General features: G+C 41.3%; 5 protein-coding genes across 5 annotated transcripts in view; 3 read left to right on the forward strand and 2 right to left on the reverse strand.

Moving 5' to 3' along the window:
- Positions 1 to 7,908: 7,908 nt before the first annotated feature.
- Positions 7,909 to 42,625, forward strand: lgr4 (leucine-rich repeat containing G protein-coupled receptor 4). The gene is made up of 18 exons (XM_086106383.1): positions 7,909 to 8,658; positions 19,412 to 19,483; positions 24,851 to 24,922; positions 30,220 to 30,291; positions 31,900 to 32,115; positions 33,026 to 33,097; positions 33,894 to 33,962; positions 34,776 to 34,847; positions 34,956 to 35,027; positions 35,220 to 35,288; positions 35,371 to 35,442; positions 35,553 to 35,618; positions 35,738 to 35,809; positions 35,968 to 36,039; positions 38,302 to 38,427; positions 38,909 to 39,006; positions 39,162 to 39,215; positions 39,297 to 42,625. The coding sequence occupies exons 1-18, from the start codon at positions 8,474 to 8,476 to the stop codon at positions 40,706 to 40,708; spliced, it is 2,943 nt and encodes a 980-aa protein (XP_085962509.1). The 5' UTR covers positions 7,909 to 8,473; the 3' UTR covers positions 40,709 to 42,625.
- A 1,666-nt stretch (positions 42,626 to 44,291) lies between these two features.
- Positions 44,292 to 77,968, reverse strand: mybpc3 (myosin binding protein C3). The gene is made up of 30 exons (XM_086106384.1): positions 77,870 to 77,968; positions 75,714 to 75,983; positions 70,207 to 70,329; positions 68,760 to 68,837; positions 68,256 to 68,404; positions 67,895 to 68,012; positions 67,716 to 67,764; positions 64,016 to 64,075; positions 61,904 to 62,067; positions 61,697 to 61,829; positions 61,565 to 61,567; positions 61,356 to 61,480; positions 61,163 to 61,268; positions 59,816 to 59,982; positions 57,332 to 57,497; positions 57,152 to 57,258; positions 57,017 to 57,046; positions 56,393 to 56,532; positions 55,077 to 55,236; positions 54,830 to 54,934; positions 54,541 to 54,729; positions 52,719 to 52,853; positions 50,749 to 50,916; positions 50,549 to 50,637; positions 50,208 to 50,403; positions 48,776 to 48,915; positions 48,136 to 48,295; positions 47,915 to 48,051; positions 46,242 to 46,428; positions 44,292 to 44,501 (listed from the first exon to the last, which is right to left on the reverse strand). Exons 1-30 carry the CDS (start codon positions 77,892 to 77,894, stop codon positions 44,455 to 44,457), a joined length of 3,726 nt encoding a protein of 1,241 aa, XP_085962510.1. The 5' UTR covers positions 77,895 to 77,968; the 3' UTR covers positions 44,292 to 44,454.
- A 2,972-nt stretch (positions 77,969 to 80,940) lies between these two features.
- spi1b (Spi-1 proto-oncogene b) lies at positions 80,941 to 87,757 on the reverse strand. Its single transcript, XM_086106515.1, has 5 exons — positions 87,184 to 87,757; positions 86,562 to 86,652; positions 85,423 to 85,622; positions 83,635 to 83,785; positions 80,941 to 81,711 (listed from the first exon to the last, which is right to left on the reverse strand). The coding sequence occupies exons 1-5, from the start codon at positions 87,334 to 87,336 to the stop codon at positions 81,398 to 81,400; spliced, it is 909 nt and encodes a 302-aa protein (XP_085962641.1). The 5' UTR covers positions 87,337 to 87,757; the 3' UTR covers positions 80,941 to 81,397.
- A 22,614-nt stretch (positions 87,758 to 110,371) lies between these two features.
- slc39a13 (solute carrier family 39 member 13) lies at positions 110,372 to 125,954 on the forward strand. Its single transcript, XM_086106387.1, has 10 exons — positions 110,372 to 110,644; positions 112,954 to 113,316; positions 115,846 to 115,953; positions 116,897 to 117,039; positions 117,945 to 118,058; positions 122,450 to 122,539; positions 123,576 to 123,626; positions 123,779 to 123,911; positions 123,989 to 124,088; positions 124,173 to 125,954. The coding sequence occupies exons 2-10, from the start codon at positions 112,983 to 112,985 to the stop codon at positions 124,246 to 124,248; spliced, it is 1,149 nt and encodes a 382-aa protein (XP_085962513.1). The 5' UTR covers positions 110,372 to 110,644; positions 112,954 to 112,982; the 3' UTR covers positions 124,249 to 125,954.
- Positions 125,955 to 128,285: 2,331 nt separating this feature from the next.
- The window catches only part of tmem276b (transmembrane protein 276b), a 21,817-nt gene continuing 5,923 nt past the window's right edge, over positions 128,286 to 144,179 (forward strand). The window contains exons 1-3 of the mRNA XM_086106389.1: positions 128,286 to 128,926; positions 132,655 to 132,768; positions 136,990 to 137,127. Of these exons, the coding sequence (XP_085962515.1) occupies positions 128,539 to 128,926; positions 132,655 to 132,768; positions 136,990 to 137,127 (640 nt within the window). The 5' untranslated portion in view covers positions 128,286 to 128,538. The remainder of the gene's footprint in view (positions 128,927 to 132,654; positions 132,769 to 136,989; positions 137,128 to 144,179) is intronic.

Raw genomic sequence — 144,179 nt, forward strand, 5'->3', positions numbered from 1 at the left:
TGGCACATGTACTGTGTGGGTACAGACAGACATCCATCATATTGGTTCACAGATTTTTGTGGTCCTTTTGAGCATCACAACAAAAAGGTACTCAAAGAAAATATATTTTTTATTGTTAGGGTGTTTTCAGTCGAGATGCAGTCGCTTAAGAAAAATGTTTTGTTAGCCGATACTCAGTTCAAATGTCAGTGTCTTTCAAATCGGAATGGACCGCTATGAGGTTCCTTCGGTGAGAGAGCAGATAAAAACAAATCACTTTGTTATTGAGGTGTGATCTCAAAAGCATTGACACGTGATGCTGATCAGAGTGTGCAGCAAATTGTTTTGGTGTTTGACTGATCTTAAACTAAAAAAAAACAAACAAAACAAAACTATAATTTAATGTCTGTCCGTTAGAAATAATAGCCACCTTCAGCTAAAGAATAGTTAGTCTTATATAACTCACATTAAATTAGCAATACAGTGTTCCATTTGCACACAGTCTTCTCCGAGAGTGGGTCTAATCGTGGAACATTTCCCTTGAGGACTGTGAAATATTCGCCAACCCCTTGAGGGTTTGTCAACTGCTCATTTTGGATGCAACTGCTTGCGTCTGCCACTTGCTGATTTATGGAAAGCATGTCTTTCCATTTGAATCATAACAATCCACATTGACGACTTCATTTTCTCATTTATGAGCTCGTTTGTAGAGGTCTGCTCTAATATTAGCTATACAATGGAAGATTATTTCATCACAAGAATGTAATAATCATAAGCACGAACCCAACTTTACAATAACTACAGAAAAGAGCAAAAGGTGATGACAAAAACACAGTTACATAAACTTGAAGCAATACATGAAACTTTTTATTGCTTTACAAAAAGTGCAATCTTGTAGAATAAATGGATGTGTTGTACAAATCAACTAAAGATTTTGACTAAAACATGACAATGTCATTAAATTTTAGTTAAATGTGATGGATATTGCCTGGTGAGGACTACTCTCTAAATACAGTCGTGGTACCGGAGCTGGACAAGTAGAAGCTAATCAGAGAGTTTTTAAAATGTCATTTTAAATCAACCTTCACTTGGGAACAGGGTCAAAAAGCAAATAAAGCACTCCTTGTGGCCTGAAGTCAAATGAGCATGAGAGAGGAAAATCGTGTGAAGCACTGAGAAACTCTAACCACTGTGGGGTAGTGTTTCCCTTCATACAAATGCAGCTACACCTGCAACTGTGTCAAGAAATTGCAATCAACATTTTAAAAGGCCACTTTTAGAATATTACATTGTATCACATATAACATTGGAGTATACCTCCTTGAAAACTCACAGCGTACAGTCTTGATTACCACTTGTTAGGATTCCGCCTTTCAATACCGCCTTTGAGAAACTGAAGGTTTTTTTTTCTGTTCATACTAACAATGTACTAAATTACCTTTTATACATTTGAAGGTACAGGTCATACTAGGCTACTGTTATTGTTTGCATAATTTTTCTAATTTGAAATGCAGACAACAAAGGACATACCATAGTCATATACTATATCACTTTATAGCTGGTAATAAAAGACAGTCTTTGAAAATAATGATCCGTACTTTGTGTCGGTCCTCTATCGTAGAAATAGCAATAAAGCATTGTATACATTAAATGTAAATTGTACACTAAAAATAGGCTTCAACCAGTGGCAGGCGGTGAGTGTTGGTCATGGGCTTTCAGTAAGTATTTAGTGATGTTATCACTTCTTAATAATGTCACATCACAATATAGTATATACCAAAAAATACAACAACAACAAACCACTGTGACACTACACCACATGTTACTCAACTGTTCCCAAAAACACCATTGCAGATTCACAGCCAATTATCTGATAAGTCTCCCTTCCAAGCACTCTCATCGACACGTTTAGATACAAAAGAGGCCCATGTTTGGCATTGAGGAAGAGCATTTCACGTATTTCAGGATATTATCAAAACACTATCGTCCTTCACAATCAAGTTTTAGCGATATGAATTATTTAAATAAATAAATAACATCATACTCGCCAGTGATGCTAATGCAGAAGCTCGTACCTGTCTGTGTAGACTAAGTTGTTCAGACACTGATGGACTGATTGGATGAAACTATAGACAGCCATGTTTCGCTCTCTCTCGCTCTCATGTTGCTCTGTATTTCTCCTTTTCTTCTCTAACTCAACCGGCCGAGGCAGACAACTTCCCCACATTAAGTCTTGAGTCTGCTCGAGGTTTCTTCCCAAGAGGGATTTTTTTTCTTTGCCTCCGTCACCTCGTGCTTGCTCATGTGGTTTTCAATTGTGGCTTGAGGAGTGTGGTCTTTGCGGTCCTGAGACAACTTCCATTGGCATTTGGCGTGATATAGATACATTGAATTGCATTCTTGTGAGGATAGGTGGATCAGATGATGGATGGATGGATGGATGGATGGACGGAATGGAATTGTTAAGGTGGCCAACTGGAGCTGAGCTGTGTCCATAAAGTGGTCGGATCCTGTCATGGCAGCAATCCCCAAACCCGTTGGTCAGGGATGCCGCCAAGATGAAGAGGGAGTTCTATCAGGCCTTTTTGGCCAGTGGGACTCAGGAGGCTGCTGATGAGTACTGGCAAGCAAGGCAGAATGTGCGCCAACTATCGGGATTCTATTCAGGGGTTCTTGAGAAGAGGGCCAGTCGGGAACTCACATCTGAGGAGGATTAGTATGGTTTCTGTCCTAGCTATGGGACAGTGAACTATCTTCAACAAGGTCCTCGAAGGTGAATGGGAGTTCATCGAACCAATCTACATGTGCTTTGTGGACTTGTGGAATGTTCTTAACTGTGTCAAAGTGGCTCGGGAGAGGGAAGTCTGGGCTTCCCTGCTTAAGATGCTGCTCCTGCGATTCAACCTCAAGAAAAAGTAACAAAAAGATGGATGGATGGATGGACCAGCAACCAATTGATCAATCGCTTGGACCATCCATTGGCTCTGACTCTGTTCCTCCCACTCTTTCATTCCTTTTTTCACAATTTGAGGCAATGCTGGCGGCAACGGCACCGTAACCAACTCACACATTTGTCCTCTCAGTTCAAAGGCTGTGGATTAAATCGTGAGCTCCAGCCTTCCTATGGAGAGTTTGCATGTTTTCCTTTGTGTCGGATTGACTTTTCTTCAGGTATATCTCTTTCCTCCAGCATTCCAAAAACATGTTAGGTTAATTAAAGACATTATATCCCATGCATTTTATTGTGGATGTATTTGATGAAGATGAATCTGACAAACTCTACCCATCCATTATCTACCCCAAAATCTATTGGTGTTTTAAGAGATTTTTTTCCTGTGCTATTGGGAGTTTTTCTGTAAGGGGATTAAAGGGCCTGTGTGAGCAAGCCCGAGTCTGTGACCACTTCTCTCTCTCTCCACAAGATTTCCCTCAACAGCTAACCATATACCTGCTGCATATCTCAATTAGGCATGTATTTGATCCTCTCGGCTTCGTCCATGACCTGCAAGCGCAGCGCATACTGTCATGTTAAAGTGCAAGAATCCAGAAACCTATGTAGGAGCTAGGATAGTTGGAAGTTGGAACCACCAATGTATTTTTTTTGTTGCTCCTTTGCCACAGACATAAATTGTTGTTCAGCTGCATTCTCATTCTAAAAAGAAAGGGTTCTGGTGTATTTTAGTTGAGCGTTATAAAGAGCATTCAAGTCTCATGCCAGTTCCAGATATTTGAAAGTGGCCAAGGGGGTAAACAAAAGTGATGTTTTGATTTTAATAGGTTGCGATTTTCAGTTTTGTTCCATTGTTTTATTGGAGTGTAGAGGGCAGTGTCGTTACAAAAGGTTTGTGATGATGGCCGTTTCCATCAAATTCATCTTTGTGTTTTTCTGACTTTTTTCAGAAATCTGTATTTCATATTCTCAAAGTGTCCTTTCTTGTAGTTTCCGGTTGTGCTCCTTCCAACCAACTGAAGGCATCACGAAACCAGTCAGTGCTTCTTAGATTCCATTCTTGTAGTTGGAGGCGACCCGGTGCTGCCTCTGGTGTCACATGAGGAGCAGAATTACAATCTAGAAGCAGAAGTGACACAAGTTGTGAAATAAAAGTCTTTATCCACGAAAATACTCGAGAGAGCAGGGCCGGATGCAGAAGACATGGAAGAGAGCTGACACTCTGACTGGGAGAAAGCTCGAAATCCTGACATGTCACCAAGTAATCCAAGTTTATATACTGCGAGACATCAAACCTATATGACAGAATAAAGATATAAAGCATAAAAGAGCCACGGCAACTGCATAGTAACTGAAACATGAAGGAACTGAAACAGTCACAACATCCAGGCCCTTAAAATCTGATCACCTCTGCTCCCATGCTTGCTGTCACAGATTCTTCTTTCCGATTCATATGTGGAAAGAAATTATGATGTAAGCAGGCTTCAACTTTTGTTGGCAAACTCTGCCTAGTGCCATTGTCTCGGGAGTGGGGGAGGGGGATGGGGGTGTTGAAGCCATTGATTGTCTGGAAATATCACAATAGGAATATTGTACTGCAGACTTGCCAAGAAGCCTGTATGGTTATTGCCAACGTTGTTCTCTCATTTCAACCTTATACAGACCAAGTCATATAACACCTTCTCTCTACTTCTCAAAAGAAAATAAACATTGGACTGACCAATCCTGCATGCCTTGGTCTTGTTTTTAGGCAGTCTTTTGGTAAATCCAAAGGAATATAAATAAAGCTAGCTCTATTAGATCAATCAGTTGACTCCAAAGTGCAAAGCTTTAGGTCAAAATTATTAGGCCATGTGAATCTGTATGTTATCGTAATCCCTACAAACGGTTTCAGTCAAATTTGACCTGCATTGACATTTAACACCAATAAAAATACCCTAAATATGATTCTTTGCCTTTGAAAAGTCCGGTCTTAAAGTGACACAAACTACACGAAAATGTTTTTCATTCTTTTGTTCAGGTGCTACTAAGTTTGTATATATTGAAGCTGTTCCCCGTCAAACTTGGCTCATGTCAACTAAAATTGATTTTTGATTTACAATGCGAGTTAAATTCATGTAAATTGTGGTTATGGTGGGAATCTAGAAACGGTCATTTATTTATTTCCCATCAATGCTCAGACAAGCAATGCAATTTGTCGGATTTGGCTTGGAAGCAACTGTTTCACACACAACCTTCAGTAACTGCTTGTAAAAACCAAAAACATGAATGTGTTAAATATGACACACTCTACTACTGGTAACACAAACACATATGCGATAGATTAACGTCTTTATTACTTCATTTCTTCAATGCATTGTACAGAATGCATTCTGAGAACCATAGATATGGAAAACAGGGAGATACGACATGCCCGTGCCACTTGTGACATGACAACTCGTACAGCCCAAGTGTTGTCCCATTCCATGTCTGTGAATGTCACAAAAACAAACAAACAAAAAAATCCAGGATGCATTTTCTGTCTTGATAGCACACGTTTTGGCATTGACATAAAAGCGTCATGAAAATCTGTTGTGAAATGAGCCACTTATAGCCTCTTTTCAACACACGTGTTGCTTTTGATGGTTGGCACCGACTGTATGTCTGTGAGCTGGGCTGCTAGTTATGACAATTGAAGTGCTTGTGCATTTGTAATGACCCAATAGCTTGCTGATTGAAGTGGATCATGAGAATAGCGTTGACATTAGCATTGGCATCTAACTTCATCGCCGCTTAGTGCATGTAAAAGGCTTCGATCGCCACAGAGATTCACAATGAGCCAAGGTCACAATCTGGGCCTGTTCCGGACGTTCAGTGTTTAGCACACATCACGACGGTATTTGACATGAAATCATGATTTCTTCTTCTTGAGTTCCCTCATTCTGTCCAAGACAGTAATGAACGTCATTGTATGGGTGCCAACCAGTGTTCCGACTGTGTCACCGCAATTGAATGACATGGTAACAAAAGAACAAGACAAACTTGTGAAGCCAAAACTCTGGTGAAATGGTCGGTATTCCTAAATGTTACTCAAAGTCCTGCAGTCTTCAGTTTAATTCGTTGCACATAACTGTGTTTGTTCCTTCAGGGCGGTACAATGGTCGACTGGTTCGCACGTCCACCTGAGAGTGCAGAGAGTTTGGATATTCTTTCCTCCGTGGGGTTGATCTGGGGACAACAGTCTCCTCCCACATTCCAAAAACATGAACAACAAAAATAAAAGGGCACTGTCAATGATATTGATTCAATCGATCAATCACAAAAAATATGTGTCGATGTGTGGCTGGCATCGATGTGTGTTAGTCCTGCGCCTAGCGATGTAGCTAGATCCCAGGGCAGACATTTTCATTAAATAGATGTATCATTACAACCCTATTGAGCATACCATTTTATACCATGCAACCCAACTTATAATTATTGTAAAAATAGCATAACAACACTTAATGCCAGAGAACGGCAATCAACCGTGACCAAAATGTATGTTAAGATTCCCATTTATGCCCACTTCAGCGTCTGAAAATATCAGAACGATTGCCTTAAGGTTTTTGATTGAATGTACGCTGCTCTTCATATATGCTTCACTATAGACCCGTAGTCATCAAACATACGGCCCGCGGGCCGGAACCGGCCCGCAAGGAGGTTTGATAAGGCCTGCAGGATAATTTAAAAGTGAAAAAATTCATAAGACAGAATGAACTGCTTCAGAGAACAAAGTGTATGCAGAAAAGTGGTGAAGATTGCACGACTGTCTGTGTCCTATGTGTTGTGTTGTGTTGTGTTATTTTTGTTATTTTGACTTCAAAATGGTGCCGCGTGAGTGGCTGCCTTCCAGCAGCTCCTATATTTTGTTGTTCTACTTCTTCCTTTCATAACTTTGCTGCTGTGAATCTGGAATTTCTCTATTGCGAGACTAATAAAGGTTTTCTTATCTTAAAAAAATAATAATAATAAGGTGAAATTCATTGAATATCCGCTAGGGGGACACATTGTTTTGATCAGAGGAAAATGATACATTGTTTTGATCAGAGAAGAAGACAACAGCAGCCTCAGTCTGTCACTGAGACAGACCCAACACAGCAGACGCTATCAAGAACGTGAATACTTTATTCTTTACACATATAATAGTACTCTCCTTAGTTTGTAAGGTGTAGGCAGGGATTACATTTAGATTTTATATGCTTGTGTAAATGGTTTCAAAATTCCTTTCTTTATAAATCTTGTTTAATCTTAAAAGTGCATTACTATATTTTTCAATACCAATTACTTGTTAAGGTTTTGTGCCTTTGTACAGTCAGTGGGATCAGTTGCAATGCAATGCAATGTGAATGCTAAAAGTAAATTGCACAGTTGTCTAAGGAAATCTTAGGTGCTTCATAAAATGTTTTGTAAAAGATATGTTCATTAAATTTCAACATTTTCCTAGTGTTCTTGTGCTTCTTTAGACCAAAACAAAGGAAAGACATTATTTTGGTTATTTATAGCAGAGTATGGTATAATTTTTAATGGTCCGGCCCACTTGACATCTGCCGAGGTCGTATGTGGCCCACAATGTGAAATGAGTTTGACACCCCTGCTATAGACAAAATCTGAACTTGTCAACATCATAAAACGACGAGCAATGAATGCAACAAAACGTCAGAAGTTATTAGAACGATCTCCCCAATACTTTGGATTTCGTGGATGATGACCTTATGAGTGGCGATGGAGAGATTTTTTTTTTTACATGAATTGTACAGTATACCACCGTTTCAGTCAGCCTGATTCGTGTATAGTAGTTTAGTGGTTTCTAATCGTGAACTTGTGCCCGGTTGGGGTTGAAGCTGTCTGAAAGGAGTGTGCAAGGATATAGTGCAGGTTTAACTGTCACACAAGCAAAAAGTAAGCAAGCAAGAAAGCAGCCAGGCAGCCAAGCAGGCAGACAGACAGACAGACAGAGACAGACAGACAGGGCCCAGTCCTCCAGGTTGTCCGACAGGGTGCCTGCAGAGCTTCACGCATGCTGTTCATATCAGGATTCCGGAGCGTGAGGGAGGGAATCGGCGGTGAGCGGTGCAAAACAAAGCAGGGCGGCAAATGATTGTTTGCTTCGCTCAACTGAAGCTTCCAGAAACACTTGAAAGAGGCTTTTCGCTTTTGGCACGAGTAAGCGCCACTCGTTTTGTGGTTATTTAATGGGGCGACAAGGTAGGTTACCGCGGCTGTCGCCAGCACTACAACTTTATCTTCGTAGACGACTGCGACGCACAGTCAGTGTATGAATTGTCTCTCCGCAAGGAGTGTCGCACGTCTTCGGGGACCATGTTAGTTTTTTAACAGTATCTACACGTTTACCGTGCATTTTTGTTTTTGTACAAAGCGCGCGAACGCTAAACTTCGATCAGGCTTCCTCTCTTCATGCCGAACCACCACATGAGAGGTCGGCGTCGATAAGACTACAAACAAAGGCCCCCCTGTTGCCCCCCGTTTATTTATTTATTGGAGTCACCTGAATCTACACGGGGGGAAATGCCTTTGGGTCTGTTCTGGATGTGTTTATGGTGCTTCCTTCGTCCCGGAGCCACCGGCCAAGGACAGTCGACTCCGGCTGTTTGTTCCCTCTCATGCAGCTGCGATGAAGATGGAGGTGCCGACTGTTCTGGGAGAGGACTGACCACCGTCCCGTCTGACCTCAGCGCTTTCACCTACTACCTGTGAGTTTTCGCTCAAGTCAACACCGAAATTCAACACCCAAACATGTATGACAAGCGCGAGCACTGACTCGGCTTTAGGATACATTTGCCAGAAAACTCCATTGATGGTGTTTGCGGTTGTGTATCGACGATTTCATATCTTCGGGGTTCACTAAGGCAAGTTGGTGAACCGGCAACTTTCTATTGCAACAGCAACTCCGAAGACGTCGTTTTGCAGACTCGTTTTGCACTGATTGAGCTCAGGGATGGTTGTTGAGGAATATTTTTATGGGACGTGTGTGTGTGAAGTGTCACATAGTAGTAGAAAATGCTCCAGCAATATTGGGTACACTTGCATGTGCTAATTTAATTTGTTCACGCATATTTACTAATACATATTCAAATATAATCAATAGTGTGAATTATTCTACATGTATTAGTGTGGTATACACGTCGAACAGCACTACGACACACTGAGAGGTGCTGTTAATATTTTGGTGAACTTATTACCTGTCAAGATAGTTGAAATGGAAGAAACAGGTCTCTCAGATGCAGTGCAGTCGAACACAACCATACCGTGAGTGAAAATGTTTCAGATTGGGGTATTTTCAGGAAATAACGCGATCAATTCTTCAATTGACAATGGTATTTGTAGTCACAGCGTAAAGGTTTGGTTTAATTTCTGTGTTTGTTGATCTAATTCAGCAAGTGCAGTATTCAGCACTGCCTTGTTTCAATGTGCTACATGTGCAAAATAATCACGTTAAAATTAGTAATGGGATTTAATAACCATAATTGAAGTTTGTGTCCATTTTACACGCGCACCACCAGACATGTTCAAACTTAATCGCTTGTAACTTGATCGACATTAGGGGTGTCCCGATACCACTTTTTCACTTATATATATATATATATATATATATATATATATATATATATATATATATTGCAGCCTAGAGTACTGTCCGATACCAATATAAACCCGATTTATCAGCAGGAATGTGACCTGCTTTAATTTATGTTTTAGTATGAGAGTGCTAGAAAAGACTTGATCAAGTGATGCTATCCAAAGAACAATAGTCAGCAACAGCAGGTATGAGGAAAATATGGCCAATTTATTCCAAACATTTGGGTTGCATGAATTCAACCTCAAAGAATGTACTGCACTTGAATAAAATACATACAGATTACATTAAAATGCCCTGAGAAATAACCCTAATAAAATCAATGAAAACAAATTATACTCTTTGAAGTGCAAAATAGCAATTCAAGTTAACTTCAGTGCATTCGGAATCATTTTTATACATTCGGTATATGTGGGAACGTATTCTGTAACGGACTGCTTGTTTATGAGTGCAAACATCAAGGATTTGGGATGTAGACCCAATACTGATTTTTTGGGCTGATATTGTATCAATACCTGAAATCAATATCAGATCGGGACACTCCTATTCGACAACTTATGTTTGTAAGCAGCACAACTGGCAGGTCTGTTTTACACGACACTAAAGACACTATTAATGATTGCTCCGAGAAGGAAGCTTTCCAGTTTGTTTCACAATTTCTTGGTGTTATTCATTAACTTGTTTAACTACCTTGGGACATGCATTGAGAACACTTCATTTGTATTGCGGCATCAAGAATGGAACTAATAAACTAACCGGCCACAAATTCATCACCACTGATTCAAGGAGAAAAAAAAAATCCGATCATGCAGGGTCCATTATTTTGATGCAATCATTTCTATTTTTGTTCCCTTTAGAATCTGAAAAAGAAAGAAATGCAGCTTTTGTTCCTCGTCAGCAGAACCAACACTAGGCTAATTGAAGTCGCCATTGTTAGGAATGTTTTCAGGATCAGTAAACAGAGGAAGTGAAGTTATATACGAGTCCATCAAGACATGATGTTACACTAGGCGTACTCTTGAGAGACCAAGCTCTTTTCCATAGTTTTTGCTTTTTGAAAAGGCTCATGTGTATTACTGCTTTGCAATCTTACCACGAAGCACAGTTTTGACGTGGTATCACCGTGTTGGCGAGCACTCAGCTGTTTGTTTTGTCTTGCTGATGTTGTTTGCAGGCTGATGTGAACTTCTTATGTGCATACACATGGCTATTTCACCACACGTTGGTCGATGCGACAGCAAGCTACTTCAACGTGCAGTCGAAACTCTTTTTGCACCGTGAAAGGTTGTTTGTTCCCACTCGCTGTCTTTCCTCATTTGTTCTCCCAGTGTCTTGAACTTTGGTTGTCCTCTACCACTCCCTCTGCCTTTTGTATGTGGAGTGCTGGGGTTTGGGGATCGTGATGGATTAGTGAGACGTATTGCAGCTGCAAGAGCTCTTTGTCTCTGGGCTAATGCCTCCAACAATCATTTGCTCCATATGTGAAGGTTAAATTGCATGTTTTTTGTCATCTCTGATTGTGCTCATTGGTAGATGTATTTCCTCGTCTCGGGAGCGGTTCACACTTGCAGCTTTTTACCTTTGTGAAAGGTTTGGTTTTGCACACCAGCATTTAACGGATTCAAACAATTCACTTCAGGGAGACAGTCACAAAGTGTCAAATGATTTTCTCAGCCTTGTGCACGAATAGTGCATGCGCACAGATTGTATCTTATCCTGTGACTTCACCAATTTTGTGGCTGTGGTTATGCCATATTTCTGAATTATCCACTTGTCCACCGTGAGCCCACATAACACCAACTGGCAGTTTTTACGTCTTAGTGGTGTAAGTGGTCATGTATTGAAAAGGGGAGATGATGCGTTATGAAAATTGGCTGTTTTCAGCTCTCACGATGTGAATTGCCTCTCAGCCTGAGAGACTGACATTTTATTTAGCTGATTTCATGGTCTGCTGCCACTAGAATTCAACTCTGTAAATGATTAACTTGTAATGCAACTTGATGTGGGCATGAATAGTAACCGTCAGATGGAGTCGGATCATAATCGGCAGCATAGTGTCAACAATTTTCATTGGTCCTCAATAAAACACCACACCAGCACAGTGGCTCAGTAAACAAGAAAATTATTTTGGTTGCTGTCCAATGAGTAGCCTGGAAATGGTCTCAGAACAATTCTCAGCAGGAAGAGCAATTTGAAATGTGGTTTTCATTCCTCCTGTTTGCCAGATACGCTTCACCTAAATTTTAAATAATTCCAAGTATCGACATACGGCGCAGCTGTGTTTAGCGCTCTGACACAAAAAATGGAACGTGTGCACTCTGCGCAGGAACAGGTCATGTGTTTTTTTTTTTTTTTTTTAAAGCACAAGTGTGCTGAAATTATTGACAGTTGTTGCAGCAAATATGAACGGTATGTTGTGAACTTAACAAACTGTTTTACATTTTGACTGTGAGTGAATAGGTATTTAAATGATGTGTCACTCAGTGTCCTAGCTGTTGTACAAACCCCAAAGTCGTCACCTCTGAGGTCCGTTTCACAAAACAGGTTTTGTGATAACTCAGAATCTGTTCACCCTAAAATGAGGAAAACTGATTTTTCTGTTTCAATAAGGGAGGTAATTTTAAACCGGATAAAGAGGTGTGTACTCTAGCCTTTTTCAGCGAGAGAAGTAACTTAAGCTCTCGGACAGTTATCGCAGTAACAGAGTCTTTGAACCTAACCTGGTCTGGAACAAGGTTTTCTCAATGAACCTCGAGGTTCTCTCTGTCTCGACCCTCTTTCAGAACCACACGCTCTATTTCATTTCCTCATTCATTCAGTCACCAGACGAGTTTTGGCGTAGCCTAACACTGCCGTCTGTCATGAAAAAAAAAAAAATCACAGTCAGTATACAAGAGGTCTAATAGGCACATTAGGTGGAGACAAACATGGCATGTCCTTTTGAAAATTATTCCGTGGATGAAGGTGCAGCATTACTGTGCAGAGAATCGAATGTTCTTCGGGAAATGGTTATCAGATCATGCATGGATGTTTTACCACTGTAGCTACTGTTTTTTGGTTATGTACTGTTTTGTCAACTCCCGCTATTTGCTGGGAATGGGGCCAGTTTGGCCCACAAATAGACACAATTTCCGCATAATTGACGATCGTTGAAATGCAGTGGGGAAAAATAATAGCAATTAAAACCTAAAAATTCTCCCCAAAACACTGATGAACATTCTATACACTTAAATTGATGCGGTAGGGGTTGCGGGGGGATAGGCAAGCCGAAATGGTGAAAAGGCAAGTCAAGCTCCCCGCCCTGCCATGGCGTAGGCCAACTGAGCTTTTATTTTGAAATTGGCCTTTACTTTGGCGATGTGTTATCTATAAGTATTTTAGGAGCTTCATAGACACATCCAAATGACTCCACAAACCAAATGAACTGTTCCTCAAGGTAGGAAAAAAAAAGTGAATATAATATTTAATATTTATTAATTTGTTTTAATTTGATGTACCCAAATTACTGAGTCATAGTTTACTGCGTTTCTATCAACTCTTCTGCATTTTGAATTTTCAAAGGCAAGCGTAAATACTCCTACCTCAGTCTGTTTTGTCTTACCTTTGCCTAACCAAGGTGGAGCTTGTGGAACGGGTGGCGGCCGGGTATCAGTGGTCCTGTAGTGAAGCCCATGCAGCCTGCCTGCATTGCCGCTGTACGTTTTGAAATGAATGATCGCCTTGTTCTTGGTCAGCAGAGGTGGAAAAAAAAAAGTCAGTCAGTTAAAACAGCAGGACTTCTGAAAGGAAAATATTAGCGCTATTCACTCCCTCTGACTTCCGAACACTTTTCATGTATCATCTTTTACGACCGTCTTAGACAGTTTCTTCTTGTGCCGGGCTATTTCTGTTTTGTTTTGACTTTGACCACAAAATTGTAGGTTGACGTTTGCTTGTATCTGTTCAACAGTGGCTGATATTGAGAGGTTAGGGTTGAGGTTTTTGCCATATTTTAACAGCTGGTTACAGGTTGGTCATTGAAAAAGCAAGTGATTTATGACACTTCATTGTTGCAGCAGCACATTCATGGTGGCTGGAATGTTCACATGCATAATACAAATGTAGGCCGATTTGAATTTGCATGATGGATATGCGGTTTCTCTCAACTGCGACAATAATAATCGACGCGTGGAAACGTTTTTCGATTGAAAAAGTGACAGTGATGAGAAAATTAATTTCTGTTGGGCTGATTGCATGTCGTGTCTCATTAGTTTCGCTGTCCTTTAGCTTGCATACCCTACTTAGCCTTTGTGTGTTCACCCATCTGTGTCGAGATCTTGACAAAATGCATGTGAATAAATGTGTACAACAAATTTACAATTTTAGTCCATCTTTTTAGTCCGTCTGGCTCTTTTTCTGTCGGGGAATTGTGTTTTTTTTTTTTTTTTTTTTTTTTTACCATTGAACTTATACCGTAATTGAAGATTTTGCTTTTCTCCAAACAAGTCTGCTAATTGTTTCAGCTTTTCGGCTTTCTCTCTACTTGAATAAACAGCACATGGGATTGATATTTAGCAATACCAGGTTGTAAAACCATTTAAACAATTCATCATTTATCACAGCTGCATTTTGAGTGTCCTCTTCAATCTATCTTAGCAGGGACAGGACAGGACAGGCCAGGGACCTTGATGAGTAAAGCAGCCAGAAAGTGAGGAAGAGGGATCATCATGCATCATATGCTCCGTTTCTCTGTCTGATTACAAAAATCGGTAGATTAAATCGCGGCACATACTGCTTGCTTAGGAATGTGTTTGGACGATTCCAAGTGGTGGCAGATCCACACTAACGGTTGCATTACTTGTGTAGGGAAAAGCAATAACAATCAGGCTGTTGTCTATCCAGTAACTGGAAAACTGGGTAATTGTCGATGGGACATGGATTTGTAGGGACGTTGAGCGTTCTGGCATGGAGCCACCATGTAATGCTGCCGTGTGTGTGTGTGTGTGTCGGGGAGTGAAGTTGGAAATGCAGAGGAAGGGCAATATGATCCTTGTTGTATTTCAGAGGCCCACAGAGGTCCGAGAGAGATCTGGCAATGAAATTCAATATGACTAATTTGAGAGTGAAAATGAAGGAGGGGTGCAGGATGCCGCTTTACTTCAAAATTTGGGATGATCTTCAAAATTGATGCTTTGATTGATGACTTTTGTCTGGAAAGCATCTTTGTTTTGCCATCACAGTAGTCTCTATTTCTGGATGTGAAAATATGGCACTTTGTTGTGAGTTTTTTGTTTGTTTGATCTCTTGCATGCATCTGTGATCCTTTAACACATATCCTGATATTAGCTTTTGTGTGGAAGCAAATCAAGTCCTGAGTGCATATTTGTCATGCTGCTACATGTTTATCTTGAAGGTGGATTGAAAAATGAGCATCCCTGGGGCTGAAGTGAAGTCAAAAATTAAAAAAAACAACTTTTATTTCCCTCATTAAAAGCAAAAAAAAAAAGGCAGAGACTTTGAAAAGCACTTGACCATGTTTTTCGTATGGCAGAAATAATCATTTCTAAATAGTTCTAAATTATTGCTCAGGTGCTGTTTGTGTTCCTTTTCTTAAATGGTTAATGTGATTTACAGTGTGAAAAGAAAATCTATCTATCTATCTATCTATCTATCTATCTATCTATCTATCTATCTATCTATCTATCTATCTATCTATCTATCTATCTAATATTATTATTATATATCTATATTTTTTGCACTAAACTTACATGATATCAACAGTGGTTCTGTAAAATTCCGGAGAATCAAGTGTTCCAAATTATTCTGCACAATATAAAGAAATAAGTCGGATTTGTATCATTACATAACGAAAGAAATATTAAACAACATACACCAACATAAATAATTGACAATGTTCAGCCACTTCCGTGTTTACCACGCTGACATTTATTGCAGAATGACTTTGTTGGAAGAATACACAAAGATGGGCAACATTTAGGGTGGCTTTAGACTGAAAAAGTTTCAAGTTTAATATAATTACTGCAAAGCGGAACTCGGGGAAAATCAGCAGGGCAGCTGAACGATTAATTGCATTTGCAATTTAACCGAGGTATGATTAAAAAATGATTTGCTAATTGCAAAGGCTGCAATTTGACTGGTTACCGGGAGCGGAACGGACGTCAATGCCGTAATTAAACCCTGCTGTGCAAGGTGCGGGTGATTTTCGGTAGATTTCCATCTCATGAAACCTTGAGTCAAGTCCATGTTTGTGTGGTCCACGTGTTTTTATCTCGTATTGTGAAAATGAAAAGTTGGTATGTTGAACTGGTAAAGCCACAGATTTGTTGGCATTATTGTTGTAATTTTCACTTTGTGTGATTTCTTACTTATTTACAGTTCAGTATACTGTATACTTATGGGTGGCCCAGTGTTCCAGTGGTTAGCGCGTCGACCTCACGGTGCAGAGGTGCCGGGTTCAATTCCAGCACTGGCCTCCCTGTGTGAAGTTTGCATGTTTTCCCCGGGCCTGCATGGGTTTTCTCCGGGTACTCCGGTTTCCTCCCACATTCCAAAAACATGCATGGCAGGTTGATTGAACACTCCAAATTGTCCCTAGGTGTGAGTGTGAGCTTGGATGGTTGTTCATCTCTGTGTGCCCTGCGATTGGCCGGCAACCTGTTCAGGGTGTCCCCCGCCTACTGCCCGCAGAGAGCTGGGCTAGCCTCCAGCACCCCCCCCCCCCCCGCCCTCCCATGACCCTTGTGAGGATAAGCGGATCGGAAAATGAATGAATGAATGAATATATTCTGATGTTAACACAACACTTGTCATTGTATACACTTCCAAGACTGTTCGTCAAAGTATGTTGTCAATGAATTTATACCATTGTCCTTAAAAAAACCCCAAAGAAACTGAATTTCTTGGACAAGCCAATGTATAATATAGACCGAGTATCAGGGGGTGTTTGAGACCACTTTTGTCAGACCGATACCAGTACATGTCCTTTCGCTTGATTACTCACTGATACCGATGCCACGACACTGATACCGCTAATAGTTTTGACATGTGAAATGTCAGTTAAATCAATGACAAGTAATATAATTTAATTCTGACAAAAGCCACAACAGTCACTCTGCAATCGAGAGTTAAAGTCCAAGATAAAAGATAAATAACTCTCAATTCAGGATTTCTTTGTAATAAACAAAAGTCCAAAATAAAAGTATTAACTCCCTGAGTTTTATTATTTGTTCAAAATACTGTGAGTTCAAAAATGAAAAGATTTAATCGCAATGAAGTTGGAAAAGAAGGCTGCAAATTATGGCTGAAAAATAAGTGAAAATTATTTTTTCAGCCACTACTGATGATCATTTTTTTAACATATTCAAAATGACAAAAAATATCAAATAGATGAAAGTTAAAATACTACTATCCAGAGGACCATTCAAAATATCTGAAAGCAAAACTAGTTTTCAAGCAATACACACTGTAATTGTATAATGTCATGTTAATATGCAGTGTTGTTTACTGGTAATTAATCGAAATGTAATCATGATTTGGACTTCTCACGATCTTATTAAGGATATTATGGGAAGAATCACGGTGTGTTGCAAGTTCCTGACATTGCGCAAGTATCCTGAATGCACTGTGTTGCTTGTGCGGCAAATGTGTTCCATGCATGTGATTTTGCCCTCCCTGACTGTGTTTTAAGCTCTTTGACACCCCAGTTGGAGTTTACTGTCGAACTAAATGTCAAAAAGAAGTAATACACATTCAAGACATGCTTTGCTTTAAAAACATTGCCAGTTCCAATGCTGAAGTCAATGTAAAATCCCATTGACTGTAAATTAGCATCAACCTCCGGGAGTGATTGCAAAGATGCAATGCAGCAAAAGTGTGGATGGGGCAGAATGAAAATGCAAGAGGCTTGAATTTTACATTATTTGCTGGGTTATTTTGTATTTGTAGTCAACAGGCAGGGACGATTGGGCATGATGGTATGATTTAAGTATTAAGTTTTGAAACCAGTGAATAATTGTTTTAGGCCTGGGCTGATATAATAGTCATGAGAAAAAAGATCGCAGTATCATGGTATTTAAAATTTAGCTCTAAAATGACCGGTTTTGCGGGAAATACAAACAGCATTTCTTTCTCCCCATTGAACACCATCCATTTTAATTTTTAAACAAAACCGAATATTTGGTACAAAAGAAACATGTCCCATGCTAAGTTTAAATACATAAATACATTTTAACATTGTTCTTCTGTTTTGACTCTTTTTCGTAAGTTGCAATGTCCAATCACCGGTGAACTATTTTTAGAACATCCCCGTGGGCTACTCATGTTCTCCCCGCTGGCACTATTCCATTTTTATTTTGAAGGCCCAAGCCACAGACAAAAGTGGCATCCGTGTTGATCGTGACCCTTTCACCTCAGAAGCGGAACGTTCACTCAACTCTGCAATTAGCCAATGAAATTGTGCCCTGCTTGGACGTTTTCTCCAAAAAGAAAATAGCTCATTACCAGTGACAGCTAGTATCAGCACTTATTGAAACCTTGACTTATCATAACCACGGTGAGCTGTCAAACTGGAAATTGGCCAATGCCTAAATTGTTTTTATTTATTGTGATTTCAATATCAATCAATATAAATGTGAATTTTATCTTTACCATAATCGCCCAATCTTACTCTACATCCATGCTCACCTTTGGCATGGTATGGTACACTGCGAATTGGTTCCCAGCCAATCGCAGGGCGCACATAGACAAACAACCATTCACACTCACACACAGGGACAATTTAGAGTGTTCCATTAGCATACATGCATATTTTTGGGATGCGGGAGGAAACCAGAGTCCCCGGAGAAAACCCCCAAAGGCACAGGGATAACATGCAAATTCCACACAGGAAGACCAGAGCCTGGTTTTGAACCCCTAGCCTCTGTAGTGTGGCGGACGTGCTAACTCGTCGTCCACCGAGTTGACCCTCATGAAACCTCCTTTGCAAAATTTAATCTTCCATCAAATTTTGCACTGGGGCGGCTTGTACCGTTCATCAAAGTTAAGTCACACATTCTATCGACAACAGGCGTACATGTGCGCACATACTTGCAAAGATTAGCATTTTTATGTATGTACGTATTAATTAAGTTATTTAATTTCCTTCCTTCCTTCCTTCCTTTGAAGTAAAATGGCCTCCCTTGGCTCAATGCCAGTCATTTAAGGTTGTGATACACTCATCATCGTCATTTTGCATGTGGCCTGACCAAAGTAAATAAATAGACCTTTAACTCATTGGAAAAATTTGTTAGCAGCCCTTTAACATGTGTATTTAACTATGCCTGATTTGATTTGTGTTTAGTAATCTCTCTAGTCTACACCATTGCTGAAAATACTTTTGAGGGTCTCAACCCAGTGACAGTAGTTTCCTGACTGACACCATTCCAACCAAAGTCTGTGGCTCCTGTACCTGTTTTTTTTTAATACAGTACCTTCTTTTTCACACACACACACACACACACACACACACACACACACACACACACACACACACACACACACACCTTCCTTTATGGATGCCTCCTAAATATTTGTTGCCAATGTTGTTGCTTGTGCAGCATATGATCTAAACAAAAGTTCCTGACCCACTCGACTTTTCAGTCAGGAGCATCTGACTGAATAGGAAACGTTAGAGAGTCATTCAGATCTACAAATTGCCATGATGCAATGCATATCAAAATGTTTTCTTTATTAAGAATCATCCCTCTCTGATCTCTCGAGACCTTCAAACCGTAAAGTTGTTTTCCGTGTATTTTCAACACGGGTGAGCCATGTCAATGCATTTTGTGTCCACAAAATTGTAAACTAATCTTGTTTTTATTTCTTTTCCGCAGAGATCTGAGCATGAACAACATCACTGAGCTTCCAGCAAATGTTTTCAAGAACTTCCCTTACCTTGAAGAGCTGTGAGTGCATGCCGTCTTGTTTCATTGGTGGTTCTATTGACATAGTACAAATGCTGACATGAGGATTCGGCTTGATGGTATGGACCTGGTTATTTGAGGGAACACTACAAGGTAGTACAGCCGGCACACCGTGTTTTACTTGTCTGGTTAGGAAAGAAAAAAAACAAGTTCAAATTATACACTTCACTGAGCAAACATAAGCAGTTAAAACACAATTTAAAAAGATTAAGTGAGGTCTTAAATCCAGAATAAAGTCATTCTTGGGCATTTTTAAGTGGCAAACATGTAACCTCTGCGAGTGTTTGTCAAATGCTTCTCGTTCTGGCTCGGTGCTGAAGGGAGTTGGCAACGGTATCAGCCTACCTGATATCAAGTGTCATGCGCCCCAGAGAATGCGAAATGACGAGCACCTAAATGAACTCCTGTGATTCAAACTCTACTTGGCCTTTGCGGGTATGCTTTTTTAGCTCTCTTGGATCTTTCAGCAAACACCTCTTTTTCATCCACCTCAATCTGCTTAAAATAATAAATTGTCATTTATTGTCAGTAGTCATTTATTTACTTTTCATCATGCTGTCTAGAAGAATGCATGGGAGTAGGGGTGAAACAAGTCCTCAAGTAATTTTAGTACCTTGATTTAATAAATACATTTGAAAAAAAAGTAACTTTGTCCCTCAAAAAACAACCCCCCCAAAACATATGTGTGTGTCTATATATATATATATGTATGTATGTATGTATGTATGTATGTACAGTATGTATGTATACAGCGTGTGGCTGATTCGTCAACCCTACTGAACACTTGGAGCCCAGTCTATCTTGCCGTCACAATGTATGATATGGAGCGTGTTGCAAGTGTTAGCGACTAGCAACTTACACTCCGTGAGTGCCCTATATAGGCTGGCCGTTCATTATAAAGTGGAATGTGTTATTTTATCTTCCATGTTCATAGTTGTTCTTTAACCAATAAAAAAAACAACATTTTTTATTTTATCCCAATACGCGATTATTTGATAACGTTTCCAGAAGGATATCCAAATCCCCAAATCTTCGATAGCGGCAGCCCTTCATGGGAAAAATAAATTGAAAAAAAACAATTGTTTCCATAACCAAAGACCTACTCCATCGAGGCAGTGCTTGTTTCTTAAACTGATCAAAATATTTGTTGTGGTGTGCTCTTTTTGAGAAAACTATCTTGAATGACATGGTGTCAGTTTGTGTGCACGTTTGCTTAACGTTTTTCTTGGAATGTGTCTGAAGACTTGTTTCACTGAACAGTGGTGGAGGGCCTCTTTGCTTAAGGGCTGTTGCAGTGTCAGTGAACCAGAGCGGTAGCCCTGAGGGGTGAGAGAGTTGACAGAAAAGGAGATCAGGGAGGGAAAGGAGGGCAAGTCATACCTGTGCAAGACAAGAACTGACACCAAGAAGGAATATTCCCTTCTTCGTAGTCACGCAACGTTGCTCTGTTCTATTCTTTCTTGCCAAATGCACAAACAAAGCTAAAAATATGTGATGACAGATATGCCCTGCCTACTTAACAGTGTGATTTTATTTTTAAAAGTAACCAGGATTCTAATGGTACACAATAAAGCAGGATGTAGGTTTTCATTTTTGTCTGCCACCTGTACAAGTTGTACCTGTACATTTTATATCCACATCCCAACATAAGAAGTGGTTACATTTCTGCAGGTCAAATGAGAAGGACACCAACTACAGTATTCACTTCTGTTATTAGGGTTTGGGGATGTTTGGTCAAGTTCACCCAGACCCTATAATACCTGGTTTTGGCCCTACTTCTAGAATGAACACAGCAGAAAGATTGTTGGCCAGACAGCATAATTGTCAATGTGATTTTGAATGTTTTTGGAAAAACCAGAAAAGACACCATATTTAGAAAACACAATGACATTGTAGCAAAACACTCAACCAGATGTGTGAACAGGTGAGCAAAAGCAAAAATACTAAATAATAATAATAATAATAATAATGAATAAAACAATGAAATGATGTGACAAACATTGGTAAATAGCACAGCCACCTTAGCTTTATCTGTGAATGCAAAAAAACGTTTTTTCTTCTTTCTTCTTCTACCCACAATCTTGCTGCTGTAGACTGTACATTTCCCCATTGTGGGACAAATAAAGGATATCTTAATCTTAATCTTAAGAAGACCCTTCATCAAACATTAAAATAAAAGTGATTTAGGCAGAATGTACCATGATTTCGGCATTTTTTATTGTTTTTATTGTTTTAATTTTTTTTCATTTTTTTATAAATGCAAATATTGCCAAACCCAAGTTGTTTTACTCTCCTAAATGTCACCAAGATGTGTAACCTCAATATTAACCAAGTTGTTTCTTCATGTTTAACCTGAACCAGTTTTCCCTTTCCACCCTTAGAGGTACACTTGATTGGCTTGAACATAGCCACTTTGATGCCCCTTTTTTTTTTAATTATTAATTAATTAATTAATTTATTTATTTATTTTTGCATCTCAGCCTGTCAATTGAGGGAAGGAAGCAAAGCTTTGTAATATTCTTCCCTGCCTTGTTTTGTCAAGTTCACTTGTCACCTAGTGTCTGAAAACAGTGACCACTGGTCATCAAAATTCATATGCAGAGCTCTGATCCTGTCCACTTCAACCAGTAAAAAAATAAAAGCGATCTGCCCAATATTTTAGATTTTACTTAAATTAAATTATGAGGTCCTATGAGGAAACACTGTTATCTCACTACAAAATGATACAGCCACAGTTAGCGGTGTGAAATTATCTAAGGCCAGTCAGAGCTTAATTTCATACCGCTGCCCTTGGCTGTATCAGCAACCGAGCGCTAATTGAGCTCTAACAGCTGCAGAGCTGCAGTGGCGTTAGCCTATTAGTTGAGGTGGGCTTAATGGCTGCGTGCCTCTGGAGTCTAACAAAACTTTAATGTTGCTAATTGAAAACTCAACCAATAAAAGCTGCTATAACCTGATCCAGATGACCCTGTCTTTTCAAAATTTGATGATAGTCCCGTCTAAAAACATCCAAAAACTGGTAGCCCCACCGACAGACTAAAGGAAGTCCTGCACATGTTCTCATTCTATCATGTTTTTCTCCTCGCGGGGAAACCAGATCTAGCTCATATTTTATCAAAGGAGTGTTTAGGCCTTTGTGATTTTAAAACTATGTTGTCAACAAGAATGGAGCATTTTGAGAGTAGTTGGGTAGTAACTGACTTCTCCAAAACATCCATCCATTTCCTTGCCGCTTATCCGGGATCGTGTAGTGGGGGCAACAGTTTGAGCAGGGAAGCACAGACTTCCCACTTCCCAGCCACTTCTTTCCGATCTTCCCGAGGAATCCCAAAGCATTCCCAGGCCAAATGGGAGACATAATCTCTCCAACGTGTCCTGTGTTGCCCCGGCGGCCTCCTGTCGGTGGCACATGCCCGGAACACCTCATCAGGGAGGCATCCTGAACAGATGCCTGAGCCACTCTGAGCGCCTTCAGGATGACCGAATTTCTCACTTTGTCTTTAAGGGAGTGCCAGGACACCCATGCGGAGGAAACTTATTTCAGCCGCTTGAATCCGTTCTTTCGGTCACGACCCACAGTTCGTGACCATAGGTGAGGGCAGAAATGTACTGTAGATGGTGGACGATGAAGCGCACAAAAAAAAAAAAAAGTCCCCCAAATAATTTGATACAATTGGAAATGCAATTCAGGCGGCCCGGTAGTCCAGCACGTCGACTTCACAGTGCAGAGGTACCGGGTTCAATTCCAGCTCCGGCCTCCCTGTGTGGAGTTTGCATGTTCTCCCCGGGCCTGCGTGGGTTTTCTCCGGGTACTCCGGTTTCCTCCCACATTCCAAATACATGCATGGCAGGCTGATTGATCACTCTAAATTGTGAGTGTGATTTGATTTGAGGTGTGAGTGAGGGCGTGCATGGTTGTTCGTCTCTGTGTGCCCTGCGATTGGCTGGCAACCAATTCGGGGTGTCCCCCGCCTACTGCCCGAAGACAGCTGGGATAGGCTCCAGCAGCCCCGCGACAAAGATGAATGAATGAATGAATGGAAATGCAAATTCAAATATCATTGTCCTGATCAAAGAATACAAAAAGGGAGTTTTTTAAAAACGAAAAATGGGGCATTTGGGCCTGTTGATCCCTTTAAGAAACAGCAGCAGTGTTTGCTAGTTTTTGCTCGCAAAAAAATATTTAAAGTTTAGACGTCTTTCATAATAATTTATTTGACTGAAATATTTGATGTCTGAAAAAATGTAGGAAACCTAATCTCCTATCAGATGAAAACAAATCAAAGAGGAGCTAACACTTCACCTGTGGACAGTCATGCCCTCTTTTTCATGCTTTCTGCCATTTTGTTTGTAGACTCAAATCTACCAAAGTCAAAGTGAGGCCTTTGGCAGAAAGTGTTTTAGTGTATCCTTAATTACAATGAGTGTTATTTAGAGATAACTGAATTGCTAAGCTGTTTGCTCTACTGCATTTGTTATCTCACATGATGGTGTAGGTCAGAAAAGCAAAGATTGGGCCGCTGGAATGTATCTTTTTTTAAAAAATGTTTTAGGATTACATTGTGATAGCCCCAAAGATAAGTCATTTAGATGAATTGAATACACTGTTTGTATTTAGCTCTTGTTTTGACGGTTCCTCTCCTCTGGGTCATGAGAAGCATGTGGTCCTCTAACACAGTCGGCCTTGATTCTCGGACTCACACCCCACAGCTCTTGTTTCAGGAGTTTTAGTCTGGTCAGACTCATTTTGCAGGGTGATAAATCTGTTGCTAATCTCTCGGGCCTGATGGTATACTTGGACTGTGTGTCACAGTCAACCTTTTCTCTACACACACACACACACACACACACACACTTTCTGAACAACTTTTCTAAGCAACCTTTATGGGTGGCGTGAGGATAAGTTAAAACAAAACAAAACAACAACAACCTTGTTTATATACATACATTAAATAATCTATTACTCTTCAGAGAAATGAATGACTGTATTCACAAAGTGGCCCTCTATCATTTTGAGATAGACACGTGTTTCATTCTCTCAAACAAATAAAATACTCGGTAGGGGGACCAGAAAATAATTTGGGGAGGGGATATCTGGAAGTAGTTCTAATCCTGTTTGGGTGACAGACAAAGTGACAACAGGCCATGACAGACGTGTCTTTGACACCCTTGGCCCCCGTCCGTGTTCAGCCTGATAGCTTGAACCCCGTTCGAGGTGTCGACACAGAGACCTTTTCAGTTGAAGGCCTCACTTTGTTTTCCTCAGATATAAACTGCATATGTGTCTCCATTTATCATGAAAATGTTATTCCATATTATTGTAAAATTCTACTTATGTTGCCTTCCTAGGAGACTTGCCGGGAATGACTTATCCTTCATCCACCCTGAAGCCCTGTCTGGACTGCATCAGCTCAAAGTCCTGTAAGCACGCACCCACCTTGCCACCACCACTGTCAACACTCTCATGTAGATACAAACACACACTGTGACAGTGTGAAGTTTTCCACCCACGAGGTGGGGGAAAAGTAAATATTTCACGGTGGGGTGGTCCAACTTTGTGGCTCTGTTAGTTAGTGATATCCCAAAACATATAAATTCATTCTTACTTGCAATGGAAAAAAATGCTATTTCTGTCCCTGGCCCAACAACTGTTTTTGTTTACACATTTTGTGTCAAGATTAGTTCTGCACACTTCACATTTGTCTGCACAGTGTAGTCTACTTTCAAAAGCTCACACATTGAAAAGTACATAATATTACATACACGTGCATACAAAGTCCTGTTGATATACAAGTGAGCTCTTTCCTCAAGACCCTAAAAACCCTGTAGTGCTCGAAGTACGTTGCATCTTGTAAATACATAGATAAAAATAAATGATTACATGAACATTATCGTGCTTTGCGATATGGACAATATTATATATCCAATAGATGTAATTTTATATCCTGTGGATAACATACTGTATGTCCCAACATAGTATTTGTCTTTAAAACGACATGAAATGAACAACAATTTTCTCTATAGGACACATACTTTATATAGAAAATACATTAAGGTGAATAAAAGATGAATACAAATAAAGAACAAATATCCCATGGCCAAGTAAATAGAATTCCAAATATCTGGTAGTACAACCAGTTTTCCAGGAATCCAATTAAGTGCAAAGAATTGAAACGAAATTAAAAAATAACATGTTTCAAGTAACATGTAAGTATGCCTACCGTTTACCCAGTAAAATTGCTCATAAATGAACAGTTTCAGAGGTTGAATTTTAGGATTAGGTAGAACATTTGAACCAAGTGTGCACAAGTTTTTGGGATTTTGCATTGTGATAAGTATGGGCATAAGGTTTGCAAAAACCACCGCATGCAAGTTGCGGTCACTACCTGATGGCCGCAATGCAGACAATCAAATGTGGCCACGACAGAAGACTGTAATGCCGTAGCTCAGCCCTTTTTAGCACTAGACTCTTGTACAGCACCACTTTATCTATGTTTTTTGTGTTATGAATCAGTCATCTGTCTGTTTCAAGGTCAATTTAAGGTCAAATACTATTTTTAAGGTAATTCAGCCAAGAACACCCATAATAAAACTAAGACAACAAAGATGATGGTTAGCTCTATCCCATGTCTAATCACCTGTCAAACTTACAGTTTTCTTAGATGTCAACACATAATGAAAAACATCATTTAACTGCATTCTTTTTATGAAAGAAGAAATGTATTACGTTGTTGTTACCTACTGTAAGTCGTTGGTGTACTTTCATGCGTGATTAGTGCAGCCCCCTTCGCATCTGCACAATAAGCTACAGCAGAGTGCAGCTCAATGGCACCACTAGACACCACACAGCAACAGCGGAGGAGCAGCAAGCCTGGCTGGCGGATATCTACCAGATCTGTTCAATGTGGCACCCACTCTTGGATTCTGGCATTTCATTCCCCTCCCCATTCATTGGGGTCTGCAATCTTGCGGGACTTTGAGAGGGACTATGTCCAGACAATGGCTGCAGAGAACAGGGCATGCTTAGCTTCCTGTGTCTGGGAGGATTGAGTATGACTTCAGACCATGGGTCAACATGAGCTTTCTCACTTGATTCACTGGGGTCTGCACTGCAGTTCTTACTGTACATGAGTACAGTACAGTCCAATCCAGCACTCAAGGCGTCGCGCATGCACGGATTCCAGTGTGAGGATTCTCGGGTCTTGGGTAAGGGTGATGAAGGTGTTTGTGACCTCATGAAAGGCAGCTCACTCATTCCATGAAGCCTTTTTGCCAATGCCCAACATCGCCGATAGATCACTGCACTATGTGTATGCTTGGAAGGGGAGCGCAAGCCAATTTTGAGGTTGCATCATTTGCAAGATTTGATGGATTGGAAGATTTGTGCATGATTTTCCTGATTCAAATCCGATCCATAGCTCTTGACAGGCCAAGCTCATGGAAAAGGTTGACGGCCAGCAGCTCCACATCACTGTCCCCTGTCCTGAGGTAGGGCTTGGTGTGACCCTCCTTGGCAGCATGATGCAAGTGGAGCATCATCCGTGTTTCATCTTCTTCTTGCTTGCATGGGAACCAGGCTGTTACATTGGGTTGTTTGTTGCTGAGTACCAGGTCACCCTTTATTGAACCTCTGAAGTTCCAAACTGGCATGCCGTCTGTCGGCTGGCTCTGTGCTTCTAGCAGCACAACTGTGTGTGCGTCCCAAACACACTGGCACGCTGGGGTTTGCAGATGTGTATTATTGCCGGCTTATTAAAAACAACCACAAGCAGCCCCTTTGGTTCCTGGAGAATGCCGAGGATCAGGCATACCCGGAAAATAGCCAAAAATATGTGGCATGGTTTTTGAGTGCAGTTTGCCTCGATCTGAAATAGATGGAGGTTCAAGCTAATTTTCATGCTTGAAAAATTAATCCACATCAGGACCTGCTTGTAGGGAGATGTTGAAAGGCATCTGTTGCTGAAATTCCTCCCTACTTAGCATGAGGCCCACTTTAACAATTTTCTTGGCCTCCTCTTCAGCCGCTTGAAGGTGAGCAGTCTGTGCCAGAGCTGCCCCAACGCAACCGTCCGTGCCTGCATGCTGAATTCTCACCGTATTTGTGAGGTCACAATTCCCAGCAAACCCCTCTTGTCCCTAGCCCGCCGATTTGTTCTTATGCAGTGGTGGTGCGGACCAAACACAAAGCAACCATGTGTTTGGGGGAAGGATATGCGGCTGTGGCAAAAACTTTTCTCGGGTTGATTCGAAAAGCAAAGACATGTTGAGACGCCCTTTGTCCACATATTTACATTACTAAAACAACAACTATCACTCAACGCCATGATATCGTCTGTGCCAATCATCAACTTTACAGGATTCAGCTGGTCAAAACAAGGCGCAACTTTTTTTGCCGTGATTGGTCAAAACAAATGTTTGGTTGGCGTGCAAGATTCGCCGGGTCGCCCAATCAGCACAAACTACTGTACCGAATGTCCCGCCTTTCCCAAGCAGGTCAGATTGGAATAGTCCCAGATTGATACTGTGGAGAAGTCCTTTGAGTGATTCACGTGATCATTAGCCTTAACAGTCTTCTTGTGAGAGATGTAAACATCATGACCCTTGGAGTAATTCAGACCAGCCAGGTACTAGCTTTTCTAAAATTATTTATTTATTGATTGCTTTTTTAGGTCCACACACACATCAATCCAATCAGAGCCAAGTTGCTCCAGACGACAATCATAAAGCTTCCTCAAGTCACCAAGCTGACAGGTGGAATGATTGAACTGCGCACACATTACTAGCTGAGCAATTACGAAGGGATCGTATTGCTCGCTGGAAGAACTATTCTTTGCATCTGTCGACTTGGACTTGGGTGCACAGGAATCATTCTTAGACTTTGTATAACACGATGCTGATATAACATATCTCCTGCCTCAGCCTCAAATGCAGTGTTTAGCCATGCATGAATCACCCAGATCTTGGATAAAGACCTCTTTGTAAAGGTCATTGCCACCATTGTCACTCCTAACTCTGTAGGTTGACTCATCGTTATCATCTTGAAAGTTTGCAGGGTTTTTCAGTCGAGGCTTGCTTTTTTGGGGGCAACTAAAAGTTGCCTCTTCACTCTTGGACTCTTCCCTTGTTCTCTTGTCAAGTGCTTTCTGCACAATGTGTGAACGGAAATTGTTTTTCAGCAATGTGTTGGCAATCCCTGATCCATCATCCAAACATTCTAAGATCACTTCAAGAGCTAAAGGGACATCCTTTTCAACTATTTAAAAAAAAAAATTGGATCTGATAAACATTATAACACTCATTTTTATATGCACATAGCAAGTGAGTTCTTCACGCTTGGAATGTTGACACTCAGACGTGAAAGGACAAGAATAAAATTCACAATAATATTAAGATCATTCAAATTGTCTGATGATTTTGAACCACTATTTTCTTTTTAGATTACATCAGTAGTGTTATTAAAAATAACCTTTGTCCTTGAAAATTATCTTTAAATAGAAAAACGCGTTCGGAAATGGATTCTTCACACCAAAGACAATAGGAAAAGTGCTGTTGCAAAAGGATCCAGTGCCGACTTGTGCTCAGATCGGACATTCTAATCTTTCATTTTGAAATTGGTGCATATAAGCCACCAGGGTGCAACCCCAATTGTATGTGTTGTTTTTCTGAAAACGTTGTGCCCTGACCTAACACCACACCCAATCGCAAAAACCTGTCACAAAGTACAGTTTTTATTAATTCCCCCAGGTTGCAATCCCGATTGTGGGTGGTGTTTTCTTGAAAACCTTGTGCCGATACCAGCTCTACCAGCTCCATACCAAATCGCAAAACTTTTCACAGAGTACACCGTTTTGATGAATACCCTCTCTGCTGTAAAGCAAGTTTGTCAGTTTGTTTTGAAGGCCATGTGTCATTCAGAGATGGAGAAGAAAGTAGTGTTGTGTGGATAGACAAGTAGATAAGCACTGTATGTGGCTGCCATGTTAGTTTTGTGTGCCAAGCTCTAAATAGTGTTTTATTTTATTTTTTTAAAGGAAGAAGTAACATACTTCTTCCTAAGAATACAACATGAACCAAATCTGACCGTCCCAAGCAGGTGGCCTAGCAGGAAGGCCAGCTCAACCCACCCGAATTGTGACAGCTCTGAAGAGCAAGTGCTGAGAACTGATATCAATTAATTATTACAGTAGTACACACTGATCATCTACACATTGAACGCATGTTCACTTTCCCGCTGTGGGCTCAGCCAATGAGCAGTGCTGTCAGTGGACCAACGCATTTCTATGCAGTCTGTGGGGGGCCGAGTGGCGGTGGCCCCGCCCCATTCGACAAAAGCATATTACGAAGCAGAATAAAAGGAAGAGTAGCGGGAAAAAAACCTGCAGGATTTCCTCCGTAGGGGTGATGGTCTAACATCGAAAATGACAATATCAACGATAGAGGGTTGCAACATACGGTATATTTTTTTATATTGCAGTATATTGTTATGTTGCACTGCTCAAACCCTGAGTTTGAACCAAAACAGGTAGGCTATGCATTTATTTATGGGCACATGTTAATTTGTGACAACATTTTGTTGACAATCAGAATTTATTTTTCCAAATGTCAACAAATTGAAGACATCCGACAGAGCTAACCAATACAGTTGGTTTGTTTGTACTGTATCTGTTAAACCAATTGGTTTGATTGAAAACATGGATATGTTTTTTTTTAATCTTTAGAATGCTCCAGAATAATCAACTTAAGACAGTACCTAGCGCGGCCCTGAAGAATCTTCATTTTCTCCAGTCTCTGTGAGTTCCTAAAACCTCTTTACTTGCATGCACACACACTCACACACACAGACAGGAGAGATGGGCTTAATGTATCACTTTTTATTATTATTATTATTATTATAGATATATTATAAGGCACAAAGTCGCTTTAAAAGTTGGAAAGCGAAAACATCCTAGTTTTATTTAAGATATTAGAGTTGTGCTGCATCATGCATTGTACTTCCTGTACTTCAAAGTCTGCGTACTGTTATGCAGTACCTGTATTTGATTTGTGAGTTTTAACCACACAGTACTTAACCCTGGAGAACCCAAGAACCCTTTTCTTCTTTGGAAAATGATGAATTGTACATTAAATGACTGCTATATGTTCACTGAACACCAAAATATATGTTTTTTTTTAATATTTAATGCTTTAATCCTAATTTACGATTAGGGCCAAATTTGACCCTTTGGGATTTAAAGGTAGCATTTGAGTTGCAGAATTTATAGGGGGCAAATCTGACCCCGTAGGTTCTCCAGGGTTAATGGTGGTGGTTTTTGAAAAAATGTTTTTAATGTTGTACACAAAAAAATTCCACTGTATTTAAAAAAAAAAAACGAATAAAATAAAAGTCATAAGAACTAAACTAAAAGCAGACCATTAAAAAAAAACAACTAATAAACCCGCTCTTAAAAATAATTAGTTCGCTACATTTGAAAACCAATACTCAAACAGAAATCAAAACTAAATATTTTTTATAAAAATCCCAAAATAGTGTAACTCTACCATGGAAAAAAAGTTTTAGGGTTTTTGACAGGCTTATGAAATAACTGAAAATATTTACTTCTCAAATTGTGAAATGTCTCTGAATACCCCACAATTTACTGGCGGACCCTTGGTCGGGAAAAACTGCAATATAGGACAACAATGCATGTACATGTATAAATGTATTCCCCACAAGGGGAATTCAGGTTCTCTTGCTGTAGTAATATGTTCATGTGGAGCCAGCGCTCACTTTGTATGAAGCCCCATAGAGCTAAATGTCAATCAAGAGTGTTTTTCCTTCCAGCACAGACACTTGAGGAATTTTGAGGGAGGGCGAGACACAGTGAGAGGAAGGATAACGGCAGAAAACAGTTCGGTGACGGTGTTAAAACACTTACATGTCCAATCCAAAATAATTTATTTTGTCATTATCCTTTTCCAAATTTGAGCCTATTCACCCAAACCCGACTTCTCCGAGAAATCAGAAATGAAATAAGCACAATTCCACCACAAAAATCAATTTCAGGAATGCAAATAATATGTGTAATTTGACAACTTAATCAAGAAGTTTCGTTTTTTTTAAGGGCAAGTGTGGCATAATCCTTATATTGGATAGTCTAATAAACATGTTCAGCATCACCTATACCAATGCGACAAGGCATTGGTTTTGATGGGGTGGGGGGACTATTGCGGGAATATTAAAGATTTTGTCATTCTTGGTTAAAAACTGGATGTTTCATATGGTCAACAAGAGCTATATGATCACTTATACCATATATAAAACCTTGCTGGACAAAATAAGCACCCCAAATATATTATTTTGTCTAATTCCTGTCTTATCTCCCTCCCCCCCACCCCATCCTCACACCTGTCTCCTTTAGTCGACTCGATGCAAACCATATTAGCACAGTTCCAGACGACAGTTTTGAGGATCTCCAGCAACTTCGGCATCTATGGTTGGATGACAACAACCTTACAGAGGTCCCAGTCGGTTCTCTTCAGCACCAGACAAACCTACAAGCGCTGACTTTGGCACTGAACCGCATTGTGTACATACCAGACAACGCCTTTGCAAACCTCACCAGTCTAGTTGTGCTGTAAGTTTTATCGTGTTACTGTTGTAATTGTCATGTTCAATTGAGGCGCAAACCAAACAACCGTTGTGACATTTCACCTTTCCTGGGTTCATGTGTCTCCATATTTAATTCACTTTATCCCTTGCATTCCTTGAAGCTATAAAACCTTTCTGTTTGATAGCCAGCTATTTACTTCCAAGTTTTAAATCAAGAAAACTGACAGAAATAATCACTTCACAACAGTCAAATGTGTTCATAAATGCCAATGAAGGAATTTACTGTGAAATTAATTTAACCTTCTGTAAATAGCACATTCTATATTATAACAATGTAAGTGGTATACAACATTTGGGGACGAATCTTTTATTATAACGTTTGACACAGAACACTTGACACATCATTTAAATAATGATTTTATTTTTTCTTAATTGGCCCAAGCAGAGTCAGGGAACTTTCCAGTTCGTATATGATAACAGAGTTAAAACTGGATCGACCTGCCTACGCGCTTTGTTAAACATTAATTAAGTAGACCGACTGACAAAGAACATTCCATGCTTTACTAAAATAACCGGAGGCTGGTAAAGGATGCATGCCTGTGAGTTACGATCAACAACATTACGACAACAGAAAGTTTGTATCACAGTATTTTACTTTCTGAACTTTAAAGAATTCAAAAATGTAAAAATAAAAAAAAAACCAAAAACTATTCAAATGTGGTGATGCTTTTCGTATCCGAGTGGTTGATCACACTTAGACGGTTGATGTTAAAAATCTGTGCCTACTTAATACAAACTCCCAAAGTCACACTGGTGAACAGGCATTGGGCCAGATTATGTAAAACCACATTCATCAATCCAGTACACCTGGCTGGCAAAGCATATTTGTCATATGCACTGCAGGTGAAAGTGATTTTTTTGTTGTTGTTGTTCAGGCATCTTCACAACAACAGAATTACGGGGATTGCCAACAATTGCTTCACTGGTCTTGAGAACCTGGAAACACTGTAAGTCATGATTTCATGTGAGTTGGAGTGTATGTACGTGTGTGTGCATGTGTTAACAACTCCCCCGCATGTCCCCCACCCCCACCTTTGCTCTAGTCCTCCAGACATCATTGTCTCCACTTCCTCCCGTAATTGCTGAGGATAAATAGAGCAAAGTACATGATTCTTATCAAATCTGCCCTCCCACTGTTTGCTTCTTCCTGCCACACAGCCGTGAAAATCCTTTAATGACCGCCACAGCCATAGTGCATGGCAGACTTCTTTACTGGTTAACAGAGAAGTCAAAATGATCATCTATTGGTGCTAACTGCATTTACCGACAAGGCAATGCATCGTATAATTCTCTCTTCGCCTGAAATCAGCCTATATTGAATCAAATGAATTTGTAATTTGTATTTTAATCCGTTTTTTTTTTTTTAATGAAAGTGGTCAAGAATGTGGCGAGAATGTATATACTGTAGGTGTTAGATTTATCATCTCAAATCCATTCCCTGTCTTTTATTACTGTACTGTTAAACTGTGAGCTGCTCTGTATAATCATGACACGGTTGGGTGCTTTTACATGTGTTCGCAGTATTATAAACTGATTAAAACAGCCCCCCCCCCACACACACACACACCTACGCAGTCACATCTTTTTCACACTGTTAAATACATCTGCAGTTCAAGTGATGGTGGCTTGTCAACAAGTTGTGTTTGTAGATAATGTACAGTATTTGTGTTTAGAGGTAAAGATTCTGTCACTTCAAAATGCTGGGGAACTGTTTGCTTATCGGCATGTCTTTTCTCATTGAAGCGATCTTAACTTCAACAACCTGGCTGTTTTTCCCAAAGCGATAGAAGCCCTGCCCAAACTGAAAGAACTGTAAGTATATATGTATCCCTTTTTGTATTGTCGCTCAGATTTATTTTTTTTGTCATCTGATGACTGTACAGGTATTGTTGAATGTGCCTCCAAATCCTCCCAATTGTTGGTAATCAGAGCTAATTGCAAGTATATTGTATAATGCAAGTGATGCTGGTGGCAGTGCTACGAACCAGTGAGCGATCTCAATGGAAAACTAAGGTTTCCATAGTTGGGAAATTCGATTTTGGTGAAATGTGGCACCTTCACATAACTGTTTGGCCCAACAAAAGAGGGGGTCACTTTTTCTGGGGAGCAATTGTGCATGTTCTTGTTCAGAGATGGCAGCTGGGAATAATGACACCACTGTTCTCTCCCTCCTCCACACATTGTACATCATGAGTTGGTCAAAGACTGCGAAGTTTGAAAAAAAACAAAAGTTTCACCTGTCCAAGAAACGTGCCAATTTGGACCATGTGACAGTAAGTGACGAGGCAACGAGCGCAGAAAAAGGCAGCGGAAAAGTTCCCAGACACATGGAGGGCAATAATCTAGTGGCTACAAGAGGGAAAAAATGATAACTTTAAGTCCTAGTAGGGTAGCATTTGTGTATACACTGCACAATACAAAAAAAATGTCTATGGCACTCTCAGCTCAAGGTCCTTTCAGTCAGTAAAAAGCAGCCAGCATATAATTCTTTCATTTCCAGCATCTGTGAAACTAAGGCCTCCCCCCCCCCCCCCCCCCGTCATGTCCATTATTTCACCAGAAAATGCAAAATTCACCTGAATGTGGTTGACCTCCTGTCCATTGTATTTGGTATTTTTCTTGCAGGGGCTTCCATAGCAACGATATTGCTTCCATACCTGATGGGGCTTTTCATAACAACCCCCTGCTAAGAACCATGTAAGACAAACACCCATTAAAGGACAAATCCCACTTTTCAGTGTTTGCATACATTGTCCAAAAGATGGGCCCATTCCTGTTGAAAGAAATGTTTGTCCCACGTTGCAGACATTTCTATGACAACCCACTGTCCTTTGTGGGTGCCACGGCTTTCCAGAATTTGTCTGACCTCCACTCCCTGTAAGTCAAACATTTTCCTGACCAAAGCCCTGTCTAATCTAGCCAATGGCAATGTGCGTAAAGGTTTTGTATGTGTGTTAGGTTGTGTATGCTGTACATGCAATGGATTGCCTCAGTCATATTTCCATTGCTGTCTTCTGCTTTGTTCTAATTATTTCTACATTGTGTATTTTCTCATCATGTGTCTCCCAGGATGCTGCGTGGGGCCGGCATGATGCATGACTTCCCAATCCTCAAGTGGACAAACAACATTGAGAGCCTGTGAGGGAACCTGAATGAATCATCCCTGCTTATTCGATTGTGTGCGTCACAGTGGTGGCTGATGAGGTTTTTGCATTCCCAGGACACTTTCAGGGACCAAGATATCGTCTGTCCCCGCTGGTCTGTGTGACGATCTCAAGCTGCTGAGGACGCTGTAAGAAACGTTCCCTTTCCATTCCTTGTGTGTTGACTCTCCGTTGTTGTCACGCCTTCATTTCAGATGTTCCCAGTGAGCTAATTAGCCGTCTATGTTCCCCTCATTAGAGATTTGTCTTACAATGAGATCAAGGAGTTACCATCCCTTCAGGGCTGCATCCAACTGCAGGAGATGTGAGTCTCGATAGTTCATAAGAATGCCCGAGCTTGAAAATGTCCTTAAAAATGAAAAATTTGTTCATATCTTGTTCAAACAATGAAAGTCTGCATGGCCTCTTGTTTTCAATCAACAGAACATTTCAGCACAACCAAATTCAGCAAGTAGGAAGAGAACATTTTCAAGGTCTTACAGCTCTCCGTTTACTGTAAGTCAGTTCACTATTTCTCTCTCTTTCTCTCTCTCGCTCTCTCTCTCACACATACGCGCACACACACACACACACACACACACACACACACACACACACACGCGGATGCCCTGAAATCTTGCATAACTGAATTATTCTGATTTTTTTTCCCCCAGAGACCTGAGTAGAAATGAAATCCAATTCATCCACAATGATGCTTTTTTCACCCTTGCTGCTCTCACTAACCTGTAAGTATAAATGATTACCTTATAACCAGGGGTGCACATAGGACTGGAAATTGAATATTGCGCACCAGTTCAAGTCACAGCGGTTTTGCGCTCTAAGAATTAGGTTTGGGAGGTATTACGGTAGTACGGCATCTTGCGGTGTCTAAAAATAGCAGTGGTGTCACTTTCAACACCGTCATTTAAAAAAAAACTGTAACACTGTTTCGTGTACTGTCCCTTTAATGAGAACTTAATATGTATGACGTAGCTCGCTGGGGAGTGTGCCTGCTTCATGCAAGCATGGGAAAGACAAGGCCAGGCAGTTTTATTAATATAGCACATTTGATACACAATGCGCTTCACACAAGCAAAGGCACAACACTTGCAAGCATTTCCAAACATGACAGTTATCGACATTCAACAGCAAAGTGGAGAAAACAAAAGCAGCTTCCACAAATTACGTGAATGTACTTTGACAACATTTAAACACACTAACAGAAAACATTAAAAGTAAAGAAATAAAAGTGGGTTTCTAAAATAACTAAAAGCAAAAAAAAAATGTTTAGAGGACCTTTATTAAAGGTATGAGGGAGGGGGTGAGCAAAGTTTTTAGCCAAGATTTAAAAATATTTACACTCTGTGCTGACTTCAGTTATGTTGGCAGCTTATTCCATTTGTGTGCAGCATAATGGCTAAATACAGCTTCACCATGTTTAATTTGAACTCTCAGCTCCATTAATTGACCAAAGTCTGCAGATCTCAGAACCCTATAAAGTTTATATTCAACCAGGATTCAGGACCCAAACCATTCAGTGATTTACGTAGCAGAAATTTAACATCTATTCTACAGCTAATTGGGAGGCATTTATATGATCTGATTTCTTTGTTCTGGTCGGAACCCGAGCTGCAGTGTTCTGAATGAGCTGCAGCTGTTTGATATTCTTTTAAGGGAGTCCAGTAAAAAGGTTGTTACAATAATCATGTCTACTGGAAATAAAAGCATGGAGAAGTTTCTCTTGGTCTGCTTGGAGCATGTAGAACATTCAATCTGTTTTTGAGATGGTAAATGGCTGTTTTTGTGATTGATTTTATGACAGTCTAGGTCGATCAGCACCCCCCAAGATTTCAGACTTGGCCTTTGATTTCAAAAGGTGTTTTGTAACAGCAATCCTCTGTTCTCTATTGCTGAAAACAATTACCTCTGTTTGTTTTGGTTCATTCAGTTGCTAATTTGCTCTAAACCAGCCATGTCCAGTTGCGGTCCTGTGAGTGATGGAAAACAGGCAGGACAGTGGCGCTTGAGGACCAAATTTGACACAATACATTGACTGCACTGCTGTCATTTGGGGACATTGATAGATATAGCTGTGTGCCATCTGCATTATGATAGCCAACATTGGCATTCTGAAGCATTTGACCGATAGGTAACATAAACAGACTGAAAAGAAGGGGTCCAAGAACTGACCCTTGTGGGACGCCACAAATCACGGCCATTCAATCTGATTCAAAACTTCCAATGGTCACAAATTAACTCCTTTCCTCTAAGTGGGAAACCATTTTAGGACTAGTCCATTTAACCCTATCCAAGTTTCCAACCTATTCAACGTATGTTAGGATCAACCGTATCAAATGCTGCACGGACATCCAAGATTAGCACCGACACCTGCCCTGTGTCAGTGTTCTATCTCATATCATTTAGAGCTTTTTCTGTACGGTGATGGCAGATTGGAATTTATCAAAGTCCATTTAAGTTCAAGGATTTGCTGGGTTGATTCAAAAACATTTATTCGACAATCGACAAAAGTGCGTTTGTCAAACATTTCACTCGGAAGCGTATGCACGTGACGTGTATGAAAATAGGTGTGGTGAATTAGCTCGCTATAATAAGGTTTAAATGAATGGTTCATCATTGCGGTCACAATGAAGCCACACCTCAGCAGTGTATCAGATGTCCATCATTAGTTTCTCTGATGCCGTCATGCATGGCAAAAAAAAGAAAATCATTTGCCTCAGATAGAACTTTTCCTAAGCTTAGTTCCTTAGCTTTTTTAACTTTTTCACATTTTAGGAGTTAAAACAGCTATAGGGGCTTTCCAGCTGTAGTTTAGCAGGTGTTGCACCTAACTACGTAAAACACAAACAATGACTACCAAATGACAACTTCTGGTGCTCATTTGAGAACAACGGCAGCATTTTTCTGTGCACCCCTGCTTCTGAACACCCAGACTGCAACTCCGTTGAAGCTTGAATATTAGATTGCTTCGTTATAATCATTCCCTGCAGGGATCTGAGTATGAACTATCTGACTACGCTTCCGACGACTGGACTGCGTGCCCTCAGTCAGTTGAAACTCTCCGGTAACCCACAGATGAAAAATGTGCTGACTGTGAGCCAGTTACCCAAACTCAGGTGAGGAAACGCTGAAGAATTAATTCATGTCACTCAACTTGTATGCATTTTTTTTTTTTTGTATTTAGCACAGTGGCTTAAAACTAACGTACGACAATTTTACAAACACGATGGGCCTGCGTGGGTTTTCTCCGGGTACTCCGGTTTCCTCCCACGTTCCAAAAACATGCATGGCAGGCTGATTGAACACGCTAAATTGTCCCTAGGTGTGGGTGTGAGCGCAAATGGTTGTTCGTTTCTGTGTGCCCTGCAATTGGCTGGCAACTGGTTCAGGGTGTCCCCCGCCTACTGCCCGAAGACGTCTGGGATAGGCTCCAGCACCCCCCGTGACCCTAGTGAGGATTAAGCGGTTCGGAAAATGGATGGATGGATGTTTGTTCCTGAAAAATTGAATAAAAACAATTGTTCCACATGTTTTGAGACGAAAATAAGATTTGCAAGGGTGACTATATTTCGAACTAAATGCCGTGTCTGCTCGCAGGTCCATTTCCGTCCCTTATGCCTACCAATGTTGTGCATTTGTCGGATGTGACTCGGGGGCAAGTTCTTGTGGCGAAAGTGACATTAAGCGATCCGCAGGTGAGAATGCTGCAGTCACACCGTTTCCCCTTCAAAAAGTAGTGTGTAAAAAAAATAAAATATGGAAACAGCTCCGCTTTATTTCATGACACTGCTATGAAGTCTGAATATGTTACTCTAGTTGAGCCGGATGTCCCTTGTTACTTATCTTTCAGACTGGGTGGAGGAAGAACGAATATCAATGATTATGCATTGCTCACCCTCACCAGGCAAGCCCATTTACTGCCCCCCATTGTACCACAGCTTAACTTGCCGTTTTGATTCAAATGTTTTCCTCTTTCTTTCTGCAGGTGCCTTTAAGCCTTGTGAGCATCTTTTAGGGAACTGGATGATTCGCCTGACAGTCTGGTTCATCTGCCTGGTGGCGCTGGTTTTTAACAGTCTAGTGCTGGTTGCCACCTTCTCTCCTACACACTGCAACTTAGGCCACTCCCACTGGTGGTCTCCATCCCTCCCCCCAGCCAGGCTATTGATGGGGCTTCTTGCCTTGGCTAACCTGCTCACAGGCATTTATGTGGGCGTGTTGACCGTGCTGGACGCTGCTACTTGGGGATCCTTCGCCGAGTTTGGCGTGTGGTGGGAAATGGGACCTGGCTGCCAGTTTGCGGGCTCGCTTGCAGTCTTCTCGTCCGAGTGGGCCGTTTTGTTGCTCTTACTGGCAGCAGTGGAGCGCAGCGTGACTGTGCGGGATATCGTGGGCAAAGTGGTGATGTCACCCAGGAGGAGCAGCCTCGGCCGCAGAGGATGCTGGAAACGAGATCGACGCTTCGGCCAGGCAGCGGCTCTGTTGGGGCTGGTTGCCGCCGCTGCAGCCTGCCTGCCTCTACTGAAGTTCAGCGAAGAGTCTGCCTCGCCTCTCTGCCTGCCCTTTGCCGGGGCCGAGAGTCCGGCCCTGAGTGTCACGGTTATCCTGGTGCTGCTGAACGCGCTGGCTTACCTGTTCACGGCAGCCGTATACACTCAGCTGTACTGCCACCTCGGGAGGGTGGAGCTGGTTGACCCGGAGCAGACGGGCGCCCTGCGGCATGTAGCTTGGCTCATCTTCACCAACTGCATCTTCTTTTGCCCCGTGGCCGCCTTCTCCTTCGCCCCCCTCTTAACCGGGTCCAGCGCCGGAGGCCCCGAGATCGCCAAGTCCGTCACCCTCATTTTCTTCCCCCTACCCGCGTGCCTCAACCCGGTTCTCTATGTTTTCTTCAGCCCGGCCTTCAGGGAGGACTGGCTGAGGTTACGTAGCTGTGGACGATTGACCAGGGAGGCAAAACAAATGCGAGGTGAAAGTCATGGAGACGATGGCGGCGGAGACTCTGAACTCACGGTTGACAGCTCCTCCGATCAATTAAACTTTGACTGTGGAGTGTACTCTCACCTTTGTGGAGGGATGGTTATCTGCGAAGAGTGCGAGGCAACACTGCATGCCAAGACCTGCTCTTCCCGCTCGTCCTCCACAGTCTGCAGACACATGGTGAAGTCTCACAGCTGTCCCACTCTCTTGACAGGAGTGACTGCGTGCCAGCGCACTGAGGAATTTTGGCCGGAGAGCAGTACGCCGTCCGCTCAGTCCGAGTACGCCGACGAGGGGGACTCATTTGTATCTGACAGCTCAGACCAAGTTCAGGCGTGCAGCAGAGCCTGCTTCTGTCAGGGCAGAGGCCTCCCTCTCGTGCACTACTCGTACAGCATACCTCGCGTCAAAGATTAAGAGCGCCTCGGCACGCTGTTCTATCTGCGCAAAGATGTCCGGTACATTAGGGGGACAGAAACAATTCCCTCGGTGAAAGATTACAGCAAGCACTTAGGTTTGTTTTCAATGTGTAAACAGACGCAAGCAGTCATTTAAAGGGAACGTTGAAATTTGTGTCTGTGGAAGAGAAGGTTGTGTCAAAAGCTGGCCCATGAACAGACTTTGCGCAAGACATCTCGCCACCTGTGCCTGCTTCTCGCCTTGGAACGAGGTGACTTCATATGCGCTCATGAGCTTTTTCAAAGTCCTTTGATTTATTCGAAGGCCTGTCAAATGCAAACGCACCTCTGCAGCCAAAGCTCGTTTCAGACTATTTTATTTTTTTACATCAATGTAGACAGTCGTAGAGTTTCTGAATGTATAAGACCGGTCGTCTTCACCTTAAAGGTGAAAAACAATGAATGGTCCGTGCAAGCTGCCTGTGATTGTGATGGAACAGTGTGACGACGGTATGAGAGTTGTCAGTCAGACACTTGCTTGTATTAAGTCACCAAGACTAAGAATGTGATCAAGTAGCAGATATCACTGTTTTGAGCAACCGCTCCGCTTGCTTGTTTTGAGTGCTGGTCTTATTTATTGTTTGAGCGGCAGTAATGTTTGGATGGAAGTCAGTGTCATATGAACGGTAACCTTGTTCAGCAACCAATTACCAGCTTTTGTCAAGCTGTTGCAAATGGTGTATTTTTAAAATGCATGAACTGGTACATGTAAATAGGTTATGCTCAGCTCGTCTGATGGTTTCAAATGCAAACATGCCAACTCGAGACCCTTCGTCGTCACGCCGCAGATTATGATCAAACACCACTCGTGGTGCTTTTTTTTTTTTAAGACAAGATCAGGTTGCTTTAATGTTTCATTGCTTTGCTGACCACTGTGCACTTTTATTTTGAACGCAGTCGGCACTTCAAAGACCATTTTAATAAAGCTCAACGGAATTGCATCGAGCAAATTGCAGCCGATCCCTGTTTAGATGCTCCATCACTCTGATCTACAGATAATTAGTCAATTCCTTTATTGAACATTAATTGCGGTCCATACTTTGAACATATGAAATATATGTTTGCTGGGGATAATATCATGTCAAATAAGGCTCTTCAAATCGACTCCACTGTACCAGCATCATTAAAACTGTAGGATATTTCATTTTTTATTCCAGTCCGTCTCTTTCTGTGTAAACGGTCTGAAGAGCATTGCTCCTATGTTATGCGTATTATTCTCATTGCCAAGCATTTTCAAATGTGACTGTATGCGAGGACTTGGCTGGGAGTAATTTGACACATTAAGTGGATCCCACCCTCGGAGCATGTATCTACAAGTGCTCAGGAATGTAGCCAATGGAATGTTGTTTTTACCATCAAGACGATCTGGAATCCTGAAGTGATTTTTTTTCTTCTTCTTCTTCTATTGGGGCACACGTAAGCATTGTCTACACTGCCTTTGTTGTCTGTCGCACCTGCCAAAATCTCCTTTGATTTATTGACATATCTCCTGACTGGTGAAGAAATTGCAGGTCTTTTTGTCGTTAGGTTGATGTTCATTAAGAATTTAGGTGTTAATGACTATTTTTTTAATAGCTGTCTATAAATTATTTGAACAAAACTATCAAGACTGGGATGCCACTCTAGGAAGCTACCTCCGTGGGTGTAGTTGACAGCAGTACTTTACAAAAGAACCCCCCCCCCCACCCTGCCTCTCTATTTGTATTTAATTTCTGTTTGTTGGCATCCCTGGCTTTATGTTGACTCTTGTGTGTGTGAACATAATGTTAAGTGCTATTTGTGGGAGGAATCTATGCTGTATACTGTGATTTCATTTTTATTTTTTTGATACAAATTATACACTACAAATTTGTTATCTACATAAATGTGCTGATGACTTGGGGTCATTTCTTGCCCTTTTCATGAGATCTTCCCAGGCTGTATTGTTCATCTGCTCATGTAGAAAAAATAATGTGAATAAATCTGTGCAGACAAAACCGTTTCGCGATCGATTATAGTTCCACCTCAGACTAGGAGAAGGTACAAATGAGCCTTTCAAGCATTTTTATCGGACACCTTAAATAGGTGGAGATTACAAGTGCATTATACGGTGAGAAATGTTCACTACCTCGGACTTGCACCTCATGAATCCATCCATTCATCGCTAATCCCCACTGCACCGAACAGTGTATTGCTTTGGGAAATGTTTTGTTTATTTGACAGTTTTTTTTATCCCCAGGGAGTTGTTTATGTGGTGGGAGATTCGTCTGGGTCGGTTCCTCAACTCAATAGTAGTCTGGATTCAGACAAGCGTTTCTGTAACACCGACTGTTGGAGTTGTTTAAACTTGCAGTTTATTCTTCCGTGGGTGGATTGGAACCGTGACCCTGCGGTCCCAAAGTCAATTATTGACTGTTACGGCCTCCCAACTACAGTATGCAAGCGTCGCATTCGTCAGGCTACTTTGCAGCCATAAAGATTCCCGAGATAATGGAAATCTCAAGTATACAGTTTTGTCAAGCAGATGCATTTTTATGCTTATGGTGCTCAGTTATTAATGATATGGTCTGTCCAAAAGCACAAGCATCTTTTGGGCATTATTCGGTAAACAACTTGAGGAATTGGAAAACCAGCATGAAACTTTGCACACATGAAATAATAGCAACCATACAGATGACATTAGCAGGAGTAGGGCCAATACTTGCTCTGAAACACACTTGGTTGTGATGTTGGTTCCCATGTGATGATGTGTTCTTTTTTTAGAACACTAGGCTACTTTTTTTTTTTAACTGATGAGGGCGAACTGCTCCAAAGTGCTTGACCTAGTGGAATCCAATGGTCAAGTAATTTCAACTTTTAATTGTGTGTGTGTACGCACCTGTGTTTTTCTAATTGTATTTATTTAAGAAGTTAAGTGTAATGAAAAAAAATGCTCTCCATTTGACTCGTTTACAGCTTTCATTTGTGTCATATATCTTCAAAACCGTCCGTTCCATTGACTGCTATCAAAGTTAACAGCCGCTTGCAAAACTTCTCAAAATCACGTTGAACGTGCATTCAAGAGGCCAATAGCGCCATTCAGTTGTGAAGTTCTTTGCCAAGGCAATTCTATAAAGAGAAGCAGTGTTACCGTGAGTGATGTTTTGCAGCATAATGTTGAAAATGGAGGAAATAGTTCTTGAATAAACGTGTTGTAAGAATAATTAGGCGCACAAACCCTTCACTGTGAGAAACAAACCACCATGTGTTAACACTTCTCTCTCGCGCACGTGCTCTGTGGTTGAAAATACATGTCAGCTATTTGGGACACACACACGCACGCACGCATATGTCCCACTGGTGTACACACAAGACACATGCCTCACAACTTTTGGCTTTAGCGAGGCTCAGCGGCAATAAAAAACACAGTCAATAGCAACTCAAATATCCCCTCCTGTGCATGCTGGAAATTAGCAGCACACTTCTTGCATTTGCTACAAATCACAATAAATAGCAAAAAGATAACTCGGTAATGTGCGGGGAGGGGAGGGGGGGGGGGTGGATGTGTGACAGACAGACAAAAATCGGATTTATGTTTATTGTGATATAGTTTGACATGTACAATCCATCTTATGGAAACATGATCCGTGACCAGGTGTGGGATGGTTGCAGAGGTAACTGCAATGCAGGTGGAAAGCCTCTCATGACAAAAAAAAAAAGAAAAGGTGAACACTCAGTGAGAGAAGCTCAGCAAACGGACCCTCCCACCTTCTTTTCTTCTTTAGCAATTTGAGCTGCAAGGAAGACAAATTAAATACAAAGCTCTGAGCACTCCAAATCTCACATCGCTGAGGAGGTGATATGATATCAGTCGCAATTTGAGGATATTGACCTGAACACCTGAATTCCAGAAAAAAAAAGCCGATCCCTGTGGAGCGGCTGTTAAATAATCCATTCCAATTCGAGCAAAATGAAGGATAGGCTCCTCCCTCTTCATAAGTGATGGTGAGAGTATCGGCAACATTACGATTAAGCCTTTCATGCACCCTGTAACCTGATAACATGGTAAGCTGTTCACTGTAGTAATAGCTGTCCCGGAAAGGGTCAAATTGAATTGACAGCTATTATAGTCTTATTTACATTTATGTGTCTATGTATAAATGTGAATGGCAAACTAAGCATTAAGTCATGACACATGATATGCAAAGGTCCATGTGCAGTACTGGTACGCTCTTTGTTCACGAGTAAAAGTAAGTTATTCGTGAGGCAAAACTGAGCATGAGATGACAACTGTGACAAAATTCTACGACTTAACATGTGACGCCTCACTAGTAACATTTCTTGTAGTGAAAAGGTAAATGTTAACTCGTACAATTTTATAATGTCATTACAAGAATATGCACATACTGTACATGCCTAATTGGTTGAAGTTCACGTCTAATGTTCATCCAGAATGATTGCACGACCCAAATCAAATGAAGTCAAGATGGCGCCCGAGTAGGCAGCCGTCAGCAAGTGCTCTCATGAGCCTTGCTTTTTTTGTTGTTTTTGTGTTTGTTTTGTCACTTTGTGTTTTTGATGTTACGTCGTGTGGACCTGATGTGGACTTTTTTCAGCATTTTTTGGCCACGACATTCATCAAGGAGGAAACTCTGTGCTCGGTGGTTGCGCCTTCTCGGCAGCACGCCTGTACCATCACAGATTTTGATTGGGAGGAATGTCGGCGCCATTTGACTGTCGTCGCTGGACAGTCCGGGGCGCTTGTGTCTTGCGCCTGTAATGGGCAGCATTTTTCACAGCCCCACTTTGTTCAGCGGAGAGATCGGTGCTGTTGAACGGTCTGCGGCTGGATGGATGTAAGGCTTGAGGAGCCGACGATGAGAAGAAAGGAGCGTTAGCGCGGAGCGCCGATGCGGATGTGGAACTGGGAGTCGCGGCTTGGAATTGAAGTGGATTTGCATGGGACAGGAGATGTGAGCCAATCTCTTTTTCGTCAATGGACGCTACAGCTTCGTGTTTGCTTTCAAAACTTAGCTTGTAGCAGACGTGTGCACATTTTTAGCATGACGTCTCTGATCCACTGGTGAAAGGACACTTTGATCCTCTCCTCTTTCATCTAGAACTGCTTCAGACAACAAAGTGTATGCAGAAAAGTGGTGAAGATTGCACGACTGTCTGTGTTCTATGTGTTGTGTTGTATTATTTTTGTTATTTTGACTTCAAAATGGCGCCGCGAGAGTGGCTGCCTTTCCAGCAGCTCCTATATTTTGTTGTTCTACTTCTTCCTTTCATAACTTTGCTGCTGTGAATTGGGAATTTCTCCATTGCGAGACTAATAAAGGCTTCTTAATTCTTTTGATCTCTTCTTCTTCTTGGTTAATTCAAGATTTAATGGAGCCAAAATCTATCCCGCCAACATTCATACAAACCATCATCCATCCATTTTCTAATCTGCTTTAGCCTCTAAGAAAACAACAACAAAAAAAGCTGAGATAGTGTACAGTATGTCAAAGGTTTTTCATCTGTATACTTACGGCGAATCTCCAGCTTACACTCCACAACGTCTTCCCCGCTGTCGTTGACTGCTTTGCACATGTACACCCCTCCATCGAATGGGCAGGGCTTTCGGATCTCCAAGGTCAGAACCCCGTGCTTACTGAGCATCCTGTATTTGGCTTCATGGGTGATGTCCATCTTGTTTTTGTACCATGTCACTCTGGGCTAACAACAACAAAAGATGTCACAAATATTTATACACTGGTGGTTCTCGACCGTTTTACTTGGAGTGGCGAGGGGGCGGCAAGTTCAGTTGGGAGGGCGCACTCAAATGCACACGCATTTCTAATTCTGGTTTCATTTTCTGCATGCCCTGGCAAGTTTTATGCTTGTCACCCGAATAACATAGCTTAATTATGAGCACGAACCCAGTCTGTGTAGGCCAGGGGTGCCCATTACGTGAATCGCGATCGACCGGTAGATCGCAGACTGGTCCCAAGTCGATCGTGAGGGGTGTAGAGGAGAAAAAATCATTTGTGTGTCTTTGTGCATGTTAGCAATTATTTTTGTGTTAATGTACACTGCACCCTAATCATCCTATCAGTCACATTTTCACAAAAAGTATTAAAAAATAATAATAAAGCAGGTAAATATTTAACCTACGGTGACGTGTGACTGCGTCACCGGTGATCAGAGCTGTTGCGCTATATCTTTTATCGTTATTATTGTTCTCATTCAAAGTTTGTTTTGTGTACAATTCACCGAGGGCACGGGCAAAGAATAGGAATCTAGAGGGCCCAGGGAAGCACTTTAAAACGGTACGTGTGAGCTATGATAGTTAACAGGCTGCAAAAGTGCGTCGCATGCCTCCGTGTCAGGCTGTTGCTCATCACGGCGTGTGTATGTGCATTCGCGTGCGCGGTAACGGGTCTATCGCAGGAGGTTGCATGATCGAAAAGTCGATCTTCGGTCCAAAAGTTTGGGCACCCCTGGTGTAGGCTCTGCAACAACAATTCTCAACTGGGGCTGCCACAAACGATTATTTTGCCGGTCGACTAGTCGCCAATAGCAGTTGCAATTAGTAGACTAATCGGATCATGTATAAAACACACCAGCATGCAGATACTCTTACATAACTATCATTAGCTTGCAGCCTGAATTCATTTAGGTCTATACAAAGTAAAAATAAAGGCAATGTGTGTGTGTGTGTGTGTCTCTCTCTCTCTCTCTCTCTCTCTCTCTCTCTCTCACACACACACACACACACACACACACACGCGCGCACACACCCACACTGGTATACTGGGGTGGGTGGCCATATGGCCAATATGTTAATTTTCCCAAACAACCGGTGTATTTATGGACCGGACCTGGGCATCACTGCCACCCCGTAAACAGCTCTAATTGAAGTCGATAAATAAACATACATATGAATTCATGGTTTATTTGCCTTTAGTTTGTCGTAAGCATGTTTAAAAGTATGAATCACATTTTAAATAGGAATCAAAATTAGATTTTTCTTTCCTTTTGAATCGTTCAACCCTATTTTGGAGCCAATGAAATCACGTGCAAGTATCAAATATTTATTTAGCCTGCATTGCAAACAGCAATACAATAAAATCATTGCTGGAACTTTGACAGTATTAAAGAAATCAAATGTTCACAACCGAATACTTAAACCACCTTAAGTCCATGAAATGAACTCACTGACCTTGGGGACGCCGCTGACGGAGCAGCTGAGGGTGGCATTGTACCCCGCGATTACAGAACGGTTCACCAATGGATGCGTGAACTTGGGAGCCTGGGAGAAGTCAAGCTCCTTGTAGGTGGCAGGCTTCCAGTCCATCCCTGCGGATGCATCATGTTTACGTGTGCAGATGACATCAAGGCAATAGCTCAGTGTCCAAACTGCACCTTGAAAGTTCCACCTACCGGTTTTCTGGATGTAGATGCTGTCTTTTGTGTTGCAGGCTTCTGGGCTGTGACCCACCAGGTTGATGGCAAAGACTCGAAAGAGATACTCATTCCCCATGATGAGGTCGGACACAACGCAGTTGGTTCTGCGGTACTGATCGAAAACTGTGAACCATTCCTTCAAAGTAAAAATTATTTCATTCAGATTACTCTAACATTTTGTTTTTTAAAGTGTGTCTTGAGATGCCCACTGGCCAAATATAATGGTGTGCCATTGTTAATGCTGCTTTAATCGAGGTGTACTCTATGTAATTTAATCATGCCCTTAGACTCCAAATTAGATTTCAATTACAACCATTGGAGAAATTCTGTGTGAAATTTGGCATGAAGCAACAGCAACTGTGTAGCCAGACGTCCAGGGTAGATTGAGATTAAGCATTTGGGAGATTGAGGACATTCCTTCGATGTGGCAGAAAAGGGGCGTGTAAACTCTTGCAAGCAACTCCTTCTGTCAGCATTTGCTGATCAAAGTGTCATTAAGGAGGCAACCCTTCGTCAATGTCCAGCCAGATGACAAACTTCGTGTTGCAAGATCAAAGCTGTTGATTCAGCATCCTCACAACTGAATGCTCCCGGCTTGACCTCATGCGATACTAACCATGGTCTTTTTGTCGGCTTTCTGAATACGGTAACCAGCTATCTCACAGTTTCCGTCGTCTCTGGGGGGCTTCCAGTCAAGTGCGACATTGAAGCCCCAGACATCTAGAACCTTCAGGACCTCAGGAGCTCCTGGCACATCTACAATCAAGTGTCAAACATGTTAAAATTCACATTTATATTACAGTGTGGACAGTACAGGTGGACTGCTGCTAGATTGGTTGTTTTAAACCTTTCCTCAAATCATTTATGAGGGTCATTCAATAAATAAGGTGATTCATTTACGGTATCTAATACAGATAAAAGCTTAATTTAAAAAAAAATCATAATAATTCAACGTAGTCTCCCAGCACTGTCACATACTTTTCTCATCTGTGCACAAGCTGCCATATTCCCTCTGCGTAAAAATCTATGGACCGATGAACAATTTTGACTTCATCGTCACTTTCAAACTTGGTGCCAACAACTGTGAACTGCTGAGTCAGGTCAAGAAAGACAAAAAGGACAAACACAGGGGTCGTCAGACAGAAGGAGTCATCTCGTGTCATGACAACCCAAGGCCTCACACAGCAGCCCAAACAGTGCAGACCATCGACGAGCCGGGCTGGGAACTGCTCCCTCATCCCCTTTCCAGCTCCGACCTTGTCCCTTCAGACTTTCACCTGTTTGGTCCCTTCAAAGCATTCAATAGAAGCACCAAGTTTGTGTGTGATAGTGCTGAGAGACTACAGTGATCCCTCGCTACTTCGCGGTTCACTTTTCCCAGTTTCAGTGTATCACTCGATTTTTCAAAAGCATTCATCAAAAAAAGAAAGTAGCGAAAATGCCGCAAAAGGGCCGCGAGAGGCAGCGAAAGTCAGCTAAACAACAGCGAGTCACATAGAGCAACATATACAGTACTTCCGGTACATGTATATGTTTACTGTATTTTGTTATTTAAACACTAACCTAACCTAACTTAGTATATAGCCTTAGGTCATGTTAATTACTACAAACATTTACTTCTACATGCATGTATACCATTAAATTTGGCCTTATAAATATTATATATACACTCATACAGATGTACATATACCTGTACAGGTGGCGGGGGGGTGGGGGGGTGTTACCTACTTCGCAGATTTTCCTCTTTCGCAGGAGGTCTCGGTCCCCATTAACCACGATAAGTGAGGGATCACTGTACTTTGATTTTTTATTTTTTAAAGTAAGCCTCTATCTGTATTAGAAGTCCTTATACCGAAAAATTCTCCGTATTTATTGAATGACCCCCGTACTACCGGCACATACAAATCGGCCTGGGCCAATAATGAACCGAAAATATTTTAGTAAGAATTGAGACAAGCAACAACGCTAATAATGCATCATGACATCTGAACCGCGGTCTCATAAAGTGCATTATATCGGTTTGGCCTCCATCCGGTGGTACTGCTCACCCACAATCTGCAGCGTCACTTTGGCTTTGTCTTCCACATTCTCAATCTGCACGTGGAGATCATACTGCCCCGAGTGCTTCCTTTCTGACTTGCGGATGAATAGGATCGTGTCGGTGTCGCTATTTCTCACGCTGACGAGCGCAGAGTTCAGTGGCTGCCCATCTTTACTCCATGTAACCTTGGGCCTGGGTTTACCCTGCGTAATGACAAAACAAAAACAATCACAGAGAACTTGAACAACTCTCTCTCTTATAATTTTCTTTATGTAGTGGATCAGTGTCTCAGTCAATTAAACTTAGCAGAAAGTAAGGAGTTTGATGTTTGAATCAAGCTTACTGCACCTGGAATGGAATCACAAGGTTGACAGTGTCACCAACTTTCTTGATCAGAGTCTGACGAAGATTTCGGGGAAGACAGATTTTAGGCCGTTCTATGCAAAAAAACCAACACGAATCACAAATCGTGAATAAAACACGGCCATAATATTTTCCTTTTCCATGATTTCACTCCTGAGCGTTGATCCAAGGAAGTCTTCACTCACGCATGATCTCTCTGATAGTAACGGGCTGAGCCAGGCAGGCCGGGGCGCTTGGGCCAGCCATGTTGAACGCCCGCACACGAAACTGCAACTTTTCTCCCGTAGTGAGCTCTCTGATTGTCAGTGAGGTCCTCTCGGTCAGACCCTGAATGGCTGGTATCCACTCATCTGCTGTGCTCAAAAAACACACAAATGAAAATATGACACGACCCACCTAAAATAAAAATGAAAGCCAGAAGTTTTGGTTCACAAATCCCTCTTCGAGAAGAGCTGATTAGGTGTTTTAGCATCATACTTTTATTAACCCTTTCTTGCACCAATAATGATAACCGGTAACCTGATAACATGATAGGCTGTCCACTGTCGTAACCGCTGTCCCTGAAAGGGTTAACTTGTAACTCGTGCTCTCAAGAGATTAAAATTTTGTAACCAGTTCATCACACCGTTTTCCGTAATTAATCACATTTTTCTACTTCTATTTTTTTACAAAGTTTGTTACAGATATAAGGCGGCCCGGTGGTCCAGTGGTTCGCGCATTGACCTCACAGTGCAGAGGTACCAGGTTCAATTCCAGCTCCGGCCTCCCTGTGTGGAGTTTGCATGTTCTCCCCGGGCCTGCGTGGGTTTTCTCCGGGTGCTCCAGTTTCCTCCCACATTTAAAAAACATGTATGACAGGCTGATTGAACGCTTTAAATTGCTCCTCGGTGTGAGTGTGAGTGCGGATGGTTGTTCGGAATCGGAAAATGAATGAATGAATGTTACAGATATCTACTGGAGTAAAATCTTGGGATTAATGTTAAATCAGCAAACAGAAATTATTTTTCGGTTCAAAGACTGTCCTAAAAGTTTGAATATCCTTGAATACAATGATTCTCCTGTAAAATACAACTGTTGAGCAAAACAATCAAAAGTGACTCAGATTTACAGGTATTTTAAATCTTCTAATCTCAATGTAAATTCAATGTAGCAAGCATTAGAGACAAAAGAAAATAAAAATAACCGAACAGTGGGATGACTCTATCTAGCTCGATACCAATGTGCGACTCCAAAGATCTGAACTGGACGTGTGCGTGCCACAGGTGAGGAGCGCTAAGCAAGAAAGAGATCACAGTGAACGACCTCGCTCGAATCCACTGTCTAATTACATGTGCCCAAGAGCGTAATCTGACAAAACTAACATGCTATTTGAATTTGGTTTTGCAAAGTGTGCATATTACTTGAGATTTCTCTAACAAGCATCAAGCAAGTGAAACTGAAAAATAAAACAAACTCTAGTATGTGTTTGTCCATCTTCACGCCAGTGACTCCCCTAAATTGGTCTGCACAAGTGAACAGAGGTTAAAGGTCACCACGGGAAGGCAAATAAACGTAATTGAGTCAATAAAAAATATAATAAATAAACAAAATCTTGCATTCGACTTAATTTTTAAAGTTCACGCTTTAACTTTGACAGCCCTACTTTTAACTAGGAATGTAACGATAATGGTTATACTGTATCACAATATCACAATATTAAAATTCTCCTGATATTGTCATGTTACAATATTAAAAGCAGCTTCAGCTGAACACAGCAATGGAGACTTTATCGACCGTGATCGTGCGAAGCGAATAGGAACAGATGACAAAAAAAATAAAAAAGACTGTCCAAAGCTATCTCTTTGTCATTGCTGTTATTATGTACAAAAAAAAAAACACATTATGGGCGGGGGGGTTGTTTGTTTTTACAATATGTAATAAAAATCTCACAATATGTTGATATTGTGAGGTTTATATTCTGTTAATATCGGTGATGTCAGGAAATCATGACATCCCTACTTTTAAACACAACTGCGTTCTCTCTGTGGCTCAGACCTGGACTGCTTCGACCAGATTTTTGTATTGTATGTTTATTACTACTGTAGTGGATCAGAGTTCATATTTTGGTCCATTAAAAAAAAAAAAAAAAAGGTCCCAATTTGTCTCCAGCACTTACAGCCCTCCTTGCAGTACTCAACCCCATAGCCCTCCAGGTCAGCTGAGCCGATCCGTTCAGGTGCTTTCCACTTGAGTGTGATGGAAGTGTCACTGATGTCGTCCACGCACAGTCCGATGGGCTCACTTGTTGGCGCTGAAAGAGGCGCATAGGGCAACTTGAAGGGCTCGATTGCCAGTTAAAACATTACAGTGGTCATATTAGAGCAAATACATGAACGCAGGGCACAAGTAGTTGACTACCAGCAAGATGCATTTGCAAATAATCATCTCATCTTTCTCATTTGCTATCCTGTATACCATAGAAGCATAAAGAGGTCCAGTCAACAGTACCAATGTTAAAATCCAACAGGACATAATTGATGAATTAATGACGGGAAGAATCAAGAAAGGAAAGCACTGCCATCTTAACGCTTTTACATCATCGAGGAAGTTATGTCGCAGCTTTGTTCATCACAATAGGTGACACATCGAAAAACAAACAACCGTTGACACCTTCGAGTTCTTCACCAATCTGAGCACAGTGAGCAAGCGAAAGCATTCGATTCTTGGTCGCCTCTCTCATCGAGGCTCTTCTCACAAAATTGCTCATGTTTGCTCTTGGAAGAATTATGTGAAGCAGAAACAGTACATTTCTCTGAACTTGTTGGACAGTTTCTTGAACCACATCTTGCTTTTTTTGTTGTTGTTTGTTTGCTATGGTTGTCCAAGCATGCCGTCTTTGAATTATTTTATTAAGATTTACTGTCAAATGTGAATATTTAATTGGCCAGATACACTGTTGCTCATAAAATGTCTCATTGCAACATCATAACAATTATATAAATCACACACACTTAAATATACATACATATATATGTAGACGTACGGTCACACACTGTGGCTATATTATTTGGGGTTTTTTCAAAAGATACTCTCACTTAGTGACGACCTCCCGGATAAAACTACACACTTTGTTCCTGCTTGAATTAAAAAACAACAACATGAACTTGAAAAGAAAAGTCCATGGATGAACTTCTTTCTCTCCCATCAGCTTTTTTTGTTTGTTTTTGTCTTTTCTCCTTCACCTCGAGTGGACAGACAGTTCAGCGTGTACATTTTGTTTATCACATATTGACAGCATTTCTAACTGGAAGGTGTTAAATCACAGTCATAGTCTGGCCACCACAAAGGCCAAGACTTTCTGTGACAGTAACTGAGCGGCAAGCTGCGCCAGAAATGTCGGGAATTTCTTTCAGTCGTCAAAGGTTAGAAAGTCACAGAAACAGGAAATGTTCACAGTTTAATAAAGAGAGGGCAAACCATGCTCAGCACTCGGAAAATGTCTACCTCTGAGCAAAGGAATTCATGTTTGCTCCCTTGGTTACACCAGCAGGAGGCCAGAATGCGGAGAAGGAACCTTTATGGTCTCTCGCTGTGTGTCAGTACTCCTCCTGTCCGCCTTATTTAACCAAAGCATTCATCTTTTCTTCTTATCGTACTGTCTGCTCTGCGATCATTGCGCCACCACAAATACTGTATCAGCAATTTGGTAAAATCCTGACCTCAACAACTTTGGATGGGATTCCATGAAACTTCAAATGAAACTTAAGAGGATATCAATCGAAAAGAATAGTGTCACACTGCTGATCTGACAGTTCCACTACTCTTCATCACAAGTGAAATTAAGGACATGCATGTTTTGTATTCACAGCATTTGATGGTGAGGGGGGTTTTTTTCTCCTCACAGTCGATCGAATAATTTTGACACCATCAAATAGACTGTGGTATTAATTATTTACATCGACACACCCTGCAAAATAAAACTTGCATTTTTGACTCACCGACAGGCACAAAGGGTTGTGAGGCGGGACTGTGACGAGACATGCCAATGCCGTTGACTGCATAGACCCGCATTTCATATTCCACTCCTTCAATCATCCTCTTTGCCTCGTAGGTTGTTTCAGTATAAGGGTCAAAGTTCAATCTCATCCACCTATAACTCTTCTTTTTCTTTCGCTCCAACACATATCCTGAGTATTACCAAAAAAAAAAAAGCATTTGGTTTTAGTTAAACCAGGGCTTGTCATTTTTAGCAGATAAAACGAACACATCACATTCTGCTTTCTTTACCAGTAATTGGCTGTCCTCCATCAAAGAGAGGGGGATCCCACTGGACTACACAGGAGTCTTCTCCCACGCTGAGAATTCTGGGAGCTTGGGGAGGATCTGGAACATCTGATGGGGAAGAAAACCATTTGTTTGGTTTTTTAAATCTTTAATACAAATGTAATTGGCCAAAAGTCCAATCATCACTTGATTGTATAGTGTTTGTGTTTGCATAGTTGGGGTGATCTTACTCTTTAATGGTTGCTCTTACCAACAACTTTCACGTTGATGTCGGCAGTATCCTCCCCAGCAGGGTTACGAACCACAACTGAATAGATTCCTTCATCCTGCCTCTCGGCCCCTTCAAGAGTGAAAATACAATGGCCTTTGGTGGTTTCCACCTGGACTCTGCCTTCTCCCTCGGTGATGACCTGCATTATGAAAACAAGAGCTGTGTCTATTTTCAAGCTTACCAGCCGTCCGTTGGATCAAAAATGATACTGTTTGATTATGCTTTGTTTTGGTGTTGATGTGGTTTTGATCGGTTAGCTTTATCATTTTTTTTTCTTTATATGGGAGTTAGGGTTATCTCATTCATCCTGGATGAAGTACAAGTGCAGTATATACCGTATTTTCACATACAAACAAAAGTAAGCAATTTTCATAAAGTTCATAAAATTTCCTATACCGGTACGTACAATATGTTTCGATAATGTTCGCTCATCATTTTTATGGTTATTCCATAGCCCCTTTCAACCTGCCTTCCTGACAAACTGGCATGGAGCTAACTTTATCGTATATTTTGTGCGTATATACGGCCGTTGCGGCTCTGTGCAGTCAGATCATTACATGTGCAACAAATTCAACTTGATAGCACACAAAGGGGTGAGGGCGTTGACTCTGCGGTGCTAAACCTAACACCCTGGCCGTGTACCTTACACACAGGTGGCATCCAGCCGCTGACAATCGGGAGCGAATTCACGGGTCGACTTCTGTCCGCCATCCCGCATCCGTTATTAGAAACGGGGACAGCAAACCAGGAAAAAGCCATGAAGAACATGGCCATTGTCAAAAGGGGCTGATATCACAGACAGGCTTCCACCTTTGCATGCAGGTGTTGATTATTTATTCTGCGCTGCAGCACTGGCCTCGTCTAACACAGTATTAATTCTGGAAAATGGTGAGAATCATTCAGATTCAATAGAAACCGACCGAGAAAATGCTACATTGAATCGGTGGAGATGGCTTTCAAAGCCGCAAAGTCAAAGCTCAGCTCTTTGCATTCAAGTCTGGCTGTGTGCATTCGCTGCCACTCGACAAATAGGTTTTGCGAGCTATTATAAGCTCGCTTGAATACAACCTGTGTAAATGCATTTAGGTGCAGTTTTTCTTGACAAACCAGAGATATTTTTCCTTCTGACTACCCCAGGTACACCTTAACAACAAATCAATGTTGCATCTGAGGCTACAGAGGCTCTTATTATTGACCGACATTCTGTTTTTAACACTCTCCCCAAACTTTGAACAGTGGCCGACTCGCAGTGTGCCTTTATAGTGGAACAAATGATGATCAACACATGCATTTACCTTCCCTCCTTTGGTCCAAATAACAGTGGGAGCAGGGTCTCCAGTGATCGGGACATCCAGGCGTAGTTTATTGCCAGCAACCACCACGATGGTTGACTCAGCTGTGTGGCCCTTACAGTCCAGGTGGATCTTAGGAGGGTCTTATGAAGCAAAATTAATGAACACCCACACACACACACACAGAGGGGTTGGGAGAGGGGTGGAAGTCGATCCTCATTCAAAAGCTCCATTTATTAAGCACACTCGAAATGCAATTAAAAGAGTGTGAAAACAAATTGGTGAATGCCACACTTCCTGGGAAATGTGAAATATGTTTTCAGGAACAGTTTGTGTCCCCAGATGACATTGGTATAATCTCTAATGGGGCTACAAAACAAGACTATAATTTCACTTTTACAATGAAAATCAATTTCAAACTTGGGAACAAGTATTCATTCAATAATAAAGTTAATCAATGGTCTTTTCACTGATATGCACTTGATCCCACTGAGAAGTATTTCTTATCATTGTGTTCGATGACATATTCGATTAGGACATCCGTTCAAGAAAAAAAATATTTCTCATTAGCTTGTGAATGTATACGTAACTTTTGAGTGGTTGCTGTATATAGGCTAATAGAAATACCTTGACGTGGTACAAAGTCAATCTTCACCTCTGGAAAAAGGACAACGGACATTTTATGAATTAGCGAGAGACCCTGGACGATTTGGAGAGTTGATTGAGTAGAAGCTTTAAGTAAGTGGAAGGGCTCAGTCGTACCCATGAAATTGAGTTTTGCAGAGAGGTTGAAAGCATAGCCATCAGGTTCAAACGTGTAGTCTGCCTCGTCGTCAGGTTTCACATTGTCAATGGTCAGTTTGTGGATCCTGTCAAGAGTCCAAGTTTGAGCTTTCCTGGCAATACATTTGGCAAACGACACATGAACCTAAGTAACCTCACCTGCCAATATGTGTGATGTTTATTCTAGCGTCCGACTTGACTTCCACTCCATTCTTGTACCAAGTTCCCCTCACGTTCTCATCCGACACCTCACACTTGAACACGGCTTGATCTTTCGCCTTCACTGTGAGGTCAGCGATGCTCTGGTAGACCTCCAGCTCTTTCTCTGCACAATCAAAACAAACCACTCTGTTTACTTAATAGAGGGCCTGAGATGCTTCGGATAAGGTGGAACAGAGCGAAAGAACCACAGTAATAGGCGATACGATAAAATTCATCACTGAATTGACTTCACGCTTTCCATCAGACGTTTAGGAACAATGAAGACCAATGTTTGTTTCCTGGTAAGCTGCTGTATGAACATCTGTCTGGCCCTGAATCGGATGCACAACTTGCCAACTCATCTTGCCTGGTTTCTCCTGACCTAATATTACACATTATGGCAGCAGCAAAACAAAGTCGTCGTCGTCTGCCAATTTCAACCAACTATTCCCAATACTTTGGCTCACAGACAAATTTGGTGCTTTGTTCCAAACACTTCTAACCTTCTAAATGGTGTATTAGATGCAGATTCAAAGAATTAGAAAGACAAGCTGATATACTAAGCTCCTGTTTACAGTACAATTGGATTTATTGGAATTGATGAACCGTTCCAATACTTTAGAGGGGAGTCTACCTCAAATATATTCGTCAAGAACTACAGGTGTGCTATGGTACAATAATATCCTTGGGTGCAAATTGTCTTTGTGTTTTGTATCTTAGCAACAAAGGAATGATGCACTTCATGTCACAAGAAGCACGATGTAGGAGGGGTGAGTGAAGCTCCTCACTCCACATCATTTTTAAAGGTTTTAAGAATATGCTTTGTTGTAAGGATGAAGGAATGAGTTGGAATGACACTAAAAGATAAAATAGGGACTGTGGTTAGAAGCCGTTCCTTTTTAACGTGGACACACACACACACATATATATAAAATTTACATTTTTGTATTTTTTAACTCTCCATGTTTACGTCAGCTGAAACACTCTTTTCTTCTCTTCATCTAATAAAAAAAAACTCACTGCTAATGGTATTACAGCCAATGTTAATCATATTTTATTCCTGCTTAAATTTGACTCATTTTGTGGAGTTTCATCATGCGTCGAGCTAATGGAGCAAGGTTGTGAATGAAAACAAATGAAATCTCAAGAACAAAAAATGGAGAAAAATATGCAGTGGTCAACCTCACAGTGCAGAGGTACCGGATTCAATTCCAGCTCCGGCCTTCCTGTGTGGAGTTTGCATGTTCTCCCTGGGCCTGCGTGGGTTTTCTCCGGGTACTCCGGTTTCCTCCCACATCCCAAAAAACGTGCATGGCAGGCTGATTGAACACTCTAAATTGTCCCTAGACGTGAGTGTGAGCGCGAATGGTTGTTCATCTCTGTGTGCCCTGTGATTGGCTGGCAATCAGTTCAGGGTGTCCCCGGCCTACTGCCCGAAGACGGCTGGGATAGTCTCCAGCACCCCCCGCGACCCTTGAATGAAAATGAATGAATAATTCATAAATATCAACGTAAAAATGGGTGCTCGTAAAAAATTAATCAATAACATTTAGTGAAACTACACTTAACATTCATAAAACGAAATATGATCATTGTGGAAATAGCCTTCATTTTTGTCTTTGTCAATTAATGTCATCCATGAGATTTCAGTGTTCCAGTACAAAGGAAGGTTGAAAAGTTGTTGGACATTGACATTTACTTTACTCTGTTACACAATGCTTGATTATTTTTTCCATTGTGCTCATAACAAACCCATTTACTAAAATAAAATAAAATGAAATATTACGATGAAAAATAAAAATAATTAAAAGACCTGCTCTAAAATCCAATTAAAAAGAATTGAATTTGAACAACAAAAGTCAAAATGAATCAATAACTAACTGTAACAAAATATCCCAAACCATTATAATGCGGTATTTAATGAGCAAAGACTAAGAATTCAGATGAACTAAACGAACTAAATGTACACCAAAAAATAAAAACAAAAAAAATTAACCGGGTTGTACGGTTTCACCCTAAGGAGTGCATTGTCATTTGAACAGCTCTTTTCCAAAATGCCAACAATAAATTTCATCCAATCTGTTTATTTTTCCTGATCTCTAAATGTTAAAAAGCATATAATAATAGATATAATTGAAGCGTAATAACTTTTTTCTGTGTGAGTGTATGTGTGCATGTGATTTTTGTTTTTTAAAGGGTTTGCAGTGTTTAGGAAAGAGCTCACAAAGTAAAAGTTCATGCTGAGTTATTGGTTGAAAGAGCAACGTTTGAGAATAGCGTCAAGACGTTATTGTTTTGACAAGACTTCTTGATAAAGGTCATCCTTACTTCTGTGAACGGCATCCAAGGTGCCACCAAACAAAGCCACGGCTGTCCAACGGTTGTCACGTGGCACATTATTGTACAAAATAACCGAATACGCAACATGCGATTAAGACTCACCCTGCACCATGAGCTCAGCCACAGACTCGCCACCATTGGTTTTGACCTTATAATGGCCGCAATCTTCTTTTGCCGCCTCATTAATGATCAGAATATGCTTGCAGCCATCTTTCTTAAAGCGATACTTGAAGGATTCGTCTCTTGTGAGTTCCACGCCATCCTTCTCCCTGTTGGATAACACCTCCATCAGCATTAGAAGATTGGATTGAAGTGAATCAAGAAAATTGACATCATCTAGCTACAGGGGTAGCCCATTACGTTGATTGCGATCGACTAGATCGCGGACTGGTCTCAAGTCGATCGTGAGGGGTGTAGAGGAGAAAAAAAACAAACAACCATTTGTGTCTTTGTGCATGTTAGTAATATTTTTTGTGATTATGTACCCTGCGCCCTAATCATCCTATCAGTCTCATTTTCACAAAAAGTATTTAAAAAAATAAAAATAAAATAAAATATAACAGGTAAATCTTTAACCTACGGTGGCACGTGACCTGCGTCATGGGAGGTTGTTAGCGCTCAGCAGTCTGCAATTGTGATCAGAGCTGTTACGCTACATCTTTTATCGTTATCATTTTTCTCATTCAGTTTGTTTCGTGTACAATTCACCGAGGGCACGGGCAAAGAATAGGAATCTAGAGGGCCGAGGGGGAAGCACTTTAAACCGGTAGGTGTGAGCTATGATAGTTAACAGGCGGCAAAAGTGCGTCGCATGCCTCCGTGTTAGGCTGTTGTTCATCATAGCGTGCGTGTGTACGTGCGTGCGAGTGCGCGGTAACGGGTCGATCGCAGGAGGTTGGTTGATCGAAAAGTCAAATCTTCGGTCCAAAATGTTCTGTCACCGCTGATGTAGAATGTACCCGCTGCCCAAAATATTAGGTCCACGTGCACAAACTCATGAGGTGCCGTAAAAATAAATAAATGTGTTCGGTTTTGATTGACACTTATTTTATCACTGCCCGTTTGCTAGTTGACACGATGTCGTGTTTTCCCCCCTTTATCAGTGGATGTATTTGAAATACAATTAAGTCATATAAAGATGAATATGAATGGAAGCATGTGAAATTTGGTGTTGATCCAAAGTGGGATTATTTGGCCTCGGAGGTCCGCCCTCCAAGTAATGTGATTCTCATGTTAAAAATGGGTTACGTTATTCTTCAGTAGTTTGCTGCTGTTGAGAACTCCGACGACTCATACAGTGACCTGTTACAAATGTTTGGACCCCCCCCCCCCCCCCCCCCCCCCCATCTATTCAATTGTATTGAATGCATTAAACCCAAGAGGGAAAGCTGAATCATCACAAAAGGTAGAACCATTTTTTGGCTGAAAAGAAGAAGAAGAAGATCGCACCATTTCACATTTGCACCTTCCTCGGAGACCTCACACTGGAACTCCACACGTTCCCCCTTCATGACCATTTGATCATCCAGGTTCTTCACAATCACAACTGGAGGCTCTGGAGCAGACAGATTAGAATGAGCAGAACCCAAGTGAATCTTCCCAACATTTTAAACATGTTTGTGTGACCGTGATGCAAACAGACCTTTCACAAAAAGCTCCGTGGTGCATTTGTCCTCTCCCAATACGCAGCAGTAGGCTGCATCGTCGGCCAGTGAGCAGTGGTTGATGGTGAGGTAGCGCATGTTTCCCACACTCTCAAAAATGTACCTGAACAATTAGTAATGGATACAATGATTCCTTATCCAGTCATGTTCCCTACATTATACATAGACTGCACTCTGTGACACTTACTTGCTGGTGATGAAGAAGAATGACGGGCATGGAGGGAAATTCGCACGATAGAGTGAATCATTTGTCATGTTTCAAAACTCAAGGCAAAAAAAAAAAAGATACTGCATGGATTGAAAGATGATGAATTCACACCTTCCCGTTGGTTGTATTTCTTGCCCATTCTTCAGCCATTTGACATCAACATCTGGATTGGCGACCTCAACGGCAAACTTTATTTTATGTCCCTTTGTCACTTGGTAGGCGGGATCGAGCTTCTTGAGGAAGGCTGCATACAGATGTGTCGCGTTGCATGACGTTCGAATCAGTCGTCGGACAGTGAAATGTTGACTTTGCACCAACCTGCACTTTTCTTCTCCTCTTTCTTCATCTTCTTCAGTCTTTTGAGCATGCCCCTCAAATCGGTGATGCCATGCTGAAAAGCAATCTTCTCATATGCTGAGGCAGGAGCATGGCTGAGAATGTCCCAAACGTCCACATCAGGCTCTGCGCTCGTCTGCACGGCTCTGAAATATAGGAAGCAGATTTCAATACACGTTGGACACACACATAATTATTTATTTATTAACAGGATACACTTTTTGTTGAGAAAATGTTCAGGCCTGTGTAAATAAAGGGTATTTTTCGAAGACTAACACAGTTGTCAACAGCAAATCGATCCAAAACATTTTTGTAGCAGTTTTATTTCTTTCCGACCTTATCAGGGTTTGGAGGTAATTCATTTGGTTGAAAGCATTTTATCATAAGGGTAGCAGATAAACTGTGGTCTAATGCAACTGACTTACACTCTGGTCTGCCTGCAAGTTAAAACAACAGTTGACGCTCATTTTTTCACGCAAGGCGAATTTTGCGCCTTCCGTTAACTCACCATCCACGTTCCTGAAATGTGGGAGGAAGCTGGCATAGCCGGAGAACGATGTCCATGCAAGCAAGGGGAGAACATACAAATTCCACAAGAGCACGCATGAACCGAGGTTCGTAGTCAGAGCTTCCCGACTGATAGTCAGGCAGATGTGCGAACCGTTCCTCCAATGCGCTGCCCTACCACAAATATCTCCTCTATCTATTTTGCGCAATTATAAAAAGATTGTAGTGACTTTTAGCATCCTCTAAAAGGTAAAATTCTAATCGACTATATAAATGTAAACGCGTTGGATATGTCTGCTTAGAGCCCAATATCAAAGTCAAGGCCCGGGGGCCAGATCCGGCCCGCCACATCACTTTATGTGGCCCGCAAAAGCAAATCATGATCACTCCTAAAACCTGTACCAAAATGTTAAATTGTCACGTGGAATAAATAAAGCTGACATTTTGTTAGCCTCATTCCACATTTCTCAACAACATACAGTAATTGAGTACCAACAAACAAATGGTTGACTTGAGTGATTTCAAAACTAGTAATCTATCCATTTGTTGTGTGCACATAATACTGTACATTTATTCGGTTTCACTTTTGTAACGGCCCTCCGAGGGAAGACGTAACTCCAAAGTGGCCCGTGACAAAAAATGAGTTTGCCACCCCTGGTTTAGGGAAAGGGTGTGAATCATTGTGGCCATAGACATTTCTGTCAAATGTATGAAATGATAAAAAATAACCAATTTAAAAAAAGGCATTTTCAGATAAGATACATCCAGTCACTCAGTAATAATTCTCTGTCATTGACAATTTTTCCGGGGTAAAAATAATTTGGGAATTTGTTGTATGTCCTGCCTTAATGGACAAATAAAATGCATGCAAACACAAGCCTTTCACCAAGACACGAGACATTGTGCCAGCAATTCCTTACCGATTGGAGGATTTTAAGAAACTGCTGCTCATTCAGAGGTAGAACCCAAGCAGCAAAACAAACCAGACAGGTTAAAACACAGCATGTCAAAAGCAATTCCAAAAGCAATTCAAACAGCATTTTACAATGATGACCCAAAAATGCAGCAATCAAATGCAGTAAAAAAATCAATCAATCAATCAATCAATTGAGCATTTCATTTTGTTCAGATATTAAATGAAATCTTTCAGTAAAATCAATTGTGATGCTTAGTAGTTAGATTCAAATTGCAGATTGACTTGTTTTACATGCTTTGTTCTGGTTATTGAGAATCAGCCAAGGGGAAGAAACTCTTACAGTGAGAGGAAGTCTTGGGTCATTGAGAACATTTGCAATTGTACATGTGTTGTGTGTGTATTAATGCAACTTAGATGGCGTTAACAGTGAAGATGAAGAGGTGAGCAATGTCATCCAACTATTCACCCTTTGTTATTCAGTGAGCTCATGTATTGCATGTGTTGCGTAAGCAAATTATTTCAGGCGGCCAACGGTGTGATGTTACGGCGACGATGTTGCTTACTCTCTTTGGACATGAAATGATCCAGAATGAGAGAGAGAGAATATCGCATTGTTGAATGCAAGTAAATGTGATGGGATCATTGTCTTCATCAATCATTTCAATGCTGACCTCTTCTTCAACAATGTGCTGAAGTCCAGTTCTCCTGAGTCTTCTTTTCCTTCGGTGCTACTGCACAAATATCAGCCAGAGCAACACTTTTCATTCGCATTCATACTGTACATAGATACAGAAACTCCAGGATGCATCAGGTTGCACATATACAATCTTAGGCCCTTCTTGAAAACGCCTATTTAATTCTGAACTGGTCTTTTTCAATTTTCATTTCATTTCATTTTTGAAAATATTGAATCAACACATGAACAGTTTTTCACACTGTGGGCCCTATTTTCATAGACAGGCACCCGTGCGCTCAGCATAAAAAAAAGACGCATTTTTATTTTGGTGCTGGGGCAAGTCTAGTTTACTGTGTTTAGAACCGGGTTGCGCCTTTCTGGGCATTCTGGCAGATGCTGTTGCTGTGCCCCTGCCGCACCTGCCAATTTGGTGATAAAAAGTAGACTAGATTTTAAATTTGTTCAAAGCTAGTCGAAGTGGTGGCGTGAGTGGTGTAACACGATTTTGGTGGATTTGATCGAAGCACAGGTAACAGATTCTGCACTCCTCTGTGCGGTGAATGCCATCATATTTCATACGTAAATATGACAAAAGTGTGGGATAATCCCTGTGAATCATTGTATAAATCAATTCATTGAAGGAATTATTATCATTATCATCTTAAAAATATTGTCATTGTATGCTCCTGACCTCACTGCACAATTATGGGTGGTGGTGGAGAGAGGGAGTGCCCATCACACTGGGACACGCAATTGGGGGTGCAAGGCGGTCTCCAATTGTCTATGTCACATTCGTGGCCGACTCCATTCCCAGCAAGGGGAGATCTTGCAGTTTGTGAAATAACGACATGATCAAGTTTGGCACGATGTAAAAGTATTAGGCCACAATTAAATTTTCATTTTAATAACATTTTCTTCACAGCAGACCATTGAAAATATTCAAAACTAAAAGGAATGTGGCATGTAATTTTTCTCGAGGATTTGAGCAAAATGCAGATTCTGTTTGTGTCATATATTTACTCCATAAATTGAATTTAAGATTTATAAAAAAAACTCAAGTCCGTGTTATGAATGGCCTAAATCTGGCGCGGCAAGCAGATCAACAGTGCGCTCGAGGCGTATTAGACTGGTGTTGGTAATTCCGTGGACGAGCACTGCTCAGCGAATCTGTGGGTGGACGTGCTCCGCCACTGTGGGAGTGGTGACAGCTGCTGTAAGACACCGCCAATCAAAGCGGCTCCTTTCATCCCCTTTAAATGTAGCCCGTCTGATGGTCTTGACGAACTCCTATTTTTGTGAAAGGAGGACGTTGTGTAATCGCATCAACCTGCGTGTGAGTGGAACATTGTCACACAGTGTGGCAACAGACAACGTGGGCGCCGATAAAGAATAAGCTGGTGACTTAGATATGTCCACAGAGATGTCTTCATGTGCCCCAATCATATTCACCAAAATCATGTTGCCTTGCGCCAATTTTTAGACATGGTTTGAGCAGGCAGAAATTGAGATCAACTTTCTGTCTGCAAATTGTCACTTCGCCAGGCGCAGCTCCGGGGCCACACCTTCACTGGTACAGAATGTCCAGCTTGGCGCAGACATGTCTGCCAACCTGAGAAAGATGCACAGTGAGCCTCGTGCCTGCACAAAATCATGATCGGACGTCTTTCGCTCCCGCGTCTCAGATGTGCCGTTTACGAAAACCGAGCCCTCAGTTTTAAATTGAGAAAAAAATGTGGTCAATCCTTTTTTGAGTCAAAAGCTATCGGGTGCGTGGCATGTGTTGATCTTCTCATGTTGGACAGAAAGCAAACATTTCCCCATAATGTTTGTTTATGCCATGAGAAGCATTCAAATGCAAGTCTCAACAGAAGGCACCGCACTCAAATATGAAGCATGAAAGATAAAAGGAGCCGAACCAGCATTGCGCGTGCCTTTCCAGAAGGTGAGTGCCTAGTTTGTGCAGTGCGGTTGCAATACTTCTTGAGTGTGCTTCCTCTGCGGACTAAACCGGTGGAGGAACTTGGGTACTGAAAAGCCCATGTGTCTTAACACATCCAGCACTTTCAGTAGGGCCAAAGCTTCCGTCAAAGCTCACTCTGTCGGATCGCTGCTTGTGCAGCTGTCACTGCTGTTTTTGACCAAGACCCAGAAGCGGATCAGAGAGAGCTTGTCTCCTAATGTGTCATAATACAATGGTCAGTGCCAGCGAAACCCTCTCTGCTGGCCTCAGCACTATCTGCAGCAGTGACCTGTCAATCACATCCAATCCAAATCCTAATTATTATTCCTACTCGTCTGTTGTCTTCATTTCTGAGCATTTCTTTTGACTGAACTGCTCGATGTGTTTTCATGACTAAACATTATGTGACCACTGTGAGTTGGAGCGCAATGGTGGCTACAATGTTGTAGTCATTTTAGCCTTCTACCTTTTCGGCGAGCTCTAACATGGTTCCGCCTTCTGAGTTCCTTCAAAATTTAGCAGCTTTGACGTTGCACCATACTAACACACTGCTTCTGTTTCATTTGAAAGCAGAGAAGAAAGTGACCACATTGCTGAAGAAGTTCTTCAATCTCGGTCCTCCTTTCTTTCCTTGAGAACACTCCATAAAATTTGACTTTGTGCCTCAGTGGATCCAACCTCAAACCTTGACTACCTTGTTGATGCTCCACTTCTCTTCACATCAGCATCGCTCCTAATAGGTTAGCATTTCCACAGTTATTCCACACATGATTGTACAGTTTTGCCTTCTGTGTGTGCTGTTTTCTGGCATAGAGGTCTGATGCAAAGATGTCAGCCAGACTTAACATAGGGGTGTTCACACGGCACACATTTGCATCGGTGCTGCACCGATGTATTTTGTTGCGATATATCTTACACCGGTGTAAATTTCATGGAGCGTTCACACGTATAAAGCTGCTTACTAAAGAGAGGCGTGTTAACCCCGGTGCAGCCCCACTTGCGTTCACACGGCAGTTTCTGCGGCCGTGCAATAACGATAATACTAATAATACGGAAATAAAACGCGCATGCGTAAAGTGTACTTCCTTTTTCCCCGCCTTGTTTGTGACATATCGAAAAACCGTGGTTTATACTTCTCCAGACAAATCAATGCTGTGGTCCATCAGACACCGTAAAAGGATGAGAGAGAGAAAGAAAGGAAAGATGACGGAAGTCCAACAGAGCACGAAAGCAACGCATTCTACCCATATGTAATCAGCTCTTCTCACGCGTAGCGAGTCTACTCCCGTAGCGTTCACACGTCCTATTTTATATCGGTGCTGCCCCGCAAACTAGCATTTACTCCAGAGTAAATTTTTAAACCACCTCCTGAGCAGGGTTAAATTTGCTCCGATTTAAGCTGTTTTCAGGGGCTACACCAGTACAACTTTGTACATGTGAACGCTCTACGGTGGGCAGCCCCGATGCTACACTGGAGTAAAAGTTGCCGTGTGAACACCCCTCATGTTGTACATAATCAGGGGTCAAGGAGGAAACTCTCTCAATTTGGGGAAGATGAATGTAAAATATAAAATAGAGTCACATAAACATATCAACCAGTGCTCAATTAATCATCTTGAGAATGTAGAAGAATGTTGTGAGGACGTGAGAGGCAACAAACCGCACGGAAGAGCAGACAGGCATAGGAACACATTGTAACGGAAAGGCGTTAACTTAAAAAAATACGGTAACTTACGTGCGTCGAAAAGCTGCTCTTATGTCAAAACCTTCAGCAGTGAAAGCCTCTGGTGTGTAGATAAGGAAAGTACCAAAAAAAAAAAAAAGAAAAAACATTTGGAATGAAAATTGTGATTAATTCAAAGAAGTGATCAAAAGCACAAAATAATCGCATAAACACAATTTCCATACACTTACCATGTACAGTGAGTTGAAAATTACAGCTGTCAAACTTGTCTCTGGACAAAACTTCACACCTGTAAGCTCCTGCAAAGTTAGCCTTGGCTTCCATGATGTGCATCTCAAACGTGTAGACCTGTTTGAAGGTTGATTCACAAGTTTGATTCGCGGTACGCTTCTTTCCTGGTCCTTCATGGACAAAGCAGTGTCGGCATCAAAACATTCACGATTAGCAAATCATGCTGCTTTCTTTTCATGATTTTCTTGAATTCTGAAAATCTGAATTAAATGTGCCAAATATAGAATACAGACACAGTCAATGACTTGAACTTATTAAAAAGAAGAAGAAAAAAACAGGCAACAACATGAGTTAGTCTACTTTGGTGTTGCGGTCATAGAACTCCTTCAGCTGCAGGTGTTTTCCAGATTTGCTGGCGAGGTCCATCCACTTCCCTTTAAACCATTTGATGGTCGGTTTCTTCAGCAGTGATTCAGCATTGACTTTTGCCACAAATGTGATGTTTCCACCTAAACAGGAGAATGGAATAACGTATATGTCTTTATACACGTAAGCTTCCATTTTGTATTTTAAGTCACATTTCTAGGCGGATTGAGAATCCCCATTTTGGATCACACAAACAGGAACTCTATCCACCAAACCGTAATCCCACATATTGTGTTACTTCTTCCAAAGTGTTTTCAAGGGTCAATTCTCCATGTGCAGTATTCTCACAGTATTTTAGTTTGGAATTCGGATGAGATCTTTATCACAAACATTGTGTCTTTACAAACTCCCGCAGTTATGGGTTCTGCGGAGACCACACTAGTGCTCATTCTTCAACAGAAACGTGAGTGTTTCAACATTGACTTGCAATATGCTCACCTACAGTGACCTCTCCACTTTGGGGCTTCTCTGTGAAGAGGCCAATGAGGTCCTGTCTGGTGTCTGGAGGCTGTCCATCTACAGTACACAATCCAGTGTTACATAAAAGTAAGATCGACAGAATGTCATTCAACCTAATGCAAACGACATCTAATTAAAACCCATTCAGTACCAGCCAATTCTAGACCAAGTCTGAAAAGACGTTTAAAAACGTCTTTGGGAGTGAATGAGTTAAGATTAGCTGCACAAGAGAGACACAAGAGAAAAACATTGACTACAATATAAATATGATCAACCATGCTGCAACACCAAGCACGCATTTCCACAAAAATCTTGAGCAGGGATGGGCCCCTGTGGCCCACCAGCTTGACTAATAATAATAATAATAATAATAATAATAATAATAATAATGTTAATAATAACAATAAGGGGGAGAGGGGGAAAGAGGGGGGGAAAATAACAATGTGCATTTGTGTATATGTGTGTGTGTGTGTGTGTGTGTATATATTTATTTATTTATGTATATACAGTATATATTTATATATATACAGTATATGTTTGTATGTTGCTTGCCTTAGCAGAGACAGACAAGATTATTAAAAGCAGCAGGAAAGCCGGAAAAAGCAGGAATCACGGCGTGAGATGAAAGAGCAACAAGCAAAGCACGTACTCGAAGTGCGAGTCGAAAGGATTTCACAGAACCATATGTGATACAGAAAGTCGAGGCATCATATCGAACTCGATATGGATACGAAATTTGGTCACGGTGCATCGTGTAAAACTCATTTTACCGGTACATGACATTTATTCCGGAAAGTAATGATTAGAAAGTGGAGAGAGCCGCGAGGCAAACAGAAGCCGAATTAGCAACTTCAAAAGTACTTCGGCGCAAACAGCGTGTTGTGAGCCAAAGTCATGGCACGAGCCACTGAGCACTGAGCCACAACGTAATAGACCAATTTGCCGCCCTTCAAAACAAGCGGCATTGTTTGATGCATCCACCCATCAAGTGGCGTCTGCTGGCAATGGCAGCTGTTCATTCGATTTTGACGACCTTATTAACTCCTCAAAGGCAAGTTTTCTCTGGAACTTTTTTTTTTGTTAATTGTAAATGATGGGCTTGGCTCCGTTTGTCACAACACAATGACCTTTGTTTGCATACAGTTTTGCATGCACCGTAACTACTGTACAGATGCTTCCTGCGTTTGTGTAAAGTATTTTTTTTTTAAAACCTGACTGAAATAACTTTACAAATCCAATGTTAACTTTTTCACAGCACGATCAGTCTTCGTTAGCTGCTTACGAGACTCTGGGTTAGCGTGCTGCACTCGCTCACATACTGTGCAACCGCCCTGAAGCAAGGATGAAACATTGTGGCCCCCTCAAGCATTTAAGTTGCCCATCCTTGATCTCGAAGGAGTTTAACTAAATGCAGAAATGACCTCACCTTCTGATGGAGGGACATCATGTGTTGGGGCCGTGGCCTCATCTTTTCTTGGTGCAGCCGCAGGTGGAGCGTTCTGCTGCTCTTGTGTTACACTTGATTCTTCGGATGCGGTAGCAGAAGTTTCTGTGTTCGTGTTACCATAGAGAGACAATGCACATGTTAGGCTTACTGCAGACTTACTGGCCACGGTGCTCGTTTTAGTGTCCTTCTCGCAAAATTATAGGAGGAACATAACATCAACAACATCTGCAACTATTGTAAAACAATAAGCATTCATATACATATGTACATCTCTCCTTCTATCTATCTATCGATCGGTCGATCTGTCAAACCTGTCTGTCTATATTAACACAGTCGGGTCCATAAATATTTGGACATTGATGCCATTTTCAGCACCGCAGCTCTGTGCAATACGACAATGGATTGGATTTGAAATGAGACGGCCAAGATGTTCCTCCAAAGTGGAATTGGACAAACTAATTGAAATCATGAATCAGATGGTCACTTTTTAATACTTTGTTGCAAATGCTTTGAAATCAAGGACAGCCTGAAGTCTCGGACCCGATGGCCATCAACAGATGCTGACTTTCGTTTCTGGTGATACTCTGCCGGGTCTCTGCCGCAGCTGTCTTCAGTTCCTGCTTGTTTGTTTTTTTGGGCATTTTCCTCTCAGTTTTTCTTTCAGCAAGTGAAATGCAGCGGCCCGGTGGGTGATTGGTTAGTGCGTCGACCTCACAGTGTTCGATTCCGGCTGCGGCCTCCCTGTGTGGAGTTTGCACGTTCTCCCCGTGTCTGTGTCGGTTTTCCCCAGGCACTCAGGTTTCCTCCCACATTCCAAAAACATGCTTGGCAGGTCAATGCAACACTCTAAATTGTCCCTTTGTGTGAGTGTGAGCGTGGATGGTTGTTTGTCTATGAGTGCCCTGCAATTGGCTGACAAATAGTTCAGGGTGTCCCCCGCCTACTGCCCGAAGACAGCTAGGAGAGGCTCCAGTCCCCAACAACCCTTGTGAGGATAAAGCAGATCGGAAAATGGATGGATGGAAGTGAAATGCATCTTGAATCGGATTCAGGTCAGGTGATTGACTTTGCCATTGCAGAACCTTCCACTCTGTTGCCTTTAAAAACTCTTTGTGGTCATTGTTCGTCTGCGAGTTTTGAAGCATTTGGCTGAATATGACAGGTCATATTGCCCGAAACACTACAGAACTGATCCTGCTGCTTTTATCAGCAGTCGCATTCATCAATAAACAGAAAAAACAGAAAAGATCGAGTTCCACTGGCAGCCATAGATGCCTACGTCAAAACAGTACCGCCACCATGCTTCACTGATGAGGTGCGGTATGCTTTGCATTTTGAGGTGAAACCTCCGCATTTCCTCTCTTTGTCTGTTCATTTTTGATTTGGAAACAGATACGTTGTCCCCACCAACATAGTCGCCATGTCGTAAGCATGTCAAATAGCTGAGCTGCGAGAGCACTGGTGTATCTCGCCTTTTATTCAGATCTGTGACTGGTACGATCTAAATGCAAAGCATATGGAAGCAAACAGAAACCACCGGAGCTTATGGACTTCACAGCCCTAATATGAGTTTCATGTCAACCAAATTCAAACAAATGACTCGCTTCAGGACCAAAAATAGTTCGTCAACAGCGGACAAGCTTCACAAATTTAAAGTGCATTACTCTGTATTATAGAAAACGATTTGTGGGAGAAGATCAAGGGTTAGAAAATATGCTACAGTAAATAATGACATGATCCAAATTTTTTTGCCACACAGAAACAATTTAAAGGCAATACTGTTCTGGACACATAAAATCCTAAAATGGCTCTTTAACTTTTGGTCTGTTGAATTCTGGGCAGGGACTTTCTGTTTTTGGTTGAAATGCAATTAAATACATTTTTTCTCCAGAGTTAAAAAAAAAAAGTCTGTCTGTTGTTTGATTCAGTTGTCCACTCAAATCCGTTTGAATTAAAATTGGCGTTTTTAAAATTAAAAAATGTTAAATGGTGGTTAATCAAGTTTAATTAATCACAAAGCTTGTAATGAATTAGATTAATATACTAAGTCCCACCCTTAATTCATATAAAGTGTGCGTGTGTGCGCGTGTGTGTGTGTATATATATACATGTATAAAAATTCCTCGTCTCACCCCCCGTCGGGTGGTGTCCGTCCCTCATTCAGCTCGGGTCCTCTACCAGAGGTCAGGAAGCTTGAGGGTTCTGCGCAGTATCCTTGCTGTTCCCAGCAATGCACATTTCTGGACTGAGATGTCCGATGTTGTTCCCGGGATCTGTTGCAACCACTCATCTAGTTTGGGGGTCACTGCCCCGAGTGCTCCGACCACCACAGGCACACACTGTCACTTTTACCTTCCAGGCTCTCTCCAGCTCCTCTCTGAGCCCTTGGTATTTCTCGAGTTTCTCGTGTTCCTTCTTTCTGATGTTTCCATCACTTAGGACCGCTACATCCACTACAACGGCTTTCCTCTGCCCTTTATCTATGATCACGATATCTGGTTGGTTCGCCATTACCATCTTGTCAGTCTGGATCTGGAAGTCCCACAGGATCTTCGCTGTGTCATTCTCCACCACCTTCGGAGGTGTTTCCCATTTTGACCTTGGGGTTTCCAGTTCATACTCCGCACAGATGTTTCGGTAGACTATGCCAGCCACCTGGTTATGGTGTTCCATGTAGGCTTTCCCTGCCAGCATCTTACACCCTGCAGTTATGTGTTGGATCGTCTCAGGTGCCTCTTTGCACAACCTACACCTTGGGTCTTGTCTGGTGTGGTATATCTGGTGCTCAGGGCCTGCTCCTGAGCAGCCAGGATGAGTGTCTCTGTGCTGTCCTTCAGGCCAGCCCTCTCCAGCCACTGATAGGACTTCTTGAGATCGGCCACTTCAGTTATGGTCCGGTGGTACATCCCGTGTAGGGGCTTGTCCTCCCATGATGGTCCCTCTTCCATCGCCTCATCTTCTGTTCCCCATTGTCTGAGACATTCTCTGAGTACGTCATCCGTTGGAGCCTTCTCCTTGATGTATTCATGGAGCTTGGATGTTTCATCCTGGACAGTGGCTCTCACACTCACTAGTCCACGGCCTCCTTCCTTTCGGCTTGCGTACAGTCTCAGGGTGCTGGATTTGGGATGGAACCCTCCATGCATGGTTAGGAGCTTTCGGGTCTTAACGTCCGTGGTCTGAATCTCTTCCTTTGGCCACCTTATTATTCCTGCAGGGTATCTGATCACTGGCAGGGCATAGCTGTTTATTGCCCGGGTCTTATTCTTGCCATTGAGCTGGCTTCTTAGGACTTGCCTCACTCGCTGGAGGTATTTGGCCGTAGCCGCTTTCCTTGTTGCCAGTTCGAGGTTGCCATTGGCTTGTGGTATACCGAGGTACTTGTAGCTGTCCTCAATGTCTGCTATTGTTCCTTCAGGGAGTGAGACCCCTTCAGTGCGGACTACCTTTCCTCTCTTAGTCACCATCCGACTACATTTCTCAAGCCCGAATGACATCCCGATGTCGCTGCTGTAGATTCTGGTTGTGTGGATCAGGGAGTCTATGTCCCTTTCGCTCTTAGCATACAGCTTTATGTCATCCATGTAGAGGAGGTGACTGATCGTAGCTCCATTTCTGAGGCGGTATCCATAGCCTGTCTTGATGATTACTTGGCTTAGGGGGTTCAGTCCTATGCAGAACAGCAGTGGGGAGAGTGCATCACCTTGGTATATGCCACATTTGATGGACACTTGGGTAAGTGGCTTGCCATTGGCTTCAAGTGTGGTTTTCCACATCCTCATCGAGTTCGCAACGAAGGCTCTTAGGGTCCTGTTCACCTTATACAACTCCAAGCATTCAGTGATCCATGTATGTGGCATCGAGTCATCGGCTTTCTTGTAATCAATCCAGGCTGTGCACAGGTTGGTACGTCGGGACCTGCAGTCTTGTGCGACTGTTCTGTCAACCAGGAGCTGATGTTTGGCTCCTCTGGTATCTCTACCAATGCCCTTCTGTGCTTCGCTCATGTATTGATCCATGTGTCCAATTATCTTAGCCGCAATGATGCCTGACATGAGCTTCCATGTTGTGGAGAGACAGGTTATTGGCCGATAGTTGGATGGGCCATATATATATATATGGGCCATATATATATATGTGTGTGTGTGTGTGCGTGTGTGTGCGTGTGTGTGTGTGTGTGTGTGTGTACAATGAATCTTCTTCGATCGTATCACCAGAAAGTGTTCATATGGCAGTTGTACAAAAAGGCAGTTGTTTATAAGGACTTGGATGGCAGTGACATTTGATTCTCGAAAAAAGGAATTTCCTGACATCATTCTCATTTCGAGATTCCAACACGTCGTGGCAACATAAACAGTTGAAGTCAATACCCACTCCAACCCCGAAAATATTCTTCAGGAGGTATTTTTCACTTCAAGCCTCAAATGTTATCGTCCTTGGTTGACTGACTGTTTTTCCATGTGCTATCAGCCGCCTCTCAGGCCTATCCTGAGAGTCAGTGAAGTGCTGCTTACTCATGATGAAATCATGTGCCAGTGGAAGGTCAAGGTGACTAAACTGACACAGGCAGGAGGGTTGCAACATGTGCAACACACAACTGAATATCTTTGAGCGTCGTTTCCATCTTATCTGATGCAAGCAACAGACAAGCATTGCTCATGGATTTATTTCAAGGCGGGTATTATAATTCCTGTATTTTTCGTGTGCCAAAACACGACGCGTTCAAAACAAAATAATGCCATCCATCCATTTTCCGAACCGCTTGATCCTCACTAGGGTCGCGGACAAAATAATGTTTTAGATAATAAAAGTAGATATCGTTCCTGCCGACTGCTCTCAAGCTTTTGAATAGAACGGTCCTAAAAACCTGGACCCACCCCCACTCACCCAGTTTTAATATGCTTCTGTTTATATTTTATATTCTATATTTATATTTATTTATATACTTGTTGTCTTCGACTTTCTCCCTTTCATCATTTTGCTGCTGCAAATTGGGAATTTCTCCATAGTGAGACAAATAAAGGGTCTCTTATCTTATCTTAAAATAAATCCATGTTGGAATCAGTTAGCCAGAAGCTGCTAAAGCTCCTTTGCTGGCTTCTGGAAAATGACCAATTGCAAGAAAGACCTTCTTCGGGAGGTGCAGCTTCAAGACAAGAGACAATTTTTTTCAATTCAAAGGGGGGCAGTGGGACAACAGGGTTCAAGTTCAAATGAGTAAAATGTTATTCAAAACAGTAAATAATATCCTCTCTGGCGGGCAAATATCAGAGTAAGCTTTCATTTGACTTTCAGGGTGATTGTTACTGCTTCATATGACACAGAAATGAAGGCCGTAAATATCTTTTGTCGTGATCAGGGTTGATATTGATATGTCCAGACATAAATACTGTGCATGCAGTGTAAGGTCTGTACAGCCTGCTGAGTGCTCAGGCCGCGCAACCTGTCAGTCAACAGGTAGAGACACCACAGCCAAAGTTTCCCACCTTTCTTTGACAAGACTTTCAGCTCAAACTTGACCTTTGAACTCCCCGCAATCACAGCATAGGTATTGGCGTCTTCCGGGGTGAGCGCTTTGATGGTGAGGGAATGCTTGCTTCCGTTGGCTGCGATCTCGTATTTGGTGCTGCTGACAAGATCTTTTGTGTTGCATTGCCATTTAACTTTAGCATCAGACTTTTCGGTATTTGCTTCAAAGATCACCGAGGAGCCCTCCTCTGCTTCCTGTGTCTTTGGCTTTTTGGTAAAGGCTGAAACTGAAACGACAAACTGACATTAGGATCTTTTAATTGTAGTCTTCAAGACATCGACCTCTCTTGTTGTAAAAAAATAAAAATAAAAAAAGGCAAACGAGCACCTTATAATTGTTTGCCTGTATAAAACCCATTTGATAAAATAATTGTTCATGCTAGGGTGACGTAGTGGATCATTTGTGGGGGCGGGGGAGTTTGGCAGCACTGTTGTTGTTTTCATTGTTAGCCAACAACAACATTTTAATTTTGTGACGAAGGTGAATGGGTTCTGTTCTTTTCCACAGTCTGTGTTCGCACGTTCACTTGTGGCAGTTTAAATATAGGATGCATATGTTGTGGACTAATGAATGAGTGTGGCAGGTTGAAGTTGCACGACAGGCACAGGAATCACAGCAGTGGGATTATCATGAATCTATTTTTGCACCTTTAGACTCATTGAAATACTTGTGGACCCTTGTGTTTCTGAAGCCGGGGGAGGTTGTTTCAATCTGGGAGGACTCCTTAATAACCCCAACTATCTTATTTAAAATTCCAACTCATTAGCAGTGTAAACACATCTTTAACAGCATCACTTTTTGACAGCCATTGTGGAAATGCAATACTGTAAATACTGCATGAAAAGTTGATGATTAAAAATAATGAAAAAGAAATATAGTAGTGCACTGAGAAATGACTGGCTTGGTTTTTGATTGACTTCTTTGTTTGACTGATTTTCTTTTTTTTTTTTTTTTTTTTTGCTTTGACTTGTGATCGCAGACTTGAGATCCAAACATTGAATGGTGGCAGTGACTCAACTCATTTTACAACAGCAATTCTTTAAAAATGTGGCCCCATCCTGTTTATTGTCACTCCCAATTATAGTTTGCTGTCAAACTAAACACCAAACAAAGAGAATTACACTTTGTATAGTTGAAAGAACCTTCTTTCAGTCCACTTGTGTAATACTAAAGCTAAATAGCATTTATATTGCAGTGCTAAGCATCATAACACAAATGGTACAGCAACACACATAGACACAATCTAACAGAGCCAATTTTTCTTTATCTTCCGCAAAGAGCACTACTAGTAGTGCCGTGCTGATGAGCTAAGAGGAGTTGGGAAATTGCAATGAACAGTATCTCCACGTGTTTGTCTTTTACTGCCCCTGGAGTGAGAGATGGGCACATCAGAAATAGCAGCATAATGGCCATTCAATCGATGCTGTGCTAATAGAAGAAAAATGTTAAATATTTATTTATTCTTTTCAAGTATGTAATTACTGGATATTTTCATCAAATACAGCATTATCGGGTGCTCATTAAAGTACGCAAACATTTTTTTGTTCCATGATGGGGGGGTGGGGAGTCCTGTTACAGATGAAGGGCATTTCCATTCATTGCAATGAGAAAAGATGATTTGAGCCTGATCAAGTGAATTCAATTCATATTTCAAGGCACTACTGTATATTCAGCTTCTCCTTTTATTATAGTAAATTTAGTGGTAGCACATCTAAATTAGAGAAATGTTTAAAAAAAAAGAAATAAAAATGTGAAAAGCCTTGGAATGTAGGCCTACTCAGTTTCTCTGTTAAGGTAACATTTTTCACTTTTTTTCTGCCAGACAAGTAGAGAAAAAAAACCAATGCCTTTAAAGTATAAAATAAAATGCAAATGTTACAACATTTTGTGGTAAACGCTTATCTGTTATAGCAGTTTGACTGTGGTTGATATTGCTTAAGACAGCTGTGAGGCAGCACTCAGTCAGGCTATTTGTTCTTGTGTCTCAAATGGTTGCGTTTAGTCAGAGAGGAAATGTTCAAGTTCAGGAGTAACAGTTGTATGGTCTTAAGTGGGCTCCACCCTATTTAAAAAAAAAAAACATTATTAAGAGGATATAAGCCACACACTCACTTGTTTTTTTCACTGGCTCTGGCATCTTCCTAAAGGATGTCCTCTCCTCCACGAGGTGAATTACTCTGCTGTCTGTCTTGCTCTTTTGCCTTTAATAGAAGTGCCCCCACCATGCAGCACCACCCCTCTCTCCAGACACCTTAATATGATGGCCAAAGAACAACAGCTGCCCCCACACGTCCCATCAAAGCTCATCCTGTCCCAGGATCACTGCAGCACGTATGCAACACACATGCACACGCGCACGCACACAGAGGCTATATTTCAACCATCATTTCCTCCAACACCTCGCCTGAATGACAGGCCTTGGGGGGGGGGGGGGGGGTCATGGATGTTGGGCACCAGTTAAATTTAGAACTTAAATTAAAAAAAAAAAACAAGAAAGAAAAAAGGATGATGCTGTCTCTGTGCTGTAGCTACATAGAAATCTGAATACACAGAAAACTAATTAGCGCCGGTAGCACCCATTGTCCATTTATTTGGAGTTTGGCTCAGCACTGTTTAAATATTAACGGAAAGTGTGTTAAAATATAGAATTGACATTTCGTTTGGACAAGAAAGGACAACTGAATCTCTTCGACCTATTTTAAAAAAGTAGTTCATTTCTTTTTCCATTTAAAAATGCTGGGACATTGATCTGGCAGTTCTTCAGCTCTTTACCACTGTAGTGCAAATCTATCCGATTACAATAAATTTGACAAGAAAACTTTAGAGTGAGCCTCAGTGCTGAAAAGGGAAATAATTGTTCCTTTTTTATGTGGCAAATAAAACCCACGTTGTAAGCACTGATCAAACAATAGTTGACCCCACATGGAACACACTCTCTGATCACACCCGCATTCCCTGTTTTGCTCTAATTTTCACAACCCACTTAAACATTGTTGGCCCTTACACCAATAACTTGGCCAGTTGTTGATTTATTTATTCATATATATGACTGTCACGCAAAATTCATTTTTGTGATTGGTTCACTTCCATCTTGACCATAGAGGGGAGCTGTTTGCCCTTGGCAAGGGTGGTGCAGGATATTGGATATTTCTAGAAAGCCCTTTACATTGTTTTGCATGATTTGGTTCATCTTTTTTTCACAGGATTTGTTTGAGGAAGTCGGGTTACAGACGACCAATGCATCATCCAAGAAAACATGGTTACAGTCCCATTGACATGGATGACATTGTTCACCCACCTATAGTGTCATATGACATCACGGCTCCACTTGGTTGTGAAAAACTGTTGGTGGAGGATGCCAAACGGACATCGCGGATCGTGTTTCTTGTTCTTTTTGATTAAAATGAAGACAGCAAACATCGTGCAACACAACGAGCCATGTGGTGATCGCCTCTGCCTCGCAGTCCTTTTCTGCCTTTGAATCTTGCCTCAAGCCTGATCGTGTGGCATTAGCATATTTTTGCCACACCTGAGTATTCGGTCTCCCTTCCACATTCCAAAAACATGCATGTTAGGTTCATTAGGTTCATAAATTATAGGCGTGAATTCGAGTGGTTGGTTGTTTGTACGTGCAACCAGTTCAGGGTGTTCCCTGCTTGTCACCCAAGATCAGCTGGTTTCGGCTTCAGCTCATACGTGACCCTAACGAGGAGAAGTTGGAAATGAAATGGATGAATGGACAATTAACATAACAGAGTTTCAGCTATGTCTCATAGAATGGTGTCTGCAATTTTCAAACGTGTTTTGTTTTCGACATTGTGGGCTGGCAGCATGCGCCTAACTTCTGACGCCATGAGACAGCAAGCAGTTGACAGTTGTTTCATGGGGATATTTTTTTTATATGTCAAATTGGTATTATGTAATGAAACAATATGATACTGCTAGAACTTCCCACAAAATTTCTGTTTTCTGTGTCATCTTACTCAGACTAATTCAAGCCATGCTGCCCAACATGAAATGTGCGGGTCAAAGTTGTCCGAAACATGGCTCAGGGGCCCATTTGCATGTTGAGGACCCATTTTTAGCGGGTCCACGACATTCACTCACAACCACAACTGGCCTCTTTCATTTTCCTGCATTTTACTGCTTATTTTATACACACGGACTGCTGCCCCAAGCCAGCTGGGATAGGCTCGCGGCTTGCCAGAGGATAAGCAGTTTGGAGAATGGATAGATGGATAGTTGAATGGTAGACAAAGAAGAAAAATAAAACAAAGCTTTAGATTCCGCTAACAAATGAAGGTTAATACATTTGGCCTCTGTTTCTCCTTCATATTTTTTGTGTTTGATGCAGGTGGTAGAAGCTGCGACTGCATGTGTGGATGCCATTCTATTCAAATTCATGATGTCTTCCACTTGGTTGGTTGGTTATTAGCCAGATGCAAACACATAAAGAGGTCAAATATTTAGTTGCACCAAGACTACATTTCGGTGGCCTTCAAGCATAACTGTAAAAAAATATAATAATAAATAATAATAATAATAAAAAAATAAAAATATTTATTGGGCGACCCGGTAGTCCAGTGGTTAGCACGTCGACTTCACAGTGCAGAGGTACCGGGTTCAATTCCAGCTCCGGCCTCCCTGTGTGGAGTTTGCATGTTCTCCCCGGTGGGTTTTCTCCGGGTACTCCGGTTTCCTCCCACATTCCAAAAACATGCATGGCAGGCTGATTGATCGCTCTAGATTGTCCCTAGGTGTGAGTGTGGGCGGTGGGCGTGCATGGTTGTTCGTCTGTGTGTGCCCTGCGATTGGCTGGCAATCAATTCGGGGTGTCCCCCGCCTACTGCCCGAAGACAGCTGGGATAGGCTCCAGCGACCCTAGTGAGGATAAAGCGGTTCGGAAAATGTATGTATGTATGTATGTAAAAATATTTATTTATTGATTGATTTACCGGTGTTAATCTGTGCTCAGTTTTAATGTGAGGTGAACAAACGTCATTTTGAGCGATGGTCACCAGAGGCCAGAATTTACACACTGCGTATCGGACTTTAGGCGGCTTAAAAAGATCACATTCAAATGAAGAAAAGTAGGGCTTCATTCATGCACTGTTCTTCAGAACAATTATGTTCTCATGTCCCACGTGTGTACTTTGCAAAAAGCATGTGGCATTTACACAGCATTGTCTCATGATTGAAAAAAAATGTTTATTGCATTTTTGGTGATTCAACAGTTGTATTGTGTTATAAAAAATAAAAAAAAATAAAAATTAAATCCCACATTGAACAAATGTATCGGTGAATCAGGTCCGGAATTTCAAGTCTTTAAATAACAGGTTACATAGTTCATATTGAAGGCATGGCCTTGTTTCCACATGGATACTTTGCTGGACATCCACCTTTCCCACATCCCTGAATAGGCAAAGCAGTAGACATGGACGGCAGACACTGGCTAGACGTATCTTTATACTGTATTTCTATGATGTGGCAAATAAATGAGCTGTGTAATAACAGCGTAACCCAGTTTATGCTCCCTCCGGATAGCTGTCACGCTTCTATGCTATTTACAAGGAATGGTGACATTGAGTGTTACACCAGAAATCAAATGTACCACTTGCGTTGCATAATTCAGTCTTCTGTCTACATGTATGGCTTTCTCTCCAAATGCGTCTTCCCGAGGACCTCGTCACTGAACTGATAGGTCAGTTTTTTCTTGATCTTTTTGACCTCTCCAGTTTTACCATAGTTGCGCAAAGCCCGCGCCATCTTTTGATAGGTCATTTTTTTGCGGTTGCCCTTTTGGATTCCCCAGCGGTGTGCCAGGGCCTCCTTGTGTTTGGATGAAAACTGGAACATTCCTTTGTCTCTGTCCACCCACCAGATACTGTCCTTCATATCGCCGTTCCGTAAAAGGTCCAACAGGAACTGATACAAACGAATCTTCTTTTTGTTGCCTTTGGGAAACATCGACAAAAGTTGCACAATTACTACTTCTTCCATATGATGCAAGACTTGAGTTTGATCTCACTCGATCGATCCAAGACAGCGTTCACGACATTTATATGGAAGAACAACATAATAGCTGAAGAGAGTGTGTAGAGGCAAAGGAAATGCTTCGCATGTGCGATTGAGTAACGCAGTGTCAAGTTAAAAACATTTGGGAGTGGAGTGTAAAGTACCTACATCACAATTTCAAGGAGTATCGACGGTTTTGCTGACATTAGGTTGCAATGCATCCTGATTTATTGTGTGACATCTGAAATAGATAACGTACCACAGAAACTTGTCGGCATTGAATTGAAATTTAAGAAAATGTTCCTACATTTGTGTAGCTACAAAAATTCACGTATGGTGTAATGAAACGTTTCCAATAGCTTGACGTGCGTCGGCTCAATTAATGAGGTCTCAGTTGGTAGGCTTGTCACCCAACCAACAAGTCTTAAAACATGCCAAATTATTTTCAGTTATAAGAGCATCAAGTCAGTTAATTGCAGTGACCTTTTCTCCAAAATGTTTTTAATAGGCCTTGGGCGTTTTGACCTTTACTTTCAAGTGTTTGGGTTGAGACCGCAGTTTGTCTCGTGTTTGTCCAGAAGTTTGAGAACTTGTTTGGTTGTACTTGACTGAGTACATGTGAGCAGCATCTGGTGTATGAATTGCAACAAGTGATTACACCGTTTTATTGCACCTTCTGCCCTCTAATGGAAGAACATTTGATTGTTCTGCCTTTCATTTTACATCGCCGGCATAGAAATATGAATAATGGTGCATTTTGTAATTATTACCCCTTATACACAGAGAAATAGAGAGCATAAGAAGAAAACAAAATTTAGCATCGAATACCAACGCTAAAAAAAAGGACTTGGTTTTCTGTTGCACAAGATTAAAATGTGTTAAACAAACATATGATTTTTTTTTTAGGTAAGCATGGGAAAATGACATCGGTTTACCACATTTGAATCACGTGCAACTGATGTACAAGTAAATCCAAAGCACTATTTTTTTCTGTGTACAAGAGCACTATATAAATATGTTCTAATTTATTAAAGTCAAAGTAAAATGGGGAAAATTTTAAAGTGGTTAAAAGTTTACAGCTACAATAGTGAGTAGTTAACCCCCCCCCCCCCCCCCACACACACACACAACATAACTGCTCAGTCTCCTGATTAGTCATTAGAAAAAGAAAAAAAAGACATTGTCCTGACACTATTTTAGAAGTTTGGAAGCAAGCAAAGATTTTGAGCAATTGTGAAATGTCCAGTGAGGTCAGCTCCTGTCGCTTGACGAAACAAGAAGCACACATGCTGTAGTCTGCAAAACGCAGTTAGCCACAGAGAAGAGCAAAAACCCGATCCGGATACAATACGATTTCTCCAATTGGTTCTGTACTAGCAAACACATTTCAATTAGAAATCTAATGAGCTAATTGGGCCTTAGCTGCATTGCCTGACAATTAAAATGATGATTAATGGTGATGAATCAAATGAACTGAAAGACTAATCAGCTCCGTGACGTTTGCGTAATACGTGTAAAGAACATTCTCAGCTCTCATATAGTATCTCGACACATTATCCTGATGTACTTAAAGGGGAAGTCAACCGCCAAATTTTGTTTATGAGAACATGTTCTACAGGGCCATCCTAGTATTAACACATCGACCGGATTAATATCAGGTTTGTGGACTATGAATTAAGCAGCAAAATCCACCCATTTTTATCCATCTCAGGTGGCGGCCACAAATGCAATCAGAATCAAAATGCCGTGTATCGGCTGGTGGAGCTGTATGTAATGTTCTGGCCAAGAAAATTTGGGAATTGACTTCATGTGGTGTTCTCTTCATATCTTGTTTCCGTGCGCTTTTGAAGGGGCTTTCTCACCCATTTCTCCAGGTATGACGTACGGAACTTGATCTCGAAGACACTCCTCATCAGACACCTCCAGCGGGGGACTTTGACGTCCGTGCTCTTCATCATCAGTGCTGTGTTGGGACACGTGTGGAGGATACACCGTCCGGGGGAAGAATGTGACCTTCAAAATAGGAGAGTAAGTCCCATCAGTTCCCAGAAATACAAGGCGTAAACAATATGATGACATAAAGGGATCTGTTATAGATGTTTACCAGAGGAATTGCACAAAAAAGAAATCAATAAAAATACTTGCTACATGTATTCTATCCATGCACTTTCTAATTCTTTTATGTTTCAAGGTAACAGGCGAAGTGGACTTGGGATTGCATTACATCGAGTCCTTAACTAAGCTAAGACGAGTGTTTCTGGATTGTAGGAGGAAACCTGGAGAACTCAAATAGTGAACTCAACACAGAAAGGCCAGAGCCAAGTCAAATCTATTTACCGGTATATAGCCTTAATCACCAAAGAGTTTCAATGAGCTAGCTCACAGTTCACAAACATCTCCAACGGCCCTTGGTCTAATCTTCCGCATGGATCATTTTGCGGACACGTTGGCGCATTCTCCACGGTGCATCCTAACTCATTGCAAAGCTGTCTTGTCAGGATGATAAAAGAAAGCTTTAGTCTGTGTTCGATCTGTTGCTGAAGCGGCGGTGTGACAAGAACTGAATGAAGCCGCTCCTTATGTTTTCATATTTCATAGATTGAGTTAGTCGACATCTAACATTCCTAAGGGGCCACTTGGCCTGTTCGTGGTCAGCAATTGCCAAAAAATATTGGAGTTGAATTGTATTTGCCATCCTTTGTGTATTAAATCCGTACATTGGATTGATTTCTGAACAAAAACCGACTGGTTTTTAAAGTAGAAGTTGGTGTCTTGCTGTAAAGTTAAACACGACATCTCGCACGCCTTTTCTGCATTTCGCATTATTGAGCAACTTGAGAAGAGATGAACAAAAGTAATGCCATTCGAGAGAAACCCTTTACACGTGTTTTAGTTGATTTTTTGGGGGCGGGGGTTATTCTTGTAAGCACAATATTCTATTAAATAAAAATACTTCAGCATTCACAGAAACAATGAGTGTTGACTTTTCTTCTAATTTAAGACAATACTTGTGGAATCAAATTACAAAGAGATTGACAAGAAAATATGAATTCAAGCCTTTGTGGCGTGTTGCTATAATGTGACCGTAAATGTAACAGTCTTAACTGTCTGTGCTTTGCTATTTAGAAGAAATAATTGTTGTAAAATTAAAAATTTCAAGCTTTCATAAAACACAAAGGTGAAATTCCTGACTTTGTCAAAGGCGACTTAATTTTAAACAAATTCCTCCTCCAAAAAATTTTTTTTGTTTTTGAGATCAGCGGGGATGACAAAAACATTTTGTTTTAGGAAAGCTTACTCTTCTCGAAATTTCCCACTTGTTGTAATGCACTCAGAAACACTGAAACGTGTGTCAAATTGGGACTCCAGAGGCGTTTCATTGTGCGTTCTTACTCTTCTGAGCGTTTGTCTTGTAGCATTTGTCCACAATAGAGTTTCCCCAACAGCTCTGTGCAACCAATATGAACGAGTATGAATGCATGAAAATCAGCAATCTTCATGAACTGCTACAGAAATAAACAAACAGGAGATGAATTTCCAGCACATTGTTTGTTTGTTTTTTATAAGCTCTTTCACTTGAGTGTGTGAATGGGTTGCTTGTTTTTATGATGAGAATATGCTTTTACTGATTTGTGGACAGAAGGACTTACTGGTTGCTGTAACATATGAGAATGTGCCCCGAGGTTTGGATCCATTAGATTTTCTGGATCGTAGCGCATGACCTCGTGCCGGATGAGACCGGGCGGGTGCAGGGACTGCACACTTTGCAGCTCTGTGAAGTTTGTCTCTTGAAGGTTTTCAAATTCTGTCGGGTGTACATGACTGTGACCGCCGTGATAGTCCCAGTGATCTAATTAGAGAACACAATGAAACATGGGATTACTTCAGAATGAGTTATCACAAGACCGACCTTTATTCAAACCAACGGTGAGATTTTAGATGGAAAAAGGAAGGTGTTTGACAAGAATATTATACATCTCAATCTATTGAATGAATGCTGTCAGATTCAAGATTATGCCTCCTTTTAAAATATTGGATTCATGAAATGTAATATCCAATGTGCAAGCTATAAAAGAATAAAAATATATTGTCAGCATGTTCGTTGCATCAGTACTTCCTCGCGCTACATTGAGGGGAAATCTTTTTTTTTTTTTTCCGACACAATGACGAGAGGGATACTTATTTGCTGTTGACTTCATTAAGTCTGTTTTAGTGGAATATTCAAAATTATTGCTACCAAGAGAAAGTCAACAAAACCCCTTGGGGCGAATTTTTTTTTTCTGTGTCTGTAGGTGCAGCAGCCCAAAAAATAGCATCTGTTTCCTGTGCGCTTCAGCTGCACGCATCGTATTGCCCTCATGTACAACAGCAAAAAAAAAAAATCATCAAAAAATGTTCGTTTTTTTTACCGTGATAAATTTTCTAAAACTTTTAAAAACATATCCAATTGGAATTACTCATCAGGTTATAAGGGTTATTTTCCAAAAATATTCTTTTTTTTTTAACCATGATTAATTTTTTAAAAACATTTAAAAACATATCCAAATGGAATTAATTACTCATCACAGGTTATAAGATTTATTTCTAATTCATTAAAAATATTTTAGTTAATACGATATTGTGTGTTTGTGTGTGTGTGTGTGTGTATATATATATATATATATATATACATATATTTATTTATTTATTTTAATTTTTTTCGGTTAAAATTCAGCCTAACAAGACACATGTCATCATACTTTTAAAAAATATCTAAATAAAAGGCATAAAATCCAGGAGTAAAACTGACCTGCCTGCATCTCTGTATCCAGAACATATGGACTATAATAATCCGGAATTTGATGTCTGTAGATCTCGGGATCATACATTTCTTCTGAAGACTAGAAGAGCACATTCAAATAGAACACCGTCAGGTGTGAAAGCCATAGGTGAAACATACAGTACATCAGAAACAACAAAGTTTATTTGGAGTCAGTATATTTAAATCAACGTCTCTTGTATTGGTCGCACGTTCACAAAATCCATTTCATTTTGTATTTCATCAAGAAAATGCTAACTATGTACATATACCGGTACATATATTTAGTTTGATAAATACAAATCAGGGTTTCTTGATTTTTGAATTTTTTTTTTTTTTTTGCCACTGCTATTCTGAAACTCTCAAGAACTTTGGAGTTTCGTTTTCATGTCGCCTGTAGTATATAGGGCTGTTAGAGTTGACATCCTGTACACAAACAAAGTAGAACTCATGGTAATTCTTCAAATATGAGAGGACTACTCTTACATTTGTAGTTAAAAAAATAAAATCAATGTAAAAAAATCAAGAGCGGGTAGATATTTTCTATTAACATTGTGGACAGTCAGAGCCTTTGGAAGACAATTAAAAGAAAAAAAAAATATGTGATACTTACAGGTGTAATGAGGTAACTCTCCATTCTGTAGGGATGCAACATGGGGGCTTCCTCTCCAACAAGTGGGCTCAGACACCTTGCAGACCAAAAGCTCTCACAACCTTTCAAAACTTTTGCAGCACCATTGCACAATGTTTCAAAATTTCCTCTCATTTAACGATAACCAAAACATGTCCCTCTGTGTCTCCCTTATTGTATAGTTTACTCTCGTGAGCCCAACCACTTTAAGAGGCCTTCAATAGGATCGAATACAAATAGAAAATAAGCAAAGGCTCACTCTTGGCCAACCAAAGTGAAAAAGGAACTTTTAACTTCTGTAAATTGGTGTGGGTGGGAGCAACAGAGTGCGTCAACTGCTTTAGGGGAGCCTGCAAAACTTCACATTTATCACCGGCTCTATATTGCCACCTCCCTTGGTGGCCAATCATCAGTGACCGTGTCTCCCATTCAAGGGCCACTTAATACACGACAATGACTGAAGTCAGATGTAACGGTTCAGAAGATGATTTGGTTTCTTTGCGTATTAAAGCTCTTTTGAGGCATTGAATATATGATTGCCGTCAAAGTGCCCCCAGATGTCCTGTATAAATTCCTTATTTGTGTTGCTCAGTTATCAAATGACACCTGCTTTGAAAAACCAACTACATTTTGTGAGTGCATTTGATCACATCGCTTCTACAAAACTGTTTCGTAACGTCATCAAAAAAAAAGCAATCAAACAAGAAACCAGCAACTAAGATACACCTAATTATACACTAAAACCACATCCCATTCTTCAACCTTAATCCCCCCCCCCGCCACTTCAAACTACATTCACACCCATATAATCACACACATACCCGTACATGACTGGAAGATAAGATGAAGCGACAGTATCAGTTTTGGAGGTTCTGATTATCACAAAGGAGATACGGGAGTTTCAGAAAATGCCAAAGGGGGATATAACCCCTGCTCGCTACCTCCTTTTAACAAAGAAACATGCATACCTTGGCTTGTGAGGATGTCACCCCAAAGGACTGATAACCACTTTTTTTTACCCATGGGCAACTAATAAATGTCCAGTCGCAATTCTCCTGTTTTAATAAGTGCACTATTTGTTTTTTATTGTCTGTTTTATTCATAGTTATTGTCCAGTTTGCTCTTTGTAATCGTGGCTGTCTGTGGGCTTACTGCAACACATGTGCCTGTATTCCTGCTGGTTTTTCCCATCCCATTTCGTTTGAATTCCACAAGCATGGCGATATTCATTTGTGGCGGTTAAAAAAAAAAAAAGAAAGAAAAAAAACGCTTTGCGGTATTTGTGCAGTTTCGAAAAATGTCCTCAAGTTTGTGAAAATCAAAGTTATCGAAATAGGCTTTGTGTCACAGCAATATGTGGAAGGTATAATTTCACACTCTAGATATTATTTTACAATATTACTGAGTGTTTTGTCTCCAACTAAGGTAGTTCACAATTTAGAATTGACTAAACCAGAAACAATTGAGGCCAAAATTCTTCATTCACATTTTCAGTGGTGTTTAATTTGTTGAATGGGGATCATCTCATCTCGAAAGGCTGTAAAACATAATAGCAATACAAATTCGCAATGCTTGGCTTTCCATAGTTTGGTTGGAAAATGTTACTTTTCATTTACATCTATTCATAAAATTCTTCCGAAACGCAATATTTGGTAAAAGCTATAACTCTGAACTACAGCATTCAACCATCCATCCATCTTATCCTCATGAGGGTTGCGGGCATGCTGGAGCCCATCCCAGCTGTCTTTGGGCAGTGGGCGGGGGGACACCCTGTACTGGTTGCCAGCCAATGGCGGGATACTTCAGCATTCCAAAAAATTCAATTTAAACCAATGGATATGCATAAAAGGTCATATTCTCTCATTTATGTATGAGCATTTTTGTTTTTCGTTTCAGCGCCTGACCTTGCACACTTCTAGACATCCAGACTTTGGACACTCCCACACAAGTATCTTGCTAATGATTGCAACAGGGAGTGATTGACAGCGTAAGTTGCATGGAAATCCTGAAGTGTAGTGGAGCGCATGAGTTTTTATTTTATATATTTTATTTTATAGATCCAATATTTGTTTGCACATTACTGTGATTATGACTGACTGCATGTTTGGAGTTTCATAAAAAAATATATATTAAAAAAAACAAGAGGTGTGCCTCAAGTGCCTTCGATCAGTGGTGCCCAACCTTTTTTTTTTGTGCCATGGACCAACTGTTTTACCGTTGTTGTTTCACACCGACGCATTGTGATGGACCACCATTCAAACATAATAAAGACAAATAACTTAAAATTATGAAACACATTTTGTTTTGGAATTAGCGGGTGGCCTGTGCACATTTCTATTCAATGACTCCCATTTTAGAGTGATCTCGTTTTTCTTTAAGAAAAATCCAAAGGTTTGTCGACACCAACAGGGAACATGTTTGGAGCAGAAGCACTCAGTGCAGGTGTGGGTGAACGTTGTCTAACAAGCTATGAAAAAAAGGTCCGCTGGCACAGACATTCACCAGCGATACATACCACAGCTAAGGATCAACTCAATACATTTTTTTTAATCAATCTCCCTACACACATTTGATAGCTTTCTGCAAGTCTTATTTCTAATACTATTAATATGTGTAAGCATTAATGGTGCGCAAGTAACCAATGTCATGGGCACTAATACACCCGCTACCATCACAGGTGCTGGCTTTTAAATTTTGCGCTAATGACAAACTGGAAAGTCCACCGATCATGATTGTTATCTCGTATGTGCAGAGCTTGATAATTTGCTGATCATTTGCACTCGGTGTTAGGGAACCATTCTAAAACATGACAAATAGTGGCCCTTGTGGACCGGAATGGCCCCACGCCCAGGTTAGAGTTGTGAAACAATGTCCATGACTTCCAAAAACAATTTGAAATGTGGACTCATCAGACCACAGCCCACTTAGTCTATCTCAGATGAGATCGTCCCAGAGGTTGATGTATGACTTTTGCTTTTCATGGTTTGAATTTGCATTCGTAGCAACAAGTTGTGTTACCGAACAGCGGTTTTCTGGAGTGTTCCTGAGCCAATGTGGCAGTAGCATTTACACAATGATATTTCTAATGCAGTGCCGCCTGAGGGGTCGACGGTCACGGCCATACAATTATGCTTTTCGCCGTTTTTGTGCACAGATTTGTTCAGATTCTCTGAATCTTTGGATGATATTATGGACCAGAGATAATGAAATCTCAAAATTCCTGGCAATTGTAAATTGAGAAACGTCATTTAACCCTTTCTGGGACAGTGGTTACTACAGTGGACAGCTTGTCATGTTATCAGGTTACAGGGTGCATGAAAGGGTTAAACACTAGCTGTTCACAGATTGCTGAACCTCACCCCAGGCTTGCTTTTGAACAACTGAGTTTTTTGGTCATGTGTTGCAGGCATCAAGTTCGAAATGTGAGACTTTGGAAAAAAATAAAATTGGCATTCCACAGTTTGAACATTAAAAAATGGTTCGTAGTTCATTCAAATGAATATAGGTTGTAAAAGAATTTGAAAAAAAAGATTTGGTTTTTATTTACATTTTATTCGCACAACGCGCCATCTACATTGGAATTGGTTTGAATATGAATATGCTGGCTTCAAGGATTTTTTTTTCAGCTTCCAGGAATTGTGGATAGATCCTTGCCAACCTGATGCCATACCTGTTGTCGACCATCTGTCCAGCAGAGTGTAAACTGGCATTCATCTGTGAAGAGGGCGACAGGCAAGTGAGTGCGATGTCCACATGATTTAGCGACATTTAGTACTACAGTCAGGCTAAGACCCCGGTTAGCCAACAAACATTCATCCTGATGAAGCTTTCTGACTCTGTAGAAATAAAGTATGATATCAAATGTTCTCTGTGGCGGACCTGGCATGGTGTGGTGTCGTTACATGTGGTCTGTGTTTGTGAGGCCTCTCAGATGTACTGACAATTTCTCTGAAATGATGTCTGCACAATTTAGAGCTGGCTTTTCACGGGTCCATGGAACACCACCGCAATAATCACCCACTTATCAGCATCTTGACACGACTCACCTGTCAGGTGAGCGGATTATTTTGGGATGAGCTCACTTGTACAATTTTCAACAAATTTAGGAAGAAAATGAATATGTTAAATAGAATCCTTTTGGCTGCTGACACAACACTTTTAAAGGGAAATACTTTTGCAATCAATTTTTTACAGCAGAACTCTTGGTATGTGTTCGTGGTGATGATTATCTACAAATTGATTACTATAAATAAAACAATACTTTTTTCTTACCTGATCAAGGCGTTCTGCGATCTGATAGTGACAACATTATTGCTCATAGTTGTAACTCCGGCCTTTCCATGACTAACTAAAATTCATAACCAAAAAAACAAAAAGTTGAGTTTAACCCTTTCATTGCACCCTGTAACCTGGTTACATGATAAGCTGTCCATTGTAGTAACCGCTGTCCCTAAAAGGGTTAAAACACCAAGATGAGGATTGCTAGTGATTGTTAGTTCATTTAAATGTCTAAAACACTTGAATTTCTTTGGATATCAATTCAGTCGTGCGTAAAATGGAGTGCTTCTATTCGACCCTCTCCTTCAATTTTGTTTGTAAAGTGAGTAAATACTAAGTTTGCTGCAAAGATGAAAATATATGAATAAATAGCTTTAGTATATGCCACATAAGATGGCATCAAATGATGGGCTCGATATAACAGCAAGCACATGGAAGAATTCTGTCTAGATGTGACTCATCATGGCTTCGGACAAACTCTGCAACACTTTTGTGCAAAAGTGTTGGCAAATCTCTCTCAAGAAACAACTGAACGCTGTAAATTGAAGTGAGAACTTTTACAAGCCGTCTCTGATCTACTGGTGAAAGAAAACTTTGATCCTCTCCTCTTTCATCTAGAACTGCTTCAGACAACAAAGTGTATGCCGAAAAGTGGTGAAGATTTTCACGACTGTCTGTGTCCTATGTGTTGTGTTGTGTTATTTTTGTTATTTTGACTTCAAAATGGCGCCGCCAGAGTGGCTGCCTTTCCAGCAGCTCCTATATTTTGTTGTTCTACTTCTTCCTTTCATAACTTTGCTGCTGTGAATTGGGAATTTCTCCATTGCGAGACTAATAAAGGTTTTCTTATGTTTTCTTATAGAATTGGCAACATCATATGAAGCATACAGGTTGGATTTCGAGTGTGATATCAAGAGTACAAGATCATTTTGCACCATTGTTTTTTTAATTCATAGTTCTCTTACAAGGTCCATTTATATCAACATACTGTACATACTGGTTAAAATGATGTCACTGAAAGCAGAAAACATCAAATGCTTCAATATTGTAAAAGTGTACAATCATAGCATACACACAGAAACACACTAAATATAGATTAAGCTCGCTGTAAAATAGTACAATTCCATCCATAACAGCGTCTTAAACGAAACGTCTTTTATGTGAACTGTGCAGAACACAACGCACAACAACAGAGGCACAAAAGCAAAATGAGGAACTGGAAACTTTTCTTTCGGATTTGATTCTATGAATGTCTTACAACGAATCCATGAACATGTCACAGTGTTTGGATGATCCTGATTTTAATACTGTAAGAGTTGGATGTCTTCTTTGGCCTTTTTCTCTTTTGCAGAACGGAGGACGGAAAAAAGAAAAAAAGATTAAACACATAGATCAAAAGTTTGGCAGAGTTCCCTTTTTGGCAACAACAACACCCAACAGAGCTTCACTCCTTCTCAAAATACTATTTCCTGCCCCCCAGTCTAAAACAAATTTACATTAGGAAAACAAAATAACCAATGTGAAATACAAATGTACAAAAGTAAGATAAAATGTACAAAACTGTAAACAAAGTGTTACTTTTTGTTGTTCTTGCACTGGCAAACTATTGTCTTGAATGACTTCATTAGTCATTCAAGACAAAATAATACACCAGATGACCCTTTTCCAGTAAATGTATAGTGATGTTTTTGATCAGGCTCTAGAAGATGAATGTCCTTCCTTTGCGATTAAAAACTATACATGGGCAAAGACGATAATGTCAACAACATTGCCAAGCTACAGCGTAACCTTGCTGCAAAAAGTGTATTGAAGGTGCATAAATGATCAATAATAAATATGATTGGCAGAAATAGAGGGCCCTAAAATCCTAATTTTGCATCTGCCCCAAAATCCATTGCTACGGGCCCCATGTAGCTGTCCTATGTTATGTCTAAGTGGGAGTATAATCATGGCTTGTGACAATGGCTGCCTTTCCAGCAGCTCCTATATTTTGTTGTTCTACTTCTTCCTTTCATAACTTTGCTGCTGTGAATCGGGAATTTCTCCATTGCGAGACTAATAAAGGTTTTCTTAATACAGTAGATCTAAGATCATTGTTGCCTCAAAGCTCACATCAAAGCATTACATCACAGTACATTATAATCAGTGTGATTAATAGTTCAGTGTCTGATTTGTTGACATTTTGACAAAATGTTCACCACAGGGCAGTGATACGCTCAAAACATTGTGTTCATAATCCGCGGTTGTTAACTCCAACATGAAATGGGGCATTGAAATCATTGCGCTATGGATTCCATTTTTTTCCCCCAATATACTGTAAGTTACACGCTGACAGAATTGTAACTCGGCAGCAGTGGCTGTGACCAAGCATTATTTTCTGGTTTGTTCTCTAAAATATGTACTTCTCCGCTTTCTATCCACAGTGACAAGATTAAGCTCTCTGCAGATTGTTGCAACATTCAAACAGTTACGGTGCCTTGTGCTACCCTTGTGGGTTTGGGGGGGCCAGCTTGGGGGGGGGGTGTTAATTTTATCACTAGCTTCATATGTCCTTCATTAAGACGATAATATGCATTGAGAGACACAGTCAAGATATCACATTTGATCAGTCACAATGAATGACATTTATAGTAACAATATCCATCTATCCATCCGTGTACTGTACATAGTCTTGGTATGTTTTTTGGAGGGGGGCGGGGGGGCTCAGTCAACAAATGTGTGTTCAGAATGTGTTACTTTTATTGGTGGATTCTAAAAGTGTTGCCCTCTTGCCTGCAGCAATCTGTGGGATCATTTTCTGCATGAACGTGACACGGCATATTTATACTGTATAGATTGTGTTTGATTAGTTTCGATCAGGGTCCGTCAACCCAAGCCAGGCCCTACTGTTGCCATACAGTTGCCGTGATGTGAAGGCTAGAGTTAGTTTTGTACTTCAGACTACACTACATTTAACAAAGGCAGATAGACCAGGTCAAAAAGAAGTCAGTTATGCAACAGCAGGCAACATTGCATTGAGAAACAAGGACACCCTATTCACTGTTGGTCAATATATTAGGGCGGCTCAGCTTGTAGTTAAAAAGCAGTGCGCTTACAGTGTTAGATTGAATGCAAATAATCTGTTGTCAGCTTGGTAATACTTTTCACTATTTCAACTGAATGTGTGTATAAAAGTGACAGCATTCTTGCATAGAATTGTGTGTTCAGTACACTGAGTTGCTTCACCCATTTCTGCTCTCAAATGTCATATTATTTCACTGCAACAGTGACAAAAAGTGAAAAACCGGTTGAATGGCAGTGTGTTGAAATGTGAATAGTGCTTGCAAATTGTGAACATGGATTTGAAAAATGCAAACACAATGTTCACCTGCATTTGCACATTAAGTAGGTTGCTATTGCCAGTACTTTCCACTTTTGTATTGAAATGAAAATTCATAAGAAATGCATGACCCTTTAGTAGTCCATCCATCCATCCATTTTCCAATCCGCTTTATCCTCACAAGGGTCGCGGGGGGTGCTGGAGCCTATCCCGGCCTTCTTCGGGCAGTAGGGACACCCTGAACCGGTTGCCAGCCAATCGCAGGGCACACAGAGAAGAACAGCCATCTGTGCTCACACTCACACCTTGGGACAATGTTAGCACGCCGGCAGAGGTACAGGGATGGAATCCAATTCCGGCCATGCCTAGGTGGGATTTTCACGGGTACTCCGGTTTCCTCCCATTCCTCCCATTTCTGTCCATTTTCAACACTGCTTATCCTGAACAGGGTTGCAGGGAGTTGCTGGAGCCTATCCCAGCTGACTCCAGGCAAAAGGCAGACTACACCCTCAACTGGTCACCAGTCAGTTCCAGGGCACATATAGAGACAAACAACCATTCACATCCACAGCGTCACAGCATGGGAATCGATCCCACGCTGCCTGCACACAAGTCGGACAATTAAATATAGGTTGAACACAATTTCCAAATCATTGATATTAGCTCCTTCTGCACATTTTATTTTACGAACAGATCTACACCAAGCTGGTAAATATTCAGCAATGACAAGCTACACATTGGTCAGATCCACGTATCTAGCCAACTAATGGTCGATGCGTGACTCCGCTGACTTGAAACGGCTGTTCTCATCATATCGCATTGTTTCAGTTGGTATCCCACCTCATTCTGCCATCACATACTGTTGCCACCAACGTCAGCACAACGCCATCCTGAAATCACATTCGATCTGTAAATTACTATTCGGCCGGGAAGAGAGGCGAGTGCCCAGTTCGATCGATTACTTTCAATAGGTAGTTTAACACGCAAAAATGAATGTGATACTGACAGCCTGACACGGGTTAAGTTCCTATCGATCCATTTTCAACAAACCAGGATTTCGCTAATGTGCTGTGAACAAGGCAATCCATCCATCCATTTTCGGAACCGCTTTCTCTTCACAAGGGTCGCGGGGCGTGCTGGAGCCTATTCCAGCTGTCTTCGGGCAGGAGGGACACCCTGAGTGGGTTTCCCAGCCAATCGCAGGGCACACACAGACGAACAACCACCCACGCTCACAAATAGGGACCATTTTGAGTGATCAATCAGCCTGCCACGCATGTCTTTGGAATGTGGGAGGAAACCGGAGTACCCGGAGAAAACCCACGCAGTCACGAGGAGAACATGCAAACTCCACACAAGAAGGCCGGAGCTGGAATCGAACCCGGTACCTCTGAACTGTGAGATCGACGCGCTAACCACTCGCCCACTGGGGCACCCCAAACAAGGCAATGCGCTACCGTATTTGTTATGTCACCCCTGGTCCGTCGCTGATGATGAATGACCAACATTTTCTTAACGCTATACAAGAAGGAACAAATTTTCTCTCTAAGATGGCACCCACTGGACCCATTCGCGTAGCTTGTGTGGTTTGCCTCCAGATGCCCATTAGATACCTACAGGGAGTGTACCATGCTTATTGCCAATTGGTATAGGCTTCAGCCCACCCGAAACGCTGAACAGAAGAAGCTATACACAATTGGTTTGGAATGGATGGATGGAAGGATGGATGGATGGTTATGGCAATGGTTTGAGTGTTAAACTTTAACTTTGAATTGTTTGGGTTTTAGAAAGAAAACTAAACTGCCCAGTGTCAGAGAAGTCTACTTTTAAAGATTCCAGAATACTTCTATTTTTCATTTATTAAAGAGGCAGCATATACCATTCGAAGCTTGTTTTTTGCTAAAAACACAAGGGTGAATCAGAATAACCAATATGCCTACATTGGTATTATAGTGGGAGGGGGGACAACACATTTACTTTTTAAAGATTTCTTCCGCTCCTCACGTGACAATATACGTGCAAAGACTGGGAATAATGTAGTACTAAAAAGAGTTTCTGGCGAGTTTCTGAGTCGACCCTCCCCCACCATATACTGAATACTCTAAGTAATGAGCGTCAGTGGTTATCCGGTGTAATTGCGAGTTCCTTAAAAATGATAATGATGACATGGCCCATTCCAACCACTGCAATAGTTAGCAAGCAAGCTATGCTTACAACTCGAAAAACGTATGTTATGTGTTTTGTGTTATCCGGGCTACAGAGTTTCTAGTCATGTGTACCCAGGAGCTTACTCGCCTGCTAGATCACTAGATCATGTGGACTCACACATGACACCAAATCACGTGAGGCGGTGACTTATGGGATGACAAAGATGCCAGTCCATGACTGATGGGCTAGCCCAGTAGTTTGCTGACCCGCTTCCTCATTCACTCACTCGCTTGTGGACGGCGTCAACGTTGTTCAATAAGTCACTGCTTCACTCGGGTTTGTGTTTTGTATGCGCCCATACCTTTTTGGCCAAGGGGACAGGACCGGCCAAGATTTCCAAAAACAATGTGAAATATGGACTTGTCAGGCCACAGAACACTTTTCCACTTTGCATCAGTTCATTCTAGATGAGCTCGGGCCCGGAGAAGCCAGCAGCGTTTCTGGGTGTAGTTGATAGCTGGCCTTTGCTTTGCATAGTAGAGTGTTAAGTTGTAGCGCCATTACGGACATTGGGTTTCTGAAGTTGTCCTGAGTGAATGTGGTGATATCCTTCACACATTGATGTCGGTTTCTCATGCAGTGCCGCCTAAGGGATTCGGAGAGTCACGGGCATTCAATGCCGGTGTTCGGCGTTGGCACTTACATGCAGTGTGATCTCGCTGCATTCTCTGAACCTTTTGAATTATATTATGAACTGTTGACCATAAAATCCCTAAATTCCTTGCACTTGTATATTGAGGAACGCTGTCCTTAAACTCTTCAACTATTTTCTCATGCAGTTGTTCACAAAAGGTGAACCTCGCCCCATCTTTGATCTTGTGAATGAATGACTGAGTAATGGCCCCCACCTGTTCCCACTTAGGCTGTTCACCTGTGGGATGTTTTAAACAGGTGTTTGATGAGCATTCCTCAACTTACTCTGTCTTTTGTTGCCGCCTGTCCCAGCTTTTTTGGAACGTGTTGCAGCCATATTAGTTCATGTCTGTTTGCTAAAAACAACGTTTATCAGCTTGAACATGAAATATCTTGTCTTTGTTGTGTATTCGATTAAATATAGGTTGAACGTAATTTACAAATCATTGTATTCTGTTTTATGTATGATTAACGTCCAAACTATATTGGAATTGGGGTTTTATATTGGATTGTAGTCAAGCCGTCATATACAGCAAATCACAAATCTGTTGCAAGCTAGTGATGAGTAGTTGACACGGCATCTCAAATGACATTTGAGCGAGATTCATTGAAACTCCATGTCAATTTTTTTTTAAGAAGAGCTAACATTTGTCAGACAAACATTTCAATTGCATTTGTTTTCTTTACAGCCTGTTGGGCAGTAATGACTTTCATAAGTGTCACTTTGCAATCGTCAACCGATTGCAAAACCCATGCAGCTGACATTGACAGTTTTTATCACGGACATTTCGGAGTCTCCCCATGTTGAAGTTTCAGAAGCCTCACAGCACAGGATCACGAGATTGTGCCCACGCAGGTTTGCATAGGGGAATGACACGCATGACCACTGACTGTGGAAAACAGGATACAGGCAACGTCGCAACAGGAAGTGTTGCGCTCCTCCTCAGCAGAACATCAGTTTAGCCAGACTGAGAGCTGGTTGATGTCCAAACTCTTGAGAATCCTGTGGTAGTGCACATATTTCGTAATCACCCTCGCTCAACATGTATTCTTAAGAAATGCTGTTTAAAATAAATAAATAAATGTGATATGTTGAAATCATATTAAAACCCGAGTTACCGTTACATTATCATTCGATTTTTCTCGAACATTTTTAAAGTCTTGTCAGTGCTTGTACTTGTCTACCAACATCAAGCATGCGGTTAAACCCACTTGAAAATGGCACATTGTGACACTATATCTTAATGCAGTGACATTTTGGAATGGTTTGATCAAACTGTGGTGGGTGGAGGATTAAGTAAGCTTTAGTTTGATTTAGAATTACTTAACACTTCCGAGGCAACCTTGTGCATTAATCAACTGGCTTTTCGAAATTTAATCGACCTGATGTTGCCACTCACATTATCTCAAAGTGGATTTTAATCGTCATTTAAAGTGTGATATTATGCAAAGGAAACAAGAACAACAAAAACTAGGTTGGAAAAAAAACCTATATATGGTTTTAAAGTAATTAAGCTGCAGGTTAAAGACTACAAAAGAGATGTGTGAACACACTGCGGTATTTGACGGTGGAATCGACAAAGTAATACTAAAAGATCAGAGTGTCCCTCCAAGGTAACGCCCACAGTCTCTCAAAGTGCAAAAGTTATTTGGTCTTACCAGTTTGCTGTGTAAATCATCCAGTGGACAGCGGATATATTCCCACAAAAGTCACTTCACCAACTACTGGAAGCAAATTGCCAAAGGTGGTAGAAAAATGCAGCTTTCTATATATCTCTGAATTAGCAGGGGAACTAAAAACTTCCTTAATTCTGCCAATTTAGGTTGAGTACCATAAGGCTTCTTCTCCTATTTCTTCTTCCTTATTAAAACAAGAAGGTGACAAACTTCCTACAGAACATGTTGTTTCAGGCAGTCAGTCCACAGTGAACATTAGACAGTATGATTGCATGGTTACTTTACAAATAGATATGTATGTTGTATTTTGAATTCATGGTATGCACACACAAAAAAGAGAACATTTTAAAATCACTTAATTCAACATTTATGATTTTTGGTCAAATGACTACTCTTTTTGTGTGTGAAACTGATGGTTTTATGATCTGCGACTGTACATCTTGTCCAGGTCATGACAAAATTAACAATGAATGAATGATACAGCGGAAAGAAAGTAAATGCAATTCTAAATTGAATTAGTAGCAGTAACATGACTTCCAAAATGAACCAACAAGTTGCATTGCCATCAAATATGTATTTTTTTTATCAACTAAAATAATGTGGAATCAATATTGCACTTAATTTCTGTGGGTGGACAGCGCACAAAGAAGACCGTTGTCCTTGACTGACACTCAGCAGAGGTTTCAGTGTCCATTATTTGTTTCACAATGACATGGAACAGTTGCCTGACATGCGTGCTAGGGGACATCCAGCTCTCTCACTTCTTATTCCTGATTCCTCATTTTCTCTGGACTCCTCGACACCAACCCTCAGCTAAGGCCGGTGGATATTATTAGACATGTGTGAATCACAAAGTACATGGACAAACACTCACTCAAGCACATAGGCACAAAAAGGGATAAACCAAAAACTAGGTGCGAAGAAGCGAGCATAGGCTGCTGTTCCAATAATTTATTTTGTTGATTTGAATACGCTGTTCCCTGTTTACTGGATGTTCACGTAGCAACAACTTAAAAAAAAAAGCCCATTTAGAAATGTATACCATATAAGGCTTTCAGCCCCTATCTCTCTAAACAACCCAAGTTCCTCTTTTTTTTTCTTGTTGCTTAAGCCAGACAAGGATGATTCAGTGCGGATATTAATCATGTGTTTTGTTGTTCTTTTTCTGCTCTTTTTATCTTCATATCTCACTAGACCACGTCTGGTACAGTTATCTATTTTTTAAAAGAAGATAAAATTTGTTAAGAACGTGACAAGTAAGCATCAAGAACTGTGCCATTAAACTGACTCTGACAATAACAAGGGATAGATTATTTTCAGTTTTGCTGTCATGTACAGTATATTGTAGCTTTAAAAAGCATGTGTGATGGCAAAGCACTATGGATAGATATGGAATAAATGCTCAAATGGCTTGCCATAAAGCACCCTATGCTGTACAAAGTTTCCCATACTTTTTTTTTCTAAATGAATCATTTTAATGGACTATATGTGACGTTTTCTTGCCTGCTCTCAGTGCAGTGAATAGTTATTGCATGCACCACCTAGTGGCCGCATACGTTGAGACGCAAAATAACCATGGAAGCAGGGGGCTTCCTTGTCCTTTTCTCCACAACTCTTGACTCATTTGTGTGCACAACCAGCCCAACCTATCCGCATACTTGCTCAAAGGGCCAATTATTTGGATTAGCAATTCATACAAAACTGCAATATGTGTTTCTGAAACAAACATTCTAATAATAAGAAACCAGCTCAAGTCTCAGTCATATGTTTTTGTCAAGACAACATACAGCATTTCCCCCTCATCTATTTAGTTTGATACAGGGTTGTATGAATATAAGACGAATATATATTAAAATGGATTGTTCGACATGAGGAGGGCACACAATAATGAATGATTGCTAGGACTCTGGTGGGTTTGGTTTGTTTATTGAACATAAAACATATACAGTAATAATTTGACAGAAAATAAGGTAGATAAAATAGTAAAAAGAAAGAAATCAGTCTTCATTCAACACAGTTATTATGTTCAAGGGAGTAGGAAGAAGTAAAAACTTATCTAGTCCTACCCCGTTATGTGTTTAAATCTAATAAATCATTTTTATATCAATCAGAAAAGAAAAAAAGTAAGAAGAAAGAAGTCTCCATTAAGGCTCATACTTTACCCTTAACCGTGATATTTTTACAACTTTTGGTTTGTATCGGGATTATATACATCCACACCCTGGCACTCTTGTGCGGCAGCTGGGAAAGGCTTCAGGTGGGTGACTCAGAACAACATATATACAGTTTGTTGATAGCCTCACAGCATAATTGCAGTCATTTTTGCTTACTGTTAAAATTGTCGAAAATACCGATGTACTTACTAAAAATGTTGTTTTTTTCTTGTTTTCTGAAAACATTTCATTATGACTTTGGCAATTGTTAAATAAGAACCCTATATAATAATTTGCCTACTCCACATTGAGAAAAAGCATTTTTAAATATGCTGGTTACCTGTGCAGCTTCATTAGATCATGCTACACATCTATTTGCTTCAGAAACTATTGTGGGTTATTTTTGAAAACATTTCAAACAATTTGCAGCTGTCTTGTTGTGTAGGGAACACATTAACAGTAATGGACAATTGATGCTTGGAAGAGAGAGACAATGCAGTTCAATACATGTAATAGTACAGAAGAAAGTATACAGTGGGGTGAGATGGATCGTTTTTTTTTTTTAAGTTTCAATGAATTAATGTTTTCTAATCAAAATATAAAACCCCTTAGAGGAGTAAGTGGGGTGTACAGTAGAGTGAGAGCATGCAGAGAGGAAGTGACACATGAACCACAAACATCAAACACTCAAGCAAATTCCCTGTCAAATAGGCCTACAGGGTGTCCTAAAATCCATCCATCCATCCATGATCCAAACCGCTTATCCACCGAGGGTCTCGGACATGCTGAAGTCTTTCCCAGCTGTCATCGGGTAGTAGGCGAGGTACACCTTGAACTGGTTGCCAGCCAACCGCAGGGCACACAAAGACAAACAACCATTCACACTCAAGAGTTACACCGAGGGACAATACAGAGTGTCCGCTTAGCCGACACTGCATGTTTTTGGAATGTGGGAGGAAACCCAGAGAACTTAAATCCAGTCATGCAGGAATTATAATAACCTACATCTGGATTTTTAGGGATTTTTTGGGGGTGGATTTGTTCATGTAGAAAAGAGCTACCTTTTAATAGCTGTCCACTGTGATGACCACCAGAGGTGGGCATTCCATCATGACTTACGTAAGGTACGGCACTCCGTCACTGACGTCGTACGCCTGTTTTGCTTATGACTGACGATAACAGGAAATAAACTCACAAAAACATGACGGACAAAGCACTGACAGAGGTGGGTTTTTGTCCGTCAGTGTAATCATCACTAAACGGATCAAGGACCGGTGAACCTCTCCTCAATACGCCAGAGCTGTAAATAATTTCGGGCTTGAATTACTAATTGCACTTTTGCCGAAAAACATGTCATAGATAGTCCAAAAACGGAAACATCCAATTTTATCATCATAGAAAATGAAGTACACTTATATCATGCTTTATCTACACCATATGTTGTCCAAAGCATTTTGCCTCAAATTCACTTTTGTTTTTTGGTTTTGTTTTTTTGTTTTTTTTACACATTAAATGTAAATATGCACGAACCGCAACGCAGCGTCAACCTTTCGTTTAACCCTCATAGTCGACCGTTTACAAAGAATGCAATATTTCTTTGAAGTGTCATAGCACAGAACTGCTTTATTGTCCATAAAGGGCAAAAAATCCCAAGGAATTAATATAAACTATATATGTATGGATAGCACAGATGCCGCTGAACATTTTGAGTGTTTGAAAAAAAAATGTTTGTATAACACGACATACATCATTTACAAAATTGTAAAACGCGTAGGTTCGGTATCAGTTTTATTCGAAGGGCATAAGGTAAGGCATTTACTTACTTTCCCGACCAGTATCTCCCGCCGTACACTATCGAACGGCAGAACCCAGGGTGTTCTCGCAACCATCCATCCATCCATTTTCCGAAGCGTTTATCCTTTTTACCAATTTTAAATCCATCCGCTTGCTGTACTGGCTGCTAGCTGCCGCTGAGCAAACCTGTGTATTTTGATGTGTGCAAGTGCACCCGTGTGCAAGTGGCCAAACCCCCTGAGGCAATCAATTAAGTAAAAAAAGACAAAGGCATTGAAAAACTGTCTCGCTAGGTTTCATTGACTGCTTAACAGTTTCATTTAATGCTTGATAGCCAGCTAAATGGTCCCCACCACACGCAAACGCTTTCATGTTTTGTTCTTGAATGTATCGGAGTGTCACATAGCGCATGCGTGAACGTGTGTGTGCACGTGCGTGATATGACTTCAATAATATGTATATACAGTATATATATATTATTGAATATAATATATATACAGTATATATACAGTTGATATATATACTGTATATATATATAGATATATAGATAGACACACACACACACACACACGGCAGGCGACTGGTTAGCACGTCGACCTCACAGTGCAGAGGTCGTGGGTTCGATCTCCAGCTTTCCTGTGTGGAGTTCCCCTTTGCCTGCGGGGGTTTTCTCTGGGTATTCTGGTTTCCTCCCACATTCCAAAAACATGCATTGCGGGCTGATTGAACAAATCAGGCATGTCCAGCTCTGGGCCTGAAGGGCCACTGTCCTGCCTCTTTTCCAGCTCTCCCGGCTGCAACACACCTGATTCAGATGATCAGCTCATCAGCAGCATTCGAGCAATCCTGATTATTTGATGTGGGTGTGTCGCTCCTGGGAGAACTGAAAAACAGGCATGACAGCGGCCCTTGAGGACCGAGTTTGGACACCCCTGCTCTAAATTGTCCCCAAGTGTGAGCGCTGATGGTTGTTCGTCTCTCTGTGCCCTGCGATTGGCTGGCAACCAGTTCAGGGTGTCCCCCACTTACTGCCCGAAGACGGCTGGGATAGGCTCCAGCAACCTTCCAATACAGATGAAAGCTTTCTTAGTTTTTTTTTTTTTACTTTTCAATGTAGCCTTCCAGCACTGTGACACACTTTTCCCATCTGTGCACAAACTTTCAAATTCCCAAAGCGCAAAAATCTTTGGACTGATGTCCCAGCCAGTCACTCTATTTACTGTACTTCATCGTCAACAACAGTTAAGATGGTTTCAAGGCCCCCCATTACCACCCAAGTCTCTCTCTGCTGCATCAGTTTCATCACTACACACCACGGCTTTTCATCTATCTCAGGCAGAGAGGTACTCCAGTGAGCAAGGGGAGTGCCATCCTTTTATTGCGGAATGTGAAATGCACTACAAATATTTGCCATCAGCCTTGACTATAGAACAAGGTGGGATTTATGGTGTCACATTTCTCTGGGAGGGCATTAAAGGCCACGGCCCTTCATGATATCTTTTCAAAAAGGACTCAAGATGTATTAGTTATCAACCCTCAAATCCTTGACTCATTAATCAAATTAGCAATAAGAATGGACTATCGTCAACAGGAACGCAAGAGAAATTGCCACCATCAGAGCAGTGCTGTGGTGTCAACAGGTGCAGTGTCTTAAAATTTCCACAGCAAGTTGACTCAGCGAAGAAAGAGGAACCAATCCAGCTGGGATGAGCAAAACTGTCCATGGAAGAGCATTGTTGCCACCTGCAACAAGGGAGACGTTTCTATTGTGGGCAGTCAGGTCATCTCTGTGAGTGAGTGGGTTATCTTTGGGTACTCTGGTTTCCACCCACATTCCAAAAACATGCATGGCAGGTTAATGGAATACTCTAAATTGTTTCTAGGTGACTTCAGGTGACTTAGGTGACTCCATTCTACTGTACTTCGAATGGGAAAAGTTGTTATATGGATTCAAATGACATGGCCAATTTTTTGACACCAGTCTGAAAAAAATATATATAATAATAACGCACCACCTGTAATTTTTTCAGATGTCGCTTTTCATTTAAAAGCTTTGTAAGACAAAGAACTTGTTTGTGGGGGAGAGGGAATCTGGAAAGAGCTAAAGAGGGCAGTTCTGACCATCCCAGGTCAAAAGAGACTCTCGATTGGTGCAGATTGTCATGGACATGTTGGTGAAGGAAACAGGGGTGATTAAGAAGTGCAAATTTGGTATCCTGGCAAGTTGGAGGAACAGATGGTGGTGGACCTGGCCAAAAGTATGGCTATGGCTGTGGAGAACATTTTCTTCCAGAAGAGGCTGGAAATCAAGAAATCAAAAATAACTGTTGGGGGGATGAAGATTGAGAAGACAAAGGCAGAGCAGAGAACCATGCAGTGGAAGCTGAAAAAGGAAGAGTGTCATGCAGCTATTCAAGAAAAGGCTTTCAGTGGACAGGGGTGGTTTACAGAAGACTGTACCACGACAGCCAAGTTGATCCAAGAGACTTGGGTGGAGAACCAGAAAGTGCAAGAAAGCATATCAGAGGTTAGCCAGGAAGTGGGTCAGTGAGAGCACTGAGAAGAGGAGACAGGAATACAAGGAGACGCAACATCGGGCAAAGGAGGTGGTGGCCAAGGCCAAAAGAAGAGGCATTTGATGACATGTGTGTGATGTCGGACAGTAAAAAATAGGTGGGAAAGATCTTTACAGGTTGTTCAGACAGACAGAGATGGAAAGGATGTACACCAGGTTAGGGGGAATAAGGATAGTGATGAAAAAGTGTTGACTGGTGCATCAGGGAACATTATTTATTTATTTATTTCATTGGGACAGCACACATTAATCAACACAAGAATAAAATGTGTAAATGTGCCAGATTTAGCATAAATGCTAGTTTTCAGCCATAGTCCCAAGGCTGGTTATTAAAATAGCACAGTGAGACACATAAAGGTTTAAGAACACTATGACAGAAATAAAAACCAAATCGGAAAGGCATTATAAAAGAGACATTACAAACAGTTGCAGTACTCAATTACAAGACAAAAGACCAGGACAGACAAATCACTTAGAGCTACAAATTGATTGGCCAGAAGCCCACTGGAACGGGCTGGAGTCTGGAAATGGTGTGTAATGGGTGCATGTCTGATATATTTTTAGCCAATGGTTTATTTCTGTGTTTTTTTTAAAGTGGAAAGTTATCACAGTCTCTTAAGTGTATTAGCAACTTATTCCAGGATTGCATTCCTCTGTGGAAGTGCATTGGGTTCCTGTCTAGGACTTTAACTGCCCTTTTGAACTTCTGGAGTGAGTTGGCTTCACTGACAGCAAAGGGGCCAAATAAGATTGCTCGCCACACTTTTCAGATTTTTATTTCTAAAAATAAAGTTTTGGATCTCAAATCTGACTGTTTATCTAATATGGACCAAACTCTCTCTAGAACAGGGGTGTCAAACTCATTTCACATTTTGGGCCACATATTGCCTCAGTAGATGTCCAGTGGGCCGGACCATTAAAATTATACCATACTCTGCTATAAATAACCAAAATAATATGTCTTTCCTTTGTTTTGGTCTAAAGAAGCACGAGAACATTCGGAAAAAGTTGAAATGAACATATCTTTTACAAAACATTTCATGAAGCACCTTAAATTTCCTTAGACAAATGTGCAATTTACTTTTATCATTCACATATATGCATTGCAACTGATCCCACTGATTGTACAAACTTTAACAAGTATTTGGTCTTGAAAAATACAGTAATAAACTGTAAGATTAAATGAGATTTATAAAGAAAGGAATTTTTAAACCATGTACACATGAGCATATCATATCTAAATTGAATTCCTGCCTATACCTTACAAACTAAGGAGAGTGCTATTAAATGTGGAAAGAATAAAGTGTTCACGTCCTTGATAACATCTGCTGTGTTGGGTCTGTCTCAGTGACAGACTGAGACTGCTCTTGTCTTCTTCTCTGATGAAAACAATGTTGTCTTTTACTCTGATCAAAACAGGGTGTCCCCTAGCGGATACTCCATGAACTGCACCTTATTAAAATATCCCATGTCTTTTATGTATTTTTTCACTTTTAAATTATCCTGCGGGCCTGATCGAACCTCCTTGGGGGCTGGTTCCGGCCCGCGGGCCGTAGGTTTGAAACCCCGGCTCTAGAAGATCCCATGGGGGACATGGACAAATGCTTAACTCCCCAAAGCACATGTAGACCAGTATGGCAAACTCCTATGCACCCTCATAGACCCAAAGAAGGAGCAAAAGATGCTTCATGACTCCTGAACGGAGCATCTTTCATGAAATGGATGTGAATGATGGCGCTGAGTCTGTCACTGATTACATTAAGATCTGCGTGGTCAATGTCATACCTCATAGAGAAATAAATATATACCCAAACAATAAACTTTACAGAACCAAAAAGATGAAAGATTTCATAAATCGTAAAAAGAAACTTAACTGCATGCTTAGTGTTGCGAGGAAGAGCTATAGGATACAATTGAACAGAACTTTCATGCTGGGAATTCGAAGTAGTTGTGGGATACTATGAAGGCCATCACCAACATGACCACTGGCAAGACATGTCTGAGTACTCCGAATGATTTGCAAAAAGCAAATGAATTAAATGACTTTTTTTTTTAGATTTGTGAACCATGATTTCTCTTCTGAGTGTGATAATGTATTAAAACCTATATGTGTCGTCGACCAGGATGCCAGAAAGCTGATTGAACCCACGAAAGTCCCTTTTCAAACACGGTAGTGCCAAGAACGCCACAGGGCCAGATGGCATTTTCACGTTCCTTCTTAAAATCTGTGCGGAAAAGCTGACACCGGCGCTGTGTCCTGTCTTTCAAAAATCTGTAAATCAGCACACCGTTCCCACCTGCTGGAAGAAATCAGTTTTAATACCGGTACCAAAAAAAACAAAACCCTGTCCAAAGAAAATGATTTTTATCCAGTTGCGCTAACATCAAATATAATGTAATAATAAATAAATGTAATAAAATGTTTTGAGAGAATCATAGTGTCCTCACTCAAGAAGGAGGTCAACCCGCTGCTTGATCCTTTTCAGTTTGCCTATAAGCGGGGGCGTGCAACAGATGATGTAATTAATACTATTAGTCATCTGGTCACTTAATATCAGGAAGACCCCAAAGCTTTTGTTCGACTTTTGTTTGTCAATTTTAGCTAATCATTTAATACGCTAGAGGCACATCTACCAATTGAGAAACTGTCAATCCTTTTATTTTGAAATGGTTAATGTCCTTTCTAACGAACTGTGTGCAGCATGCCAAAGTTAACAATGTCCTCTCTGGGTTCAGACACTCCAGCACTTTTGTCCCCCAAGGATGTGTCAGCTCCCCTGTGTTTTTTACTTTATATACCAACGATCCATCCTAATAATTCCATCATCAAATTTTCAGATGACATCGCCATCCTGGGCCTGCTGCATAAAGATTACAGTTCAGCAACTTACCATTTTGAGATCTGTACTTTTGAACCGTTACAAACATTCTTTTATTCCTACATCTATTAAGATAATGAATGCAAATATATCGGTGAGAGTGTACTGGACTGAATTGATTAATTATCAGGGATTAAGATAAAATAAGAAAACCTTTATTAGTCTCGCTAGGAGAAATTCCCAATTCACAGCAGCAAAGTTATGAAAGTAGAACAACAAAATATAGGAGCTGCTGGAAAGGCAGCCACTCTCGCTGCGCCATTTTGAAGTCAATATAACAAAAATAACACAACACAACACAACACAACACATAGGTGTGTCGCCCTGATGTGTGTGTCTGATACAGTACTGCCAACTGTAAACTGCATAACCGGTTCAGTATCCATGACAAATTTCCCTTTGGTGACATTAAAGTATTTGAAATGAAATGAACAATTCAATTTGCAATATTTAAATTTGTATGACCCAAAGGAATAGCACCAGTCAAAATTTGGGAAACACCTTCAAATTAGAATGGTCTCAAACACAATCGACATCAAAAAATTCACGTTGACAATTCAACAGCTGTGAAGTGAAAGTCATTCCATGTCAAAAAACATCATCCAAATCATAAAGCTGACTGAGAAATGACCAAGATTTGCAAAATTGTTATCTCGGAAAATGGTACCCACTTTGAAGAATCAAAATGATCAAATACTAAAACATTCATCCATCCTTCCATTTTCTGATCCGCTTATCCTCACAAGGGTCGTGGGGCCTGCTGGAGCCTATCCCAGCTGTCTTCGGGCAGTAGGCGGGGTACACCCTGAACTGGTTGCCAGCAAATCGCAGGGCACACAGAGACAAACAACCATCTGCGCTCACACTCACACCTACGGACAATTTAGAGTTAAAGCGTTCCATAAACCTGCCACGCATGTTTCTGGAATGTGTGAGGTACCTGGAGAAAACTCACACAGTCACGGGGAGAACATGCAAACTCCACACAGGAAAGCCAGTATCGAACGCTGCACCTCTGCACTGTTAAATCGTCATGCTAATCCGTCGACCGCTGGGTTTGATGATTTAAGTATGAAACTTCAATTAAGACATGAAAAAAAATTAGAATTAGAGCATAACCTTTGCCTGGTACTGTACTCCCATACCAAAAGAGACCTTTGCATCATAACTTCAGGCAAAGGCCTATTTGGGGGCTTTAATCTCCTTACTCAAGTTTAGCCAAAGTTTTTCCTTTCCATTACAAGCACAATACAAGTTAATAAAGGAGGTACACTATTTTTTTGTGATATTTCTTTTGTTTTGCGCCGTTATCAAAACGGGGATTGTAAAAAAAAACAAACAAGAAAAACAAAGAAGAAATGCAATTTTACTTTTGCACTTGCATTTCAGAGCCTTTTTTAAAAAGTGCTCAGTACTCCTACAATGCGGTGTAAATTCTTTTGATTTCTATCATCGAGTTTGTCGATTGACCTGTTGATTAAACTTGTGCAACTTTGTAACTGTAGATTTTTGTTTAACTGAATCCTGGGTTGCTCCTTTTGTGAAGGTGACAGCGTTGTGATTAAACGTGGGGCCATGGGACTAATACAATAACTTTGCGTATGTAAAACTGCACACGCCTAGCTCAACTACGCATGCAGTCCGAAAGCAAGTCTGTCCCGAAGTGTTTCGTTTCTGTGGGGCGTGATTATCCACTTCTCCCACTTCCTTTCTCATGTGCCAGTTTTTCCTCTCCGGCTACCTCATACGTGGCTGCTGGAGGAAAAAAGGAGAAAAAAGCTGTGCTCCTAGAAGGCAGCTGCGGCCGGACCTTTCTTGCCTTTGGCTGCCGGTGGGGATCCTGTCTGGCGTACGGGGCAAGGCAGCGTGCATTAAATTGGCCTGGATGGCAGGGATACTCTGGTGCAAAGACTGCTTAAACCATAAGGTATTGTAAGTATAAAATCGACTGGGTGCCACGTCACTAACTTACAAGTGATGCTTGTGACAGTACCGCGCACTGATTGAACGTGTCGCCGCGACTGACTTTAGCATGCAAGTGTTATTATTGTGCTAACGTTAGCTTGCTAATTTAAGTGCATGGGTCGGATCTAGTTTAGACGGACGTTGACAGATAAATAAAATTAAGCTAGCACTCATTTGGTGCAGTGTATGTTTGGTTAAATATCTTTAGTTTTAGTTCTTACGTATTATGATGAATTATCTGTCTGCAGTATGTTATGTAATCTTTCCCTGAAACTCCTTTGCAGTCGATACAACGTCAGACAGTGATGATGAGAGCAGTCAAGTTGATTTTATTAGCATCTTCACTAAATGTATGTCGGATCAAATTAAAGTATTTTCTTCATCCCTTAAAAGTTTGATCGAGATGTTTTTTCATTATAAAGTAGTGCGGAAAAAATGCCACACAGCTTATGTCCCAATTGCTTTCATAGAAATTTCCCCCTAAAAGTAAACTGCGTAAATTATTACTATTCCGACTCCAAATTCAGCAACAAACTACTGCACGGGTACTTGTACATCCCGTAGGCCTCACGAATTTCTTTCAAAGCAAACAGTTTTACAATAACTGCTTTGAAAATAGAACTGAAACGTAAGATGTGGATACAATCAACATTCGCGCGTCAACATCCCGTCAGCCATCCATTTACAGCCCTTATACATCCTTGAACACTCTTGTTAACTTCAGTTTACAAACATGAAAATTACATCGTACCGTCAAAACAAATGCTATTACTCTAATTATGCATACATAAATATGAATCTGTGTAATAGTTTATTGAAAAAAACATTTCAATTTTTTTTTTAAATTTAAACCAAAATATGTAACATTTTGTTCTGTTAATTCTTGGTACACGTCCCTCAGATTTTTGTGACTGTTTTAACTGCTTCAAACGGTGACTGAGGGCTTTGCCATATTGCCTGATATTCAAACCATGGTATTTATTGAATCCCTTCACAGTAACCGTGAGTGTAAAATTGTAATAATGATAATGGTTAGATAAAAGTTATTTCTGAATGGGCTATTTTCTGTCCATGTGAAAGATAAATATTTCCTTTTAATAGGATCAGAGAGTATCATATTTATTCCTTAAATTATATGATATTTAACATGTCCACTTTGTCTTTCATGTAATGAAATCAATTTAACAGATTAAAAACATAGCTAACCTGATTTTTTTTAAACTACCATTTTTGAGGCAAATTTTTGTGCAGCTGTAAAAACGCAGTACTCCATGGTGCAAATACCATTGCTGATATTGTAAATATTTTTATATCTTTTTGTCCTCAATCTCCTCGTTATGGCTGACATCGGCTGTAAAGCTTTTTCTGTTAGCGGGTGCTAATGTGGCTGATCGATACCATTGACATGGAAACGTGGTACTTAAAAAATACAAATTACAATCACCATTCATTGGTTATATTTTCCCAAGCAAATAGGATGTTTAATGAAATACCTATCAGTAATTGAAAAAAATCCCCAAAAACGTTAACAGCCTTTGACATGTAGAGCAGCTCTCTTGTCTCAAGTTTTCCAAGTTTATAATATCTCCAAGAGTCATCAGCGAGCCTTTGTCTTTTCTGACTGGTAACTGATTTTTTTTAAATTAGCATACATCGCCTGTGCAACTGTTTATTCGTTTTTGCAATACCTCGGTTTTCGGCCATAATCCATTCCAGAAGGCTGTTCGAAAACCGATTTGTTCAAAAACCGAAACCACGCTCTTTAAAAAAAAATCTTTATTGAACACATCTGCTCACAATGGAATGCTACACGAGGAAGTGTCACTTCCTCGTCTAAGGAAGGCGAGAGGAGTCAAGTGGCGCATTCAAATGCGCTCAGTTTGGTCAGTTGGAATCCGAGGCATAAAAAACTAGAAATTTTTGGTCGAAAACCGATTTGGTCGAGAACAGAAATGTTCGAAAACTGAGGTTTGACTGTATTGGCATCATAAGGAGGTGAGGCACACTTGTATTCTGGTCCTGACTACAACATATAAAACAATACAATACATCAGAACATGTTATATGCTAATAAGGAACTATCATCCTACTAATCACATTATGACAGAGTATGGGAGTATTCTTTTGCTTTTTCCCACAGTGACTGATTTTCTGCACCATGTTAGACTACAACATTGTTTTCGGTCTGAACTTTTTCACAAAATAAAGGATTGAGAATTGATTTTCCATATGTTGTACTAAACAACTGCATATATATTGCTGTCGTTACAGAATTACCAGTTACATGGGTTCTTTGGCCCATGGGACAGATGAAAGTTGAACGCGGTTGGAGGCCCACCTGGGCTGTATCTGCTCTGTTAATCATAGTCACTCTGCTGATGCTGCCCTCTGAGGTGGCATCAGGCTGGAAAATTAGTCAAACAACCATGGCTCACGCAACAGCTACGGCTGCAAGATCCGGTCCTAACTTCACTGATGACCTTCAAGGCCTCCAGGCCCTAGCAGACTTCCTAGCTAGTGAGCATGCTCATGTTTGGGTCTTGTCCCTTGTGGGCTCAGTTGTTGTAGGCCTCAGTGGGATTTTCCCCTTGCTCGTCATCCCAATCGAAGCTGGAGCAGCCCTGAAAACCGAAGGTAGGTCGTGTAAGATGAATTACTTATCATATTTTACTGTAGGTAGCAACATGTATGGTTTACAGTATTTTGCAAAATGTGTCATGTGATCTTAAAACCTTTTCACTGTTGCACTTCGGTTGTCTGCATATGCTCGAAGAGAAATGAACCAATTCCACTTTTTAGACAAGAGTACGAATACAAGTACAGCACAGTATTTATATTTGAGGATTCGACAAGACCAAGTACTGATACTTGATAATGCCCTTTTCACTTCCAATCATTCCATTTCACGAGTATTGTCACACTTGGTGTCGATTCTAAACAAAAAGAAAAAAAAGATCAAATTTTCTATCTTTATGTTTGAAGACTGAAATGTGGCAAAAGGTCAAAAAGTCCAAGGGGGCCGAATACTTTTGCAAGCCACTGCATCTAAATGCTTACAAGACCTAGTTTACACACATTGTGTGGGACTTAAACATGACTTCAAATGGGAAGAACTATTCTCAAGAATAGTTGAATCACCACAAAACACACTTTGCCTATGTTTAGCTGTTAGAGTAATCTATCAGCAAAATTGTATCGTGTTTAAAGTTTCATTTATTTGGGCACATCGAAGCGTTTGGGTGCGTATCCAGCACCCCCAAATGCCTGCACACAAAGGCGCCGGCCATCTGGCCGGGGGACTGTTGAAGTCCACAATTAGCACGTCAATACAGGTGGACAACCACAGGGGAGAAGGCGACACTCGGTCACAAAAGGGGAATGAATAATTCGGGAACAGCGGTTGAGCAACAAAAGACGAGTTGAGAACACCCGTCGCGCCCAGACGACATTGACCATCCGCAAAGTCTACAACATGCTAATTCGATGTAGACCAGCCAGAAAAGGCGCCAATGTACTGGTGGTTCAAGTTTGAAAAACAGGTAACCAATCACTACCGAGGAGCCGGACCGGGGGTGCGGCATGCAAACATCGGGGGCAGTGTTTTTCTTGTATTTTGCATATGTTACAATAAAATGTCGAACTCGCGGTGGCGGGACTTTGAGTGTGATCGCGGAGCAACTAACCGTCGTTCGCTCTCAGAGATCCGCTTCCGCCGATATTGAAGGCAATTTTCCTGTGTGCCGAGTCATTTCTTTAACTTTGTCCGAGAAAATCTCTGACATTAGCTGTCTGTAACATTCTGCATAACGACTGTGATTTGGCTACTACTGTTTTTTGTCTTTGCGAATTTCCTGACATTTTTAGCCCCTTTTTTTTAACTTGCCTATCATCATGGGCACAGCATTGGAAAATATGAGCAGTCACTGTGAAACAGATGACATTGAGCTGGTTGCAATTCCCTGTCCGCAGTGACGGTACACAAACAGAAGATGAGGCTAAGTCAAGATAGAGAGAGACGTGGTTATGTGTGTGAACATATGACTACATAAGTACAAATAGTTAATCTCGTCTGCATTGTGCTTTGATAACACTGGTCAGCAGCTAATTTTACTCAGAGATGGCTTTATGTGTCTCTAAATGTATTCGTGATGGTGATTTCAAAAAATGCCTTTTTTTTATAGTGCATCCGCTTTTTGGCATTTTCATTTTTTGTTTAGTTTTTCAGTTTGACCTATAAAAGCTTGCACAATATGGAATTCACCGTTGTAATTTATAGCTATGACCTTTCAGGAAAAAAAAAATCCCACCTGTTGATGAACTTAACTCTTAATTTGTAAATATGACTGAATATATGACTACATTACATGTGATGATGATCAGTATTATGAAAACCTGATTTGCTTGATTAAAAATATTAGAATCAGTGCACAAAAGTATTCTCCAAAATTTTACTTGCATCTTTCATTAAACAAAGCAAAAAAAAAAAAAAAAGTAAAGATTTGTTGACCAGTGTTATCAGACGCAAGCTACTGTAAATCACCTTCAGGCTTGTTGCCTTTTCGGTTTCCCCTCCCATTGTACCACGGTTGTATGTTTGCCTTTTGGTTTTCAAATGCAATCTGACATGGGGAGCTGCAAAAAATAATAATAATGTGGAGAGGAAATAACTTGACAGATCTCACAATCCTGTGTATAAAGGCTGTCACTTGGTAATTTGAAATTTCACCTCCTTCCAAGGGGTGTTTTGTAGGAATCTTTAGTTCTTGAAGACAAATTCCTTTGTTGCATTGCATTGGCTGTATGTTTTTGGTCAGTCAGGCTGAAAGATCCATTATTGCCCCATTTTCTGTGGTCCCAACTGCCTTAAACCTTTCAGTAAGCTCCTAAGTTGTTCTGTTTTAGCTTGATGCAGATCGTAATTGAAAGACACCCTTTTTTCCCCATTTGTAAGTGATAAAACAATTCTTTTCCTTCTACATGTTGGTAAACTGTTTCAATTCATTCATTTTCATCCACGAGCCAGCGATGCTTATCTTAAACGAATCACATTTTGCTCATTCAAACGATGATTGAGTTTGTGAAGAGAATGAAAGATAATCAAATGAAATGATGTTCATTTTAGATCCTGCTGCATCATTAATGTCACACTTTTGTTATTCTCAGCTGGACACCAGAAGCTAAAGAGGCTTTTGAGCTTTGCTATCGGTGGTCTTCTTGGTGATGTATTCCTTCATCTCCTCCCTGAAGCATGGGCGCTCTCTGGTTCTTCAGGTGGGTCATCTTCCCAGCGCTACCACTCCCATTCTATCATCGCTAATGTTGAGTCTAATTTTTGTCATCATTTATCTTTCTTAATTCAAATTATGACCACAGGTCAATTTCAATGACCTCTAATACAGAGGTCCCCAACCTTTTTAGCCCCACGGACCGGTTTCATGTCAGACAATAATTTCAGGGACCGGCCTTTAAGGCCGGATAGATACAACAATATAATATGAAACTGCATGAAAAGTGTGGTATTTTCGAAACATAATAATAAACACGAATCATGACAGGAGGAACGTCCTATCTGGCCGCAACGTTCTCTGGTCGCTATGGTAACGTTTAAATGTGCCTTCAAAATAAGATACGCCGCAAATAAAAAATGCATGAAAAATATGACTCGCCATCGCCGCCTATTATGCAAAGTAGGCTTGGTGCGTGTGAATCTCCCGTTGAGATAAAGCCGTGTTTGAAATAGGACACCTGTTACTGTCTATTAAATGTAGCCTTCTCTTTCTTGAAAGTCGTAGACTCCTCTTCTGTCTCCTGGCTGGGCCTTTTCCCCTTCCCGAAAAACTTTTCAAAGACGTTTGTAACGTAATGTAACCTATCACGTGACCGAGAAGCGCAAATTCACTTGAGTCAAGAGTGACATACTGTAGACTGATATAACGGAGAATCCGGTAATTTTTCAAAATAAAACATCTTTCAGATTCCGAAATGAATAAAATGGAAAGAATGTAAGTTATTTATTCTTTCTGTGGGGCCCGGCACCAAATGACCAGCAGACCAGTACTGGTCCGCGGGCCGCCGGTTGGGGACCCCTGCTCTAATATACAACAATGGCTAATGAAACAGTTCCTGCTCTATTTCAGTAGCTACCATGCTTATCATAGTGGAAACTTGTTGCTACTCTGTTATTAGAAATCACATTTGCCTTCTTTTTCTCCAGCCACCAGAGAAAAACACTACATGACACAGGGCTTGTGGGTAATCACTGGCCTCCTGGCATTCCTTCTCCTAGAGAAGATGTTCTCAGACCAAGATGGACACAAAGATCCACCATCACATTCAGACCTGAATTTTAACTCGACTGTAAGTTCTGTAGCTCACTTCAATGCATTCCAATTCCAATGCATATATATATATATATATATATATATATATATATATATATATATTCAAATACGTTCACCCGGATAATTTGATGAGGGCACATCCAAGAGCTTATATTTTACTTTAGTCCCTGTAACTCACATTTGACCCTTTCATGTAGCTAAGTATGGTTTTCATAGCAGTGCTCAATTAAAACCTCTGACAGCCTTCTGAAGGAAAACCATGCAGCAGGTGTATGTTGTGGGGTTCTTTCTTTTTTTTCGTTTGTGTAGTTCAGAAACCTCTTTGGTTCTTATTGTTCACCGTATTCAGTGATCCTTTCTTGCAGTGTGTTTCAAGGGATAGTTTAGCTTTGGGGGAAATGTGCCACTGTGAGGTTGTGACAGACATGTACGTCTCTAGCATTAGTCACACATCTGAATGCATGCCATACATATGCAACCCCTCCCCCAACCCCACCGCCAACCCCCACTTAAAGACACTATATTGTAAGTTCTTTACATCTTCAATGGCAACTGGCCCAAGTAAACATTCTGGAACTACTGATTCATTCATGTCGTGATAATGTTTTCGCCACCTCACTGGTGGCCTTTTGAGATGTCTAGTCTGTTCACAAAAGAAAGCTTTCAAGAATGATGATCACGCCTTCCATCCCAATTACTCACCGTCTAGTGCTGATTGTTGCAGTCTGTGGTCCTGAAGTCGTACTTTCATGCAACTGTTTTAGGTTTTCCATGAAACTGTTGTCGTTCAAATCAAAAGACGGAACATTGGCATTTGGCCATTGGAAATGTCATTTTTACCCACTTGTCTGTGATAATGGTGGATGTCACACCAAGGACTGGTATGATCATTGTGCCCCCCCCTCCCTTTCTGTTACGCAGTCAAGTTCAGCTTGCAGTGGAAAGGCTGCTGTGTTACATGGAAATGGGTCTCAGCCTGAATCACAGAAATATTCCAAGCATCAGAGTCTGCAGGGAACATATGAGAAAGTCAAGGTATGCACGCTGATGAGTGATAAACATTTGCAGTGAACATAAAAGCAACAAATGACCATGATGAAGCTTCAGCCTCTGATTTAAATGTGCTGTCGGAGAACAAATGACTCAAGATAATTAAGATTAAGATATCCTTTATTTGTCCCGCAATGGGGAAATTACAATATAATATAATAATAAACAATATAATAATAAGTTGTGCTTAATGACTATAATCTTTAATGGAACTTAAAAGGTCAAACACAATCTGTCCTGGGACAACTGTCTCTGATTTGCCAGTATTTTTGCAAAAAGAAAAATCCTATTGGAAATGATCTTTTTCAGGGTTCGACTGTTGCCATTCTAAAACTTTTATTGATTGTGCCAACAATGTTTCAAGTAACATTTGACCATTCTTAACTCTTACGCTACATTGATAACAATAACCCCACTTTTTTTCACATGCGTTCAAATTGAAAGCTTTGAAGTTATTTTCTTGTTAAAGCTCAATTAAATGTCTGCTGAGAACTGCGCAATGACTTGCATGTTTTCGGAGGTCGGTCTTATTGAATAAGTGTGGACCATGCAATAAACATGGCCGCAATCAATTCTTGGATTGCTGAGCTGAGGTCTCTTACCATAATGCTGATATCTCACATGAAGTCACGTATCATGGCTAAGTTTTTATGCGAGTTCAGCTATACAAAAAAAAAGTGTGCTTTTGCTGAAAGATAAGCTAACATATATCCCACTTTTAATGGTGATTGCCTGAAGCTGTTGTCTTAGCACACGAGCTATACATGTCCATTGAAATATATTTTAGAAAGGGTATGGGCCAAATGAAGACACAAAATCACCCTTGGCCAAATAAAGTTACAGTTTATGACACCACTGTCTCTCCATTTCAAATCAACCGGCTTCTACATTGGCCACAAAAGTCAAGACAGGAGACCAAGTGCCAAAAAAATGGCAAATGTTCAGAGAGTATCAGCTTACAAAGCAGCGAAAGTGTGCTCTTTCATGTCTTGCGCAGTTGTCATTGGAACGGTTTTAAATATGCACCTGTGTGCTTGTGGTTGTGCTGATCATTAAATAAGGTGTGGTGACATTGTCGGCACACTCCTCATGTTGGTTACGTGTGTTGTTATTTGAAGGTCATGATTATTTGTTCGGCCGTAAGGTGATCGACTGGGTTAGTACGCTTGCTTCACAGTGCAGCGGTCCTGGGTTCGATTCGACCTTCCTATGTGGAGTCTGCTTGTTCTACCCGTGCCTGCGTGGTCTTTCTCCGGGTACTGCGGTTTCCTCCCACCTTCCAAAAACGTTAGGTTAATTGTTCACTCTGAATTATCCTTAAGTATGATTGCGAGTATGACTGGTTGTTCGTCTCTGTGTGCCCTGCGATTGGCTGGCAACCAGATCAGGGTGTACCCCCGCCTACTGCCCGAAGACAGCTGGGATAGGCGCCGGCTCGCCTGCGACCCTTGTGAAGATGTGCGGCTTAGATAACGGATGGATGGATGGATTCTATATTTACATAATATCCTGGAAGGTGTTTACCAGTGGCTCACTTTTCTTATTCCACTTCCGCATCCCATTAACCAGAGTGCGCACATTTTCTCTAAAATGTTTATGATTTTTGCAAGCATTCATTCAATCTAAAGCACATGCCTAATCATCAAAGAAATTCATTTAAAACAAGAATCCACTTCGAGCCATGTGGCACGGCTCACTTAATTAAGTAGAAGCCACTCATGTATTTACAGTTCAAGCATCTGCTGTCCAGGTGACAGACAGAGCCAGTATTGAAGTCAAGATGGCGCTCGAGTAGGCAGCCGTCGGCAAGTGCTCTCATGAGCCTTGCTTTTTTTGTTGTTTTTTGGTTTGTTTTGTCACTTTGTGTTTGTTGTTACATCGTGTGGACCTGATGTGGACTTTTTTCAGCATTTTTTGGCCACGACATTCATCAAGGAGGAGACTCTGTGCTTGGTGGTTGCACCTTCTCGGCAGCATGGGTATACCAGCACTGTTTTTGACTGGGAGGAATGTCGGCGCCATTTGACTGTCGTTGCTGGACAGTCCGGGGCGCTTGTGTCTTGCGCCTGTAATGGGCAGCATTTTTCACAGCCCTGCTTTGTTCAGCGGAGAGATCGGTGCTGTTGAATGGTCTGCGGCTGGATGGATGTAAGGCTTGAGGAGCCGACGATGAGAAGAAAGGAGCGTTAGTGCGAAGCGCCGATGCGGATGTGGAACTGGGAGTCGCGGCTTGGAATTGAAGTGGATTTACATGGGACAGGAGATGTGAGCCAATCTCTTTTTTGTCAATGGACGCTACAGCTTCGTGTTTGCTTTCAAAACTTAGCTTGTAGCAGACGTGTGCACATTTTTAGCATGACGTCTCTGACCCACTGGTGAAAGGACACTTTGATCCTCTCCTCTTTCATGTAGAACTGCTTCAGACAACAAAGTGTATGCAGAAAAGTGGTGAAGATTGCACGACTGTCTGTGTCCTATGTGTTGTGTTGTGTTATTTTGACTTCAAAATGGCGCCGCGTGAGTGGCTGCCTTTCCAGCAGCGCCTATATTTTGTTGTTCTACTTCTTCCTTTCATAACTTTGCTGCTGTGAATTGGGAATTTCTCCATTGCGAGACTAATAAAGGTTTTCTTATCTTATTGGGAAATTTCATTTTGTACGTGAACTAGGTTCAAAGTACAGCTCATTAATTTTAAAATTAACTAGTTTGGTTCATAGTTCATAATTAAATTTTTTTTGAACTAAGTTCATCATCCAAATATGAACAAGCTCCAATATGTTTTCTGCGAACTCCGCTATACTGTACTGGCAATAACCCAATGTTTCCATCTACTCTACACTGGAAAAGAAATACAGTATCCTCAACTATCCGTTACACATGATTGAAATATGGTCATCTGATGCAATTTTCGATTTGTTTTCCCCTCAAAAATATTCAAATGATATGTGTTAGTTGAACCGGTAGGTTTCATCATGTGCAACCGATGTCCGATTTATGTAAATCCAATGGAGACAAAGAATGTTGTGTTTTTTTCTTTTTCCAGTGCAATATCCAGGTAGAGATATCACCCTACAACCTCAAAACCATGAGGAAAAACCTGTTGCTTGAATTTTCTTTGATTTTAAAGACACCAGACTGTGTTACATGGTGATGGTGTAAGCAATCTGCTGTAGGAACCAGGCTGAGGTTGGAAACTAAGATGAACCTCAAAGTGCATTATTCAGCGTACAAAACATTTCAAGTAATTTTATATTTCTAAGTCACTTTTCAGTGAATGTATTTCTTGACGTTTTTGAACCAGGCTGTTACCCCTAATTAACTTCATGAAAGCCGGGGATTTCACTTTAATTGAGGCTGCAGGTCTACCAGAATATCCAGGAAAACCAGCTATTCCAGCTGCGGCTGGGAGATAATAGAGCCGCTATTTTACGCTGTTACTGTTTTTGGGGTCGGAAATAATTTGTTGCCATTTCTTTCACATATACTGTACCTCAAGGCTCGCAGGGTGCTTTAAATCGATGTGATGTGTCAGGTTTGCTGTTGATGTATTTATGATTCAACTGGGAAGGCAAAGCTTACACTAAATTGTCAGATTTGCTGCTGTGAGTTAGTGTTTTTTTTCCCCCCTGTCCAAACACACATCGCATTGTGATGCGCCGTGTGACTGTTGATGGCCAAATAATTGCTTTTCCTGCCTAATTACCGTAAGGCTCAGAGCATTTAGCCACTCTTGACCAAAAATGAACTGCTGTTCAAAAATCACTCACTGGCAAAAATACATTCATTCATTCATTCATCTTCCGAACCGCTTGATCCTCACTAGGGTCGCGGGGGGTGCTGGAGCCTATCCCAGCTGTCTCCGGGCAGTAGGCGGGGGACACCCTGAATCGGTCGCCATCCAAACGCAGGGCACACAGAGACGAACAACCATCCACGCTCACACTCACACCTAGGGACAATTTAGAGTGTTCAATCAGCCTGCCACGCATGTTTTTGGAATGTGGGAGGAAACCGGAGTACCCGGAGAAAACCCACGCAGGCCCGGGGAGAACATGCAAACTCCACACAGGGAGGCCGGAGCTGGAATCGAACCCGGTACCTCTGCACTGTGAAGCCGACGTGCTAACCACTGGATACCGGGCCGCCGGCAAAAATACACTTACATTCAATTCAGGTTACTGTACACCTAAAATATGAACGAGTTCATAAACTTTGTTGTTTTTGGATGTAACTTACCCGTCACCTTTGATACATGGATTTACCAGCACAACGGCTAACAGCGAGCTTTCAGCAGATCATTTTCCATTCAGAGAGAAATTCTTGTCTTAAAACCTCTAGCCTCATCCAAATGTTTGACCTAAATAACTGTATTTCAGACAAGTGGCTACCTGAACCTCCTGGCCAACTGCATTGACAACTTTACACATGGACTGGCTGTCGCAGGGAGCTTCCTTGTAAGCAAAAAGGTGAGCAACTGTGCATGGCATTTAACAATATGGATGTTAACCGCTTGTACAGTATTATTTGGACTTCTCTGCGACATGTAGTGCTTACTAACTTGTGCTTGTGAACAATTCATATGGAGCCACGAGCCGGGCGCAACATTATATATACTTGCATAATTGAATGTAACTCTTCCAAGTACATTTTGTATGGACAGGGACAGCAGTTTCCACAGAGATGATTCATGAAGTGCTTCATATAGTTAAAGTATAATTATTATACATACATGTCATACAACACCTTTGCAAAAACCTGCTTTTACTTAAAAAAAAAAAAAAAAGATCAATAAGTGGGCCTGCTTTCTGTTACGAACCAAACTAGTAACTGAATCTTAATTAATAATTCATGCAGTTTGTGCATTTTTTTTTTTGTCATTGTCAATTTGAAATGTCCTGTTCTTCGAATAAAGGGATGGCAATTGAAACTTTTTTTATCGACAGAATAATCAAGAGATGAATCGGGTATGACAATATTTGTTAGTTCCGGCCTGAATTTCATCATTATTCTTAAGAAATAACAAATAGTTAAATATGAGCTGACAATGTTTGCACCCCTTTGTAGTGTTTGAACGACTTGTACATGTATTACATCATTAATACCAAGTGTTCTTAATGTATATGAAATGAAACTCCAAAATTTGTAATGTAACCATTAAAGGACAAAATGGGCGAGCAACAGAAACACGGCTTGTTATCCATTGAGGTGATGAACATATACAGCATCATAGGTGGATCAAGACGAGTCCAGCTGGTGAGACATAAGGCTGTCAGCGGGAGCTATGAATGTATGTGCCAGAGAGGAAGTTAGCTAGATGCCTCAAATACACACACGGACACACACACGTCATTTCACTGGTGCTCTTGTGCAAACTATTGGCATATGACACATAACATGAATGCTAGGACTGAAACGGCAAGAGGTCCCTTTGCACAGTCTTGCTTGCTTAGAGTATGTACAGAATAGTCAATGGAATTTCACTGATAGTACATTGCTTCGCAGGTTGGCTTTCTTACAACCTTTGCCATCTTGCTGCATGAAATCCCACACGAGGTGAGATGCTTTAACCTGAATATCTTGCACAAATAAATGTCTTGATTTGAGTGAACTCACATTTGCCTTCAGTTTTGAAGGCCCGCAACTGCGATGTGAAGTCGTTAAGGTTTTAGCCACTCCAGCCATATGAGACACGTCATTGTCCACAGGTGGGTGACTTTGCCATTTTGCTCCGAGCCGGCTTCGACCGGTGGAGTGCTGCCCGTCTGCAGCTGTCCACCGCGCTGGTTGGCGTTCTGGGGGCTTGCTTTGCTTTATGTTCTCAGTCACCAAAAGGCACAGGTAGGATCTTTTCCGGATGTATGAATACATTCCCGTCAGACGTCACGTGGACTACAGCATTGATTTACTATTTCCAGAAAATGCAACTTCCTGGATCCTTCCGTTCACCTCTGGAGGCTTCCTCTACATAGCCTTGGTGAATGTAGTTCCTGACCTGCTGGAAGAATCCAGTTTGAGGTATGATACACAATACCTTGACCATGAACACAAATGTTATTTCATGTCTCTAAATCAAGTGTTAAAGCTTTTTTTTTTTTGTAGGCATTCCCTACAGCAGACCCTACTCATTTTCTGCGGTGTGGCCGTCATGGCTTTCCTGTCAACCATCTCTGTTTGAAGATTGAGGGTTTCTCTTCTTGCTATTGTGCCAAACAGAAAGACAACATCCAAAAACAAGCAAGACATTGTCACTACTTGCTATATCGGAAAACGGTTCTTCATGAACTCTTAAAATCCATCTTGGTAGCCAGATTACACCGCCCGGATATTGTCGTGCATCATGGTATGCCTCAACAAATTGCACTTTATGAATCAATGACAAAATCAATCTTGAGACAGGACATTTTTATTTGACCTTGGACATTGTGCCAGCTCTAAACATCAAGGGAAAGATGATGATTTGTATGGATTTCTGTTACCAAGTTGTCTTAAAATGTACATCTATATGTTTGCACATCGGGTTATGGTGCTACATGCAATCCAATCTAGTAGAGTTTGCCTATTGTATTTATCCTAGGAAAAAGGTGTGTTGCTCCTTCATATTTATTTTTAAAACAAAAAAAAAAACGGAGAGAGAGAGAAATGCACCGTGCGGAATGTTAGTGCACCACTGCACTGGCAACATTGTTCTGAGTGTCAACACTAATGTCACCCAAGTATATTTTTATCTGTCCACATGCCTTCATCATCTCATAACACTAAAACTATAATTGCATCTTTTGAGCATGATTATCAGCCTCCCAAATAGCCTATTTATCAACCATACAGGAATACTTCTTTTTTTTGGTGTTTGTTTCTTCACCAAAAAAAATTCAGAGGTTGCGGGGGTTTGAATCCAACCTCCTCCCACATTCCCCCCAAAAATGCTGTAGGTTCAATAAAGACTCAAAATTGCCCTTAAGTGCAAATTTTGCTTTGTTTAAATGTGCCCTAAGATTGTCTGGCAGTCAGTGCTCGTTCTATCCCGCCTTTCAACCAAAGATCACCCATGAACCGGATGAGGAGAAGTAGTGCAGAAATGGATGAATGCAACATTCCTCGCTCCAAACAACCCACCCGACATGAGGAAGTAAACCGTTAATTTCTCTCATCTATGCCAAGATAGGTCACTGCTAGTATACCATCTCATGATATGTTGACAAAATACCACATTGGCAATCACAGCTTGAAGACATTACGTCACGCAAAAGTGAAGAACCCGATACCAAGTTTCACCCTTAAGTCCCGTGAACCGTGTGTCAATGCTGCTGAGGTCCTACGTGTGAAGACGGCAAATAGAAATGAAGAAACGTGACATAGACATGGTATTTCCATTCCGGTTCCTTTTCTGCAGCTTGTTTGGCAAGCGCGTGTTGCCATAACGACTCCGCCGCAGGTTGTCGACTTTAGTCATCGGCCGATGAGGTGCGCATTGTCTGTGGGAGGCTTTTCAGTTACGGAACACGAGGACAACAAACACTCAACGTTTGAATGGAATGTGATGTCAAATTTACATAAAATCTAGAAGCGGTGATGACAAGCTGATCTGTTCCCATCATGCACTCCTCAAATATTTTGTTACCAATTGATACTGGAATATTTTGTTACTACCTTATCTGTACTATTGTACATGATTTGTTTTAACTGAGAGTTATTTTAGAAATGGCTGTGTAAAAGTACTGACGCTAGTTCCAATTGGTTTTATTTATGAAACTTTGTGGTAACTATTTTTTTTTTTATTCAGTCTTTGCAGGTAGCCCATCTGAAAAGTTCACAGTTGCAAACAAATGGCCATCTTCTATTTAGGTGTTTTCTGGCAGGTCAAATAAAAGTTGGATCCATAAATGTTTGTGTACGATATTGTGCCTTTCTCAACCACTCCAATTTATTTGGAAGAAAACTGGATGCCCTGGAAGTTTTCCAACTATATGGCATTTACCAGAAACAATGACAGCGATTTTATATCAATTTCATGCTCTTAAGTGCCTCCATTCTCAGGGGTTGTAAAAGTCTATGCATTCTAAAGAGAGCTATTTTTAATACTTCGGTGAAAATCAATTCTGTGGCCAATGGTCCTAACCAAAGTCTGATTTGCATCCCTTGTGAGATTTTGCCAGATTTTATTTTTAATATATATATATATATTCAGCAGCCACCTTTGCTGCTTGTTAATGGGATGTGCTCCCTTCACTTTTGTCTGCTTTGGGACGATCCAGCTGGTTTGTCTGCTTATTGAAAACCATTCGTATTTCAGGCATCACTAGACTGTTACAATGATGATAATGCCCACCTTCTCCGGAGTAAAATTCTTTATGCTTGTCTTTTTCTTTTTTTTTTTGAAGAAAGCATTCTGTTATCATGTGTAAAGCAATTTCAAGCTGTTGGATGGCATCGAGGATATTCTTCAATGGCACGTGCATGTTCTCATCCAATAAAAGATTCAGTTACTGGTGACGAAATGAAACGCAACCAGACCTTTTATTTCAATGAACCCAAACACCCACACGTATTGTGTTAGTGTACAAACGCAAAAGCACGGAGACCTTTGTACATTCATCTTGGAGCAACCTTGGAGACCCCGCTTTCCGGCATGGGGATCCTATAGTGTTGTTTTAATTAAAATGTAATTCATTGATTCTATGCGACAGCTGGGATGGGCTCCAGCACGCCCGCGACCCTCGAGAGGAGAAAGCAGTACAGATCATGGATGGGTGGATGATTCAACGCTCCACATGATTTCTGTTTTGCATCATTGCATACATACACTATTATTCAGAAACGTTTGTGATTTACTTTTTCTGAGCCATGTTAAAAATCAGCTGTCGCGTTAAAAAATATCAGTGGGTTCAATGTTGAATTGCACTGTACCTACAGGCTGTGTGATGAATCAATGATAACGATAATGAGAGTTTAATTGTCACTTATATAGCGCTTTTTTTTTTACCTCGGATACTCAAAGCGCTTCACACTGTTTCCTCATTTCCCTACTGATGACGCAGCATCAGCATCATTGGCAACAGGAACTTGAGTACAGTATCTATCTTGCAAGGACACTTTGACATGGTCTCAATGGCTGGGGATTGAGTTTTTAATCTCTAGGTTCGTGTGCAGCATCCACTGCTTCGTGAAATATTACACAAATTGTAAAAGAGAGTGTTTGGGAAACAGAAACTTGAAGGAGCAGCCTGCCCCAAACTCAATTAAATGAGTGTTGGAACTGTAGTGGCAGAAAATATAAATGCGGTCATAGTCAAGCCACCGCATGGAATTTTTTGTCGCTCGCCCGTGTACTTGATCGATACGCAAACTTGAATGAACCCAGGAAATGAGAACGGTTCGCTGACTTTACCGGGTGCACAAGTCAGCCTCGAGCTGGCACTCGTTTCGTGACGACTGGAGACCCACAGACATCCAGCGGCGGCGTAGTTAGTACTGTACAATAAGCACATACACGCACTTGAACTGCAAGAGGTTGAAAGTGAAAGTGAAATGACCTTCACGCTTCTTTCGGATATTAGTCACCTCATTAACAAAATGGACGAATTTAGTATCATTCAATTAATTACTTTTGATTAGTTTGAATACTTTAATTGTGCAGCCTTTGTAATAGACGTGATTTTTTTTTGTGCGTAGGAGTGGTGAGAGGCTGTTCTAAATTTGCACAAATTCAAGAACGAAGTTATTGACGAATCACACATTTTGGGTCAAACGTGGGTATGCATGTTTTGCGCACAAATTGATGCGTACCCACGGTTCGTAAATAATGAAGGGCAATTGAAACTGAAACGCGTGTCCTGCCTGAACCCTCTCAGAAGAGTGGTCACAATAATATAAGTAATACCTTGAATACCATTGACTTGAATAATTGGTTAGAAAAAAAATTGTCATTTACTCGTGAGTTTATATTTGCACACTTTGATTGTTTTTATCATACAGTATTTGTGTAACATTGCCTTAATGTAATAGTTTTGTTTATCTCTGGGTCACTGCGGAGAGAGACTTTTTAATGATTGCAAAGCTAACAATTACTTCCTGTACAGTACAGGTATATGCAAGTTGACCAAGCAAGTCTGGCTTTCTATGTTCTTTTCTGTCGTATCCGCAGATTGCTGTCTGCTCGCCATCTCCGACAACCTGGTGGAGAGAGTGCGGTACTACATCCCGTGGCCCAGCCTCCTCATCACAGCGCTGGTCGCCATCCATCCGCTCCTCCTGTACCACAACAGATGGTGACAAACAACATTGCATCAAGCGGGGAGCACATCAACAGACCGCAGCATCCTGCCCGTACAACACGAGCCTTTTGTCAGCATGCTCAGAGGACAACAACGCGTGAGGCTTTGACTTCACGCGGCAGCAGAGGCACCGGCACCGGCAGCACCACGGCCACCAGAGGAAGCTTCTCGTCCGTCTGTGTCGAGTGGGGAAGATGGCCGCTATGAAAATATTAACCAGTGGAGGGCTCTTCCTGGCGTTCTGCGCGATGGGGCTGCTCGCTATGGCAATTTGCACCGACTACTGGTACGAGACGGACGCGAGGAGGCACCGAGAGAGGTGTAAAAACTACGCCAACAAGCGCAACGACCCAGGCTACATCTACATCTCGAACCACAACCTCCCCCTCCAGATGCCTCCGAAGAGGAGGGGAGGCGGCCCGGAGGCTGCTCCTCTCTTCAGGGGCAAACGACACTTTGTGGCCGCAGCCTCCGCGATGGAGTCTCACTGCAGTCGGCAGTTCAATTCAACGGCGTCGGGCCTTTGGAGGAAATGTCACCGGGAGGGATTCGACCTTGAAACCGAGGACCTTATTTACAAAGGTAAACACGAGCGGCGTCCCGGCAGGAGCAGGCCACGATGCTCGGCTCGAAGAGCACACTCACACCTTTAGCTTGACAGCACAAACACGGCGTGGCTCGGCAGGCTCTTTTGAAAACCGCATTTGACTTGGTTGCCAATCAAACTAAATGGGGATGTCTCATCAAGAGCATCCAGTATGCATTCCTTTGCCTAAAATGTTTTTGATCATCTTATTTGTGGCCCTGCTAATAAAATAAAATAAAACCAACAACAACAACCAAATATGCTTCATAGAAAGTTGCACTTTTTTTCCAGGAGCCTAAGCAAAGACAAACAATAACAAACCTTGAGCTCACATGGCACATACCAATGTGTTTTTACTCTCTACCCTGAAAACAATTATTATGCAGTAATATGCCAAGTGAACTTTCTCCAGTTGTTTTTTTAATTAAGAGTCATCACCACAAAACATATGGCAACCATTTTAGTAGGACTTCATACTGAACTTGACCAGTGAGAGTTACGCACATGTTTACACTTTTTAGAAGAGACTAATGCAGTCATATTTGCATGTCATCTGTCACCTTGTCTCAAAAATTTGTTTTTATAGGATGTTGAACACATATTCATCATATTCCTTTGAGGCTAGCCTCGATAACAGAGGTCATCCACGTGGTGCCTGCGGGACCACATGACTAGCCCTTTGGCTGGTTCTAAAATAGCTCAATAGTGATGAGACAAGTTGTTTGTTTTTTTAAGATTGTTGTTGAAGTGATTGTTTGAAAGTGGAAACATCCATCCATCCATCCATCCACTCATTTTCTGATCGCTTATCCTCACAAGGGTTGTGGGGCATGCTGGAACCTATCCCAGCTTTCTTCGGGCAATAGGCGGGGTACACCCTGAACTGGTTGCCAGCCATCACAGGGCACACGTAGACCAAAAACCATCTGCGCTCACACTCACACCGAGGGACAAGTTAGAGGGTTCCAATCACCTGCCATGCATGTTTATTGGAATGTGGGAGGAAACCGGAGTACCGGGAGAAAACCCACACAGGCACGGGGAGAACATTCAAACCCCACACAGGAAGGCCAGAGCCGCAATTGAACCCTAGACCTCTGCACTGTGAGGTTGACACGCTAACCAGTTGACCACCGAGATGCCAAAATGGAAACACCGAACGAGATTTCCAGAAATAAATTGTTACATATTGATATTTATCTGTTTCCTGATTATTCTGAGCAATCAAACTGTTAACCCTTTGCATTAATCAGTACCCGAGAAGTAGCCATTCGGTTTCACAAATTTTGCTCCTTCGATAGCATACCATTTTCCATTTTTCCATTTTCCGAACCGCTTAATCCTCACTAGGGTCGCGGGGGGTGCTGGAGCCTATCCCAGCCGTCTGCGGGCAGTAGGCGAGGGACACCCTGAACCGGTTGCCAGCCAATCGCAGGGCACACAGAGACGAACAACCATGCGCACACATTTTAGTGTGTTCAATCAGCCTGCCATGCATGTTTTTGGAATGTGGGAGGAAACCTGAGCACCCGGAGAAAACCCACGCAGGCCCGGGGAGAACATGCAAACTCCACTCAGGGAGGCCGGAGCTGGAATTGAACCCGATACCTCTACACTGTGAAGTCGACGTGCTAATCACCGGACTACCGGGCCGCCCTCGATAGCATACATATTTTAAAATCATCAACACACACTGATTTTATACAACGTGTTAGCTAATTAATCAATGAGATTGAAATTGCTGTCTTGGCTGTATTTTTACAACCGATCTTTTCATCATTTAACAATGCATGAGCAGTCCCGAAAACTATCCAGAGAAGATTTTGCTGAGGGATGTTGCATGTATTTGGTTGGAAAGTCAATGTTATTACATACACAGCTTTCCGCATTAGTAGATGTCAAAAGGGCTCGTTTCACCAAAGGCCAGTGTGTTGACGCACATGACAATGTAAACACCAATGAATGACAGTATTACACTTTGCCAGTCCATTTCCCAAACCACATCTTCCTGCATGTTTGTACAAAAGTCAATGGCAAAGACACATGCAAACATTCATAGTTGAACAATACAATGGCCAAGCTGGTTTTTGAACTAGCATGACGCATGCAGACTCGAAGCTCTTGTGTCACTATTTGCTCACAAAGTAAGGCCAGATAGCATGAACGTGTAATCTTTTGTTATACCCGTTATTTTTACTTGAACGAATCCCAGAATTATACAGAAATCTGTTTTTCGGACAAAATGACTAATAATTATCAGGCGACATGATCTTTCGTCATGTCTTCCCTCAAGCGCAAATATTATTGAAGTTCTAGGAAGAACAAGATTCTCAGAGGCTTTGTGGTCATAGCGTTGCTCTGCCAATGCGTTATGCAACACTTCTGACTGTTTCTGAAAATAATTAAAAACACAACTGTAACATTTGAAAGGGGGAGAAATGAGGCACGTCGTTTGTGGGTGGAATACGATGTCAAAGAAACGTGTATGTAGTATAATGCTAATTTGCTCATTGCAAATGGTACCTAATTTCAGCCTTAGAATCTGACATTGTGACAGTTTGGTGTTTCTTAAACACTCAATAAGATTGAAAATATAAAAATATATATTTTGGAAGATGGTGTCTCTTCAGTAGCAACCAAGTACGGTGATTTTTTATTTTTGGATAATCACATGTTCTTGTGTTAAGATTGTAACCATGAACATTTTGAAAATATCATTCCCGCTCAAATGTAAAAAAAAAAAATGCAGGCCTTATGAGCTATGGAATCATGTATAAGCTACAGTATGTTCTATAGCAGTGATTTTCAACTGGTGGGTCATGGCCACAGCTAGCAAAAAGAGGGAGGTGCCGGCGCCGTCCTCCCATTTCACCCGGCGCCGACACCGAGAGGTCCCCCCCCCCCCCGCCCCCCCACCAAATCGAATAATGCTGGAAGGCGCATGGCTTTACCACCGTTGGAGTATACCTACATTGTGTTTCAGATTATTTATTTATAAATACTTATTATTTCATTTGTGGAGTTTGCATGTTCTCCCCGTACCTGCGTGGGTTTTCTCCGGGTACTCCGGTTTCCTCCCATATTCCAAATACATGCGTGGTCGGTTAATGGAACACTCTAAGTTGTCCAGAGGTGTGTGTGAGTGAGTGCAAATGGTTGTTTGTCTGTGTGCCCTGCGATTGGCTGGCAACAAGTTCATGGTGTCCCCCGCCTACTGCCCAAAGACACCTGGGATAGGCTCCGGCATGCCCGAGATCCTCGTGAGGATAAGAAAATGGATGAATGGATAGATTGTTTATAGGCATACTTTATTTAATATTACACCTTTATTTTTACTCCCCTCACTTTGGCTGATCTGTTTTAAAATCACAATTTTGTTTTGTTACTTGGCAAATCTTATAGGATGAAACAGGATTGTCTAATAGAATTTTTATTTTTTCGATTTTATTGATTAATACATTAACATTTACTACCACGCATAAAAGAAGAAAAGTACCAAAAATGGGTGCAGTTGAGTTCCAGTTTCGATTCCCAGCTACCAAGAATCGGAACCAAAGCAGTTCAAATGTGAAAGATAACCATCCCTTTTTGAGAACCACTGTTCTGTAGTATTGTATTTATGTAACGCAACATTGGCAAAAGGTTTCGGAGAATTTAAGTTTTTAGTTGGATGAATTCAGGAGATATTTATGTGCAATGTTTCACTTTTTCTTTGTGTCACCAGGAATAATTCAAAGATGTACCCCAGTAAAGTATCACTACACGTCCTCCATTCTTCCACGAAATTTACCCGTCAACATCACGAAGACCATACGGCAGGATGAATGGCATGCACTTCGTGAGTAACAATGTATTGTATTTTTTATGAAGAGTTGACCCTTACATTTTTGTTTGCACTTTTCTCTTTTTTTGACATCCAGCATTCTGCTTTTTGGCTTTGAGCACATACTACAAAATGTGATGTCCCAGGCTTTCTTTTAAAGGAATCGGAATTCTGTTGTTTCTCTGATCTTAAGGAGATATTTTCTGTCTTTGTCCATGTTATTCCTAATCGAAAGGGAAAATAAATGGAGTTGTTTTGTCCAGTCATGTCTTTTATGTCTGTGGTCTGTGTTTTGTGAAAATGGGATGGATGTTAAAAAACAAATGTCTGTCACTCCACTGAATCATCTCAAGCATGAAATGGTATTTGCTGTTTGGGCAGCTTTATTTGAAGGCAAATCAGTCAGATGGTCCCAAAGTGGTCTATTTATTTATTTATTTATTGCCGGCAGGTGGGGGGGCTGTGGGGGTTGTGCTATGGCCGGTGGTTGCTGATACTGATCGGTACTTGAGCAACGACTGGCTTGTTCCAACCCATCAGCAGGCCTCGGTCTTTCGGGGACCACATGAAGTGCATGGGGGGAGGGGGGTGGCAATTACCCTATAAACAATTGCATGTGTGCGTGCATGTGTGGCTTGATTGCAACAGTGCAAAAACACATTCACTAGGGCTGGGTTTGAAAAAAAAATCGTTGAATCAAATCCAATCGATTTTCCTTTTCAGAGCCCGATATTGACTCATAAAACCATAAATCAGTCCTTTTATTACGTCTTTATCCCATAAATGGATGTGACTTCTCGCATCATGCAAAATCTTGTCACCATGTGAGAGTAGCCTATCATAACAACATGGCGGACGCACAGAGATCTGTGCCAACCAGCTTGAAGCCAGATGTCTGGCAGTTTTTGGGTTTTAAAAAAACACAAAGACAAAGATGAACTGAAAGTGACTATCACAGGAAAGTGAATGTCATGAGATTATGGTGTGTTTTTTTTCTTTTTATTTACACAGCCTGTCCTGTGGTTGGACCTAATATAAGTTATTTACAGCAGAGGGCCACATCGCTTTTCGCTTCTCTGATGGGGGGCCAGGGTCAGTTTGTAACACAAAAAGTGTGACTGCAAGAATACCTAAACATAAAAAAAGTTTTTTTTTCCAGAAAACCACACAAAATCAAATCACTTTTTCTGGATTTTTTCACAGAACAAAAGTCAGGAAAAAAATCATAACACCAATAATGAAATAAATAATAGCAAAATAACCCTCTTCAAAGAAAAAAAACAGGGAATAAATTACACCATTTATGAAATAAATAAAAATCAACTTTGCTCTGATGAAGTTTATGCATGACACCACAACCTTCATGACAGAATCCCAAGTCAATACTTTGCAGCACAGTGCTTGCTGGTGAATTAGGCAGTGAATTTGAAATTCCGTTCTTCCACCTCCTAGTTCATGCGTCCTATTAGACCCCCGAGACGCGCCCACCATACTCGCAGCCCCGTCAGTTGTGTTGCTGGCCAACTTTGACCAGCCCAGGTCTAACTCTCCCATAGCTCGGTGCGCTTTGCCGAAAACATACTCCCCCGTCGTAGTCCCTTTGAGACTTTGGAGGGCTGCCAGCTCCTCGCACATCTCAAAGTTTGCGCTAACTACACAAATGAACATTTGCAGTTGCACTGTGTCCTGCACGTCCTTGATCTCATCCAGTGTTAATGAAAATAATTCAAATTCTTTCGTCTTCTGCTGCAGCTGGGCATATACATTACCCGCGATTTCTTCGATACGTCTGGCGATTGTACTCACTGATAGACTCACGGTATTACAGACGTCTTTCTTCTCGGGACACACCTCCTCCGCGACAGCATTCATGCATTTCTTGACAAACTCTCCATCAGTGAAAGGTTTACCGCTGCTTGCTATTAGTTGAGCAAACTGAAAGCTAGGCTGAGAAGATGGCTGGTTCAGCTGAGGTTGGCGTACAAATATATTTTGCTGAGCTAACATTCCTCTTTTTAGCATTGACAGTTTGTCTGCTCGCATTTGGCCATGCAAAATATCATACTTGTCGTTGTGATGGGATTCATAATGTCAGATTCTTTGAATCTCGCCACCGCCTCCTGACAGATGAGACAGCCAGCCTTTTCTTTGCATTGAACAAAAAAAATAAATAATAATAATCGTTTCTCCACTTTGGGTTAAATTCCCTGTATTCTGAATCATTTTTTCTCTTGCCTACCTAACCTTTTAGCCATGATTACATTCTCTTTGAGAGGCGCAGGTTTAGGATTTTTTTTTCTGGGGTTGCCAGATAACGGCACAGACCGCAGAAGGATGGAACAAATATCACTTTATATGTGTTTATGAAATCGTTATGAAAACTACCTAATAGTTAATAATGAAAATATTTCAGAACTAAGGAATACTTTAAATGCAAAAGCCCAACTTTATGATAAAATACAAATACACACAGATGAAAACGAAATCAAAATACTCTCCGGTATTGTTCGGGGGGCCGGACCAAATGTGGAGGTGGGCTGGATCCGGCCCGCAGGCCGTGGTTTGGTGACCGCTGATTTACAGTATTGTTTTGATCAGGTCATGTTCCATAAACCATACATGATTAATGCAATTGATTTGGGCTCAAATCTGAATGTAAATGTTCATATTTTACTAATGCACCAAGTTAGAACAAGTCCTTTGTCCTATCTGCAGCCTTCCTTCTGCGTGAAATCCTTTACCGAATCAAACATCAAAGTGAATTGTGAATCAAATTGAGCCCTTGTGGATCCAGCCCAAACATTCGCACACATTCACACACATTAGATTCCCATCAATCAAACAAAATACCATTGTTTCTTTGTCCTTTTAATTTCTGAGTGATAAATAACTCAACACTAGCATTTCTTTATCCCAAAACAGAAAATAAGAGCAGGGAACTTCTGCTACTTATTCACCCATACAGCTAAATGAATTGTCTTCACATCACTTGAGGCCAACTCAAAATGATTCCCAATAAAGAGACAGGACGAGTATTTGTCTTTCCTTGTTCTTCTCCAGTTTTTCTCATTCACTTCACTGCTCTCATCTTAAAACATTGGCACACCATTGTGGACGATGGCGATTTGGGTATGGACGTGTTTATGTGGCTTTCCTTATAAAAATACATAAAATAGGCCAACAAATCTGTGTACATCACATAGGTTAAGACACTTTCACTTAACAAGCCATATTAAACAAAGTGGGGTTAAGCTAGCAACATCCAAACAGTACTTCTGCTTTGAACGCTTTTCCTGAAACTAAATTGGTGCCACTTCCACATTTGAATCTGTTCTGTGACCACGCTCGTAACTCAAAACACTCATAATTCCAACCCTTCTTTGCGATCAAATGAAATCGGAAGACAATTAATCCCCCCCAAGACCCTAAACAAAACAAACAAAAAAACCCACTGCCAGCCCATTTAAAACGGATCTTCTTGGGCTTGTGTGGCCGTCACTGCCACACAGTGACAAGATTTGCTCTCCACATAAGCTGCAAACAGCACAAAATAGCAACGAATGCAGTGTACTTTGGCCATTCTTGTGTCTGTTGGCAAAAAAACATGCTTAATGCCGCATCACTGCCACCAAAGGTCCTTCCACTGCAAAGAAACCAATGTGAATTGATGGTGTCTGGAACCACAGTTGCATACAATGTGCTGTACAGAAAGTAAAAATCAGACATAGACAACCAAAGACAGTTAAAACATACAGTATATTTACATAAAAACTGTAAAACAACACAACGCCAAAACATTGCCAAGTGTCATGCTGAATCGAAAGCCCAAAATTAAAATGCATCTTGAAAAAGATGTTCAGATATCAAGGCACCACTGCATCCTGAATAACGCCTGGAGTCTGCTGGGTTGGGCACTCGCTCACCCGCGACCCGAATGAGGAGGATGGGTGCTCAGAATGGGTGGATACAAATCTAAAATAATATAATGTTTAACCACTGTCCTATGAAAATAATGTATTTACATATCATATACTGTGGAATGTTTTTATTGTGTGTTTATTGTCAAAAAGGAAAATTTAATTTCCATTTGTTGTTTTGAGGGGGGTAATAAAAAACATTTTAAGTTACACGCTCTGTATTGGTCTGGAGCAAAAGTGTTACGTGATGTAATAGTAATTGCAGTGATGGCTGTTGTTCACATGAATCATTCTGTAACCTTGTCATCTCTTCTTGCAGATCTAAGAAGAATGACAGCCGGCTTTGTTGGTATGGCCGTCTCCATAATACTTTTTGGCTGGATAATTGGAGTGCTGGGTTGCTGCCAACAGCATGACCTCATGCAATATGTAGCTGGGCTACTCTTTCTCATGGGAGGTACTGTGTGGAAATATTTGCGCACAATTATCGGGACACTAACACATCGACCAGCCACAACATTCTGGCCACTTGCTCAGTGTCGTGACATCTAATACGGCTGCTGTTTAAAACAAGCTGCTTTTCCTCAGATACTAATGTTCACATTTAATTGACACCGTCAGAGAAATGTATCTACCCAGATGTTCTTTTTTATGATTGTAATGTGCATTTGTGTAAAACTGGACTGTATTTTACTCAAAGCTGTTCCTTCTGCTTTCGCCTCTTTCCAATATCGTAATTGACATGACCAAGATATTACACTCAGCTCTCACATGATACACTACAAAACCGCCCCATCAGTATCACCATAAGGCGCCTTTGCGACATCCGAATTTTAGCCCCCTTATCTGAATTCTTCAAATCAACTTCAAATTCAGTGTATTAAGTAGATCTAGAGCAGCCCAGTGGACCAGTGGTTAGCGCGTCGACCTCATAGTGCAGAGGCACCAGGTTCAAATCTAGCTCCGGCCTCCCTGTGTGGAGTTTGCATGTTCTCTCCGGGCCCGCGTGGGTTTTCTCCAGGTACTCTGGTTTCCTCCCACATTCCAAAAACATGCATGGGAGGCTGGTTGAACACTCTAAATTGTCCCTAGGTGTGGGTGTGGGCGTTCATTGTTGTTCATCTCTGTGTGCCCTGCGATTGGCTGTCAACCAGCCTACTGCCCGAAGACGGCTTGTATGGATTAAGCGGATCGGAAAATGAATGAATGAATGAAATAGATGTAGAGTACATGCACACAGCAAAATATGGGAGTGAGCTGATGGGTGGATGATGACATGATGGCCAATCTTGGCATTTTGTTGAGCACATGGTGGAGTAAAATCATTTCGTTAGCAAACTGCTTTAACAAATGCGTTCTGACTTTTTAAAAGGTTTTAATGTCAACTGATGTTTCTCGATGACATAATGGACGTGTTAAGCTTGACAACATCCAACTACACAACCAATACCATGAAAATTATGAATCCCATTAGAGATATTTACTCTGCATTAGGCAATTTTCAGCAACTATTCAAAAAGGAATGTAATGTCAGTGAGGGTTACTTAAAGGGGCAGCTATCCCATAACGACATGACAGACAGCAACTTTGGGGATATATGCAAAATGTTATAATGATAATAGACATGTTGTAATGACATGTTTTATCAAATAACCTGTTGTGGACAAGAAATAGACTCCCCCCGTACCATTTACCCACTTATTACACACACCGTTTGTAGGGCTGGGTATCGATTAATCATGTATGTTTTATTGAACATGACCTGATCAAAACAATAAATACTTTAAATCAACCCCTCGCAAAAAGTGGTTTATTAAAGTACACCAGAAGTAACCTGGCGGCCTGGTGATCGAGTGGTTAGCACGTCCACCTCACAGTGCAGAGGTACTGGGTTCGATTCCAACTCTAGCCTTCCTGTGTGGAGTTTGCATGTTCTCCGGGTACTCCAGTTCCCTCCCACATTCTAAAAACATGTGTGGCAGGCTGATTGAACACTCAGAATATTGTCCCTAGGTGTGATTGTGAGGGTGACTGGTCGCTTCTCTGTGTGTGCCCTGCGATTGGCTGGCAACCGGTGCAGGGTGTCCCCCGCCTACTGCCCGAAGACAGCTGGGGTAGGCTCCAGCACACCCCCCGACCCTTGTGAGGATAAAGTGGTTCAGAAAATGGATGTATGGATTGAAGAAGTAACCTTTTCTCTACTAAATTAGACGCAGTATACTGTATATTCCATCCATCCATTCATTTTCTGATCTCGGGGCGTGCTGCAAACTATCGCAGCTGTCTTCGGACAGTAGGCGGGGGATACCCTGAACCGGTTGCCAGCCAATCGCAGGGCACACACAGAGAAGCGACCAGTCACAATCACAATCACACCTAGGGACAATTTGGAGTGTTCCATTAGCCTTCCATGCATTTATGGTAAGTGGTACGAAACCGGAGTACCCGGAGAAAACCCACGCAACCACGGAGAGACCATTCAAACTCCACACAGGAAGGCCGGAAAGGAACCCTGCACCTCTGCACCGTCGCTAACCAGTCAACCACCGGCCCACCCGTACTTTTTAAATCCTATATTTTTATAATCTTTACAGACGTACAAAGTATTACTTGGCTTGTACTGAAAAGTATACAGACAGATACTTATAGTATACTTTTAAAACTTAGTTCCAGTGTAGTATGAAAAAGTACTCTTTATATACTAATACTCGAGGATATGTTATAAAGTATACTTGGTATATACTACGTTTTCGTAAGGGAATTCTAACAACAGGGCAGACTCTGTTAATAAAGTGGCAACAAACACGCTGCAATCTCATGACATTCACATTCGTGTGACCGTCAGTTTCAGTTCATTGCTGTCTTTGTGTTTTTGAAAGCCCCAAAAACTTCGAGACATCTACCTTCAAGCTAGTTGGCGCTAATTTGACTGCTTCCGCCATGTTGTTTTGATTGGCAACAATTGTGTCGTGGCTAAATCTAGCGTGATGAATTGATGGGAACCAGACTTACTGGTATTAAAAAAGATCAATTTATAATTTTCTGAATCGATATGGGGCAACGCAAAGGAAAATCGATGCAATCTTTTTTTTTTCTGGGTTCTCATAGTTAGCAGATGCACATGTAGTGTGGAACCTCAAGTTACAAACTTAATTGTTTCTGTGAGCCCGTTTATAACTTTAATAAATCAAGGTAATATTTCCCGTTGAATCCCTCAGAATCAGAATCATCTTTATTGGCCAAGTATGTAGAACACACAAGGAATTTGTCTCCGGTATAACACGCTGCATTAGTATCATCAATAGGGGTGTTCACACGGCAAGATTTGGTCCAGTGCTACGCCGGGGCTGCCCCAGTAGAGCGTTCACACGTGCAAATTAGCTCCGGCGTAGCCCCGGAAAACAGCTTACACCGGAGCAAATTTGATCCACCTCAGGGAGGTGGTTTAAAAATTTGCTCCAGAGCAAATGCTCGTTTGCGAAGCAGCACCGATGTAAATTTGCACGTGTGAACGCAACTGGGTTAAATTTGCTCCAGAGCAAATGCTCGTGAAGAGTTGATTACGTACGGCGAGAATGCGTTGCTTTCGTGCTCTGTCGGACTTCCGTCATGTGTTTGTTTAATAACGACACAAGACTTGGCTGGTAACATCTTTCCTTTTGTAGGAGACTGGACTGTCTCGGAGTTGTTTGTGTAGTTTGTTCCTTTGTTGTGTGTTCACAACCCCCCGCCCCCCATATATAATTTATTTTGTGATTTCCTCTCTTGATTTTCTGTTTGGCGCATTACATGTTTGCTTTTCTGAGTGTCATTGAAGTCATCGTTGATGTACATCTTTGGGGGCGGTCACTCTCGAGCAGAAGGCACGGACACCGAGAAGGAGAAGGAGAAGGAGAAGGACGTGCCTGTACAGTAGTTTCTTGAGTTGTGTATACGTTTTAAAAAGAACCAACACGACAGCTCATTTGTTTTCTGTCGTTTTGCTCCGCTGCAGAAACTGCCGTGTGAACGCAAGTGGGGTTGCACCGACGCTGTGCCGGTGCTGACGCGCTCAGCGGCTTTGTACGTGTGAACGCTCCACAAAATGTGCTGCGGTGTAAAATATATCGCAACAAAATACATCGGTGCAGCGCCGGAGCAAATGTGTGCCATGTGAACACCCCTATAAACAAGGACATGACAAATAGGTATGGAAGGACATTTCGTAATGTAAGTGAACCGTAGTGTGGTGGTACCACCCAGTGACAACTGTGAGACAATGTGAAAAAGGTTCAAGCAGAGCTGAAGTGATCAGTGGTAGAATACAATACTATGACAGTTTGTACAGTTGGTGCAGAAAATCATTGAACCATTTTAGAGTGACCAGTAGCAGTATTTGTTGTACAAGAAGAGTGACTACGTCAGTTTAGGGAGTTAATGGCTAGAGGGAAGAAGCTGTTCAAGTGTCTGCTGGATTTGGTGCGCATGGATCTGTAGCGCCTGCCTGAGGGGAGTAGCTGGAAAAGGTGGTGGGCAGGGTGCGGGGGATCCAGGAGGATTCTCCGTGCCCTTGTCTTGATTCTTGCAGTGTGCAAGTCCTCAAGAGTGGGTAGGGCGGAGCCAATGATTTTTTCCGCCGTCCTAACTGTCCGTTGAAGTCGGATTTTGTCCTTTTTTTTGGCGGCCCCAAACCAAACCGTGATGGAAGAACACAGGATTGATTCGATGACTGCCGTGTAGAACTGACGTAGCACCTCCTGTGGCAGGCCATGCTTCCTCAGCAGCCTCAGGAAGTACATCCTCTGCTGGGCCCTTTTCAGGATGGAGATGGTGTTGACTTCCCACTTCATGTCCTGGGAGACTGTGATTCCCAGGAACTTGAAGGTCTCGACGGTTGACACAGGGCAGTTGGATAGTGTGAGGGGCAACTGTGGAGAAGGATGTTTCCTGAAGTCCACGATCATCTCTACAGTCTTGAGCGTGTTCAGCCCGAGGTTGTGTCGGCTGCACCAGAGCACCAGCTGCTCCACTTGTTGTCGGTACGCAGACTTTGATGAGACCGATGACCGTGGTGTCGTCTGCGAACTTTATGAGTTTGACAGCTGGAATTGTTGAGGTGCAATCGTTTGTGTAGAGGGAGAAGAGCAGTGGAGAGAGGACACATCCCTGTGGGGCTCCAGTGCTAGTGGTGCGTGTTGATGATGTTGTTGCTCCCAGTCTCACCTGTTGTGTCCGTCCCGTCAGGAAGCTGAGGATCCACTGGCAGATCGTAGGGGACACACCGAGGTGGAGAAGTTTGGGGGTGAGGATGATGTTGTTGAAAGCAGAGCTGAAATCCATAAACAGGATCCTTGCATAGGTCCCTGTGCTGTCGAGGTGCTCGAGGATGTAGTGCAGACCTATGTTGACTGCGTCCTCCACAGACCTGTTTGCCTGGTGGCAAACTGAAGAGGGTCCAGCAGGGGTCCGGTGACGTTCTTTAGGTGGTTCAGCACAAGGCGTTCAAAGGACTTCATGACCACAGACGTCAGAGCGACAGGCCTATAGTCGTTCAGTTCCGATGTTGCCGATTTCTTGGGAACTGGGATGATGGTAGACTGTTTGAAGCAGGATGGGACCTCACACAGCTCCAGGGATCTGTTGAAGATTTGTTTGAAGACCGCAGCCAGCTGGTCAGCGCAGGCTTTCAGGCAGGAGGGGGACACTTTGTCGGGCCCCGCAGCTTTCTTGATCTTCTGCTGCTTGAAGAGCCGTCTCACGTCCTGTTCGTGGATCTGTAGTGGAGAAAAAGAGGGTGGGGGGTAGATAGAGTAGTTTCTGGTAGAGGTGGGTGTGTATGGGAAATGGGGGTGTCCTTTTCAAATCGGCAGAAAAACATGTTTAGTTCATCAGGAAATGCACCTAATCCATTTCAGCCCCAAAATTATACTTACTTTGTCTGTTTCTTTTCAAATTCACTGATTGATTTTGGCATACCAATTCAGGAAAACTTGTATTTTTTTGTTGAAAAAAAAAATCATAAAGTGAGATGTCACATTGTCATTTAACAGATTTATCCGCTACAATTTTCTTTTGATAATTTTCAAATTGTTGATTACCTCGCTCATGCTATCACCCGCAAGTGCTTTTTTTATTTCTCTGTCTAATAAAAATCAGATACATAGCCTGGTTACAGTACGCGAGAAGAGAAGCAACAACACAGACGCAGTCTGGTTCTAAGGCGCAAGAAGACGAGCACAGATCTTTCTGCTCATGTTTTGAAAAGCGCTTCCAATAACGCTCCCTGAGGCAGTTTCCTTTCCCTTAGGAGCCAGTCTGGCTGTTCATCACTTTAATTACGTGTTTGTCAAAAGTTCAATGTGTCTGTCAACATGGGACCTGCTGCCGCATTTATTCAAGGCGACCATTTCTGACATCTGTGATTGGCTGAATGGCGTGGATGTTGGTGGAATTTCTTACGGGGGGATGTGGCTATATGGTGCGATAACACAGACACTAACATCCATCCCATCCATCCCATTTTCAACACTGCTTATCCTGCACAGGTTCATGGGACTGACATGAACAGCTTGTTGTTTTAATTAAAGAAATGCTACATTTCCATAAGTATCATACACAAGGTAAATTGTATTTTGTTCTTTTTGACAAAATAAACTCATGATTTGTGGATTTCTATGAGGCTGCACGTCATTTAATTGATATTAGATTTTTGATTGGATGATCAAGAATGTGGAAGTGGAACTTCCGCCTACCTATTTAACACCTCTCCGATTTTGCCTTAAGCTGTGGAGGGACACAACTAGTTTTCAGGTTTACCTCAATGCATTATGTACGTTGTCAATGATGGTTACACAGCACAAGAAGAAACACAACATACTTCAGATCCAACCCCTTGTCCAAGACTGTTCATCCATCCATCCAGCCATCCATCCATCCATCCATCCATTTTCTGATCTGCTTATCCTCACGAGGGTCGCGGGCAGTGACAGAGCCTATCCCAGCTGTCTTATGGCAGTAGGCGGGGGGGGACACCCGTAAGTGGTTGCCAGCCAATCGCAGGGCACACATAGACAAACAACCATCCGCGCTCCCAATCACACTTGGGGACAATTTGGAGTGTTCCATTAACCTGCCACGTATGTATTTGGAATGTGGGAGGCACAGGGAGAACATGCAAACTACACACAGGGAGGCCGGGAGCTGGAATCGAACCCTGCACCTCTGCACTGTGAGGCCGACGTGCTAACCAGTCCAAGACTGTACGTATATCGAAAATAGTCCGTAAATAGAGCTCATCTTTCTCGGAAAATTTTGTGAATTGTATTTATAACCCGAGGTTTCACTGTATATACCCGCCTGCCCAAAAAAAAGAGAATAATTTGAAATGAAAGAAAAAATTTTGAAGAGAGACTGTAGGAGTATGTGTGTTTGGCTACTTAAAATAAGAGTTCCGTTATTCTTCTTCATTTTCATGACTGGGTGATTCAGATGAGCGCACCAAGTCACTTTATAGTGACATCGACCAAAATG

This window comes from Hippocampus guttulatus, chromosome 3 (genome assembly GCF_054856545.1).
Source record: "Hippocampus guttulatus isolate MCC_2025c chromosome 3, RoL_Hgut_1.0, whole genome shotgun sequence".
NCBI lineage: Eukaryota > Metazoa > Chordata > Actinopteri > Syngnathiformes > Syngnathidae > Hippocampus > Hippocampus guttulatus.

What these genes read in the sequence shown, in the direction of transcription:
- lgr4 (XM_086106383.1), top strand. Translation starts at nt 8,474, where the DNA reads ATGCCTTTGGGTCTGTTCTGGATGTGTTTATGGTGCTTCCTTCGTCCC. An exon ending in CTTGCTGCTCTCACTAACCT is followed by an intron (nt 36,040 to 38,301) that starts GTAAGTATAAAT and finishes CATTCCCTGCAG; the next exon opens with GGATCTGAGTATGAACTATC. An exon ending in GCATTGCTCACCCTCACCAG is followed by an intron (nt 39,216 to 39,296) that starts GCAAGCCCATTT and finishes TTCTTTCTGCAG; the next exon opens with GTGCCTTTAAGCCTTGTGAG.
- mybpc3 (XM_086106384.1), bottom strand. Translation starts at nt 77,894, where the DNA reads ATGCCAGAGCCAGTGAAAAAAACAA. An exon ending in CATCAACGTGAAAGTTGTTG is followed by an intron (nt 54,935 to 55,076) that starts GTAAGAGCAACC and finishes CTTCCCCATCAG; the next exon opens with ATGTTCCAGATCCTCCCCAA. An exon ending in ACCTTGTGATTCCATTCCAG is followed by an intron (nt 50,404 to 50,548) that starts GTGCAGTAAGCT and finishes GTCATTACGCAG; the next exon opens with GGTAAACCCAGGCCCAAGGT.
- spi1b (XM_086106515.1), bottom strand. Translation starts at nt 87,336, where the DNA reads ATGAGAGGAAATTTTGAAACATTGTGCAATGGTGCTGCAAAAGTTTTG. An exon ending in GGATACAGAGATGCAGGCAG is followed by an intron (nt 85,623 to 86,561) that starts GTCAGTTTTACT and finishes TTCTCTAATTAG; the next exon opens with ATCACTGGGACTATCACGGC. An exon ending in CTCATATGTTACAGCAACCA is followed by an intron (nt 83,786 to 85,422) that starts GTAAGTCCTTCT and finishes CCTATTTTGAAG; the next exon opens with GTCACATTCTTCCCCCGGAC.
- slc39a13 (XM_086106387.1), top strand. Translation starts at nt 112,983, where the DNA reads ATGGGACAGATGAAAGTTGAACGCGGTTGGAGGCCCACCTGGGCTGTA. An exon ending in AGCAGCCCTGAAAACCGAAG is followed by an intron (nt 113,317 to 115,845) that starts GTAGGTCGTGTA and finishes TGTTATTCTCAG; the next exon opens with CTGGACACCAGAAGCTAAAG. An exon ending in GGCGCTCTCTGGTTCTTCAG is followed by an intron (nt 115,954 to 116,896) that starts GTGGGTCATCTT and finishes CTTTTTCTCCAG; the next exon opens with CCACCAGAGAAAAACACTAC.